Source organism: Equus asinus, chromosome X (genome assembly GCF_041296235.1).
Source record: "Equus asinus isolate D_3611 breed Donkey chromosome X, EquAss-T2T_v2, whole genome shotgun sequence".
Classification (NCBI taxonomy): Eukaryota; Metazoa; Chordata; class Mammalia; order Perissodactyla; family Equidae; genus Equus; species Equus asinus.
Window position 1 is genome coordinate 96,349,027 of NC_091820.1, and position 144,179 is coordinate 96,493,205.

The following is a 144,179-nucleotide window of genomic DNA, read 5'->3' on the forward strand; positions in this document are numbered from 1 at the left end:
CATTAAATCTTCAGAACTCATTCATCTTATAAATGGAAGTTTGTACCCTTTGACCACCTTTACTCATTTCTCCCACATGCCACCCCAACCTGGCCCCTGGAATCATCAATCCATTGTTTTTGTATGAGTTTAGTTTTTTTAGATTCCACATCTAGGTGAGATCATACAGTATTTGCCTTTCTCTGTCTGACTTATTTCACTTAGCATAATGCCCTCAAGATTCATCCATGTTGCTACAAATGGCAGGATTTCCTTGTTTTTATGGCTAAATAATATACTATTGGGTATCACATTTTCTTTATCCATCCATCTATTGATGGACACAGGTCGTTTTCAGGTCTTGGTTATTGTAAGTAATGCTGCAATGAACATAGCGGTGCACATATCTCTTCGAGATTGTGATTTCATTCTCTTTGGATATATGCCAAGAAATGGAATTGCTGGATCATATGGTATTTCTGTTTTTAATTTTTTGAGAAACCTCTATGCTATTTTCCATAGTGGCTGTACCAATTTACCTTCCTACCAACATGAGCAAGGGTTCCCTTTTCTAGACATCCTTGCCAATACTTGTTATCACTTGTCCTTTTGATAATAGCCCTTTTAATGGGTATGAGGTAATATTGTGGTTTTGATTTGCATTTCCCTAATAATTAGTGATGTTGAGCACCTTTTCATGTACCTATTGACCATTTGATTATGTTTTTTGGAAAAATGTCAATTCAGGTCCTTTGCCCATTTTTTTCAGTGGATTATTTGCTTTTATGCTATTGAGTTGTATGAGTTCTTTATACATTTTGGACACTAACCCCTTATCACATATGCACTTTAAAAATATTTTTTCCAGTTCTCCAGTTCTGTATGTTATCTTTTCATTTCGTTGACCATTTCTTTTGTTCTTTAGAAACGTTTTAGTTTGATGTAGTCCTACTTGTTCTCTTTTGTTTTTGTTGCTTGTGCTTTGGTGTCATATCTATGAAATCTTTGCCAAGATCAATGTGAATAATATTGCTCCCTATATCTTCTAGAAGTTTTACGGTTTCAGATTTTACATTGTCTTTAATTCATTTCAAGTTAGTTTTTGTAAGTGACATAAGATAGGGATGTAATTTCATTCATTTCCACAGGATTATCCATTTTTGTTAATGTCATTTATTGTAGAGACTACCTATTTCTTATTTTATATTCTTGGCTCCCTTGTCAAATATTAGTTCACAGTACATGCATGGGTTTTTTTCTTGTATCTCATTCTGTTCCATTGGTCTATGTGTCTGTATTTGTGTCAATACCAGCTGTTTTGATTACGTAGTTTTGTAATATACTGTGAGATCAGAAAGTGTGACGCCTACAGCTTTGTTCTTTCTCAGGATTGCTTTCATTATTTGGGGTCTTTTGTGGCTCCACATGAATTTTAGAATTGTTTTTTCTATTTCTGAGTAAAATGTCATTGGAATATTGATACAGATTGAATTGAATCTATAGATGGCTTTGGGTAGTATCAACATTTTAATAATATTGATTCTTACAATCCACAAACACATGACATCTTTCCATTTATTTGTGTCTTTGATTTCCTTCATCACTGTATTTTAGTGTTAACTGTATAGATTTTTCATTTCCTTGTTTAAATTTAAGTATTTTATTGTTTTTGATGCTATTGTAAATGTGATTGTTTTCTTTTTTTCAGATATTTCATTGTTAGTGTATAGAAAAACAATTGATTTTTGTTGTTGATTTTGTATCCTGAAACTTCACTGAATTTGTTGATTAGTTCTAACAAGTTTTTTTTTTTGGTGGAGTTTTTTGGGTTTTCTATGCGTAAGATCATGTCATCTGCAAACAGAGATAATTTTACTACTTCCTTTCCAATTTGGATGCCTTTTATTTCTTTTTCATGACTAATTGCTCTGGCTAGGACTTCCAGTACTATGTTGAATAGGAGTGATAAGAGTGGGAACCCTTGTCTTTTTCCCCAATCCTAGAGGAAAACCTTTCAACCTTTCACCATTGAATATGATGCTATCTGTGGGCTTGTAATATATTTGACCTTTATTATGTTGAGGTACTTTTCTTCTATCCCAATTTGTTGAGAGTTTTTATCATGAATGGATGTTAAATTTTGTCAACTGCTTTCTGTGCATGTATTGTGATGATCAAGTGATTTTTATCTTTCATTCTATTAATGTGATGCATTACATTTATTTATTTGCATATATTGAACCATCCTTACATCCCACGGAAGAATCACACTTGATCACGGTGTGTGATCCTTTCAATGTGCTGTTGAATTCAGTTTACTAGTATTTTGTGGAGTATGTCTGCATCTATATTCATGAGGGATGTTGGTCTGAGGTTTATTTTCTTATAATGTCCTTATCTGGCTTTGGTATCAGGATGCTGGCCTCATAAAATGAATGTGAGAGTGACCATCCTCTTCTATTTTTTGGAAGAGTTTGAAAATAATTGGCATTCATTTTTATTTAAATGTTTAGTAGAATTAACCAGCGAAACCATCTGTTCCTGGGATTTCTTTTTTAAAGAGGTTTTTAATTACTTATTTATTCTCCTTACTCATTGTTGGTCTGTTCAGATTTTCTACTTCTTCATGATTCAGTATTGGTAGGTTGTATGTTTCTAGGAATTTTATCATTTCCTCTAAATTGTCCAATTTTCTGGCATATAATTACTCATAGTAATCTCTTATGAACATTTGTATTTCAGTGATATCAGATATATTGTCTTCCCTCTAATTTATAATTTTATTTATTTGAGTTCTCTCTCTTTTTCTCTTGGTTAGTCTAGCTAAAGGTTTGTCAAATTTGTGCATACTTTCAAATAACAAATTCTAAGTTTTGTTAATCTTTTCTATTGTTTTCCTATTCTCTATTTTACTTATTTCTGCCTAATCTTTATTTCCTTCTGCTAACTTTGGACTTAGTTTGTTTTTCTTTTTCTAGTTCCTTGAGGTTTAAAGTTAGGTTGTTCATTTGAGATCTTGCTTTCTTCTTGATGTATGCATTTATTGCTATAAAGTTCCCTCTTAGAACTCCTTTTGCTGCATCCTATAAGTTTTGGTATGTTGGATTTCCATTTTTGTTTAAGTTTTTTTAAAATTTTACTGTTGATTTCTTTTTTGATCTGTTGGTTGTTCAGGAATGTGATATTTAATTTCCATGTATTTGTGAATTTTACAGCTTTACTCCTGTTATGCATTTCTAGTTTCATACCATTGTAGCTGAAAAACTTACTTCATATAATTTGTTTTTTCTTGAATTTGTTGAGACTTATTTTGTGGCCTAACATATGATCTAACCTAGAAAATGTTTCATGTGCAGTTGAGAAGAATGTATATTCTACTGCTGTTGGATGGAATGTTCTGTATATGTCTATTAGGCCTGTTTGGTCTTTAGTGTTCAAATCCCCTGTGTCCTTATTGACATTCTGTCTGGATGATCTGTCCATTGTTGAGAATGAGGTATTAAATTCTCCAGCTATTATTGTATTGCTACTTATTTCTCCTTTTAGTTCTGTTAGCATTTGCTTTATATATTTAGGTGCTTGTATGTTAGGTGTATAAATGTTTAGAATTGTTATATCCTCTTGACAAATTGATCATTTTATCCTTATATAATGTCCTTCCTTTTCTCTTTTGACCATTTTTGGCCTGAAGTTTATTTCATCTTATATAACTATGCTTGCTTTCTTTTGGTTGCCATTTGCTTGAAATATCTTTTTCCATTCCTTCACTTTCAGTCTATGCATCCTTAAAGCTAAGGTGAATCTCTTGTAGGCAGCATATCATTGGATCTTGTATTTGTTGTTCTTGCTGTTGTTGTTTGCTTTTGTTTTTGTTTTTGCTGAGGAAGATTCACCCTGAGCTAACATCCACTGCCAATCTTCCTCTATTTGTATGTGAGCTGCCACCACAGCATGACCACTAATAGATGAGTGGTGTAGGTCCATACCTGGGAACTGAACCCAGGCTGCTGAAGTGGAGCATGCCAAACTTAACCACTAAGCCACTGGGGCTGGCTCACTGGATCTTGTTTTTTATCCATTCAGCCATTCTATGTCTTTTGATTAGAGAATTTAATCATTTAAATTTAAAATAACTATTAATAAGTAAAGACATACTATTGTTGTTGGTGGTGCCATTGAATCAATTCTCATTCCTAGCAACCCTGTGCACAGCAGAGCAAAACCCTGCCAAGTCTTTTTGTGCCATCCGTTCATCTTCCGGTGCTGTACCAGACATGCTCCACTGCTATTCCTAGGGTTTTCATGGCCAATTTTTTGGAAGCAGTAGCCAGGCCCTTCTTCCTGGTCTGTTTTAATCTGGAAGCTCCACTGAAACCTGTCCACCATGGATTACCCTGCTGTTATTTGAAATACCAGTGACATAGCTGTCAGCATCACAGCAACATGCAACCACTACAGTATGACAACTGACAAATGGGTGGTGTAGTTCTCCAACTGAGAAACAAACTCAGGCTGCAGTGGTGAGAACACTGAATCTTAACCACTTGACCACCAGGGTTGACTAAGGATGTACTATTATCATTTTGTTAATTGTTTTCTGACTGCTTTGTAGATCCTTTGTTCCTTGCTACCTCTCTTGCTGTCTTCCCTGGTGATTTGATGACTTTGTGCAACATTATGCTTTGATTCCTTTATCATAATCTTTTGTGTATCTACTGCATGTTTTCCCTTTGTTGTTACCATGAGGCTTTCATAAAATATCTGCTGATATTCATAACATCCTATTATAAGTTGATAACAACTTAACTTCAATAGCATACAGAAACTTTCTACTTTTACTTCTCCTCCCTTCACATTTTAGTTTATCGATGATACAATTTACATCCTTTTATACTATGTGTCAAATAAAAATTATTGAAGTTACAGTTATGTTTAATATGTTTGTTTTTTAACTTTTAAACTATAGTTGTAAGTGAATTACAAATCACTCTCACAATATTGGAGAATCTGACTTTGACTGTATATTTACTATTACCAGTGAGTTTTGCACATTCATGTGTTTTTATGATGTTAATTAGTATCCTTTTATTTCAGCTTGAAAAACATCCTTTAGCATTTCTTGTAAAGCAGATGTAGCGGTGATGAACTCCCTCAGCTTTTGTTTGTTTGGGAAAATTTTTCTCTCTCCTTCATCTCTGAACTACAGCTTTACCAGGTGTAGTATTCTTGGTTGACAGTTTTTTCCTTTCAATATTTTGAATATATCATCCCATTCTCTCCTGGTCTGCAAAGTTTCTGTTGATCTGCTCATAGTCTTATAGGGGCTCCCTTGTATGTGATAAGTCTTTTTTCTCTTGCTTTTGCAGGATTCTTTCTGTTTTTGACTTTGACAAGTTAATTATAATGTGTCTCAGTGTAGCTCTTTTTGAGTTCAACCTTTTTGGGATCTTTTGGGCTTCATGAATCTGAACGTCCATTTCTCTTCTCAAGTTTGGAAAGCTTTCAGCCATTACTGCTTTACATAGACTTTCTGTACTTTGTCTTTCTCTTCTCCTTTTGCAAACCCCATAATGCATATATTGTTTCCCTTGATGGTGTCCCATAAGGCCCATAGGTATCTCCATTCTTTTTTACTCTTTTTTCTTTATGCTTCTCTGATGGGTTAATTTCAAGTGGCTTATCTTCTGGTTCACTGATTCTTTCTTTGGCTTGGTAAAGTCTGTTGTAAAGCTCTCTATTCAATTTTACAGTTCAATTATTGTATTCTTTTGTTTGATTTTTTTTGATGGTTTCTATTTTTGTTGTTGTTGTTGAACTTTTCATTTTCTTCATTCATTGTTTTTCCTAATGTCACTTAGTTGTCTGTCTAGGTGTTCTAATAATTCACTGAATTTTTTAAAGAGGATTATTCTGAATTCTTTGTCAGATAGTTCATAGTTCTTCATTTCTTTTGGGTCACTTATTGGAGCTTTATTAGTTTCCTTTGGCAGTGTCATGTTTACATGATTCTCTGTGATGCTTGATTCTTTTCACAAGTATCTGCACATTTGGGTAAGCTATCTTCTCTTCCAGAATTTACAGTTCACTTTGGCAGAGAAAGACCTTCACCAGTCAGCCAACTTGGGGCACTGGATGGGTCAGCTGGCAGCATCCATGAGAAGGTGAGTCTTGCTATCAGGGTCTCTAGTTGGGTGAGGCCACTGCTCTTGCACTGAGGCCAGGAAAGGTGTTGCTGCCTGGGCTCCACATTTGGTTGAGACTGCTTGCTGGGCTCCACATTCAAGCAGTGCCACTGGGTGGACTTCCTGGTTGGGTAAGAATGCTGACTGTGCTCTGCAGTCAGGTAGGGCCACAGGCTGAGCTCCGCAATCACCTCTGGTTGGGTGAGGCCACAGGCTGTGTTCCCTAACACAGGTTGTGGTGCCACTGGTTGGACTCTGCAATTAGGTGGGGCTACAGGCTGGACTCCACAATCACTCCTGGTTGGGTGGAGTCTCAGGCTATCCATTCATGCTTCTTGACCGGATGGTGCCACTGGCTGAACTCTGTGTTTAGGAATAGCCACAGGCAGGGCTTCATGGTCAGACAGGGCCTCTGGCTGTGCTCTGTGATCAGTCTGGGCTGCAGGCTGTGTCCCAAAGTTAGGTGGGGCTGCAGGATGGGCTTCATGACCAGGAAGGCTGCTGGTGTGCTCCACTGTTGGGTAAGGTCACTGGCTGGGCTCCCTGCCTGGTTGAGGCTGCAAGCTGTGTTCAAAAATTGGGCAGGACCATAGGCTGGGCTCTGACGTAGGGCAGGACTGTAGGCTGGGCTCTGCACCTGGGCAGTACCACAGGCTGGGCTCCAAGACTGCCCAGGTTAATTGTTCTGGTTTTGTGAGACCAGAGGCTATATTTAGCAATTGGGCTGGGCTGCTGGCTTGACTCCTCAATCAAGCAAGGCTGTAGGATGGGCTCTACTGCTGTCCAGCTTCTCTAGCCACGGCCTCTTGGTCAGATGGGACTAGAGGCTACACTCAGCAGTTGTCTATGGCTGCAAATTTTCTTTCCTGCCCAGGAAAGGCTATAAAAGGGCCTCCACATCCCATATGGCTCATTGGCTGAGGACTCAAATCAGGCAGAACTGCCAACCAAGCTCCTTGGCCAGAAATGGCCACCAGCTCAGCTCTACAGATGAGCAGAGGCACTGGCTAGGATCTCTACTCAGGCACCACTGTAAGCAGGAATGCAGTCTGCCTAGAGCTGAGCACCCGTTGTTGTAAGCCCTGCTTCCCTTCTCTGTCTCTATCTGCCCTTGAGTGGTGAAGCCCTGCAGATTTCACCAGTGATCCTTATGAGGTGAGACCCATGTTGGCCTCCTAGGAAGTGTTCCCTGACACTGGGGAAGCTGGATGTCCATCTTTGGCTCTCTTTTTCCCTGAAGGAAAACTGTAAGCCCAGATGGTCCCTCTTGGTGTAGCACTTTACCAACCTGGGGGAGGGACTCTGCAATCAGAGTGTAGCTGCTCCTCTTACCCTTCTAATGCAGTCCTTTTTGGTCACTGTGGCCCAGGTGTGGCTTCAGCCTCATCCCCAGTTCTGGGATTTTTCACACTGGTGTCTTGTCTGTGGATAGTTGCTAGTTGGTCTTCTTATGAGGGGGATTGATGATGACATTGCTCCTCCAGGTTTGCAATTCATAAATTGATTCAGGACCCTAAATCTCAATGCTTATAGTGGGCTTATTGGTAAAAAATCCACCCCTTGTTGGACATACAAGTGAATCTAGTGATTAGAAGAGCATCCCTATATTATATATTTAGGAAATGCAGGGTAAATATTTCTTCAAGTGGGTAATTATTTCTCTCATCTTATATCTGTACGAGTACTCACTTAGCAGCTACAAGTCTTTCATCTCCTGCCATGTATCTCTCGTCTGCCCCGACTCAGTTTAGCACTTACACCACTCAGGGTGGATTAATCAATACATTAATGAAAAGAATGGTTACCAGATGCAACTGAACAACAGGAGTTACTGTCCAACCTCAGGATGGTTCCCCATGTGTGTAACCTGGGTCCAAAGGATTGGAGAAATGTCATCAGAAGACTTAAAAAGGTGTCGGAGCAGGCATTCAACAGTTGACTTCAAATACTGGAGAAGGGATTAACTATGCTGTGTGAGTTTCCAGCATACAGTTGTAGGACTATTAAATAGAAGCTACAAGGAGGCAAGTTTGGGCACAGTCACTGCAGGTCACTGCAAGGGGCTAAGTAACTACTGGACAATTATTTCAAGCAAGAGGTAAGTATTGGTGACCAACATGATTATTCCAAATCTCAAATCCTTTAGCTACACTAAGCCCTGTAATTGTGTCACCTCATTGACAATTGATCAGAGTTGTCCCACCTACTGTTTTGCTTGTGGAAGTTTATGCTCTAGCAAAGAAAACAGCCTCCACTTCCTGTGGTTACCTAAATATGTAAGTCATTAGATAGGGGGTAGTAAGATAATATTTAAGGTTCCAAATAGGTACAAACAGCATTTAACTCCTTTTGTAGGAAAAGATATGTATATTAATAGATCACAGTCTGGATGGTTATACATACAAAATACTAACACTTCTAATTGGTGGGCTTATAGGTGATTGATTTTTATAAATTGAAATTGATAAAAGTATTATTTAAGGGCAAGGATAGAGACACTCCCATTTATATGTGTTCCTTGTGCTCACCATGAACTCCAAAAGTAATTGGTTCATAAGACAGTGGACTCTGTTAAGGAGAAGAACAAAACAAGAGGTTCAGTACTGCAGCTCATTAGCAGATATTAGATATCTGAGTTTATTATGTTCAACAGAAGATGTGATGTGCTTAGTACAGTGTGTGTTAGCAAGTGCCTCCTGGGCCCTTCCCTATCCAACCCCAGCCTTGGGTGTCTCCTCCCATTAAGTTGAAAACACTTTCCAGAAAACAAGAGAGCCCAGATTAAATTCCAGACCTTATTCACCTTAGAAGATCACTTCAGACCCTGTGTTTTCATTTCCTCATTTCTGAGGTAAGGTCCACATTACCTCCTCTCCCAAGGTTCTCTAATTCTATGATTCCATATTTACAGAAAAAGCACCTAGCATACCCAAGTCAGAACCCACTGGACCTAGACAGAGGGGAGCCTTTCCCATGTGACTAATCTGCTAAAGTGGCTTTCCTGCAACCCTTTTGTTTGGCTGAAAAGAGTTCCCTTGTGTACTTTCATTCCTTAGAAGACCAAGAATGGACCACAGGAGTCTCAATGTAATGATTATATTTATTATTTTATTTCTATATTAGAAATGAAAATAAACTGTGAGAAACTGCAAATACATGCCACTCCATGAAGATTATGAACAATGGATACATGCACTGTAGAAATTTTAAAGTGGCTAATCCTTTGGGGATTCAAGGACTACACAAACAAAGGTCATCGATGGTGAGAATATTGACAGCATCTGCCAGCTGCAATTTATGCACCAATGGAAAGTTTTAAAACGAACTTAAGGGAACACTAGCTACCCCTGACCTCTTAGCCAGGGAGTATAGGTGAGAAGACAACAGAAAAGTTCACAAAAAAATAAGCTTAAAACCAAGACACTCAAGCAATGTTGAAATTTGACCTTGGGAGATGCCCATTTTATGATGTCTGAACACACTTTTTCTCCTGCTGGATAGCTGGAAAAAAAACAAACATAATAAATCATTAAGAGGGTATTTTACTAAGATTAAACTCAGTTTCTTCCAAAGGAGCTCTTTGCCAGTTCATCGAAGGCTGCCATAACTGCTTTAACTTTCAAATGCCAAAGCACTAACCATAAATCCTCCATCGGGTGTGTGTGTGCGTGTTAACCAACTGAATATTCACTAGAATCTACATCAACTGTGTTTTTTCCCATTTGAGACGTAGAGATATGCTGTTGCCATTTTTTCCATAAATTATTCTGGGACTGGGGAGCAAGAGAAGTATTTTCTTCATATTTATCTATAACTATATAATTAGGAAGTTACACTCTTTCAATTTTGACTAACTTTGGAACTCTCAAATAACACTGACATGACAAAAGCTGCCCCTCGGTTTGGTGAATATGCTTGGAGTTTCTCCCTCAGGCTGTAACTCCCAAAGGCAAAACTCATCTTCTGAGTGAGGGAGGCTTGAACACACCCAAGATCTAAACTTTTTCTCTGCTTTATCTTGTTATGAGGTAGAGAAAGCCAAAACTTCAGTTTATGTGGTTCTTTAGGAATGAAATCATGGACCCAAATTGCTAGATGCAGAAAATGCCAAATAACCATAAAAAAGGACAAAATTAAGATTTTTCTAAGGCTAAATCCAATATTCCAAAATTGGTTGTAATGTGAATTTTAGTTATTTTCCAACAAGAAACTAATTTTTCATTCCCCCGTTACTTCTTGGGTCTATCATGTGAGAACCATTTATATAATCTAAGAAGTCAAGTTTTTGATATTTTTAACTGTTGCACTAAATACAGTGGTACCGTAATTATTGCTTACTTTGTGTCATAATTTACTAGAAGAGTTAATGTACTGAACCTATGAATGTTCACCATCGTTTTTCTCCACTAGAAACTCCTTGTCCCAGGACTGACTTTCTTTCAAGGGGAGAGCATTTTTTCCTTCAGTATTAGCTTTTTTCAGTTTTGACCTGTCAAACTTCTCCACTTCAGACAAGTCTGGCTTATCACTAATCTTGACTAAAAGAAAGACTGAAAAAAAAATTTTTTTAACTTAACTGGCAGAATAGTTGACATACTAAGGGATCATAGGCAAAAATTCTCACATTTAATAACAATGTGTATTTTACCTGCTGATTTTCATCAAGAAAACAGTACACATATTAGAAAAGTTATGTTTTTATTAGAATACTTTGAATTCCACATCATTACCCCATTTCTGATAGGTAGTAAAAGCCATTGAATTAGGATGCACTAGAAACCAAGATGCTCCAAAACCCAGTCAATATGTCCGATTCTTTTAAAATCACAGCAAAAGTCAAATGAAGGTGATAGAAGCACAAGAACAGATAGAGATAGGCAAAAAAACAAGGACTGGGTTGGAGCAGCTAATGAATTTGTAACAGTAGATAGCATTATTTGAGCACCTTCACGTTGTATTCAACTACTTTTTGGAAGCATTTTTCTTGGGGGGGGGGGTTGGGAGCAGCACACAAAAAAGGGTGGCATAAGTTGTACTACTTTCTTTGCATTTCATGAGCCGAAAGACAGTAGATCAAGGAGCTACAATAGGAGAGAGAAGGATTTAATCTGGTATTAGCTCCCATGGCACTTACAGGTTTGTAAACGCTGTTAAGATGGCACAGCTAATTAGTATCAGACCAAGGACTTCAGCAGAAAGGGATAAACCAAATAGAGTTTGAGTTTTATTTCACCATGTTTTCTCTGCAAGGGGAGAGGATAGATGAGGAGCCCTATGACCATTTCCGGGTTTGTCCAGAGGAGCCAATAGGAGACCCAAGAGATTGGAAAGCAGGGCTCTCACGCGCGCGCCTGGCCCCACCCTGGCGGGCTAAGACACTTCTAGCGCTCAGAGTAAAACAGAGGCCCCCTAAAGCAGCCAGAAGTCCCCAATATGCTCCCCTTCCGTCGAGGTCACCCTAAAACCCTCCTCTGACAAGAGATCGGACGCCGACCTCCAGAGGTGGGGAAACCGTGTCTAATAAACAAACAATAACACGGTTGGGCGCAGAGGCCGGTTTTCTTAACGTTGTAAATTAAGCATCATCGTTGACCGGCGCGCAGCTTAACCTATCGGTCCGGGGGGAGAGCGCGCAGGGCAGCCCCAGAGGGCCCACTCCGGGCGGCTGCCCCACTCCTCATCCTCGCAGCCTCGGACCAGCAGCCACCGCCGACGGGCCGCTCCGGGGGCCGCGCCCTCGGGCCTTCTGGGGACCGACCCGGGAGCCCCGGCGTGGCGCGCAGAAGGCGGCGCCCCGCAGACACAGGGGCCGACTGGCCAGGAGGCGCCTCTACGAAACGCCAGTCCCCACCCGGCCCTTCCAGTTCCTGAAGGCGCGACACCCCCGCCCCGCGGCCGCCGCGCCCTCCCGTCCCCACAGTCCTCTGGCTCGGGCGGCGCCGCCTGTCCTCACCCGAAAGCCTGAAGACGCGTGACAGGCAGACGGCCGGGCTGAGAAAGCTCTGCACACTGGACGAGTTCGCTTTCGCGCGCGGTGCCTCTAGGGCTCCGCCGCGCAGCAGGCCCCCCCCCCCCCGGGCCCCGCCCCAGCCCCTCCGATTGGCCGAGGGGCCTCAGGCCCGCCTCCTCGCCCTCCCTCCGTTGTAGCCTTGCCAGCCCGAGTCACAGTCTCCCTCTATTCGGGAAGTCAATAGCTGCGGCAGGGTCTTGATGACGTCACACCAGACCCGCCTCCCCAAGACTCCATCCCAGCCGTCCCTGATTCGCCGAGGGATCCATCTGCAGCATGTCTCCCCTGCCAAAGTAAATTTGTCTCACACAGAGAGAGCCCTTGTAAAGTAGTGTTTGGCCGCTAGGTTTGTAACTGGACTCTTTCACAGCAGTGTAACCTTGGGAAACTACCTCAACTTTCTTCATCTGTAACATGGGGACATTAATGAAGTACCTAATTCATAGGATAATTATAAGGATTAAAGGAATTTATGAATGACACTTAAAATAGTGCCTGGTGTGTTAGCTATTATTATTCTCTTAACTGTTTCTTCATCTCAACTGGACCTCTTTGAGAGGACTATCTAAACTTGACTCTGGCTACCATTTTTAATGTTAATTTTTGTGTGTATTGGGTTATCCAAAGCAACTCAGGAGTTCTGTGTTGGAAAGAATTTAAGATGGGCTTAGATTAAGAATTTAGACTGAGGGGGCCAGCCCTGTGGTGTAGTGGTTAAGTTCACACACTCTGCTTCAGCAGCCCTGGGTTTGTGGATTCAGATCCCAGGCACGGACTTATAAACTGCTCATTAAGCCATGCTGTGGTGGTGTCCTACATACAAAGTAGAGGAAGACTGGCACAGATATTAGCTCAGGGACAACCTTCCTCAAATAAAAAAGAAGAAGATGGACAACAGATGTTAGCTCAGGATCAATCTTCCTCATCAAAAAAAAAAAAAAAAGAATTTAGACTGAGGACAAATAAGAATTTTCATTAAAACTACAACTAAAATTCATAGAACATTGGATTTCATTCCTTACACTAGGCTGAGGTGAAGAGGGTTAGTGAATTTTTATCATTACATTTTAATCTTTAAATGATAAATGATAACATTTTATCAGCTAGAAACATTTCACCAATATCGTGAACCTAGGTTAAAAATGCCAAAGGCACACTCCTTTAAAGATGCTTTACTCCATGGATTAGGTACAGATGGTCCCTGACTTACAATGGGTCAAGTTTTTGACTATACAATGGTGTGAAAGCAATACACATTCAGTAGAAACCATACTTTGAATTTTGAAATTTGATCTTTTCCCAGGCTAGCAATATCCAGTATGATACTCTCTCATGATGGTGGACAGTGGCAGTGAGCTACAGTTCACAGCCATGTGATCATGAGGGTAAACAACCGATACACTTACAGCCAGTCTGTATCCATACAACCATTCTGTTTTTCACTTTCAATATAGTATTCAATAAATTACATGAGATATTCAACACTTTTTTATAAAATAGGCTTTGCGTTGGATGATTTTGCCTAACGTAGGCTAATATAAATGTTCTGAGCACGTTGAAGATAGACTTGGCTAAGCTATGATGTGCAGTAGGTTAGGTGTATTAAATGCATTTTCGACTTGTGATATTTCCATCTTAAGATGGGTTTATTGTAACATAACTCCATCATAAGTCTAGGGAGATCTGTACAACTTAGGGCTTTGATGAATACTGAAGGCATAAATGAATACCTTGAAATGAATTTCTAAAGGACAGATTAAGGTTTTATTTACTGCTAATATCATTAAAAAGCTTAATCTCTTAATAAAACTTCATTCACTTTAAATAAAGAAATTTTAGAACCCAAAGTCACCTTTGAGATAATTATTTACTCACTTAATAGGCAAGGACTTGTTGCTAATTAGGTCAGAGGTATAAGCAAGTTCTGAACTAGCCCATGGAATTTTCTCAAATGTTCTTAGGCTTTCAGCTTTTCCCTCCATCAAGTGAGTTTTCTGAATGGATTTTTTAAATTTGCTGAAAATTCCTGCTAAGCACACTCTGAACAAAGGGAGACTTAGTGAACAGGAAAACAAAGGAAAAATAAAGGAAGATTATTTCTAAATTACCATCATTGGACCAGCTTGGAAATGCCCTCCTGCAGCAACATAGCTTATGAAATTCATGTAGGATTCAACTTCAAAGCAAGTTGTGGTCAGCGTTAAGTGATAATGAAAGATCCAGCTTGTATAGATGATCCACCATCCCACAGCTCTTTTAGACTGAAAACTGTTTACAGTGGAAGAAACAGGATAAAATTACTGTATAGGCTAGTAAACACTGTAGCAATTGTACTCCCGGACTTGGACATTTTACTCTGTGATTTATAAATCAGGATTTTCATCTTCTTAAAAGTATTTTTAAATTCCAAAAATGGTGTGAAATATCAGGGAGAGAAAGGAAGAGAACCAACATTTTTTTAAAGTTCTTATTGTGGGTAGTAATTTCCATATGTTCTCATATGAAGCCTCATGACAACTATGGAAGTTAGGTTTCATAATTAATTAAAGTCTTAGGATTAATACTTCATGAAACTGTTTTACATACTTCGATCTGACTCCAAAATTCTTGGCCAATATTATTAGACTCATGCTGCAGATGAAAATTCAGGATGAATGCAGTATTTCTATAAGGGTTTAGGTACCTGTTTAGGTATCTGCCTTGTGCATGCTTTTGTAAGCTCCACCAACAGTAGAAATCACATCATATTCATCTTGATGTCTATCACTAAGCATTATCCCCTGAAACATAAATGTGCTTGTAATAGGTCTGTTGACAGAACTAGTGGCATCAAAGGAAAGCTTTAGGTCTGGAGTAACCAGAAATATTCTGACATTATGATATGATTATATAATTATAAGCCCTATCAGGCTTTCAAAAACTGGATTTTCAAAACTCATACCAAGTTAAGTAAAAGTTAATATACTGTACCATCTCAGCACTTAGTAGGTGCAAAATAAGTGCTAGTTTCTTTATGGTGGGTGTTTTACACTTAAAACACATCTCAATCTAGATAAGATAAATTTCAAATACTCAATACCCACATGTGACCAGCGGCTACCTTATTGGATAGTGTAGTTCATATTATTTGGTGCATATTAAATTGTTCACAACATTTTTATTAATAAAATTCAGAAAATAAGAATTTACATATGATGTCCCAGAAATGTTTCTGCAAGTGTGGAGGTTTGTAAATTATATAAAGTTTAAATAGTGGGATATTTTTCAAGTATAATTGATATCATGAAATTGAAATACAACAAACTTTTAAAATTTATAAGGCAAATAAAAACATAAAGAAGCCAATCATGATTACTCCCCTACTCAGCAATATCTGCAATTTTCTACATCTTTATTCCTAAACACACGCACACAAATATAGTAGTATGTCTTGCCTATCCTATGTAAGCCTGGAAGGCACGAGAGGAAAAGAGATCTACCCAATGCTCTATAAAAAGGGATAGGTCTAGCTTTCATTCCAGTGCTCTCTCTATAAGACTCACATTTATTATTTATTCTGCTGAATACTTTTCTTAATCATCATCTAGAGAAATAAAGACATTATTTTGCTTGACATTGCCAATGTTCTTCATAGGGTCAAAGAATGGGAAAAAGCCAACGAAAACACCAACGAAATGCAAAAGAAAGAGGAGAGATTTGTTTCCAAGGTCCGAGATGGTCACCATCACTCTAACTCTTCTTCCCCAAAAGCTGTTGTCCTTGAACTTGTGCAACAACAACCTGTACCAGCTGGATGGCCTGTCTGAAATTACACGGAAGGCCCCCACAGTCAAGATCCTGAACCTCTCCAAAAATGAGGTGGGAAGAGGGAGCTAATCAAAGTTGGTTGAGAGTGGGTGGTGATGCTCATCAGAGTGATGACAGGAGGCAGGTGCAGGTACCTGTGGGGGAGGGTGGAGGCTGGGGGTGCAGGGGCCCAAATGTCTCTCTTTCCCTGAGAATCCTTTTCCAGTTTCCTCCCCATATGTCTCAGCTGAAGTCAGCACAGGAGTTGGGCAAGATGAAAGGGCTGAAACGTGAAGAGCTGTGGCTGGAAGGAAACCCCTTGTGTGACACCTTTTGGGACCAGTCCACCTACATAAGGTCGGTGTGAACCCCTGTCACCCTTCTTGGGGACTTTCACGCATGGGAGCCTGAACAACCCCTGACAATGCCCCTCTGCAGTAAGCGGCAGCCCAGGTCCTCTGGGAGGACCACAGGCCGTGCCTTCTCTTTTCTGTGTCCCTCATCTGTGCTTAGAGGGCTCCTTTCCTTCCTCTGACCAGCTCACCTCTTCAGGTGCTCTGGGCTCTGTTTCCAGACTCTGCACCTAGCTTGCTCTAGCGTGCTGTCACAAGAGTGTGTTCCAGGTGGCAGGGCTCCCCCTACTCACCAGGACCAGGAGTGACCAGCCTTGAGCCAGATGCTGGTGCCCTGGACTGAGAGGGGCCCTCCGAACCAAGGTCTCATGCTGAGACAGGCCTTCTTGCTTCTGAGCCAATATGGAGTTTCCCTCTCCTGCCCTGAGAGGGATCCTCTTTCCCTTGGTTCAAATGGGTCTCCCCTCCAATCCCAGGCTGCCATGGGAGCTTTCTTGCCCCATGCTGAAGTCCGAGGAACTGGGTGGCTGTCATCATGACATCCGTTCCTCTGGCACAATGCCAGGAGCTGGGCACTCCTTGGGAGAAAGCTGGGTTCCCTGAGTCAAGGGGCCAGAAGTGAGCTACTGCCACTGGGAGGGCTTCCTGAGGCAGGAGTGGAAGGCAGAGGGCAGAGATGGCTGAGGAGAGAGAAGGAAAGGCCTCTCGCGGGCACTGCCCCTCCCTCCATCCACATGTCACATCATCCTGCTTGGACCTTCAGAGTATCCCTGGATCATCCAAGATGGGTGTGATTCCTCAGACAAGGACTCGACTAAGACAGGCACAGGTGCACAGGGGCCATCAGGAGAGAAGTTGGTGGTCATAGAGGGGGCCACAGACCCTCAACCTCATGCTGAGCTGGGGCCTGACCATTTACTCTTTCTAAGGAAGGTCTCCTGCCCCTGTGGCTGCTCCATTTCCCATTCCCAGCTTAGACTGAGCTCACACAGGTTACAAAGTGTCAACCAGCATCCAGTGGGCCCCCAGCCCAACAACTGCATGTTTTCCACTCCTACCTCAGATCCAGGGCCAGCCAGAGCGGATGAAGGAATGGGCTGCAGCAGGGAAGTCATTGCCCCTTTCTTCTCTCTTCTTCCCGGACCCCCACCAGCAGGGCAGAGCTTCTTTCTCTTCCCTTTGGTTTGCTTCCTGTCTCTCTCTCTTGTCTCTACTCCCCTATGTCTCTCTCATCTCTGTCCTCCTACCTTCACTCCCTCTCTGTCCTCATCCCTTCCTTTTCCCTCCCTGCCTCCTAAGCCCAGTGTCACTCACCTCCATGCCTCAGCATCATGGGTCGTCTCTGGGGGTGTCCTGGTCCTCGCAGAATGCTGGACCCCAGTGAGGTAGCAGAGCCCTGGGCTCCCACCCCATTCCCTCTCCGCTCTGGAGCCTTCAGTGGGGTCTTGGAGGAAGGAAGGGTGAGGAAGGAAGCCCTGGAGCCTGGGCTCCAAATGTTATGTTGTGGCACTGGAGAAGGGAGTAAGAGCAGTCTAGGTGGGGGCCACCCAGGAGGAAAAAGGAGGGGAGAAAGAGGGAGAAACAGAGTGAGAGAGGCTTCACAACTCTGAACTGTCAATCACTTCTATTTTTGGTTTCGGGCAGTGCCATCCGGGATTGTTTTCCCACATTGTTATGTCTGGTAAGTGCCTACATTCATCATTGTCTCATCTTACTATCATTGATGACCTCCACACCAGCTCTGAAGCTTTTTTGGACTTGTCTATGTTATGCTTTTGTACGTAACCCTTAGCCAATTAGAGTACATAGACTTCTGACAAAAGCATGGCTGTTCTTCCTGGAAAAATAATGCCCATAAACACAAACTCATACACACACACCCCCTCACTAATTCACTCACTCCTTTACCCAAAAGTTGCATTTAATAATACAGGCTCCAGGACACTCTGTCGAAGACTCCTACTGTAGTCTTGCTGATAGAATTTCAAGGGCCATTTCACACCTGATCTCTGACCATTGTTTCCCCTGGACCTACTCATCTCCCTATTTATCCAGTGCCTGGATAACCTCCAGTGCCTTATTTAACCTCCCTGGTATGCACTGCTGACTTCCTTTTCCCTTCCCCAAGATGGCCAGGAGTTACTACCACCAAATGTAATTGACACTGAAGCCCCTGAGATAATAAAACCTTGTAAGGTGAGGACAGACCAAGCAAGATTTGGAGTATTTCAAGGGAGGCTTTGTCTACCATATAGTTTCAAGGTGTCTTTTGATTTCAGGAAAGCTGTAAAGGATCTGAGACCCTAAAGAATCTAGTCCTTCAATTCCTGCTTCAGTAAGTACCCCTGGGAATATGAGGCAGATGAGGGTCAGGACAGGACAGATCACCAAAGCACAGATCTGCTCATGGGTTGAGGGGAGCTTTCAAGACCCGTTGCAGGCCAAAACTACAGAGATAGTCTGTCCCCTTTGCCCCACCACAGGTATTACTTCATCTACGACTCTGGTGACCAACAGGGCCTTTTTGGTGCTTACCACGATGAGGCCTGCTTCTCCCTGAGCATTCTCTTCAACCTCAAGGACACAGCCACGTGAGTATCACAGCTGAGACTCTGCTCCATGGCCATGTGCCTGCCCAGCAAATACAGGCCAGCTCCTGGAAATACCACACAGGACGGACCACCAGCTCCTGTTCCTCTTTCTCTCCTAGAAGCAGCTTGTGAGAGTACTTCCAAGATAACAAGAATATAAAGAACCTCAAAGATCTTGGTAAATTCGTGATGCAAGATGATAAGCATGGGAAAGGGGGTGAGAAGAGGTCAATCTAGGGATCAAGGGCCAGCCCTTCCCTTTTTCTCCTGCCACAGACCTGCAGGTTCAGCTGCTGAAGTATACAAAGTATAACATTGTAGACTCCCTCAATATGTTGCCTAAAACTCAGCATGACTTTAACTCCTATGTGATAGACCTGTGTATTCAGACAGTTCGCACCTGCTTCCTCCCTCAGGCAAACCAAGAAAGTCAAGAGGTCAGCAGGAGGTTTAGAAGGATACTGAGAACTCTAGTAACTCTTCTCCCCTTTCGGGAAAGGATACTCTGTTTTTCGGTCAATGGGGGTCTCTAGGAGGGTAAGTGTCTGTGAGTCCCTTCCCCAGGTCCCGCAGTACTCCTGTCTTCTGGTTGGCTCCCTCCCAAACCCTCCCATCTTCCCAGGTTGCTTCCTTTCCTTCCCTTCCCTTCCCTTCCCTTCCTTTTTGATTCCCTTTGTGTTCTCCCATCCCCTCAAACTATGCTGGTCTGATGTACAGTCATGTCTTTCTGTCCCAAAACAGCTCATATGTTAGGGACACAGGCTGTGAAGTTTTATAGCTCTCATCTCAGTTTCATATTCTATGACCTTGGGCCCATTATCTAATCTTTTAGTTTCCTAATTTGTAAAATGGGCTGGTAATACCGTTCTCTTGGGCTGCTTTAAAAAATTAATCAAGTGAACATGTATGTGCCAGAGGACCTGACACATGTTAGGGATCTGGAAGCCAGACAACGAAAAATTTTTACTGGAAGTCAGGAGTGGGTTTCAAGGACTGAAAGGGCATTAATAGGGATAATCAACTCCCAGTGATAGGACCCCTAACGTGTCATCTTTTAAAGCAGCCCAAGAGAAATGACGTATTTCTCTGAATCTGTGGGTTGTCTTTTCTCTTTATTGTTAGTGCTTTTGGCATCATATATCAGAAACAGTTGCTGAGAGGGAGAGAGAGCCAGCCTGTCTGCCCAGTGCCTTTCTCAGGGAGCTGAAACTGGGTGCTCCAGGTCCGTGTGTTTGAGGGGGTTCAGTCGTTTATTTTCACTTCCAAACAACAATAGCACGTATGTCACATTCTGGTGAGTTCTGTAGGACCTTTCTCATCTACTAGCAATTAATAGTTCAGAATTGCAGGCAAGAGTTGAAAGAGACACTTACACAATTTATTTTCCACACTTCTGTGATGTTTGCACTTTAGAAGGCAAAGAGGCATAGTTTTTGAAATTAAAATAACAGCAGTACCAAATTTCAACTTACAATCCTATAAATGATGACATAGATGAGGTGCCACCTGTAAACAAATTATGCTTCTATTTTTGGGTCTCACACACAGTATTTCCTACCACTTACCACTTTTCTGTTCTTTATGTATATTTACATGAGGGATCCATATATTGGCATGCACATGTCTTAAAAATATGAACTAAGGGGATAATTGCCATTACATAAGGAATAATTCCACGTTATTCCATGTAGTGCCTCAGTGATCAAAGTCTAGTCTCGGCCTTCTCACCTAGAGTACAGAGACCGCAGTGCACACTTCTCAGCTGCACCCTGAGGAATAGAGGCAGTCTCACGCATTAGCGAACAGTCGCAGTATCTGGCTCAACCCAGGCTCTCCGAGCTGTCTGAGTTCCCTCATGGGCAGGGGCATTGGAAACCATTGCATGGCCCCTCTACTTCGTCTCTTTACATCCTCAGGCTTCCACATCCTCAGACTCCTTCCCTAGCCAGTTCAGATGTCATGGTCTTCCAATTCTCTCAATTCCCTTTGGTCCCAGGCTCCTGGGAAAATGCGAATCCTGAAGTCTTCCTCTTACACGTCTGTATGCCCAAGGTTACACAGTTTCTAAGTAGCAGAACTGGGATATGAAACCAGACACTGAGGCCCCAGAGCCTGAGCATGGAATGACTGCATTTAACCACTAGTTCTTACTTTAATCTTCAAGGCAACATGTTGCATGAGCATTAGTGTGATTTTCATTTGAAAGAAGAGAAAAACTGGCTCAGAGGAGTTAAATAGTTAATAAAACTCAGGATTTTGGTAAGTAGTCACTTCCCCTGTGCCACTCTCAACTCTAACACAGATTCACATTCAATATTAAAACTATAGTTAAAGCTGAAGTCAGCACAGGGCAAGTGACTCAACCACGTTTCTGTGGTCAGGGATGGGTCTGCTCTTAGGACACACCTTTCCTTACTCTGATCTTCACTTCCTCTGTATTGTCTCTTCATTCCTGGACACATCTCTTCACTCCTGGACACAATAGGAAAACTTCTGCTTTGATTTTCGACTATAGGGTGAAGTAGCAGAGAGAGGAAAGAACATAGAATGAAATGAAGGTTTCCAGATAGACAGATTTTGCCAAGATTAATTCTGTTCCCGTGGTTTTTCACGTTTCATTTAATTATTAATGCTGCCACACTAACCTCCTATCCCTTCATCCCTCTAATTTTCTCCCATTTTCAGGCCTTCTGGCATCTTCTTTCCCTTCCAAACTTGACTGCAAGCTCCATATTTTCATGCATACTCTAGGCAAAATTCCCAACTTCCTTGAAATGTCTGCAGGGTCACTAAATTTTCTTCATGGCATGCCCTGGGCAATCAGAGTGTGATAAGTGAACACTGGCGCTGGTTCAATTTTTCCTACAGTGAATTGCTTTGAGTTTAATTGGAAATATTAAAGTTCAAAAGATATGTCCTATCCCCACCAAAAACCAACCAGAAATTAATAGCAAGTGAAAAATTGGAAAAAAATATTTGCAACATGTTTTAGTGACAGAAGATTAATGTGCTTGACATATAAATAATTTTGACTGCAAGAGTGATGTCTGTAGCCAGGCGTTATATATTTCAAATAAATATTACCAACACTAACTCAAACATACAAAAATTTTAAAAGTATATGTAAAAATTGAGATAAATGAAAACAAGTTCAGAAAAATATGTATAATGAAATCCAACTAATGAATAAGAATACTTATTTACACATTAACATGCACATATAATATTAAACACACACAACTATATCTGTGGGATATAAACTAAACTCTTGAGTGAACATCTTGGCAATGTGAGGGATACTAGTACTGATGGAACTTCTCTGTATCTTTACTATATCAATGTCAACATACTGCTTGTGATAACGTACTAAAGTTCTGCGAGATATTACCATTGGGGCAAACTGGGTAAAAGGTATAAGACATGTCTCTGCATTATTAATTACAACTACATGTAAATTTACAATTAGCTTAATACAAAATGTTTAATTTAAAAAAGTGAAAGGAAAATAAACATGTTTTTACATTTTTAAAAAAACACAGAGTGAACATCTTGTGGTGGGAATGGGATGAGAGAGAGATAAATGATGATTTTCTTTTATGAATACCTATTTATTGCATGAGGGGTTATATCTGGAACAAATATATGAATTTTGAAATCAGAAAAAGTAAAAGAGATTATATTTTGACAATCCTGGATACTCCTGCTTGGAAATCACATTCCTAAAATGATTTTAGCTATGTATTTGTTAATTAAAAAAAATATGGCAATAAGCTTATCCAGACTATATATCTGTATATATGAATTATATATATATATCCTTGTATATAATACTATATACACCTTTAACATTATAGAAGATGTCCTAAGTAACCAGTACTTTCCATAGATGACTTTTTTCCTTACTACGACCTGTTAATCAGGTATTGTATTTAATTGCTCCCTCATTAACAATAAATCCATTCCTTTGTATTTATTGCATATTTTTGAATTTATTATGTTACAAATATACATACGTACATTTCATCTTTCTTGGACAGATTCCTAGGAGTGGCATTGTAGGGTCATACGATAAATTTATATTTCACTTTTCATTTATCTTTTCAATACTTTTATTTTTAAATATATAAATAATTTAATAAAAGTGGTATCTATTGTTTTACTTTGGATTTTTGAAAAGTTTCTAACAAGGTTAAGGTTTTTCTCATTTGTTAACTTGTAATAATTTCTCTTTAGTAAATTGTCTATTCACATCCTTTGTCTAGTGCAGACTTCATATTTTTAATTATCAATCTATACTAGCTCTTTATTCTGACTACTTTTATATTGTTTTCCCAGTTTATTTTCCTTTATTTTTTGAGGAAGATTAGCCCTGAGCTAACTGCTGCCAATCCTCCTATTTTTGTTGAGGAAGACTGGCCCTGAGCTAACATCTGTGCCCATCTTCCTCTCCTTTATACGTGGGATGCCTAGCACGGCATGGCTTTTTGCCAAGTGGTGCCATGTCTGCACCCAGGATCTGAACCGCTGAACTGCGGGCCACCGAGGAACAGAACGTGCGAACTTAACCACTGTGCCACTGCACCAGCCCCTGTTATTTCCCTTTTAAATTTGCTTTTATTTTTGATGTACCAGAAAGTAAGAATTTTAAGAAATAGTAATCTTTGCCTTTGTGGATTTTTTCACTTTTTTCAATCTTAAAAATTTTTCATCCCTCTAGATATTTAATACATATTCACTGTTATTTAATTCTACAATTTTATCATTTAAATTTAACTCTTAAATTCACTTGGTATGTGTCTTGTGAAATGTCATGAGCAAAGGATTATAAGCAACAGTCCTACCGCCTCAAAATAATCAATTGCCCAAAATCTTTTACTGAATAGTTATGTATCTTAATATTTGAATAAATATTTTCCCATTTCAAAACTCACTGCAAAGCTACATTAATCAAGACTGTTGGTACCAGCATAAGAATAGACATATAGATCAATGAAATAGAATTGAGAATTCAGAAAAAAATCTATACATTTATGGTTATTTGATATGAGAGAGGAGTGCCAAGACAACACAATGAGGGAAATCATTGTCTTTTCTTCAAGTGGTGCAGGGACAACAGGATATCCACATGCAAAAGAATGAAGTTGGACCTCTGCTTCACATCATATGTAAAACTTAACTCAAAATGATCAAAGTTCCAAATATAAGAGCTAAAACTATAAAACTCTTAGAAGAAAACATAGGATCCTCTCTTCAATATTTCTGCACAGTTTTCCTAAGGTAGAGTTCTGATCTCGTTATCTGAACACTCTGAGGCAGTCCCCTTCCTACCAACAGAAGTACAAACTCCTTGCCTTGCAACTTTTTGGTGTCTTGAACTCTTTCTCTATTTTATATGTAAACTATATGTAAAATATAGTGAAAGTGAAAGTTAAATTTTGCCTTAACTTGTCCAAGCAGTATTGTGTTGTGATACAACTCACTAAGTTGATAAAAGGAGTTGAGGCAACAAAGGAGGAAAAATGCCTCAGTGAATAATTTCTGGTAGGATACAGAGATGAAACAAATGAAAGTATAGAGCTAGCACTAACACATGAGGAAAGTGCTCATGTGGTTAAGAATGTGACTCCAGGGGAGCCCCCACCCATGCACATGGCTCCATGAAGCAGGAGGAGAGAGAGCTCGAGAGGTTTTGACTGCCCTGGCTGCAGCTGGGCCAGGAAAAAAGGTGCAGGAAGAAGGAATAGAATTGGAAGGAAGAAAATTCATTTCAGAGACAAAAATAGCTCCCCTCAGTTGTAGCTGTTCCCCTGGCAATACAAACTTTCCGATTGCAGGCTCTGCAGCATTCCAGACCTTGAGCACTGAATCAGGATGGGAAAAAGACATCGTGTTTCTCCACTCAAGCCCAAGTTGGCAGAATGCTGTTGTGGGGTCAAGAAGCTTAAATTACCTGGAAATGGAACACACAGTCACAGGAACCAGTCCACAACTGTCCCCAGCTCTAGTTCAGGACATTTTCAAAACCACAAGCACGTGGGTGGCAGCAGTGGTCAGGAGAATGTGTTGGACTTAACTCTGGGATCCAGAAATTCCCCCTATAACACAAATGAATCCCTCATCAGGAGCACTGAGCCCTCTCCTCGGGCCCAATGGAACTACCAACAACACCAAAAATTTGGTGGTGACTGCAGAGATGTGCTGCTACTGCTTTGACATCTTCTATTGTCACCTTTATGGCTTCCCACAGTCACAACTTCCTAGATTCACCAGTGATCCCTATCTGCCTTTGGTGACATGGAAGACAGGGTAAGACAAGAAGTTTTCTGGCTATACTAGGACCTTCTCAGCCATAAATCTTTATTCAGGACTCAGGGAATATATGTTAACCAGTGCACTTAAGGACAGTTGATCTCCCCCTTGACCTGAGAGGAGCTGCCTAAACTTTTCTGCTCTATCTCCTTACTAACTTCGAAGACGCCAGTGATTACTTGAACTGGGAGGTAGGGGTCCATGGGATTTGAACTGAATTCATCAATGAAAAAGGCATCAAACATAAAGTTACATATTTACCTGAGGTTGCTAAGGAAAAACTTTGATCAGATTCAGACAATAGACTCCTTGCTCTGGAAAGGTAGCTTTAAGGCTTCAATTACCAGTGAATTCAGAAAAACCATCAAACTCACCAGGTACCGAAGTGAGGTGACAATCAGTTATGCAGAATATATTGCTTCTCGACAGCATTGTTTCCAGAATGGCATGCCTCGTGTCATGCCCCACCCCTATACAATCATTAGTCTTGACACATGGGCTGCAGGACCAGTCCCACCCCACTGTGGCCACCAATGGCTATGACATCATTGGAGCAGATGCTTCCTCTTCCTGGTCCAGTTATTTTTATTACCGTACCATTTTATGACTTCTGTTGCCAAGTTGGCCTCCAGCTGACTAAGGTGGGGCAGGGTTATATTGAATGAAACAGAACTCGAGGGGCCCAAGCCTTATCTCAGCCTTTCCTCAATATGGAGTTCCATTGGATTGGGCCTCCTCCATGACTAGTGAGAATTACTGCGTGGGATCAGAAGATCCCTAGCGTGCAGGTGCCACGGGTGATTTGCTGCCTGTGTGTCTGCCATACAATGGAAGCTGGAATCTAAGACATATAAAAGCTTACACCATATACATTCCTACAGCCTCCCCAGATCAAGTAGGTATATTCCCCCTGGTAGTCTGAGCAATGGGGACCAACAAACATTTTTAGGTTGCTTTAAGTTCCTTTTTTACAAGTCCAGTTTATTGCCTACCAAGAATTAATCACAACCTCCATGTTTCATAAGTAGAAGCCACGTTACAGTTGAATGTGGGCACCATGAGTCCTTCAGGGCTCCTGGACAGAAACCCACATCAAGGTCAGAAGCCCTTTGGATGGTGTTGCAGATCTCATTGCTCAATAAGCCTCAAAAGTTTTCTCATCCCACTATCAGTTGGATTTTCTTACACTCTTCTTGCATTGAGTTTCCCGATATTGAACAGAACTCTGTGGTATGGCCTGCTGAGGAATGGACAGGGATGCCCACAGGAGGTCCTGAGGTCATTGCTGCATGCAGCATGAGAGACTTCTTCCATGCCACCCAACTACTTCAATCCTCTACTGGTAGCGGTGCCTATAGCTAGATCTAGGTTATCGGAAGGCAAAGATGTTCAAACAAGTACTTGTGTTGGGCTTTAGAAGGACACGTTCTCATAGGAGAGAATCCAGGCTCTCCAAACTGTTTTTCTTTTCAGGCATACATCCTGAGGGACCTTTAAGCAGAGGAGTTCCTTTTTCTAGTTTTCTTGTAGCAGTGAAAAGACCGTTAATGTTTCAGTCCTTTACAGGACTTTAGAACAAGGCTGCGTAATTAAACAAGGTAAATCTTTGTCTTGCCTAACATGCTGGGAATCGCCACTCTACCAGGGCAAAGTTCCAAATAGCTCATTTTATTCTAGGTCATTCAGACTTTCATGTGGCATATCTCCAGTTCTCTTTTTTGCTGATTCCAAATAGCTGTCAGCAAGGTTCTCCTTCCTTTTGCCTATTCTTCACCCATTTGGTGGCAAAGTTCATAGAAGTTGGAGTCTTGGAAGATGTTTTGAAAACATTGTCATGAAGGCACTGCTGAAACGATTCACAGGGAGAGGTGGCTAGTTGGGAAAAAGGACCCTAAGAGTGATACACTGGCTTTCAACAACATGCTTAGAGAACTCTTGAAGTGGAATGGGTATCAACCTGGTGAACACAATGTTTTGATTTCATTTATTTTTTAAGATTTATGTGGTGATGGTGTGGCTTTCCTAAATGGGCAAATATTCAAGTCAAAAGATCTTTTGAGTTTTCTTCTGCCAGGAATGGGGGAGGAAGAGCAGGGACACATTCTAAGAAACAACACACATACTATTCTAGGCATTGCTGTCTCATTTCTTGGAAAAAAATGTTTAAGATTTGCTTGGCATGATCTTCTGCTGTTCATGAGGATATGGAATGTGCAAGGGAAGTGTGGGGCTGACATCAGCATGTCCAGGCCAGGACACATCATCTCATCTCACTGTTGTGTCACTTTTCCCTCACAAAGTTAATGAAAAAAAGCTTTTGAGGGGGAAGAGATTGTTTAATGATTTTCTGATGCTGAGAATAATGAATGTTTTCTTACAAATAAATGTGACAACAGTTACTCTTAGCTACCATGGATTGACATCAGGGTGGTCAGCTCTGGATTAAACCACCCACTTCCAATTTGTGCAACAATATTGACACATAGGCCTATACTCATTACTGTTCAAGTGTTGTATGTTAAAAGTTGTGTTTTTTAAAGATTAAAAAAAGCAAAAAAAATCGGTGCTAAACTTTCACTCCTAAGCATGCTCAATGAGACTCATCATGCAAGCATTTACAATGCCATGCTTTTCAAGGCTAGTTTTTCTTGTAGAAGTGTTGCCCTATTTGTCTTCCTCAATGAATAGTATGTTTTTAAATTTTATTGTATTGAGTAAGGTGTAGGACATCTGCCATTTAAGAAAATGAGCATAAATTTTAAAAACCCATGAAATATGCAGGCAGAAGCAGAGAGAGAAAAAACTGTTGGAAAATACAGACAATAGCATAAAAGCCAAGTTAAGATATTATAATATATGGGTAATTGGAGTCACAGAAGACTGGGGTGGGGATGGAGATTGAATGGAACAGAAGCAATATTTGAAAAGATATTTGATAAGGAGTTTTCAAACCTGATAAAAAATATTAAGCCACATATTCAAGAATCTCTATGAAATCTATGTAGGATACACACACACAAAAACACATGGGATAATCATCTTAATGAAACTGCTAAAAAATAAATTAAAAAGAAAATCTTAAAATCAGCCAGAGGAAAAAAGTCCAATACTATTACAAGAATAACCAATAAAAGTGATACAGATTTTTTTCAACAAAAAACAAAGGAGGTCAAGAGATAATAGAGTGACATTTTTAAGTGGTGAAAAGAAATGAGTACCAACATAGAATCTGTGCAGAGCAAAAATAATCTTTATATGCTATGGTAAATGAAAGGTTTTCAGACAAACAAAACAAGAATTGATTTCCCACAGATCCACATCAAAAGACAAGAATTATTCAAGCACAATAAAAATGATCCCAGACAGAAGCAGGAATAGATGAACAGTACTACAACAGGTAAAAGTGTAGGCAAATCTAAATGAATACTGATTGTATAGAACAATAATAATAATGTTTTCAGGGGTTTAAATAATATATAGAGATAAACTTCATTGAAACAGTAGCAGAAAAGACCAGAGGGATGTAGTGTTAAAATGTCCTAAGGTCTTGACATTGAGAGAGGAGTGCTTAAAAAACACTCATTTATCATAAACTCCAGTAGACCAAAGATGCATGTTGTAAAATATAGGATAACCTAAAAGAATGATAAAACAATGTATAATTAACAACCTAGTAGAGGGAGAAATTGAATAATAATTTTAAAAATAATCAATTTACCCAAAATAATAAAGCAAATGAGAGAAAAATGGACCACGCAACAAGTGGGACAAATAGAAAATAAATACAAAAATGGTAGATTTAAAACCAATTACATCAGTAATCACATTAAATGAAAAGGAACTTAAAGGGATGATTGTGAGGCTGAATTTAAAAAGAAACTATTAGGCTGCATCAAAAGACATAACACAAAAATTAAAACACAGAAATTTTGAAAGTTAAAGGGGAAAAAAGGAATGTACCATGCAAACACTAACCAAAGGGTAACTGATGAAGCTATAATAATATTAAAAATGTAGACATACAGGGAATAAGCATGAATAGAAATAGATAGGGAGTTTTCATAATGATTAAGGGTCAATCCACCATGATATTACAATCCTAAATCTGCATATTCCAAATAACATACTTCCAAAAGATATGAAGGATAAATTGTAGAACTAAAACGACAAATACAAAACACACAGAGTAGGAGGCATTAACGTAAGTCTCTTGGTAACTGTTAGAACAAACAGAAAAATCCAGTTGAGATATAGAAAATTTGAACAAAATGACTAATAAACTTAACCTCATTGATATAGACAGAATACTAAGATGAACAAAGTATATGCATTCTTTATTATATACATTTATATATAATATTATATGCATTTTTTCCAAGTGAACATGGAACACAGAATGTTTACAAAAATTAAAATAAATTTCTCAATACATTTCAAGCAATTGAAATCAGCAATATATTCTCCAATAACAGTGGAATTATGCTAAAAATTCAAAGAAAAATACTACTAGAAAATCTCCAAATAATTTTGACATTAAACAATACTATTTTGACTTTTAGAACAAGCTTACCAAATACAATGCCCTCCAGCCAAAGAACACCAGGAATATACTTGTAGTTGAATAAGTTGGATCTATTACTCATTGTAGTGAGATAGAATGTACATCATGGGGAACCATGGACTGTCTTAGTTAAAGGGCATTAAAAAGATTTATTGTTGAATTTGGTGTGGTGTTAATTATTTTATGGAAAGTTTAAGGAAGTTAAGAGTTTTCTCTGGATCGGATGCCATCAGGAAACAGGGGTAATTCTATTATTGGATATCTTAGTAAATCTACCAAGGCTAAAGCTATAATTGGTCAAGAAGCAACAATCTTATCTTTGCCAGGAGAGGGGACTGTTTGGTAGTTTGTGGCTTAGACAATATTCATATCCTGTCTCTTTCCACACATGATTACATAGTGGTCTTGTTTTGATTCACTATGGGCACTCAGTGACCTTATCTGATATTGGTGTTCTATGAAATTGTTTGTGTTTAACAGGAGAACACCAAGGTGTATATGTAAGGACTAGGCCACTGGTAGCAACACCAATGTCTAGCTAATAGTACTTGGCAACCTCCGAGAGGTCAGGACCTGCTTTTCTCTTTCTAGGGGAATTGCAATGAAACTATACATCAATTTAGGGAGAAGTGATATGTTTACAATACTGAGTTTTCCAATTCATGAACAAAGGTATAGCCCTCCATTTATTCAGCTCTTCTTTAATTTTTCTCAATATTTTTTTTCTTTGTGTCTTTTTTCATAGAGAAGTCTTGTTCATATTTTGTTAGATGTGCTTCTGAAAATATGACTTTGTGTGATTCTATTATAAATGGTTTCATTTTAAAATTTTCATTGAAATGTTTCTTGCTGTATATAGAAATAAAATGGTTTTTTAAAATCTACCTTGGATCAGCAAATGTTCTAATGTAACTTTTCAAGAAGTCAAATTCATTGAGGTACAATTTATATCCAATAAAATGCAAGCATTTTAAGTATACAGCTAAATGAGTTTGGCAAAGATATATATCCATATGACCACCATCAAAATCAAAATATAGAACATTTCCATTATCTGAGACAGTTCCTTCATGCCTCTTTGCATTCACACTTCCTCCATTCCATGCTCAGAAAAACACTGATCTGTTTTCTGTCACTGCAGATGAGTTCTAAGCTTTCTTTTTATATATTCTGCATACAAGTCCTTTGTTAGATATCTCTGACAAGTCTTTTTATTATCATAATGTTGTCTTTCTAAGAGCAGAACTTTTTAAGATGTCTAATTTAATTTTTGTTCTCTATGGTTCATGCCTTTTTGTCCTAAGAAATCTTTGTCTACCTAAAGATTACAAAGAATTTATCCTATGTTTTCTTGTAGATACTTTCTAGTTTGAGCTCTTATGTTTAGGTCTATGATAAATTTCAAGTTAATTTTTGTGTAATATGTGAGGTAAAGGTCTAGGTTCATTTTTTTTCCCCAAAATGCATATCCAGTAGTAGCAGCACCATTTTTTTGGAAGGACTATCACTTCCCTTGATCCCTCAAATTATCTGAATACCTGTTTCAAAAATCAATTGACCACTTATTTATAAGTCTATTTCTAGACTCTATTCTGCTTTATTAATCTATATTTATGTCCTTACACCAGCGCCTCACTTGTAGCTTGAAATCAGTAGTATAAGTCCTCCAAAATTGTTCGTCCCTTTCAAAGTTGTAATTGCTATTCCAGATGCTTCGAATTGTAAACAAATTCGAGAATCTGGTTCTCTATTTATATGAAAAATACATCTAATAAGGAACTTGGATCCAGAATATATAAAGAATTCTTACAATTCAACAGCAAAAAGACAAAAAATCCAATTAAAAATGGACAAAGGACTTGAATAGGCACTTCTACAAAGAAATATATAAATGACCAATAACCATATGAAAATATGATCAACATCAGTAATCATTAGGGAAATGCAAACTAAAAAATACAATGAGATACTATTCCCTATCCATTAGGATAGCTGTATTCAAAACAAAAACAAAAACAGAACATAGCAAGTATCGGAGAAGATGTGTAAAAACCCTTTGTGAATTGCTGGTTGGAATGTAAAAATGGTGTAGCCACTCTGGAAAATAGTATGGCGGTTCCTCAAAAAATTTAAGATAGGATTACCATATAATCCAGAAATTCTACTTCTAGGTATATCTCCAAAAGAAAAGACAGCAAGGACTCAGATATCTGTACACCAATGTTCACTGCAACATTATTCACAATAGCCAAAAGGTGGAAACAACCCAAATGTCCACTGACAGATGAATGGATAAACAAAATATAGTATATGTATGAGGCGGAATATTATTTAGCCATAAAAAGGAATGGAGTACTGATACATGCTACAACATGGATGAACCTTGAATACATGCTAAGTGAAAGAAGTCAGTCACAAAAGACCACATATTGTAAGATTCCATTTAAATGAAACATCCAGAATATGAAAATCCATAGGTATAGAAAGTAGATTAGTGTTTGCCAGGGGCTGGGGCAAGGGGGAAATGAGGCATGACTGCTTAGTAGATGTGGGGACACCTTTGGGAGTGATGAAAATCTTCTGGAACTAGATAGTGGTGATAGTTGTACAAAATTTGATTGCACTAAATGCCGCTGAATTGTACACTCTAAAATGGTTAAAAAGGTGAATTTTATGTTATGTAACTTTTTCCATAATAAAAAATAGCTAAAGCATGGATGAACCTTGAAAACATTTTGCTAAGTGAGAAAAGTCATTTACATGAAATATCCAGAATAGGTAAACCACAGTGACAGAAAGCAGATTAGTGGTTGCCAGGGGCTGGGTGGAGGGTGAATGGGAGTGAATGGTTAAGAGTATGAGGATTTTGAATAATTTCTGAAAATAGATAATGATGATGGTTATACAACACTGTGGATGTACTTATTGCCACCGAATTTTACATTTTAAAATGGTAAATTTTACACTATCTGTATCTTTCCATAATTTTTAAAAATCCACAGTAGGGGGAGTGATGTCAGCATCATGGCAGAATGGGCAATTCCCTTAGTCTCTTTCTCCTAAGATACAACATAAAGGACATTCATAAACCAACAGAGGACATTCACACAACACAATAGATGTCAGAGAGATCCACACAGCCATACGTGTGAAGGTGGGGGTGCTGGACTCCCGGGAGGCAGTGGAAGGAGGTAAGCGGATCTCATCTCCCTCCCTAGTGGTGGTGATCTAGGGTGCAGGACCTTCGGCAGCAGCCAGAGTGTGACTCTGAGAGAAGGGGGAAAAGGTAGCCCTCCGCAGGAACACTTTCACTCTTGGAGTTGCCTCCCAGCCCACAGGAATGCTCCACACTGAGGTGGCTAAGCAACCATGGGGGTGTCCCCAGCAAGATGAGCAGCACAGGTGAACAGACAGTGACTGCAGAGTGGGAGCGCACGTAGGAAAGAAGGTGCCCCCCATCCTGCACCTATGTGTGTAAAGCAGCAGTGGCCAGCAGGCAAATGCAGATGGAGCCTATCAGCACAGCTTCCAATGGACGGGCACAACAGCCAGGGGTCACAGCAGGCTCAGAAAACACAGCTCCTGCCCCTCCCCTAGGGGTGGCAGGTAGAATCTGTGACCAGAAACTACCACTATGTGATGGCAAAAGTCAACTGCATCAAACAGCCTGGAGAATTATATTAACATTCAAGACCAAAAGGAAATGAAAAGTACCCAGAAACCAATCCTGAAGTCACAAAAATTTACAATCTAAATGATAGAGAATTCAAAATAGACATCATAAAGAAACTCAACAAGTTACAATAAAACTCAGAGAGACACTTCAATGAACTCAGGAATAAAATTAATGAACAGAGAGAATTCTCCACAAAAGAGATTAAAACTATATATAAAAAAAATCAGAGGGGCTGGCCCCGTGGCCGAGTGGTTAAGTTCGCGTGCTCCGCTGCAAGCGGCCCAGTGTTTCGTTGGTTCGAATCCTGGGCATGGACATGGCACTGCTCATCAAGCCACGCTGGGGCGGCGTCCCACATGCCACAACTAGAAGGACCCACAATGAAGAATATACAACTATGTACTGGGGGGCTTTGGGGAGAAAAAGGAAAAAATAAAATCTTTAATAAAAAAATTAAAAAAAAATCAGAAATGTTAGAGATGAAGGACACAATGAATGAGGTAAAGAAAAATCTGGAATCCTTAAAAAGCAGGGCTGATATTATGGAGGACGTAATTAGTAATTTAGAGGACAGAAATGTAGACATGCCTCAGATGGAGGAAGAGAGAGAAGGAAGACTAAAAAGAAATGAAGAAATTCTCTGAGAAATATCCAACTCAAGCAGGAAATGCAGCACAAGGATTACAGGTATTCTAGAGGGAGAAAGGAGCAGCGAGTTTGTTCAAAGAAATAATAGCTCAGAACTTCCTAAACCTGGGGAAAGAGCTGGAATTACATGTAAATTAACTAATAGAACTCCTAATTACATCAATGTAAAGAGACCTCCTAGGCACATTTTAGTAAAACTGGCAAAAGTTAATGACAGAGAAAAAATATTTGGGGCAGCAAGGCAGAAGAAAATAAACTACAAAGGAACCCCCATCAGCCTGTCAACAGATTTCTCAGCAGAAACCTTACAGGCTAGGAATGATATATTCAAAATTCCAAAAGACAAAAACTTTCAACCAAGAATACTCTATCCTTCAAAAATATCCATCAGATACAATGGAGAAATAAAAACATTCCCAAACAAACAAAACCTGAGGAGTTCATCACCACAAGACCTCCCCACACACAAGAAATTATCTAGAAGGCCCTCATACCTGGAAAAAAAAGACAGAGTTTACAAAGCTTTGCTCAAGGAGATAAATAGATACAAAATAAGAAAATTGCAGCTCTCTATCAGAACAAGTTAGCAAACAATTATAACATTAAAGATAAAGGGAAGGAATGCATCAAAAATAACTATAACCACTTCACTTTAATCACAACCTCACAACACAAAATGAATGAGTTGTGATAACAATAACTTAGGGAAGAGGAAAGGGGTGGAACCTGCTTATACTAAGGAAATAAGAGGCTATCAGAAAATGGACTGTCTCATGCATAATATCTTTTATACAAATCTCATAATAACATAAAACAAAAAATCAGAACAGAGACACAAATGATAAGTAAAGAGAAAACTGAGAAAACCATCATAGAGAATCACCAAACTGAATTGGCAGTCAGAAATACATGGGACAAGAAACAAGGGAAATACAGAACAAGCCGAAAACAAGTGACAAAAATGGCAGTATTAAGCCCTCGTATATTAATAATCACTCTAAATGTAAATGGATTGAATTGTCCAAACAAAAGACTCAGAGTGGCTGGATGGATTAAAAAAAAACAAGACCCAACCATATGCTGACTCCAGGAAACACATCTCAGCTCTAAAGACAAACACAAGCTCAGACTGAAGTGATGGAAGATGATACTACAAGCTAATGGCAAACAAAAGGAAGCAGGTATTGCCATACTTATATCAGACAAAGTAGACTTCAAGATAAAAAAGGAGATGAGAGACAAAGGGGGGCAGTATATAATGATAACAGGGACACTCCACCAAGAGGACATAACACTTATAAATATATATGCACTTAACGCAGGAGCAACAAAGCACACAAAGCAAATATAAACAGACCTAAAGGAGAAATTTAAAGCAGCACAATAAGAGTAGGGGACCTCAACACCCCAGTTACATAAATGGATAGATCATCCATACAGAAAGACAACAAGGAAATAGTGAAATTAAACAAAAAGCTAGACGAGATGGACTTAATAGAAATATATAGAACACTCCATCCAAAAACGACAGAATACACATTCTTCTCAAGTGCACATGGAACATTCTGAAAGATAGACCATATGTTGGGAAGCAAGGCAAGTCTCAATAAATTTAAGAAGATTGAAATCCTATCAAGTATCTTTTCCAATCAAAATGCTATGAAACCGGAAATCAACTACAAGATGTAAGCTGGGAAAGTGACAAATATGTGGAGAATACACAACATGCTACTGAACAACCAATGTATCAGTGAAGAAATTAAAGGAGAAATCAAAAAATATATGGAGATGAATGAAAATACACCATACCAACTCATATGCAATGCAGCAAAATGGGTCCAAAGAGGGAAATTCCTACCAACACAGGTCCACCAGAACAAACAAGAAAAATATCAAATAAGTAATCCTAAACTACACCTAACGGAACTACAAAAAGAAGGACAAACAAAGACCAAAGTCAGCAGAAGGAAGGAAATAATAAAAATTAGAACAGAAGTAAATGACATAGAATCCGAAAAAAACAGTAGAAAGGATCAATGAAACTAAGAGCTGGGTCTTTGAAAAGATAAATAAAATTGACAAACCCTTAGCCAGACTCACTAAAAGAAAAAGAGAGAAGATTCAAATAAATAAAAATAGGAAAGAAATAGGAGAAATTACAATGGATATCACAGAAATACAAATTATTATAAGAGAATACTATGAAAAACTATATGCCAAGAAAATGGACAATCTAGAAGAGATGGATAAATTCTTAGACTCATACAACCTCCCAAAATTGAATCAAGAAGAAATAGAGAACCTGAATAGACAAATCACAAGAGATTGAAACAGTAACCAAAAACCTCTCAAAAAACAAAAGTCCAGGACCAGATGGCTTCTCTTGAGAATTCTACCAAACATTCAAAAAATATTTAGTACCTATCCTTCTCAAATTATTCCAAAAAATTGAAGAAGAGGGAACACTTCCTAAGTCATTCTACCAGGCCAACATCATCCTGATCCCAAAGCCAGACAAGGACAACACAAATAAAGAAAATTACAGGCCAATATTGCTGATGAACATAGATGCAAAAATCCTCAACAAATTATTGGCAAACTGAATACAGAAATATATTAAAAGGACCATACAGCATGATCAACTGTGATTTATACCAGGAATGAAGGAATGGTTCAACATCTGCAAATCAATCAAGGTGATACACCACATTAACAAAATGAGTAATAAAAACCACACCATCATTTCAATAGAAGCAGAGAAAGCATTTGACAAGATCCAACATCCATTTATGATAAAATCTCTCAATAAAATGAGTATAGAAGGAAAGTACCTCAACATAATACAGGCCATATATGACAAACCCACAGCCAACATCATTCTTAATGGTGAAAAACTGAAAGCCATCCCTCTGAGAATGGGAGTAAGGCAAGGGTGCCCACTCTAGCCACTCCTATTCAAAACAGTACTGGAGGTTTTGACCAAAGCAATTAGGCAAAAAAAAAGAAATAAAAGGAATCCAAATGGGAAAGGAAGAAGTGAAACTTTTGCTATTTGCAGATGACATGATTCTCTATATAGAAAACCCTAAAGAAACCACCAGAAAAGTATTAGAAATAATCAACAACTACAAGAAAGTTGCAGGGTACAAAATGAATTTTTATAAATCAGTTGCATTTCTAAACACTAACAATGAAATAGCAGAAAGAGAAATCAAGTATACAATCAAATTTACAATCACAACAAAACGAATAAAATATCTAAGAATAAAATTCACCAAAGAAGTGAAAGACTTGTACACTGAAAACTATGACATTATTGAAAGAAATTGAAGAAGACATAAAGAAATGGAAAGGTATACCATGTTCATGGGTCAGAAGAATAAACATAGTTAAAATGTCCATACTACCTAAAGTAATGTACAGATTCAATGCAATCCCAATCAGAATACCAATGACATTCTTCACAGAAATAGAACAAAGAATCCAAAAATTTACATGGAACAACAAAAGACCCTGAATAGCCAAAGCAATCCTGAGAAAAAAGAACAAAACTGGAGGAATCGCAATCCCTGACTTCAAAACACATTACAAAGCTATAGTAATCAAAACAGCATGGTACTACACAAAAACAGACAAACATATCAATGGAACAGAACTGAAAGTCCAGAAATAAAACCACACATCTATGGACAGCTAATCTCCAAAAAAGGAGCCAAGAACATACAATGGAGAAAGGAGAGTCTCTTCAATAAACGGTGTTGGGAAAAGTGGACAGCCATGGCAAAAAAATGAAAATAGACCATTATCTTTCACCATACACAACAACTAACTCAAAATGGATTAAAGATTTGAACATAAGACCTGAAACCATAAAACTCTTAGAAGAAAATATAGGCAGTACACTCTTTGACATTGGTATTAGCAACATCTTTTCAAATACCATGTCCTTGGGCAAGGGAAACAAAAGAAAAAGTTAACAAATGGGATTACATCAGACTAAAAAGTTTCTGCAAAGCAAAGGAATCCATGAACAAAACGAAAAGACAACCCACCAACTGGGACAAAATATTTGCAAATCATTTACCTGACAATGGATTCAACTCCAAAATATATAAAGAACTCATACAACTCAACAACAACAACAACGAAAAAACAAACAACCCGATCAAAATATGGGCAAAGGATATGAACAGACATTTTTCCAAAGAAGATACACAGATGACCAACAGACACATGAAACAATGTTCAACATCACTAATTATTAGGGAAATGCAAATCAAAACTACACGAAGATATCACCTTACACCTTTTAGAATGGCTATAATTACCAAGAGAAAAAACAACAAATGTTGGAGATGATGTGGGGAAAAGGGAACCCTCATACACTACTGGTGGGAATGCAAACTGGTGCAGCCACTATGGAAAACACCATGGAGTTTTATCAAAAAAGTAAAAATAGAAATACCACATGACCCACCTATCCCCCTACTGGATATTTATCCAAAGAACTTGAAATCAACAATTCAGAGACTTATGCACCCCTATGTTCATTGCAGCATTATTCACAATAGCTAAGATGTGGAAGCAACCTAAGTGCCCTTCTACCGATGAATGGATAAAGAAGATGTGGTATATATACACAATGGAATACTACTCAGCCATAAAAAAGACAAAATCATCCCACTTGCAACAACATGGATGGACCTGGAGGGTATGATGTTATGCAAAAGAAGCCAGACAGAGAAAGGCAAACACCACCTGATTTTACTCATACGTGGAATATAAACAAACACCCCGACAAGGAGAACAGATTAGTGGTTGCCAGATGGGAAGCAGGTTGGGGGGTGAGCATAAGGGGTAAAGGGTCATATTTATATGGTGACTGACAAATAATAATGTACAACTGAATTTTCACAATGTTATAAACTATTATGACCTCAATAAAATAATTTTAAAAATCCACAGTGGGGTCCTTTAAAAAATCATTCTGAATTCTTCATGAATATAATACACTTGCTATAGAAATGTGGAAAATACAGAAGAGTATAAAACCATAAGGGAAAAACCTCACGTAATCCAAATCATAAGCATAATCACTATTACTAATTTTTGATTTTCTTTGCACAAACTCTTTCCTTATATAACTTATAGTCTGGATAAAACTGTTTTAGAGAATATATTTTTTCACTTGGCATCACTTCATGGGAATTTCCCCTATGTCACTAAAATCTTACCAAACATTTATTTTAAAAAAGAAAATGCAAAATACTATAAATAAACAAATAGAAAAATCATTGAAGCAAGAAATGGCAGGGGCAGAAGCTTTTAGGGGAAGAGATGTCAAGAGAGTACGTCTTTAAAATGGGAGAAATAAAAGCATGCTGTATGCTGGAAAGATAACTGATTACAATGAAATAAGTATAATGAAATATTTTTGTGAAGCTTTTTTTGTGAAACTATACATTTTGTGAAAAATATATATATATTTTGTGAAGATGTGTGTGTGTGTTCTACTGTGAATATATATAACTTAGGTAATAAAAATAAGTTAAAGGATGGGGAAAATAGACATTCCCAGCAATTTCAATGGAAGAAATTGCAATAGAAAAGAAGCCGAACCATTTTCAGAACAAGGGACATTTTTAAAGCACCATATGAATTCAGTTAAGAGCATGATCACGAGACTATCTCACTGTTCTGCTTCCTCCAATGGAAAGGCCAAAATCCGGGCCCTCTCCCAAAACAATAAAGATGCCTAAGAAATAGAAAGCATGTCTCCCATAATCTTTATTTTCAATGGCTACTCATTCTTTCTTTCTTTTTTTTTTTTTTTTGGTGAGGAAGATTGGCCCTGAGCTAACATCTGTTGCCAAGCTTCTTTTTTTTCTCCCCAAAGCCCCAGCACATAGGTGTATATCCCAGTTGTAAGTCCTTCTAGTTATTCTATGTGTGATGCCGCCACAGCATGACTTGAAGAGCTGTGCATAGGTCTGTACGCAGGATCTGAACCCGCAAACCCTGGGCCGCCAAAGTGGAGTGTGTGAACTTAACCACTACGCCACCAGGCCAGCCCCCAACAATGGCTACCCTTTCTACTCTTTGGGTGTTTTATGAGTATCAATAGTGCTGTTTCACATCACACTTCTGTATGGATTCAAATGCAGTCTCCTGAATGGATTATCTTTAATGGCAGTAGTAGTACTAGTACAGCATTTATTGTGGACTTACCTAGTAAACTAGACTGTGAATCACAAAGGAGAAACGTGTAGTTAAGGAACTCTTGAAAGCTTGTCCTTCAAATCTGGAGGGTAAGCTATCTACCCTCATTAATGCCATTTCAGAATTATAAACACTCCTAAACCAATAAAAGGGCCTCTCTCTCTGACTTTTACTACCATGGTGGCCCAGCTCAGAGTCCAGGTGTTTAGCCCTGAGGAGTTGGAGCATTTTGAAGAACATGTGGTGTAAACGTTTTTTGGTTTTGTTTTGTTTTGTTTCGAGGAAGACTGGCCATGAGCTAACATCTGTGCCCATCTTCCTCTGCTTTATATGTGGGATGCCTACCACAGCATGGCTTGCCAAGAGGTGCCATGTCCACACCGGGATCCATACCGGCAGACCCCAGGCCACCGAAGCGGAACGTGTGAACTTAACTGCTGCGCCACCGGGCCAGCCCCAGTGTAAATGTTTTAAATATCCTCTGATTCTACGGCTTATTTTATCTAAATTAAAATTTATTTTTGAATAGTTAATACAAACATGAGGTTCAAAACTCAAAAAGTACAAAAGTTCATACAAGTAAGTCTCTAAGTCTCCTTCTCGTCTTTGACTGTCTGGCAATAGGTTACCCTCCCAAAAAGGCAAGGCTTATTACCAGTTATCTATTGATGCTAACAAAGATATTGATATATACATATATGTAATAAATTATTATTAAGCAAATGATAGCTCACTAAACATTGTTCTGCACTTTGCTTTCTTCACTTAAAAATGTGTTTTGGAGATCGTTCTATATCAGTATCTATAGATAGAGCTGCTCTTTGTAACAGCTGCATATTGCATGGAGATACACCATAATTTATTTAATCTGCTCCTACTGATGATTACTTAGAATCTTTCCAATCTTCTACTATTAAAAACAATGAGTATCCTCGTACACACAGCATTTTTCAATGTACAAATATTACTTTAGTATAGATTATTAAAGTACAATTGCTGGTTAATGGCTATGTGCATTTGCATTTTGATAAATATTGCCAAATAACCTTCACAGAGGGTGTAGCAATTTATGCTCCCACTAATAATGTATAAGAACGCCAGTTTTCCCATCCCTTCTCCAATACAATTTGTTTTCAAACTTTTTGTTCTTTGCCAATATGATAGATGAAAAACAATATATCATTGTAATTATAATTTATACTCTATTATCAGTGAGATGAAACATTTTCTCATATATTTAAGAAACAGTGATTTGTCTTTTTTGTGAATAATCTGTTCATATAGTTGTCTATTTTTGTACTGGATTGTTAGTCATTGGTCTTTTCTTCATGAATTCATACGAGTTTGCTACGTATTAAGGAGCTTAGTAAGGTATAGTTTTAAGCATAAATAGAAGACAGGAAAAAAAACCCAAATCATTAATATCAAATCCAAATTACAAATAGCTCCCAAAATGTTCTTTACAATAGGAGATATTAAGATACCCTAGGTTTCTTGCCAAAACATATTTTTAAAAATCCTTGCTTCCTTTCTCTATGGAAAAATTATATAGAGAGCATCTCCTGTGTGGTAGACTCTGGGCTAAGCCCTGGGGTTACAGACATCAAAGACAAAGACACACCTATAGGTAGACATTGATCTGCAACCAACAGAATGGATCATAGAATTCTCATGATTCAATGGCCCCTCACTTCTTTCAGCTACTCACAGACCACTTTGTCTTCTATGTGTGGCACTGAGGACACAGTGGTGAACAAGATTGAGAAAAGAGCCCTTCCTTCATGGAATTTACAGTCTAATTCAAACTCCCTCCTGCCACTACTTCAAGTGGAAAGTCAAAAGATTTTATATATTCAGGGAGAAAGAGAATTCGTTAGGTAGAATTTAATGGTGAGAGAAAAGGAGTAAGGAGAGCAGCCAGGATCTGCCTTGAGAAGTGTAGGGATAGTGCTCCTTTTCCTTAGAGAGAACAGCGGATGAGGAGCCAGGAGAAGCCCTATCTGGTGCCTGACACGTGGCTGTGGGGCAACAGAGAAAGAAGCTTGTATGACCCGGTGCGGGTCCTGTCAGGGAAAGGCCTCTTTCTTGGGCAACTGTGGGGACCGTGAAATGGTCCAGTGTGTTACCATTTCGAATGAGAAAGAAAGCAGTGTGGCAGAAAGAATGAGTGACTGTGGGCGCAGACCAGCAGTTTGTTCGTTCGGGTTAAGGGTCAGGGTCTGCCTTCTTCTGGAAGTGGGCAATGGTGAGGCCTCCAAGGGACCCCCTTCCACCTCTCTCCAGAAGCAATGAAAGAATAACTTGGGAGGGCATCCCCCGCCGAACCTCGGGGGGCGGTCTGGCTTTAAATCACCTTTCCTCTCCCTGCCTGCTTTCCTGACACCTCCTCTACCCACCTGACTTTTTGTGCAGAAAATATGGTAGGTCATGCCTGGAAGGGGCTCGCAACAGGATAGTTTGGCGTTTAATCCGTTCTCACTTTAGTGATGCTTTCCTAACGCTGTTCCTCTTCATCCTCCATTTTAGGGGGTAGTGGAGACAGAGCGGGAGGTGATTCACGGGTACAAAGATATTTGAGTACTAATCCTCTCCCATGAGCACGGAGATTTTTCCTCATGTCTACGCTCAGGCCTCTGCATATTTAGGTGAGGAAAATATCGTGGGCATCAGCAGGGGAAGCAGGGCCTAAGAAAGGGTCACGTACACACAGGGGTAGTTTGGTATTAACATGCGTCTCTCCATCCATCTCTGCTTTCCCTATTTCCTTATCCCACATTACCTTCGATTATTTCAGTGCAACAAATATGGTAGGCAATAAGGACAAGACACTTTGAGGAGAGGAACAAGAAAACACCACGGTGTTTAATATTGACCAACAAGTCAGATTAGAGCCGCTTTCCAGACGCCCCGCGCCAACACTGCCCATTTCGTGTAGAAAACTAAGTGCTTGGAAGGCGGCTTGGAGGGGCTTCTCTCAGAGAGAGGACACATAATTTTGGGGATAGATTAAAATTTATCCTCCTCTCTCAGTCTTGTGCCTCTTTCCTGACCTTCTTACCTGGGCGCCTTCCTCCAACCCGCCCATTACGCTGGGCCTAAGGCTTTGGAGAGGGGAGTGTGTAAGCGAAACGCTTTGGTATCCGTCCGCCTAGTCAGACAGAAGCCGATTCACTGCCGCCACCGCCCGAAGCTCGTAAACACGTCAGGGGGAAAAATCCTGTAGGCTTGGTGGGGGGAGCTCCTAAAAGAGGGGAACTAATACCTTTGTTATTAGTCTGCTTCTCTCGGTCCAGCCCTGCTTCCTCTATATCCAGATCCCGCCCCTGCCCATTCAGTATACTAGAAACAGCCAGGGTGGGCGGGGCGGAGTTCAGCGACGGAGGGAAAAGCGGTGCTATGCGAAGCGCGGTATCACTCCGCTTCCAGGAGGCCGGATCCCCTTAAACCACACTCTAGCTCCTCCCGCTGTCGATTTTGGTACTGGGGACGTGGCAAGGCAGAGTCTGCGGAGCAAAAGGTAGCTGTTAGTCACCAGGAGCAGGTCCCTAAGGAGCCCTGGGAACGTAAAGAAGGGAATATCAAAAAGTGACAATCGTTTGCCAGTTACGGCCCTTAAACTGATAAAGCGGGTATCTCGTCCTAAATCTCAGGTGCCGGGCCAATCCCTAAACACAGTCGCCGCCATTGTCTCGTGTCCTTCTGCCCATCTGACTGTCCGTCCCTCTTTCTGTAGGGCACGGCACCCCTTGAGGCAAGGAAATGAGAAAACTGCCTCTGATCCAAGCAGAGCAGGTCAGTGAGAAGGCGGGCATTGCTTGGGAGTGTGGATATGGGTATCAGAGATGAACGTGGGATAGAGGACCTGGTCATGGGGCGCGGACGGTGAGAGGGAGAGAGGGACGGGGGTGATTTGAGTGGCATACAACGATGAATTTAAAATGATCTGCCTTTCGCCAGCTTGATTTCCAGACACTCGCCCCACCTCCGACCGTGTTTGGGAAGGGAAAGGAGTATAGTAGCGGCTTCTAGCGGAGAAATGGCGGATTATATAATAGGAGGAGGGGCTGCTTCTTTCCGGGAGAATAGTTGTCTGGAGAGCTCTGAGAGGCAGGTTGTAAGCGTTTGATAGTCAAGGCTGTGGATTAGAAAAGGGTCTCGTCCTGGTTACTAGTCTGACCATTAATAACCAAGTCTCTCCCTCTGTCTTTTCATTTGGTCTTTTGGGTGTGTATCATGCGTTAATTTGTGTAGGTCTGTTCCTAAATTTGCGGTACTCCACGTTTCTGTAAAGATCTGCAGGGGGCAGCGGACATCAAGGGGAGGGGATAAGAAAAAGGAAGTTAGCCTAATTTCTGTAGAGTGGGCAGTGCTTGGAGATGGTAAATAGCTAAGAATAGAGCAGGTAAGGGTCTAGGGGGAACTTCAGATCTTTTTGCCAGCTTTCCAAACAGTCCTCCCTTACTCCCCTTGTGTTGCAGAGAACGATAGGTTTTGGGAAGAGGAAAGAAACATAAGGAATTAGATGAAATTTGGAAATAATACTTTCTAGTGATTTCCCAGCTAGCTTCCATGGCTTGTCTGAGCGTTCCATCCTTACTAACACCACCACTATTTTGCAGGGATATTTGAGTTGTCTCTGCAGGGGAATTGTCAGACTTTGGGAATGGAGCAGAGGAACTTGGAGATTGGGGGGAAGGGAAGGTAGAAAATTTTGGCATAAAGCTACGTGTGTCTACAAAGGATCGGTGTCCTAGGTGCTGATCTCCACCAGGAACTCGGTCTCCGTTGTCTCCTGTGTCTCTGTTTATTTATCTCTGTGTTTGTAAATCTCTCTGTAGATCTGTCCCTAGGTCTGTGCAACTCTCAGGTGTTGTGAAGGTTTGTAAGTGGCAATCCAAATTGAAGCTAGGAAATAGTAAAGAAGAGAAAAATGCCCTGTGTCTAAGTTTGGTGTGAGGGTAGAGGGATGAGGGATAATTGACACTAGAGAGTTCTATCTCCTCTTTTGCCAGTTTATTAACACCTGTTTGATCCCCTCCTGATTTAGTTTGGAGTCTTTGTAAGCTTTAGGGGTATAGAAGGGTGACACCTGCTTTTCTCACTTGCCACTTGCTTTTCCTATTCTTATGCTTTACCCCAGTCCAATTCTGAACTAAGCAAGAGAGGACGAGGAGCAGCCTTGAAGCAGGGCAATGGGGCAAAGCTACCAGAAGGAAGGAAACACCAGACAAACTACAAATATAGGGACCAGGGACCAAGGTCTGTCTATCAAGAAATCAGTTTCCATATCCTCCTGTTTATTTGTCCATAGATCTGCCTGTAGGTTGCCATAGGGCTTGTCATCATTGGAAGCAAGGAAGGGAGAAGAAAATTACTCCAGATTAGTTCAGGTTGGTATGAATGAGTGTGGAGACTTCCTCAGTAGACCTGTAGAATGAGTTAGTGGAAATATGCTTGGGTCCAGCAGGGGTACAGAGCCAGACGAAGGATTCCTCAGTCTCTCTCATTCCCATTCGGCTTTCCCCCTCTCCATACTCCTATTTTATGTCTGGAAAGAAGATTAGTAGTACCTGGAGTTGTAGGGAGCTGAAATGAAGGGAGAATTTGCTAAGTGTCTACCTCTCCCACTTAGCACTGAATTTCTATACTCTCTTGCCTCTCTGTGCTAATCAAAATGAGAAAAAAATTGGAAGAGACTCAAAGCCCCATTTTCTTTCTCTACCCCTAGGTCCAACTTCAGTGGCAGATCTGGTGGCCTTGGAGTGGCTGAAGACCACCACCCTCCACAGAGCTGCACTCAGGCCCACAGCTATTCTTCCCTTCCCTGAGTGAGCTTCTTCTGCACGTTGTTTATATTATTGGCAGAGCCTATAGTTGAAAAGAGAGCTGAGTGACTACGGGACTTTGTAGGAAAACATCAACCTGGCACAGACCTTCAGTCAAAGCTGAGACAGGGGTTGGGGTATATAACTTGCCTTTAACTTGGATCATGACTGGCTCCAAGACTATGGCAGTGGCAGAGGAGGGACTGGGGCTGGCTTGAAATCTAGAATCAGTGGCCCTGCCAACACTAGAGCCAAGGCTAAGATCCAGGACAAGGCAGTGGCTGAGGCAGAACCGAAAACACAACCAGTGACCCAGGCCAAGGCTAGAAATGGAGCAGTGGCCAGGACACAAACAGTGACCTACACTGAGGCTGTGGCTATGACAAAGGAAGTGAGCAAGATGGAAGCTATGACTAAGACTAGAGTGATGGCTGAGGCTAAGGCAAAACCCCTGGCAGAACCTGATATAGTTCCCCAAACCAAGTCAAAGTTCACGCCCATGTCCAGTGCTGTGACCAAGTGTGAAGTTAAGGCTGGTGTTGGAAGTGAAGCCAATATCAGGTCCTTTGCCAAAGCTGGTGATAAGGCCAATAATGAGTCCAGGCCCCAGAGAAGGAGAGAGGCCAGCCTCAAGTTCAGGGCTGGGGACGGAGCTGATGTTGTAATCAAGTCCGGTGATGAGGATGAAGAAAACGTCTGCTCCTGGTTCTGGAGTGGAGAAGAGCCTAGTGTAGGATCCTGGTTCTGGCCTGAGGAAGAGACCCCTTCTCAAGTTTATAAGCCTCTACCTAAGATCCAGGAAAAGCCCAAGCCCACACCCAAACCCGAACTTACTATAAAGCAAAAAGCTGCAGCGTGGTCAAGAGCCAGGTATAGTGTCCTGGTCCCAATAGAGGGAGGGGAGCGATCCTTACCTCCAGAAGGAAATTGGACTCTGGTTGAGACTTTGATTGAAACTCCTCTGGGGATTCGGCCTCTGACTAAGATCCCACCCTATAATGGGCCTTACTTCCAGACCTTAGCTGAGATAAAAAAACAGGTTAGGTATAGGGAAAAATATGGGCCCAATCCAAGAGCCTGCCGCTGTAAATCACGTGACTTTAGTTTAGAGCCTAAAGAGTTTGATAAACTCGTTGCCCTACTTAAGTTAACTAAGGATCCTTTCATTCATGAAATAGCTACGATGATAATGGGCATCAGTCCTGCTTATCCATTTACCCAAGATATAATTCATGATGTAGGTATTACTGTTATGATTGAAAATTTTGTCAATAATCCAAATGTTAAAGAACGCCCTAGAGCTTTAAATATGGTGGATGACAGCTCTGAGTCTTCTGAAGAACCAAACACAGAAAAGTCATACATACGTCAAGTTTGTAAGGACATAATCTCTTATCCATTGAACTCCCCTGTGCAACTGGCTGGACTAAAATTATTAGTGCACCTGAGTGTGAAATTTGAGGACCACCATTTGATTGCCAATTACATTCCAGATTTCCTCATCTTGTTAAACAAGGGGAGTGTCAAAACCAAGTTTTATGTTTTAAAAGTGTTTTTGCGCTTGTCTAAAAATCAAGCCAATACAAGAGAACTGATCAGTGCCAAAGTACTGTCATCGTTGGTTGCACCATTTAACAAGAATGAGTCAAAGGCCAATATTCTTAACATCATTGAAATATTTGAGAATATAAATTTCCAGTTCAAAAAGAAGGTGAAGCTATTTACCAAGGAAGAGTTCACTAAATCTGAGCTTATTTCCATATTCCAGGAAGCAAAAGAGTTTGGTCGGAAACTCCAAGACTTAGCAGAGCACAGTGATCCTGAGGTGAGAGATAAAGTTATACGATTAATACTCAAACTCTGAATAGCTGTATGTTCTCACAAAGGCTGGAACAATTTTTTGGTGTTGTAATATGAAACCAATGCATATTGTAACTGTAAGTTCAATATTCATGTTATCTGTGTTGATTGAAGGAGTCACTTTTATGGATACCAAATGATCTTGAGAGCTTAAATATTTGTTGATATTTATTGTGCTATATAAATTGGGGTATTTTTAGTATTTCTGCAACATGACCTGATAATGAACATATTCGTCCTGAGAAAGCTATATTTGTCCTTTATATTGACATGTGTATTCATTTGAGACTTCATTTAAATGTTAATAAAGTTGCATGCTAAAATTGTTGAAAACATTGTCCTAGTTCTTCAGTTGAAATCTAGTCAGAGAGATAAAGCACAAATAACACAAAGATGATAAAGAGCCCTGTCTGTCTGTAGAAGGGTACAAACAAACAAGTTCACATTGATGGTTCCTTTAGTTTCAACATGTTCAAGGAGTAGAATCACTCTGTGTACAAGAAGACAGGACTGTGCTACTAGCTGACATCTGGGCAGATCTGGGGAAAGGGGTGAGGACACAGACTTAGGAGTAAGAGAACACAGATGCTTTCATTCCAGTCTGAGTTCCAGAACTTGTGCTCAGCCTTTCACATAGGATGTCTCATCAGGATACCTTGAATCTTTTTAACCTCCAAGAGAATTCCTAGTTCTCATCCCTATTAAGCAAAGCCATGGAAGTGTGATTCTGAAAGGACCCAGCCCCACGGTGCCCTCAACATCCAGGGTAGATGGTTTACTGCTTCATCTGAGGTTCCCTCCCCCATAGACGTGGGCCTCAGAGGATGGTCTTTCTGGGAGCCAACTGCAGAAACTATGTCATGGATAGTCTCATTTATCCTGCTTTGGTGACCGTTTACTCTCATACTTGCTTTTGTTTGCTGGACAATGCTTTGGACTTGGTGTCTAAAGGATAGGTGCCACCTATCCTTGGTGGCAGCCCCTTGTTTATGCTGTTCCCTTCTGGTCAGAGATCAGTTCTGTGAGACAGCCACAGGATACCAAAGTTCTTTAGGAGTGTGTGATTTGGAAGGAATTAATTCCCCTAATCCCACTATCCTGACTATTTATTTTACAGAACTGAAGCCATGTTGTCTATACTACCTCAGCTGCTCCTGTTTATACTTAACGAAAGCTAGATTCTGGTCATGGGTTTCTGCCATAGAATGCCAGAGTATAGATTGGGATCTGGGTCACCTCTGCATCTCCTATCCTCTTTCTACTTTGCTGTAATTATCCTCTTTCCTTTACTGCCCAGAATTGGTAAATATGGATATTAGAATCGGTATACAAATACAGGTCTTTCTATTGAAATTCCTCTCTCCTAACTTTTTATGTATTTAGGGGAAGGCCTAAAACTGAAAAATCCCAACAAGGTGTCATGTACCCCTAATTTTAGCAGCTCTCCCTAGTTTAATTTCTATTAAGGCTGGGTCTGAACCTATCTTTCATACATATAGGAGTTAAAATGAAGGACAACCAGCCACACTTGTGTATTAAGGGTAAAAAAAAAGCAGGTAGACTTTTTGCAAAATGAAGTTACAACTTAGATGACTTTTGAAGTTCTTTATGACTTATTTTGTAATCCACAGAACTCCCATAGCCTCACATTCAGCTGTGGGTACTGCTTTCAGAGTTGGGGATCATCACAATACAATTGAACCAGCCCCTTTGGAAATATTCTGTGTCTCAAATGCCCTACGGAGCAGACAATCAGTTGATGACTATGGAATTTTCTGTCAGCTAAAGAAAAGAGTGATTGTGGAGTATGTAGGTATTTTTGTCAAAGCAAGAAGCTGATGGTCTCTCCTTGGGTAGGAATTATGGGAGACAGAGTCATTTGTCAAATTGTTCCTGGGGTATGCTTGAAGTCAAAACCCTGTTACTCATCTCTTGTTTCATCTCTTTTCAGGAAAAGTAATCAAGATAAGCCCATGCAGTATCAGGGCTCGTCCAGATGTTACTTGTCTTAAAATCTTGCTGCCTGGGGGTAAAAATCAGTGTGGATTTCTCATCTTTCCTGTCGTGAAGCAAAGCAAGTGATCTTCCTACAGCACAGCTGAACTATTAGCACCCACTGACCCTCTACCATGCCCTCAATTTTAAAAGAGGAACTTTCAGTGGGAGTTCATCTATAAAATATTACCAAATTCCCTAGCAAGGCTTTCAAGGCTCTGTACCCTTCAGCACCTTTCCATTTTCCCCCTTGTATCCTACCATGTGACTTATGTTCAAGCCACACTGGACTGTTTGTTGTTTCCTGACTATTTTATGCACTTCTTTACTTTTGTGCATTTTCTCATGCTGTTCACTCGTCCTGCAATGCCTTTGAAATCCTTTTCCCGCCTGTAGGAAAACTATTCATTCTTTTAGGCTCAGCTCAAATGCCAGGTCCCTTTGAAGTCTTCCCTCACACCCTTATCTTCCCTGTCCATATGTTGGAATTAATAGCTCTTTCTTCATTTCCATAGTTTTTTATTTACTCCTCTGTTTTATCATTTGTCTTTATACCACACCTTGGAGTCTTATTAGTAAGTTAGAGCTTGTGTTTAGGGACAGTTAGCATAGAAGAGGAAGCTTGGGTTTTGAGAGTGTCTGACTTCAAATCTGAACTTTTTATTATGTATGGTAATAATAATTATTAACATTTATACATTTATTAAGTGCTCACTATGTACCAGATACTGTTCCATGTGCTTTACTTGTATTAACTATTTAATTTCTGAAACATCCCCATGGAGTAGGTACCGTTATCCACTATTTCTCACTTTTTACATGTGAGAAAGCTGAGATACTGATTGGTTAAATAACTTGGCCAAGCTCATTGAGTTGGTTAGTAGCAGAGCTGAGATTCACACCTTTGCAATCTGAATCAGGAGCTAGCATATGTAACCATTTTGTAACTCTGTACCCCCGCACAACTTCTACTAAAGTACATTGCCCATCCCCAACTTAAATTTGAGTGTTATTAGTCAACCCTGTCCCTTACTTCTTCTGCTTTTTCCCTTTGTGTTGGCCACTTCCTGCTTTATCTTCATTCCCTACCCAACTAAGCATTCATGGTCCATCACTTTCAACATGTTTTTAAGTATTTTTTATTGTGGTAAAATATATATAACATGAAAGTGGTAATTTTAATGATTTTTAAGTGTACAATTCAGTGACATTAATTGTATTCACAGTGTTGTGCAGCCATCACTACTATCTATTTCCAAAACTTTTTCATTACCCAAAGGAGAAACTGTGTAACCATTAAGAAATAACTCCCCATTCCCCTACTCCCTCCAGCCCCTGGTAATCCAGTCTACTTTCTCCGTGAACATGCCTATTCTAAATATTTCTTTTAAGTGCAATCATACAATATTTGTCCATTTGTGTCTGGTTTATTTCACTTAGCATAATGTTTTCAAAGTTTATCCACGTTGCAGTATGTATCTGAGCTTCATTCCTTTTTATAGCTGAATAATATTCCACTGTGTGTGTGTGTGTGTGTGTGTGTGTGTGTGTGTGTGTGTGTGTGTATACACCACATTTTGTCTACCCATTCATCTGTTTATAGACACTTGAGTTGTTTTCACCTTTTGGCTATTTTGAATAATACTGCAATGAACATTGATGTACAAGTGTCTGTTCAAGTCCTTGCTTTCAATTCTTTTGAATATATACCTAGAAGTACAATTGCTGGGCCATATGGTAATTCTATGTTTAGCTTTTTGAGGAACTGCCAAACTGTTTTCCACAGCAGCTGCAGTATTTTATGTTCCCACCAGCAACGTACAAGGGTTCCAATTTCTCCACATCCTTACCAACACTTGTTATTTTCCATTTTTTAAATAGCTATTCCTAGTAGGTGTGAAGTGGTATCTCATTGTGGTTTTGATTTGCGTTTCCATAATGACTAATGGTGTTGAGCATTTTTTTTATGTGCTTATTGTCTATTTGCATAGAAGATCTTTGGAGTAATGTCTATTCAAGTTCTTTGCCCATTTTTTAATTGAATTGTTTGTCTTTATGTTGTTGCATTGTAGTAGATCTTTATATATTCTGGATGCAAATCCCTTATCAGCCATATAATTTATAAACGTTTTCTCCTATTCTGTAGGGGTTTTTTTTATGATATTATTGATGTCCTTTGATGCACGAAAGTTTTTAATTTGGATCATGTCCATTTTATCTATTTTTTCTTTTGTTCCTTGTGCTTTTGGTATCATATCTAAAAATCCATTGCCAAATTCAAAGCCAGAAAGATTGATTCCTGTTTTTTTCTGAGTTTTTTTCTTTTTTAAGATTGGCACCTTAGCTAACAACTATTGCCAATCTTCTTTTTTTTTTTATTCTTCTCCCCAAAACCCCACAGTAGATAGTTGCATATTGTACTTGTGAGTGCCTCTGGTTGTGCTATGTGGGACGCCACCTCAGCATGGCCTGATGAGTGGTGCAATGTCCGTGCCCAGGATCTGAACTGGTGAAACCCCGGGCCACCAAAGCAGAGCACGCGAACTTAACCACTTGGCCATGGGGCCGGCCCAAGAATTTTAGTTTATAGTTTTAACTTATATTTAGGTTGCTGATCCATTTTGAGTTGATTTTTGCATATGGTATGAGGAAAGGGTCCAACTTCATTTTTTGCATATAGGAATCCTGTTTCCTCAGCACCGTTTGTTGAATAGTCTATTCTTGGCACCCTTGGCAAAATCAATTGGCGATAAACACGTTGGTTTATTTCTGGACCCTCAATTCTATTCCGTTCATCTCTATGTCTATTTTTATGCCAGTACTACAGGGTTTTAATTACTGTAGCTTTGTGGTAAGTTTAGAAATCAGGAGGTGTAAGTGCTCCAAATTTTTCTTCTTTTTCCAGATTGTTTTTGTTAACCTGCATCCCTTTCCATTCCACATGAATTTTAGGATTAGCTTTTCCATTTATACAAAAACATCCACTGAGATCTTGATAGAGATTGCACTCACTCTGTAGACTGCTTTGGGGATATTGCCATCGGAACAATATGAAGTCTTACAATCTATGAACACAGAATACCTTTCCATTTATGTAAATCTTTAGTTTCTTTTAGCAATATTTTGTAGTTTGTGTACAAGTCTTTCACACCTCCTTGGTTAAATTTATTCATAGATGTTTTATTCTTTTAGATACTATTTTAAGTAGAATTGCTTTCTTAATTTCCTTTTTACATTATTCATTGCTGGTATATAGAAACATGACTGATTTTTGTGTGTTGATCTTGGAACCTGCAACTTTGCTGAATTTATTAACTCTACCAGCTTTTTTTATGGATTCTTTGTGAATTTCTATATATAAGATCATGTCATCTACAAATAGAAATACTTTTCTTTCTTCCTTTCCTATTTGAATACCTTTTATTTCTTTTTCCTGTCTAATTGCTCTGGCTAGAGCTTCCAGAACAATGTTGAATAACAGTGGTGAAAATGGGTATGCTTGTCTTGTTCCTGATCTTAGAGAGAAAGATTTCAGTCTTTCACTATTGAGTATGATGTTAGCTGTGGGTTTTCGTAAATGCCCTTTATCGTGTTAAGGAAGTTCCCTTCTCTGCCTAATTTTCTGAATGTTTTTATCATGAAAGAGTGTCAGATTTTGTCAGATGCCTTCTTCTGCATCAAATGAGGTTATCATGTGGGGGTATTTTGTTGTTGTTTTTCTATTAAAGTGATGTATTACATTGTTGTATTAAAGTGGTATTTTACATTGATTGACTTTCATATGTTGACCACCCTTGCATTCCTTGGATAAATCTCACTTGGTCATGGTGTATAATCCTATAAATATGCTATTGGATTGGATATGCTAGTGTTTTCTTGACAATTTTTGCATCTATGTTTATAAGGAATATTGATCTCTAATGTTCTTTCCTTCTGATATCTTTTTCTGGCTTTGGTATCAGGGTAATGCTGGCTTCACAGAATTTGTTGGAAAATGTTCCCTCCTTTATTTTTGGGAAAAGTTTGAGGATTGGTGTTAATTCTTCTTTAAATGTTTGGTAGAATTCTCTAGTGAAGCCATCTGGTCCTGAACTTTTCTTTGTTAGAAGGTTTTTGATGACCGATTCAATCTCTTTACTGTTTATGGTTCTGTTGAAATTTTCTATTTCTTTTTGAGTCAGTTTAGGTAATTTGTGTGTACTTAGGAATTTGTCGATTTTGTCTAATTTGTTGGCACACAGTTATTCATAGCGTTCTCTTTTAATCTTTTTTTATTTCTATATAATTGGTAGTAATGTCCCCACTTTCATTTCGGATTTTAGTTATTTGTGTCTTCTCTCTCTTTTCCTTTGTTAGTCTAGCTAAAGGTTTGTCAATTTTGTTGACTCTTTTCAAAGAATCAACGTTTGGTTTTATTGATTCTCTCTACTCTTTTTCTAGTATGTATTTTGTTTATCTTTACACTAATCTTTATTATTTCCTTCCTTCTGCTAGGTATGAGTTTAGTTTTCTCTTCTTTCTCTAGTTTCTCAAGATGTAAAGTTAGGTAATTGATTTGAGATCTTTATTTTTTTTTCTTTTTTTGGTGAGGAAGATTGGCCCTGAGCTAACATCTGTGCCAGTCTTCCTCTATTTTGTATGTCAGTTTCTGCTACAGCATGGCTTGATGAGTGGTATAGGTCTGTGCCTGGAATTTGAACCTGCAAACCCAGGCCACCAAAGCAGAGTGCACCAAACTTAACCACTACCCCACCAGGCCAGCCTGAGATCTTTCTTATTTTTTTTTTTAGGAAGATTAGCCCTGAGCTAACATTCATGCCCATCTTCCTCTATTTTATATGTGGGACGCCTGCCACCGCATGGCTTAATAAGTAGTGCATAGGTCCGCACCCATGATCCGCACCTGGGATCCAAACCAGCAAACCCTGGGCCACGAAGCAAAACATGTGAACTTAACCACTTCGCCATTGAGCTGGCCCCGATCTTTCTTATTTTTTAATTCAGACATTTACAGTTACAAATTTCCCCCTGAGCACTGCCTTGGCTGCATCCCATAAAATTTGATATATTATGTTTTTGTTTTCTTTCATCTCTAAGTGTTTTCTGATTTCCCTTGTGACTTCTTCTCCAACCCATTGGTTGTTTAAGAGTATGTTGTTTAATTTCTGCATTTCTTAATTTTCCAGTTTTCCTTCTGGCGTTGGTTCCTAGCTTTATCTACTGTGGTCGGTGAAGATACTTCATGTGATTTCAGTCATGTTAAGTTCACTGAGACTTGTTTTGTGCCCTAACATGTCTGGAGAATGTTCCACATGCACTTGAGAAAATGTGTATTCTGCTGTTGTTTGGTGGCGTGTTCTATATATGTCTGTTATGTTTAGGTGATTTATAACACTGTTCAAGTCCTCTATTTTCTTTTTGATCTTATGTCCAAATGTTCTACCTATTATTCAGTGTGACATTGGAAGTCTCTGACTGTTACTGTAGAACAGTCTATTTCTCCTGTCAGTTCTGTCAATGTTTGCTTCTTCTTAGAGACTTTGCCTTCCTGATTATCCCCACTCTATTTTTAACTCCACTCTATCTATAGGTTCCTCCATATCTGCATGGGAAATATACTTATTTTTGCCAGTAGAAGGAAAATAATCATTTCCCCAACTCTATCTCCACAAAGTTTTCTAACTGCCACCCTATCTTTCTCTACCCTTTCACAACAATGCTTTCTACTTTTCCACATTTGTTTTTCTGCTTTCTCATGTTTTTCTCAGTCCTCATACAATTGCAATCTAGTTTCTTTCTCTACTACTCTACTGAAACTCTGCTCTCAAGGTAACCAAAACCCCCATCTTCCCTAAGGAAAAAGGACAATTTAAATTTTCTAAATATTTTATTTACACATGTTCTTACAGAATAATGCTCCTTTTCTACTTTTGATGTATTCTTCCATGCATTGGGAACCTTCATTAGAATAACAACTCTGACATTTCTGTGCCTTCACCCTTACTCTTGTCTTTCCCTCTTCTGTTTCTCTTTGGAAGAATGTCTTCCCACTAAGGATTGTGTCCTACTCTGCTTCTCTATAACATAAGTTTTCAAGTGTAGGTTGGAATAGGTGCACAGTTTCTAATTGGGTAGGATATTGTATCAAATTCTGGGATTTATTTTGAGGAACACTATTGCCCGAAATTCTAAGTCACATTCATCTGTATCAGATTTGTCAGTAACAAAGATTATATGTTTATCTCTCATCTGCTTTATTATTATTCCCCCAGATTTATGGAGATATGATTTACATATTACGTATGTAAGTTTAAGGTGTACAACATGATGATTTGATACACGTATATATTATGAAATGATTACCAAAATAAGGTTAGTTAACACCTGCATCCCCTAACATGATTACCATTTTTTTGTGTTGATAATATTTAAAATTTACTCTCTTAACAACTTTTATATTGTTAATTATAGTCACAATGATGTATTTTAGATCCCCAGAATATATTCATCTCATAACAGGAAATTTGTGCCTATTGACCAATATCTCCCAATTTCACCCACCCCCAGTTCCTGACAACTACCATTCTACTCTATTACTATGACTTCAGTTTTTTTAGATTCCACACATAAATGAGAACATACATTGTTTTTCTCTATCTTATTTCTCTTAGCATAATGCCTTCAAGGTCCATCCTTCTTGTTCCAAAAGGTGGGATTTCCATTTTTATGGTTGAATAATATTCCATAGTATATATACCACATTTGTGTTATCCATTCATCTGTTGATGGACACTTAGGTTGTTTTCATGTCTTGGCTATTGTGAATAATGCTGCAGTGAACTTGGAGATACAGATGTTTCTTCAAGATAGTGATGTCATCTCCTTCAGATATATACCCAGATGTAGGATTGCTGGATCATGTGATAGTTGTATTTTTAATTTTTTGAGGAACATCTCTACTGTTTTCCATAGTGGCTGAACCAATTTACATTCCTACAAACAGTGCACAAGGGTTTATCACTACAAATTTCCCTCTGAGACATGCTTTTGTCATATCCATAAGTTTCAGCAGGTTGTGCTTCCATTTTCATTTGTTTCAAGATATTGTTTTGATTTCATCTTTGTTCTATTGGTTGTTCAGGAGTGTGTTGCTTAATTTCCACATATTTGTGCAATTTCAAGTTTACCTCCTATTATCTTCAGCTTGAAGAACTCCTTTCATTTTTTCTTTTAAGGCAGGTGTAATGGTGATGAACTGCCTCATCTTTTGTTTTTTGGGAAAATTCTTTATCTCTCTTTCATTTCTGAAAGACAACTATGCTGAGTAATGTATTCTTGGTTGGCAAGTTTTTTTTCTTTCAGCACTTTGAATATATCATCCCACTCTCTCTTGGCCTGCTAGATTTCTACCAAGAAATCCTCTAGTAAGTATTTCCCTTCAAGAGTCCCCTTATAAGTTACAACCTTCTTATCTCTGCTGCTTTTAAGATTCTCTCTTTATCTTTGACAAAGACAAAACATCTTTGACTTTAGACAGTTTTGTTATAATGTGTCTTAGAAAAGCTCATTTTAGGTTTGAATTTTGAGTTGACCTATGAGGTTCATGAACTTGTATATCCTAATCTCTCCTCAGATTTGGTAAATTCTTAGCCATTATTTCTTTAAACAAGCTTTTTACCTCTTTCTTCCTCTCTTCTTTTTCTGGGACTCCAGTAATGCAGCGATTTTTTTCTTTTAATGGTGTCTCATAATTCATGTAGTCTCTTCATTCTTTTTCATGGTTTTTTCTTTTTACTCTTCCCAATGGAAGATTTCAAATGACCTGTCTTCTAGTTCTCTAATTCTTTCTTCTGCTTGGTTGAGTGTGTCATTGAAGCTCTCTTTTGAATTCTTCAGTGCATTCAATATCTTCTTCAACTCTAGGATTTCTTCTTTTTATTTTAATGGTGTCTATATCTTTTTTTGAGCTTCCCATTTTGTTTATGCATTTTTTTCCTAATTCCATTTACTTGTCTATGTGTTTTTGTGTAGTTCACTGAATTTTTTTAAGAGGATTATTCTGAATTCTTTGTCAGACAGTTCATAGATCTCCATTTCTGTAGGGTCAGTCATTGGTGTTTTATTAGTTTCTCTTGGTGAAGTCAAGTTTTCTTGATTATTCATGATCCTCATGGCCTTGATTTGGTGCCTGTGCATTTGAGGAATTAGAACCTCTTCCAATCTTTATAGACTGCTTCTGCAAGCAAAGCCCATCACCAATCAGCCTGCTCAGAGATTCTAGGTGGGCCATCTGGTGGTGTCCATAGGAGGGCTTTCTGCTGGATTCTTTGAGTGGATGGGTCTGGTGCCTGGGTCAGCAAGTGGGCAGGCCTGGTGCTTGGGTACATGGGGACCAGTCTGCTGTCTGGGTCCAGACCCAGGCCTGGAGCCTGGGTTCACTGGGACCTGCTAGGTGCCAGGAACCACTGGAGTGAGCCAAGTGTCTCAGTCCATGGGGGCTAGTCCTGTATTAGGAGGAGCCATGAGCCTGGTTTCATAGGAACCAGCCTGGAGGCTGGGCCAATGTTTACTGCTCTGGTGCTGGGGCAGGACAGGTGCTTGAGTCTGTGGGAGCTGTCCTTGAGGCTGGGCCAGAGAGGCTGGCCTGGTGCTGGGGCAGGCTAAGAGCCTGGCTCTGTAGGAGCTGGTCTGGAGTCTAGGTCTGCGGGGCCTGACCTGGCCCTGGGGTGGACTGGGGGACTGGGGTTGCAGGAGCTAGTCTGGTGCTGGGTAGGTCAAAAGTCTGGGTCTGCAGTAGTCAGCCTGGCACTGGGCCCAGCCAGGAGCCTGGGTTCACAGTGTCTGATTGGGAGCCTCAAGTGGTAGGAGCCACTGAGGGGTGCAGGAGCTGGCAAGCACAGGGATGTGTTGAGACCCTGGGTTCACAGGAGTCTCTTAGGAGCCTGGGCCGTGTAAGCCACTCGGGGCCACAGGAGCTGGCCTGCACTGAGGTGAGCCAGGAACCCAGGTTTGCAGGAGCCTGCCATGAGCATGGGTCTACAGGTGCTGCCCCGGGCCATTGAAGCTTGCTATCACTGGGGTGGAACAGGAGCCTAGGTTCATGGAAGCCCTATGGAAGCCTTGTGCCACAGGAGCCACCTAGGGCTGTGGGAGTTGACAGGCATCAGGGTGAGTCAGGGGCCTGTGTTCATAGGAGCCTGATGCTTTTGAAGCTGCCTGTGGCCATGGGAGCCACTTGGGGCCACTGTTGCCAGCAAGCACTGGGTTTGCAGGAGTTGCCTGGAAGTCTGGTATCATGGGAGATGCCTGGAGCTGTGGATCTGGTAGGTGCCACAGTGATCTGGGGGCCTGGGTTTGTGGGAACCTGCAGAGAGCCACCTAGAGACACAAGAGTCAGCCTTGTGCTGGAGCAGTCTGACTCTGGAGTCTATAGTGAAGTCAGATACCTTCCATGGGGAGGGTGTCTTTCTTCATGTTGGGCTGACGGGTCTTGAGGGGAGAGGTGATGGGAGTAATATAAATCTACCTTTTCTACCCTCCTCAATATGCCTTTTTTTTATTTCTGTGCTTCACCCAGGTGTTGTAGCCTTTCACCTGGAATCCTTGGGTCTTATAAAGGTACTTTTGTGCATGGATAGTTATTCAAATTGATATTTCTGAAGGGGTCAAGCACTAGAAATTTCTATGCTACTATGTTGTTGACATCACTGCCTGCTTTATTCTTTTTCCTCATTTTGGCCAGAACATGGGTGGGAGAAGAGAATTGATATTTATTTGGCCTCTCAAGTTGAAACTAATATAATAACTTAATATGTTCTGATTTCAAAAAAAAATGAACATCATAAATATAGTTAAAGACCCCTTTGAATGCAATTCCTATCCCAGTTGCCTTCTTAGAGGCAACCCATATTGCCAATTTCCATAGAAAAGTTCTATGCTTTGCCTACATACAAATATATTCAAGTGTTCTGAGGGTTTTTTAAAATTTTAAATTTTATCACAGTATATGTGTTATTCTGCAACATTTTTTCTTAAAAGTATGTCTTAGAGATTTTCTCATCTAAGTATATATATCTCTTTCTTTCTTCTTAGTGCTGTATTGTATTTCACAGTATTGCAATATCGTTTTTGTTTCTGTCGGTGGTTCTGAGAAATAGACTCCTGGGTCATAGGGATTTTTCATTTTAATAGATATTTGAAACCTCCTTACAAAAGGATTATATTATTTTATGTTCTATCAGCATATCAGAGTTCTTGGTTCCCCACACATCCACGAATAGTTCTGAGTATTTGCATATTTAAACATATCTGCTATCCTGATGGATGAAAAATGGTATCTCTTTGTTTTAATTTACCTTTTACTAATGTTGAAGAACATATATAAGCTCCCTTAACTCACCGAAAAAAATCAGATCAGGAATATGAATTTCTCCTTTACGAATGCAAATCAATTTGTAGGCAGCTAAATGCATGTTAGCAATCTCTGGAGGCTAAGGAAAAGTCTGAAGAGAAAAGCATGTTTTTTTGCATGAACTTAATATTCACAAATCCCTGATATGTAAAGAAAAGATAAGAATTCTCACAGTGCAAATAAATTTGAGTTTACTATTACAAGATCTTATAGTCTTTTGTTTCAAATATGTTAAGACACTGTTCAGATTATATAAATCATCAATAATTAGTGTGATAATGAATGATAATTTAAAATTCTGTTAGATGATTAAATTCAGTTGTAAGTTTACCAAGCTTTTCTTAAAAGCTCAATTTATCTTTGTGATGTTAAGAACAACTTAGTTGATCATCTTCATACTACAGGATAATTCCTTAGAAAAATGAAATTTCACAGTTTATTTTCTAAAAATATACTCAACACATTTTTTGTTGATGTACTCATTCGTAATTAGTGGTATCTTATCATTACCAACACAATTGAGGACCCGCAGCTCTGGGAGCAGGCTCTTTAAGTATGAAATTTCATTTTCTTGGGTAAGAAAATTTCTTCTCTCTCTTTAAAGTGAGATTTGAAGAATTTTCAAACATGTCTAGACCTGGCTAGTGTTAATGTCCTTTTGGGGGGTTGATTTATTCACCAGAGAAGAAAGTCGGGCACACAGAACTCCAGGTTGAAAAGGGAGAAAATGGATGAATGCAAACATGTGATCTGATCTCTAGATATTAGAACTATATGGTGCTACATCAAATTCCACAATCTGATTGCACTAAGATGACCCTATGTTAAATTAGAAATTCTACAACAGTAGTTTTTATTCTCCAGGACAGATTTATTTCGCTGAGATAACACAGTTTAAGTGACTTATACTCTCTGAAGCACCTTACGTGAGAAATCCTTGTCCAGAGCTAATGATTCATTCCTCAGTGAGCCAGTGACCAAGTACAAAAAAGCTCCTAGAGAGGGGCACACTATCATCCTTCAATTTTCCTAAATAGATAGTAATTTCTTCTGAGTCAAAACCTGTCTGAGATGAAAAACAAAAACTTACTTGAATGTCATTCCTTGGTGTGTAAATCCCTACTGGGTAAGAAACAGGAAATGGCTCAAAGGTCGTGCCTTTTTCATTTGAGACTCCTTTTAAAATAATGTGATTTTTCTGGTATACGAAGAATGATGGAACTTTTATGATTTACGTAAGTCCATTAATGTCATTATTTTGGTGTATATATAAATTGTAAAGTCTTGAAATATATCATTAAAATTTCCAAAGATAGCCTAGGTGAACAACTCTATTGAGTAAATAACTTTACAATTACAATCTCTCTCCCTTTCTCTTCATTCTACAAGAAACAGTTCTATGCCTGTATTGTGCAGAAAAGAATATTTTCTTCTGGGGACTGTTGTGGCCACCCCTCTGAGACAGAATACACTATCACCCAAAATTTGATTCAGATGTCAGACTGATTATGGCACACATACACACACCAAGACAGTATGAAAAGTTTTATTACTCACATAATGAGACTTTCTGGGTAGAGCAGAATGGCTTTCAGACAGATCCAAAAATGGCTTGAGGGGCTGGCCCCGTGGCCGAGTGGTTAAGTTCACGCACTCCGCTGCAGGCGGCCCAGTGTTTCGTTGGTTCCAATCCTGGGCGCGGACATGGCACTGCTCATCAAACCACGCTGAGGCAGCGTCCCACATGCCACAACTAGAAGGACCTACAATGAAGAATATACAACTATGTACTGGGGGGCTTTGGGGAGAAAAAGGAAAAAAATAAAATCTTTAAAAAAAAATGGCTTGAAAGAGTGGGACAAGGAGGCATCCTTGCGGTTTTATGGTGGCTAGGAGATGGGTCCAGGGTGAGGGTTCCTCCATGTGGTTTAAACTTCCCACCAGTGCCTAAGGAGGGGGAACATTGGTTTTATGTTCTGCTTGTCCATTTGTGGGGCAGAAGGGAAAGTTATCAACTTACTTATATGTGGGACAGAGGAGAAGGAGGGGTAAGGCTTAAAAGCTTCAAAGATCAAAAAGTAGTCAAAGATCAAAAAATGGAGTCAGCCTCTTTATTCCAGAGTCTTTAAAATATCTGCTTCATTTACCAGTCTAGAAGCATATGCAGATAGGTTTCCATTGTGACTGAAGCAAAAAGTCAATTTTGATCGATCAAATTTCTCTGAAATATATAATTTTGTTCTGGAATCTTTGACCCAAAAGCTGAATCTACCGGCATACCTTAGAGTTGCAGGGATTCAATCAACCAATGGCATGGATATCTTGAGTAACCTAAGTTTTGGTTCCATTACATCAATAACAGGGTTTGACGATTAATATAATGAATAACAAGTATTTTCCTTCAGTGCTTCTCAGAGCAAAAACATTAGGCTTACTCAATTTGGCTTTATAATTAGCAACATGGTTCAAATGACATCATCAATAAAGGGAAAAGACAACTCACAGCATAGGAGAAAATGTTTGCAAATCAGACAAATGTTACAGATTCCGTATCCAGAATATATAATAAACTCTTACCACTCAATAAAAAGGCAAATAGAACAATAAAAAAATAGGGAAAGGATTTGAATACACATTTCTCCAAAGAAGATATGCAAATGACTGATGAACACATGAAAAGATTCTCAACATCATTAGTCTTCAGAGTAATGCAAATCGAAACCACAATTATACCACTTCACATTCACTAGATGTCTATAGTTCTTTATAAATGCGGATAATAGTGTTAGCAAGGATGTAGAGAAACTGGAACCCTTGCACGTTGCTGGTGGGAATGTAAACTGGTACAGCCATTATGCAAAACAATTTGGCATTTTATCTAGTGTACCATTTTAATTTACTTGTTTCCTTTTCTGTATGTATTTTAGTTTTCTCTCTTAGTGGCTACTCTAGGGATTATATGTAATATCTTAAGTATATAACACTCAAGTTTGAATTAATGTCAACTTAATTTCAATAGTATACAAAACTCTGCTCCTTTACAACTCTGCTTTCCTGTTTATGTTGCTACTGTCACAAATTCGATCTTTATACATTGTGTGTTCGTTAACATGCATTTATAATTATAGTTTTATGCATTTGGCCTTTAAAATACAGCAGAAAAAACAAGGTTTAACAAAACAAAAATGCAGTAATACTGGCTTTTAAAAGAATTATTTGACTTTATGTTTTAGAGCAGTCTAGATTTACGGAAAAATTGAGTAAAAAGTACAGTGAACTCCCATATACTACTTCTTCTCCCCCACCACCCGCCTTCCCCGCTCACAGCTTTCCATATTATTAGCATCTTGCATTAGTGTGGTATATTTGTTAAAATTGATGTATGAATATTGATACATTATTATTAACTAAAGTCCCTAGTTACATTAGGGTTCACCCTTTGTATTGTACATTTCTATGTTTTTTTAAATTGTGCTAAAATACACATAACATAAAATTTGCCATCTTAACTAATTTTATGTGTACAATTCAGTGACATTAAGTACACACATTGTCATTAAACCATCACCACTATCCATCTCCAGAACTTTTTTATCATCTCAAACTGAAACATTATATCCGTTAAACAATAACTTCGCACTCCCCACAGCCCTTTGTGAGCACTATCCTAATTTTATCTCTATAAATTTGACAACTCTAAATACATCATATAAGTGGAATCTTGCAGTATTTATTTTGTGACTGGCTGTTTCACATAGCATAATGTTTTCAAAGTTTATTCTTATTCTAGCATGTATCAAAATTTCATTTCTTTTTAAGACGGAATAATATTTCTGTAATATGTCTGTATATACCATATTTTGTTTATTCATTCATCTATCAATGGATATTTTGGTTGTTTCATTTTGGCTATTGCGAGTAATGCCACTAAGAACACTGGTTGTACAAATATCTGTTCAAGTCCCAGCTTTCAATTATTTTGGGTGTATAACTAGAAGTGGAAGTGTTACAACATATAGTATTCTATGTTTAATTCTTTGAGGAACCCCCATACTGTTTTCCAAAGCAGCTCCATCATTTTACATTCCCACCAGCAATGCACATGGGTTTCAATTTCTCCACATCCTTCCCAACATTTGATATTTTCTGTGTTTTCATAATAGCCATCTTAGTGTGTGTGAAGTTGTATCTCATGTTTTTGCTTTGTATTTCCCTAAAGTCTAGGGATGTTCAGCGTCTTTTCATGTGCTTATTGACCATTTGTATATCTTCTTTGAAAAAATGTCTATTCAAGGCCTTTACCCTTAAAAATAGGGTTGTTTGGGGCCAGCCAGGTGGCACAGCAGTTAAGTTCACACATTCCACTTCGGCGGTCCAGGGTTCACCGGTTCAGATCCAGGTGCGGACATGGTACCGCTTGTGAAGCCATGCTGTGGTAGGCATCCCACATATAAAGCAGAGGAAGATGGGCACGGATGTTAGCTCAGGGCCAGTCTTCCTCAGCAAAAAAGAGGAGGATTGGCAGCAGATGTTAACTCAGGGCTAATCTTCCTCAAAAAAAAATAGGGTTGTTTGGTCTTTTGTTGTTGTTTTTAGGCATTCTTTATATAGTCTTGATATTAGCTGTTTATCATATATATGATTTTCAAGTATTTTCTCCCATTCTTTGAGTTGCCTTTTCACTCCCTTGAAAGGATCTGTTGATGTACAAAAGTGTTTTTTTTGTTTGTTCGTTTTAAAAGTTAAAGGCGTACAGCATGATGGTTTGATTTACATGTATTGTGAAATGATTACCACAATAGGTTCAGCTAACATCCATCTTCTCATATAGATACACTAAGAAGAAAAGACAGAAGGAAAGAAAAAAGGAAAAAAAATTCTCCCTGTGATGAGAAGTCTTAGGATTTACTCTCATAACAAAGTTCCTATATATCATACAGCAGTGTTAACTATAGTCATCATGTTGTACATTACATCCCTAGTACTTATCTTATAACTGGAACTTTGTACCTTTTGACCATCTTCCTCCAATTTCCCCTTCCCCAACTCTCTGCCTCTGGTAACCGCAAGTCTGATCTCTTTTTTATGAGTCTGTTTGTTTGTTTTTTAGATTTTACATATAAATGAGATCATCCAGTATTTGTCTTTCTCAGTTTTACTTATTTCACTTAGCATAATGCATTCAAAGTCCATCCATGTTGTCACAAATGGTAGGATTTCCTCATTTTTTATGGCTGAATAATATTCCATTGTGTATATATATATACACAACAACTTCTTTACCCATTCATCCATTGATGGACACAGATTGTTTCCATGTCTTGGCCATTGTAAATAATCCTGCCATGAACAAGGGGGTGCCAGTATCTTTTTGAATTTGTTTTTGTTTCCTTTGGATATATTCCCAGAAGTGGAATTGCTGGATCATATAGTAGTTATATTTTTTAATTTTTTTAGTTTCTCCATACTGTTTTCCGTGGCTGTACCAATTTACAATCCTGCCAGCTGTGCACAAAGTTTGCCTTTTCTCCACATCCATGCCAGCTTTTGATGATGATGATGACCATTCTAACAGGCATGAGGTGATATTTCATTGTAGATTTGTTTCTTTTTCTCTTGAGGAAGATTGACCCTCAGCTAACATCTGTGCCAACCTTCCTCTATTTTGTATGTGGTACCCCGCCACAGCATGGCTTGATGGGCAGTGTGTAAGTCTGCCCCCGGGATCCAAATCCCCAAACCCCAGGCCACTGAAGTGGAGTGCACGAACTTAACCACTACTCCGCCAGGCTGGCCCCATTCCATTGTAGTTTTAATTTGCATTTCCCTAATGACTAGTGATGTTGAGCACCTTTTCATGTACTTGTTGGCATTTGGTATATCTTCTTTGGAGAAATGTCTGTTCAGATCTTTTGTGCATTTTTTAATTGGGTTACTTGGTTTTTTGCTGTTGAGTTGTATGAGTTCTTTATACATTTTGGATATTAACTCCTTATCAGATATATGGTTTGCAAATATTTTTCCCATTCTGTAGGTTGTCTTTTCACTTTGTTGATGGTTTCTTTTGCTGTGCAGAAGATTTTTAGTTTGATCTAGTCCCACTTGTTTATTTTTTGTTTTGTTGCTTGTGCTTTAGATGTCATATTCAAAAAATCATTACCAAGATCTATGTCAAGGAACTTTACTCCTATATTTTCTTCTGGGAGTTTCATGGTTTCAAGTCTTACACTTAAGTCTTTAATTCATTTTGAGTTTATTTTTCTAAGTAGTGTAAGATAGGTGTCTAGTTTCATTCTTTTGCATGTGAATATCCAATTTTTCTCGCACCATTTATTGAAGAGACTGTCTTTTCTCCATTGAGTATTCTTGGCTCCCTTGTCAAATATTAGTTAACCAAAAGTTTTTAATTTTGACAAGTCCAATTTATCTATTTTTTTTATGTTTTAGGGTTTTATCCAAGAAATAATTGCCAAACCCAATGCCATAAAGTTCTTGCCCATATTTTCTTCTACAAGTTTCAAAGTTTTAGTTCTTAAGTTTGTCTTTGATCCCTTTTGAGTTAATTTTTGTACATGGTTTAAGGTAAGGCCAAAATTCATTCTTTTGCATGTGGATATCCAGTTTTCCCAGTACCATATCTCAAAAAGACTGTGTTCCCCACTAAATGGTCTTGGTACCTTTGTCAAAAATCATTTGGCCATATATGCAAGGGTTTTTTTCTTGGCTTTCTATTCCATTTCACTACTTCATATGTCTATCTTTATGCCAGGGCCATACTGTTTAGATTACTGTAGTTATTGTAGCAAGCTTTGTATGATATTGTGATTTATAAGAAATATAAATATTCAGATGACCAAAATATATTTCTCATGTATATTTTGTCTTTGTCCACAATTCCTTCACAGCTCCCAAAACCCTTGAAATTTCCTCAGTGATAAGAGCAATGGGAGCATGTTTTGTCATAATATTTGGTCTCTTGTCCTCAGTTCCTAAAATCTACCTCAGAGCCATTAAGGTGAAATAGATGTCTTGTTATTTATAACAAGCCCCTTCCCATCCCAACTGGATTTATGTTAATGAGGTGACTTCTCAAAAGCACCTAAGGATGGTAGCTGGTTGCCAGGGCAACCAACCATGTGGTTAGAGGGTTGGAACTTTCAATCCAACCTCTCACCACCTCCCAGAAGGGGAGAGGTGCTGGAAGTTGAATCAATTGCCAATGGCCAATGATTTTATCAATCATGCCTATGTAGTGAAGCCTCCATAAAAACCCAAAAGGTTTGGGTTCACAGAGCTTCTGGGTTGGCAAACACATGGAGATTCTGTGAGACTTGAGCTCTGGGAGAGAGCATGGGAGCTCTGCACCCTTTCTCCATACCTTGCCCTATGTATCTCTTCCATCTGGCTGTTCCTGAGTTATATCTTTTTGTAAAAAGCCAGTAAACTAGTAAGGAAAATGTTTCTCTGAGTTTTGTGAGCTGCTCTAGCAAATTAATCTAACCTAAGGAGAGGGTCATTGGAAACTCCCATCTACAGCTGGTAGATTAGAAGCACAGGTAATAACTTGGATTTGACATCTTAACAATGTTCAATCTTCCAATTGGTGAACAGGAATAGAGTTCTTGTAAGCAAGTGATGTTAAGTTGGTATCAATTCAAATTAAATTTTTATAGATTTATGATGTTATATGTAATCCCCATGGTAAGCAAAAGAAAAATAATCTATAGAATATACAAAAAGGAAATGAGACTGGAATCAAAATGTGTCCATGCACAAAATCAACTAAACACAAAAGAAGATAGTAATGGAGGGAATGAGGGACCAAAAAAAGTGATAAAACATATATTTAAAAAATCAAAATCATGAAAGTAAGTCCATCTTTATCAGTAATTTCATTAAATGTAAATGGATTAAATTCCACAATCAAAAGGCATTGATTGGCAGAAGGAATAAACAAACATGAGTGAACTATATGCTACCAGCCTGAGATTTACTTTAAATCTAAAGAAACAAATAGGTTTAAGGTAAAAGGATGGAAATAAATATTCCATTTAAATAGTTGCCAAAGAGAGTTGGTATGGCTATATTAATATCAGAAGAACAGACTTAAAAGTCAAAAATTGTTAGAAGAGACAAAGTACGTTATATATTGAGAAAAGGGTCAATTCACCAAGAAGATATTAACAATTATAAACATACACATGAAACATCAGCTTTTCAATATATGTGAAACAAAAATTTACAGAATTGACAGGAGAAATGGATGGTTCTACACTAACAGAGATATTAGTACCGCAATTTTAATAACGGATAGAAAATCAGACAGAAGAGCAATAAGGAAATAGAGGACTTGAACAACACTATAGTTCAATTGGATCTAATAGACATATACAAAGCATGCGACTCAATGACAAAAGAATACACATTTTTCTCAAGTGCACAATGAACGTTCTCCAGAATAGAGCACATGTTAGACCATAAAACAAGCCTTGATATTTTTTGAAAGGATGAAATCATACAAAGTACCATTTCTGATCACATTGAAATGAAGCTAAAGATCAATAGGACAAGGAAAATTGGAAACTTCACAAATACATGAAAATTAAATAATACACTCTTCATTTTTGTTTATTTTCCTTAGACTTGGTCATTTCAATTGTGCTGCCTTTAAGTTCACTGATTCTTTTTTCTGCCTGATCAGATCTGCTGTTGTGGCCCTCTAGTGACTTTTTAAATTCAGTTTATTTTTCAGCTTCAGAATTTCTGTTAGGTTCCTTTTTATAATTTCTATCTCTTTGTCAATATTCTCATTTGTGCTTATAGTATTTTCCTTAGTTATTTGTCCATGCATTCTTTTAGCTCTTTGAGCATATTTAAAATACTGTTTTAAAGTCTTAGTCTGGTAATCCAGTGTCTGTGTTCCCTCATGGATGGTTTCTGCAAGTTTATTTTGTTCCTTTGAATGGATCATGTTTTCCTGGGTTTTTTTTATGACTTTTTGTCATTGAAAATTTGGCATTTGAATAAACAGCTACCTCCCCAGACTTTGCAGACTGGCTCTATGCTTCAGAAGTCTTTCACTGATTACTGGGTTTGCTTTGAGCCTAGCCATCAGAACAAGGTGAAAATATATGGTTTTCTCATGTCTTTTCTATGTTTGAATCTTGTCTTGGCCTGCATGTGGCTTTCTTGATTTCCTGGTATACATAGCTGCTTTTAAAAGTTTTAATTTCCCCAAAATTCATACCCATATCTTCTTAAGGCATTATATGATATATTGTATGTCTCCACTGCGACCTCTTGTCCCAGGTGTCTGTTGGTCTGCAGTCTCCCTGTGGCTTGTATGAGCAGTTCCCACTGATTTTTCCTATTTGGGATCCAAGTTAGATGAGGCAGAGTCTAATCAGTCCTTCAGGCAGCCCTCATACAGGTTTGAACATTAAAAATAAATTCTGCTCTGCTCCCTCCAGTTTGATGGAGGGAGCTAGGAACTGGACTGCTTACTCTTACAGATCAAGACCACACTATGTTGGATAGCGTATTGAGCATGGACAAGTAAAAATGCCACAAAATTTCCTAATATTTTGAAGGTGAATTTTTGTTGCTTGAATGTTTTCTTAGTGCTGTAGAATTTGGACTGCTTTTCAGAGCTCTTATAAGGTTAGTTCAGCCAGATTTTGGTTGGTTTTTGATATTTCCATAGCAAAAAGAGAACTTTGAGCTTCCTAGTCTGGTATTTTGCTGACATCACATCACATATTTGGAATTATATAGTACATGGCCTTTCAGAATGGCTTCTTAAATTTAGCAGTATACATTTAAGGTCCCTCCATGTTACTTTGTGTCTTGATAACTCATTTCTTTTGATCACTGAATAATATTCCAATATATGTATGTACCACCATTTGCTTATCCATTGACCTTTTGAAGGACATCATAGTTCCTTCCAGGTTTTGGTAATTAGGAATAAAACTATTATAAACTTTATGTGCAGGTTTTTCTGTAGACATGTTTTCAACACATTTAGATAAGCAGGAGCACAATCCTGGATCCTATGGTTAAGACTATGTTTACCTTTGTCAGGACTGCCAAACTGTCTTCCACAGTTACTGTACCATTTTGCATTCCCATCAGCAATGAATGAGAGTTCTTGTTGCTCCATATTCTCACCAACATTAAGTGTTGTCAATGTTTTAGACTTTAACCATTCTTATAGGTGTGTAGTGGAATCTCATTATTTTAGTATGTAATTCCCTAATGGCATATGATGTTGAGCATTTTTTCATATGCTTATTTACTATCTGTATATCTTCTTTGGTTGGGTGTCTAATCAGATTTTTTGCCCATTTTTTAAGTGGATTGTTTGTTCTCTCATTGTTGAGTTTTAAGACTTCCTTGCAGACACAAAGAAATGGAAAGATATTTGTTGCTCATGGATTGGAAGAATTAACATAGTTAAAATGTCCATATTTCCATAAGCAATCTACAAATTCAATGCAATTCCTATCAAAGTTCCAATGACATTTTTCAGAGAAATAGAACAAAGAATCCTAAAATTTATATGGAACAATAAAGGACCCTAAATACCCAGAGGAATCCTGAGAAAGAAGAACAAAGCTGGAGGTATCACACTCCCTGACTTCCAAATATACTACAAACCTATAGTAATCAAAACATCATCATACTGGCACAAAAACAGACACACAGACCAATGAAAAAGAATTGAAGGCCCAGAAATAAAACCACACATCTATGGATAGCTAATTTTTGACAAAGGAGCCAAGAACATACAATGGAGAAAGGAAAGTCTCTTTAACAAATGGTGTTGGGAAAACTGGGCAGCCACATGCAAAAGAATGAAAGTAGACCATTATCTTTTGCCATACACAAAAATTAACTCAAAATGGATTAAAGTCTTGGATGTAAGACCTGAAACCATAAACTTCTTGAAGAAAACTAGGCAGTGTGCTCTTTGACATTGGTTTTGGCGTCATCTTTTTGAATACCTTGTCTCACCAGGCAAGGGAAACAAAAGAAAAAATAAACAAATGAGACTGCATCAAATTAAAAAGCTTCTGCCTGGCAAGGGAAATTATCAACAAAATGAAAAGACAACCTAACAATTGGAAGAAGATATTTTCAAACCATATATCTGATAAGGGGTTAATATCCAAAATATATAAAGGACTCATATATCTCAATAACAACAACAACAACAACGAAAACAAACTAAAAAATGAGCAAAAGGTCTGAACACACATTTTTCCAAAGAAGATACACAGATGGCCAAAAGGCACATGAAAAGATGTTCAACATCACTAATTATTAGGGAAATAGAAATCAAAACTACAATGAGATGGGCCCAACGCTGTGACCTAGTGGTTAAGTTCAGTGCGCTCCACTTCTGTGGCCCAGGTTCAGTTTCCAGGGGCAGACCTACACCACTCATCAGCAGCCATGCTGAGGCAGAAACCCACATACGAAATAGAGGAAGATTGGCACAGATGTTAGCTCAGGGAAAATCTTCCTCAAGCAAGAAGAGGAAAATTGGCAACAGATATTAGCTCAGAGAGAATCTTCCTTAGTAGGAAAAAAAAAAACTACAATGAGATATCACCTCATGCCCATCATAATGGTTATTACTAACAAGGCAAGAAATAACAAGCGCTGGAGAGGATGTGGAGAAAATGGAACTCTCATACACTGCTGGTGGGGATGTATACTGGTGCAGCCACTATGGAAAATAGGATGGAGATTACGCAAAAAATTAAAAATAGAACTACCATATGATCCAGCTATTCCACTTCTGCGTAGTTATCCAAAGAACACGAATGTGTAAAGATACATGCACCCCTATGTTCATTGGAGCATTATTCACAATAGTCAAGACTTGGAAACAGCTTAAGTCCCCATCAATGGACGAATGGATAAAAAGATATGGTATATACACAGTGGAATACTACTCAGCTATAAAAAAGATGAAATCATGCCATTTGTGACAACATTGATGGACCTCGAGGGTATTATGCTAAACAAAATAAGTCAGATGGAGAAAGTCAAATACCATATGATTTCTCTCATAAGTAGAAGAAAAAAACAACCACCACCACAAACAATCATATAGATAAAGAGATTAGGTTGATGGTCACCAGAGGAGAAGGGGTGAGGGAGGTGGGTGAAAGGCACATGTGTACGGTGATGGCTGATAATTAGACTTTGGTTGGTGAACATGATGTAATCTACACAGAAATCTAAATATAATGATGTACACCTAAAATTTATATAATGTTATAAACTAGTGTTACTGCAATAAAAAATAAAAATTAAAAAATGTAAAATAAAAGAATTCCTTGTATATTTTGGATATCAGTCCTTTATCATATATGTATTTTACAAAGATTTAGTCCCAGTCTGTGGTTTTGTTTTTTATTATCTTAAATGTATTTTTCGGATAGCATAAGTTTTTAATTCTAATGAAGTCCCACTTAACAGATTTTTCTTTTATGGATCATGCTTTTTGTGTTGTGTCTAAAAACTCATTGCCAGAAGTGATGTTAGCAAAATGGCCAAATAAGATATCCCTCAAATATATCCCCCACTTAACAATAACAATTTGGCATCCATCCACAGACAAAATACCTTTGTGGGAGTTGTGGGACCCAACATTATATGCCAAGGGACCAGGGAGGAGTCTCGTCCATTCATGCCTCAGGCAATAACCATATAGACGTCTCGGTCCCAGCTGTAGACCCTGCAGTGACTCATGCACTGGCTCCAGACCCTCTCAGCCGTGGTCTGGGATCCCCTGGAGAACACTGTCAATCACCCGTGGATGAGACAATCAGCCATGGTCAAAAGACCTTTTGTGGAAGTCCACGTTTGCAACAGAGAAGTTCCAGCACACCATTAGAGCAAAACAATATGAGTTTGGATGCATTAGGGAGAGAAAGAGTAACATTTTGACTTTACCTGCATCACCCCTGCCCAAAGCAGTACTCCTCAATTCCAAGAGAGGCCTTCTTGGCCAGTCATTTCTCCTGTAGGGGAAAGTGAGAGGATGTTAATGAGTGCCTGGCTTCCCCAGCTTTGTGAGACACTGCCAAAGAAGCTGGCTTCTCTCTTGTCCCATCCAGAATACTGAGTCATGAGCTGGATGACTGGGAGGTGGGAAGAGATTGGGAGAGCCGCACATAGGACTCTTGGAGGGCATTAAAGGGACATAGATCCTACTACTTCATGGACTCCATCAAGAAGACAACCCACAAGCTACTTGGGACATCTCACCTGAAGATCCCCACAACTGGCCCACTGACACTGCAGCACTCTGCTTGCTTCACCCACACAAACCCCACCCTGTGGCCCACTCTCTTTGTCCTGCCAAAGATGGCGAGAGTGAACTCTGGCAGATGGCTATTGAGCATACACAAAAAGCCAGCCTGAATCTGTGGGCCAGGGAGAGACCACAAACTTGAGATTTAGCTTTGTCCTTAGGAAAGCAAAAGGGAGACTGTCTGGTGCATTGCAGGACTGAGAAAAGACATACAAACTTATGAATTCTGCCACAAGAGGGAGCAAGAAGTGAGGAGCAGGTGTATCCGTAGAAGGTCAGAAAGTTTCAGAATCCCTAGGAGGACTCACAGAAAGTGTTCCTCCCTGAAGTCAGTAAAGACTGAAGGAGGTGACTATTACTTTAAATACAAAGACAGCAATGCAAGACTTCAAGGAACATAAAAAAATCAAGGAAACATGATGCCAGCAAAGGAAACATGACACCACCAAAGGAAAGAGATTGAATCAATAAACAAAAAATCTGCTCATAAAGAAAAGCCCAGGACCAGATGGTTTCCCTGGTGAATTCTACCAAACATTTTAAAAAGAATTAATGCCAATCCTTCTCAAACTCTTCCAAAAAAATAGAAGAGGAGGGGACATTTTCAAACTCATTTTATAAGACCAGCATTGCCTTGATACCAAAGTCAGACAAGGATACTGCAAGAAAAGAAAACTACAGACCAATATCCCTGATAAATATAGATGCAAAAATTCTCAACAAAACTTTAACAAACCAAATTCAATACCAACTAAAAGGCTCATAAACCACAATCAAGTGGGATTTATCCCTGAGGTGCAAGAATAGTTCAACCTATGCAAATCAATAAATGTGATACACCACATTAATAGAATGAAAGATACAAATTATATGATCATCTCAATAGATGCAGAAAAAGCATTTGACAAAATTCAACTTCCATTCATATTAAAAACTCTCAACAAATTGAGTACAAAATGAACATACATCAACATAATAGGAGAAACCCAGGGCATCCTACTCCATGATGAAAGGTTTTCCTCTACGATTAGGAACAAAATGAAAGTGTCCACTCCTATGCAACACAGCACTGGAAGTCCTGGCCCAAGCAATTAGGCAAGAAAAAGAAATAAACTCATCCAAATTGGAAAGAAAGAAGTAAAACTGTCTCTGTTTGCAGATGATATCATCTTATATATAAAAAATCCTAAAGACTCCACCAAAAAACTGTTAGAACTAGTCAACAAATTCAGTAAAGTTGCAGAATACAAAATCAAGATACAGAAATCAGTTGCATTTCTATACACTAACAAGAAAGTATCTGAAAATGAAAGAAAGAAAATAATTCCCTTCTCAATAGCAGAAAAAAAAATTAAATACTTGGCAATAAATTTAACCTAGGAGGTGAAAAATCTGTACACTGAAAAACTCTTAAGACTTGATGAAAGAAACTGAAGAAGACACAAATAAATGGAAAAATATCCCATGCTCATGGAGTGGAAGAATTGATATTGTTAAAATGTTGATACTACCCAAAGCCGTCTATAGATTCAGTGCAATCTCTATCAAAATTCCAATGTCATTTTTCACAGAAATAGAAAAAATTATTCTAAAACTTGTATGGAACCACAAACAGCCAAAAACAGTCCTGAGAAAGAAAAACAAAGCTGGAGGCATCACATTTCCTGATTTCAAACTTTATTATAAGGCTATAGTAATCAAAACAGTATGGTCCTGGCATAAAAATAGATACATAGACCAATGAACAGAATTGAGAGCCCAGAAATAAACCCATGAATATAAGGTCAACTGATATTTGACAAGGAAGCCAAGAATATTCAATGGAGAAAGGATAGTCTTTTCAATAAATGCTGCTTGGAAAACTGGATATCCATATGCAAAAGAATGAAATTGGAGCTCTATTTTTCACCACTTGCAAAAATTACTTTGAAACGGATTAAAGGCTTAAACATAAGACCTGAAACTGTAAAACTCCTTGAAGAAAACATAAAGAAAAAGCTCCTTGACATTGGCTGGGCAATGATTTTTTAGATATGACACCAATAGCAAAAGCAACAAAAGCAAAAATAAGCAGTGGAACTACTTCAAACTAAAAAGCTTCTGCACAGCAAAAGAAACAATCAATAAAATGAAAAGGCAGGGGCCGGCCCTGTAGCTGAGGGGTTAAGTTTGTGCGCTCCACCTCCACGGCCCAGAGTTTCGCTGGTTCGGCGCCTGCACGGACCTAACACTGCTCATCAAGCCATGCTGAGGTGGTGTCCCACATAGCAGAGCAGTAGCATACAGCTAGAATATACAACTATGTACTGGGAGGCTTTGGGGAGAAGAAGAAAAAAAAAAGAAGCAGATTGGCAACAGATGTTAGCTCAGGTGCCAACCTTTAAAAAAAAAATGAAAACGCCTACAGAATGGGAGAAAATATTTGCAAACCATATATCTGATAAAGGATTAATATCCAAAATATATGAAGAACTCATACAACTCAATAGCAAAAACAAAACAAAACAAATAATCCAATTTAAAAAGGGGCAAAGAAACTGAACAGACATTTTCCAGAGAAAACATACTAATGGCCAACAGTTATGTGGGAAGATGCTCAGCACCACTAATCATCAGGGAAATGCAAATCAAAACCACAAGGAGCTATCACCTTACACCTGTTAGAATGGCTATCATCAAAGCAATGAGATAACATGTCTTGATGAAGATGTAGAGAAAAGGGAAGCCTTGTGCATTTTTGTTGGGAATGTAAATTGGTATAGCTACTATTGTATGGGGATTCGTCAAAAAATTAAAAATTGAACCGCCATATGATCCAGCAATCCCACTAAAAATGTATATATCTAAAGGAAATGAAATCAAGATCTTGAAGAGATCCTGCACCCATATGCACCCTCATGTTCATGGCAGCATTATGCAAAATAGCCAAGACAGAGAAACAACCTAAGAATCTATTGATGGGTGAATGGACAAAGAAAATGTGAGAAAGAAGGAAATCCTGCCATTTGTGACAACATGAATGGACCTTGAGGGCATATGCTAAGTGAAATAAGTCAGACAGAGAAAGGCTAATACTATACAATCTCACTTATATGTGGAATTTTAAAAGTTGAACTCATAGAAACAGTGAGTAGATTTGTGGTTGCAAGGGGCTAGGGGTTTGGGGAAATGGAGTGATGTCAGTCAAAGGATACAAACTTCCAATTATAAGATTAGCAAGTCCTGAGAATCTAATGTACTGCATGGTGACTATTGTTAACAATACTGTATTGTATACTTGAAAGTTGCTAAGAGAGTAGATCTTAAATGTTCTCACCACAAAAATGAAATGGTAATTATGTGAGGTGATAGAGGTGTTAACTGAGTCCACTGTGCTAATCATTTCACAATATATGCATATCAAATTATCACATTTTACATCTTAAACTTACACAAGATTGCATGTCAATTATATCTCAATAAAGCTTGAAAAAAAATCTCAAAACCTAAAGTGATCCAGATTTTCTCTTACATTGTCCTCTAAAAGTTTGTACTTTTATTTACATTTAGGTCTATGATCCATTTTGAGTTCATTTTTGTGAAATGTGTAAGCTCTGTATATAGATTCACTTTCTTTACATATAGATGTCCCTTTGTTACACACAATTGTTGGAAAGAACATCCTTTCTCCATTGAATTGTCTTTTCACCTTTGTTGAAGATCAGTTTCCCATATTGTGTATGTATATTTCTGGGCTCTCAAAATGTTCTATTGATTTGTTTGTCTATTCTTTCACCAATACCACACTATCTTGATGATTGTAGCTTTGTACTAAGTCTTGATGTCAGGTAGTGTCAGTTTCCGACTTTATTCTTGTCCTTCAATATTGTGTTCGCTATTTTGTAGGGGTTAGTTTGCCATTCCATATAAACTTTTGAATAAGTTTTTCAGTATCCACAAAATAATTTGCTTGGATTTTTTGTTGGAATTGTGTTGAATCTATGCATCGAGTTGGGAGGAACTGATGTCTTAACAATACTGAGTCTACTTATTCATGAACATGGAATGTCTTGGTTACCGTAACTTTATAGTAAGTATTGAAGTTAGGTAATATAAGTCCTCTGACTCTGTTCTTCTTCAATATTGAGTTGGCTATTCTGGGTCTTTTGCCTCTTCATATAAACTTTAGTATCAGTTTGTTAATATCTACAAAATAAATCACTGGGATTTTGATTGTGATTGCATTGAATCTGTAGATCAGATTGGGAAGAACTGATATCTTGACAATATTGAGTCTTTCCATGAACATAGAATATCTCTCTATGTATTTAGTTCTTCTGTGATTTCTTTCATCAAAGTTTTGTAGTTTTCCTCATATAGATCTTGTACATATTTGTGAGATTTATACCTATGTACTTCATTTTCAGGGGTGCTAATATGAAGGGTATTGTGTTACTAATTTCAAAGTTCACTTGTTAATTGCTGGTATATAGGAAAGCAATTGACTTTTGTATATTAACCTTAGCCTCTAACCTTGCTGAAATCACTTACTAGTTCCAGGAGTTTTCTGGTCTATTCTTTCAGATTTTCTACATAGACAATTATATCATCTGTGAACAAAGACAGTTTTATTTCTTCTTCCCAATCTGTATCCCTTTTATATTCTTTTCTGATCTTAATGCATTAGCTAGGAACTCCAGTACAATGTTGAAAAGAAATAGTGAGAGGGGATATTCTTGACTTTTTCCTGACCTTAACATAAAGCTTCTAGTTTCTAACCATTAAATATGATGATAGCTGTTGGGTTTTTGTAGATGTTCTTTATCAAGTCAAGGAAGTTCTGCTCTATTCCTAGTATGCTAAGATGACTTTATTCTTTTGCATGTGGATATCCAGTTGTCCTAGTACAGCTTGTGAACAGATAGGATTTTCAATAAGTGGTGATTGAATTCCAGTCAGTGGAATGTGAGTGGAAATAATAACTTTTCTTGACCAAGGATTTTAAGAAGCAGGCAGACTACCTCTACTCTTTTCTTCCAATTTTGCTGGCTGGACACAGGCTATGATGATGCCCCATCCATCATAGTGAGGGAGTAAGTGATGGTTAAGTAATGAGAAACATAAAAAAAGGTACTCTGGACTTCTCATTTTTTTTCTATTTTGAAAAGCAGTTTGACATTCAATTAGTGGTCAGTATTTGCTGGAATTGTGGAAATTCAAGATTTCTTCTCCCTGCAAGGCTAATAATCTTACCTCAACAGTCTTTTTAGTTCTAGAAATCCTCAAGGGGTATTTCCCAAGTCCTGAGTTTTGATAGTTTTCACATTATTTTTCTGGGTATTGTTGCCATACTAAGCTTTACTGTCAAGCACTTAAGTCTTTCCAACTTCTCCCTCTAATTTTCCCAACCACTACCCATACTCAGAGTCTTCATGATGTCAGAGATGAGTATAGCCCAAACTTTAAAGCCCAAACTTTAAAGTACAAACTTTAAACTTAAAGTGGGATCTGCATGCCAGAGAGTTACAGAATTTATTTGCAAATAGTTCTTTCTGGGATTCTTTATGAACGTGCCTTTGCTGCGAGAGACATACAGTTGAGGGCAGGTGTTAGAACAGGAAAAAACAGGAGTCCTAATCCCACTGCTGCCATTAGAATAGTTATATTCCTCTAAAGGCAAAGCATTGTTCCTGGGCTGAGGTCATTGCACTTGGCTCTTTTTTCCCTCAGGATGAATTTACTTAAAGCAGAACCCACTCCAAATGTGACTTGAGAATATTCTTGTGTCATGCCTCCCCATGAGTTCTCCAGATGCGCCTTGTCTCAAGTAGTAGACACAGGTTGCAATCTTTCCCAGAGGCTCTTCAGCCTCTACTGAAAGTAGACATCTGTTGAGCCAATTTTCATGAGTTAGTTCACAAGAACCCAACCAGCCTACCTGGTCCCAACTGCAAGAGACTTGAGTTACTGTGTAAAGCTCCTGACACTCAGGGATAGGAGAATGAATACATTCTAAGAATGCACAGAGTTTGGCTCAACCTTGGACAAAAAGGAGATCCCAGAAGGAAAGTTTGCCTGAGGCATATGAAAGAGAGAAGAGAGGCAAATTAAGCTAAATGGGCAAAAACAGGTCCATGACCAGGGTGACTGAGGTAGACAAGAGGAGAACATTCAAGCTGCACAGGCAAGGGATATGCCAATGTGAAAGTTCACGTACATGTATGTGGGAGGGAGGAGTGGTGTTGGGGCAGAGCTGTAGGTATGATGAAGGAGCATAGCTGTTTCTGTATCCCAGGCTTAATGATTAGGGGTTATTTGGTTCTGAAACTGTTCCATAGGTCCCGAGTTTATTGATGGTAATGCCCTCAGTTAGGAATGCCTGTTAGGGGGCTTAGGGAGAAAAGGAACCTGAGGCTCTGCCTTTATTAGGGTCCAAGGGTAGGGAGCCTAGAATTCCACAGATTCACTCTTTATTGGCTAATTTAAAGCATAAAAGCTGGAAGTAGGGTGCAGGAAGGAAAAAGCAAGTGGAGTCACCCAAGGGCTCAGTTATTTAGGTTATGCAGGGCTTTCTGAAAGAGGGAACTTCATGGGTGGGGGTGGCCTAGTTCTTTATCTGGTTGTTTTGCTAGTAGCTATGTCTTACAGCTGGCAATATGTCTATTCAAGATGGATGTCTTTTGAAATGGATGCCTTGGTAATCAAAAGCTTAATGTCAGGCAAAAGCTTAATCTACAGAAATGTAGATTTCAGAGATTACTCAGGGTTACACAGGTGCTAGTGGAGACACTGGGGAATGGAACTATGGCTGTTGCAATCATACAGGAATCCATTTTAGGATGAAATAAATAGACTATTTCTTAGCGGTCAGACAGACATAGGTCAGCATCCTCTTTTAATATTTTATTTGCTTTCTGAATTTAAAGATGACACTTAACCTATCTGATATATACAGTTAACACATAAAGAGCTTAAAATAGGATTTTCTCCATTCAATGAATGTTAATCAGTAATAGTGCCTGTTCTGTAAATGAATTGAGAACAAATTATTCAACAGATATTTCAAAGTCTCACAGTAAAATCAGTCAACTTTTAGTAGGTCCACTCCCCTGTCAGCAAATATCTTGGAATCAATATCCCAGTACTTCAAGAATTACCAAAGAAGCTTGAGTTGGTAAGACTGTAAACTTTTAGGATAGGAAATTTTAAAAAATAGAAACCATAAGTGAATGTAAGCTCCACAAGAATAGAAATTTCTTTCTGTTTTGTTTCTACTGCATCCTCAGTGCCTAGAACAAAACAGGTACTAAATATATACTTGTTGAATGAATGAAAAACACAAGTAACTTTAAGAAAGAGAAGGAGCAGTTCAGGGAGCCAAAGAGATTCACTCACCACAGATCCCAGCAGTGCTCAGACTCCGTTCTTCAAGCCTGGCATTCACCCAAGAGAGTATACTGTGGAATAGAGAAAAAAAAAAGTCACCAATTCAGCTAAGGCTACTTAAGCAGCACAGTAAAAGAGGTCTTCCTCCGAAAATTGACATCCATTCTCACCACATATTGTGTAGAGTCATCTCCAGATGGTGTTTTTTCCTGTCAGCTAAATATTGCACAGTTATAATAAATACCTAAAACTAATAAATGCTGATATGAAAATTCATGGTAAGAATATGATTCCCTTTTCATCTGGAAAACATCAGTGATTTTCAGGTAATAGAGATGATACCAGCTCAACACAAGGTTGACATAAGGGAAGCCATATTGTAGAAAAGAAACCATATTGTAAATTTGAATGACCTCTGACTAACTAACCCAGACATGCTCCATAGATTTTACGGTCCCTCCCAGCTGCTATAAGTTGGTGACTTTGTTCTTTTGAGTTCCTTAGGAATGTGATGACCCCTAGGCAGAGAGTCTATGCTGATAGCCATCAACAATGACAACTGAAAGATCAGGGTGTAGGGCATTGCTCTGGTCTCTGATGCATATCCAGTAAAACAAAAGACTATCAGGAACTGAGACCAGATGTCTGCCCCCACCTGGAGACCAGATGGAGGCCCCACTGGGTTTAGGTCTATTTTTCATGGACTGTTAAAATTTGGGTTGTCTATACTTCTTATCCTTGTGGTCCAATACTTGATTATAAAATGTGACTTTAGATGTTCTTCCAAAACTGTTGACCAAGGTACAAAATTCTGATAACACAAAATGGCAATCTGAAGCCGGGAACAAGAGAATATTTCCAAATGAGTGCTAGACAGTTTCATTCCTCTAACCAAAATCTATGCCCGAATTCAGCAGGAAGCAGCTAGATAGGTCATCACCCTGAATCCATCAAGAATCAGAAATGACCAAAGAATAGGAGGGATTGAAACCACCAAACCAGTTAGCTATTGCTGATCAAGTAGGTAATAACTAAAGTTTTTTTCCTTTTTGCAATTACTGATTACAACTTTTAATTGTTCCCCCGCCCATTATTAACTGTGCTGTTTAGGCACTATGCTATCTGATTCCCACTAGGTTCCTATAGATAATGTCTCCCTGGAGCCTGGGTCACCATGGTAACGGGTGTGTAAGCTGTTTTTTTCAGGAATTAGAACCCCTTTGTCCACTTCAGGCCGGTTGAGACCACCAACTCATCAACTGAGCCCGTGCAGATGTCCAATAGGCGAGCTTTTGACATCAAGAGGCTAAAAACTCCACCCTCAGATCATGCTAACACTGACATTTTGTGAACTTGCATCCTATGAAGAGGCATGAAGTCTGCTTGCACACATCATTAGTTACCTCACCTCTCCTCACCTCCACATCTCCTATCTCCACATTTCAGACAACCTTGCCTCCACATCACCTATCTCCACATTTCAGACAACCTTGCCCCCCCATCCCATAAATATCCCTGAGTCCCTATTTTCAGGGAAGCAGATTTGAGACTCATGCTCTCACTTCCTTACATGGCTGCCTTGTGATTAATACCCTCTCACTGCTATAATCTCAGCGTCTCAGTGTTTGGCCTTCCAGGCAGCAGGCAAAAACAAACCTGGTACGGTAACAGAGACTTTCTCCAAGTAAGCCTCAAAAGCCACTGCAAAAATCTCCCTTCTTTGGAAAACAGAGAGAAGAGGATTGCTGGAGAGGGTGGTCATAGTGGTGAGAGATGAACCCCAAAATTGATCCACCCAGGGGCTGAAGCCCCAGTAAATAAAGCCAAGGGGAATGGACTTTATGAGGATGGTGAGTGAATTCGGTCCTGGAGGTTGGAAATCTGAAAAAGGGTCTCACTGGTCTAAAATAAAGGTGATGGCAGGGCTTCATTCCTCCGAGGGGGTCTGGGAAGAATATGTCTCCTTGCTTTTTCCAGCTTCTGGGGCTGCCTGCATTCCTTGGCCTCTGGCTTCCTTCCATCTTCAAAACCAGCAAGGGGCCTGTGGGCCTGTGAAGTCTTTCTCATGCTGCTTCACTGTGACACTGATTATTCTGCCTGCCTCTTCCACATTTAAAGTACCCTTGCAATTGTGTTGGCCAGGAAAAGCAAGTGCATTCTTATTTTAAATTCAGCTCATTAGCAATGTTAATTCCTTCTGCAACCTTCATTCTCCTTTGCCACCAAACATCACATATTTACAGCTTCTGGACAACAGGACAAGAACATCTTTGGGGGAGCTTTATTCAGCCTACCACAGTGAGAGGGCCATTTACTTGGGTTTGAAAACCGGCAACAGTGCCAGCAGGTTTGTACTCAACCACAGTTGTGCTTAACCACCTTTGCTCTGTTTGCCCCATGGAGCACAGAAAGGAGGGGCCCAAGACTAGAGGAAGGATGTAGGGGTGAAGGAAACAGGATTCAAGAACCACCAGGTTTCTGTCTTGGGGAAGTGGGTGCATGATGGGGCCTTCTCCAGGAATGATTGGGGAAACTACACAGGTGTGTAGGGCAGGTGGCTGAGATCCAAGCTAGTTGTAAGCTCTGCCCCATTTCCACACTGCCAAAGATCAGGAGAGCTAGGATGTGACTGCCACAGAAGACCTGACAGAACAGTGGAAGAGGAGACAGGCGCAGCCCTACCTGGTGCCTGACAACGGGGTTGTGGGGCAACAGAGAAAGAGGCTTGTATGACCCAGTGCAGGTCCTGACAGGGAAAGGCCTCTTTCTTGAGCAACTGTGGGTGATGCGGGGTCAGTGAGCCGAGGAGTCGAACGAAAGATTTCTTGGACCCTCAAGATCTGGCAGTAGTGCTCTTTAGAGAATAGTGTGGAATAGCATGGGGACAGGACCCATGGGCAGGCAGAGCTGGTGCTGGCATGCTGCTGCTGCTGCCTCTGCTGCTGGCATGGGGAGCTGCTGCTGCTGCCAGCATGGGGACAGGACCCATGAGCAGTCAGAGCTGCTGCGTGGGGACAGGACCCCCGGGCAGGAAGGGCAGCTACTGCTGCCACTTCTGCTGCCAACACGGGTGGAGAGTAAGGCTAAATTTAAGGCATAGGTACGTGAGTTATCTCTTTACAAGACAAAGGAAAGAATATGTAAAAAAGTTAAAATGGTATCAGTGCCCATAGGGTCTGCCCATTGAGCGGTCCCACAACTTTTAGATAAGAATCAAACCGGATTGCATAAATGGCAGAAGTCACGGCTTAAATATTATATTCAGCTAAAAACAATGGGAGGGGGTGCAGTTACATGAGGTTGCCAGACAGTAAACAACTTAAGTCCTTGCCTTCCCCATTAAGAGTTTCCAGAGATAAGGCCATCCCGCCTTCTTCCTGGCACAGAGAGGGAGGCATCTTTACAGATGGAGGTTTCCCTTACAGATGTAAATGTTTCTCAACAAAGAGCAAGCAAACTCTGCTCCTCGGAGCCTGCTTCTCATCTGCAGTTTTAATTAACCAGCCTAAAAATCCTCATCACGGGGACCGCGAAATGGTCCAGTGTGTTACCATTTCGAATGAGAAAGAAAGCAGTGTGGCAGAAAGAATGAATGACTGTGGGCGCAGACCAACAGTTTCTTCGCTGGAGTCAGAGGTCTAGGTGTGCCTTCCTCGGGAAGAGGGACAGTGGTGAAGCCTCCATGGGACCCCCTCCCACCTCCCACCTCTCCGCAGCCGCCAGAAGCAATGAAAGAACTTGGGAGGGGTCCCCAGAACCTCGGGGGGCGGTCTGGCCTTAAATGGCCTCTCGCCTCCCCACCTGCGGTCCTCAGAGCCCCTCTCCCATCAGCATCCCAGAAGGATGGCGGGCGCGAGGGGAGGGGGAGGTGGGCAGCCAGAAAGCAGTCTGGGGGATCACACACACACACACACACACACACCCACTCCCACACCCCCCCCCCCCGAGGGGCTGTTTGTGTCCATCCGCTGCTCCCTGCGGCGCGGCGCCTCCCTACCTCCCCATCCTGGCCCCCAGCGCCACCCACCCGCCGGTCCCCTCTATTGTAGTGGTGGAAGGGAGGGGGTGGTCGCCACTTAGGTGGCCCTGGAGGTGTAGTTAGGCGGGCTAGCCTCGGCCCGCCCCTTGGCGGGAGCGCCTCCCTGCCCCGCCCTCTCTGGGTCGGAACTATGGTGGGCCTGGGAGGGGCGTCGAGCCCGTTGGTGCCATATCCCTCCGCCCCCTTACCCGACACCCCTCCCCGCGAGCGGTTCGTGCCGCCGCCTGCGCAGCCCCCTCCCATTTTGGTGCAGCGGCGCAGGGGGCAGGCAGCCTGTGTGCGAGTGGGCCACACGGAGGGCGGTGGGCAGGCGCGCGAGGCGCTCGGAGAGGAGGGCAGGCCGGCGGCCTGCGCCGGAGTCGAGAGAGGCAAGTGGGGGTGTGGTGGGGGCGCGGGGGTGGCCCCGCCGTTACTCGGCGTGCAGCCCGCCCTCCAGCCCCCGGCAGCCTGGCGAGGAGCCGCCGAGGCGGTCGGAGCCGGTCGCCGAGAGCGGTGCGCAGCGCGCCAGCGCTGGGGGAGCCGTGGCGCTGCGGCGGCGGCGGCGAGTGGCGCGGGCCGGGGCGCGGGGGCGCCGGAGAGGCTCCCGAGAGGCTCCTGGGGCTCCTCTGGAGGCGCCTCGCGCCAGCGCCCCGCCCTCGGCGGTGTCTGTGCGGGGAGGGGGCTGGGGGGCTGCTGCGAGAGAATGGCGGGGCGGGGGCGGGGGGCGCGGGGAGGCCGCGGGGAGGCCGCGGGGCCGGGGTGGGGGGCGCGCGAGCTCGGCGCCATGCCGGCGAGAGCGGGCCAGTGGCGCTGGGTCTTCTGGGCCCGGATCGTGGAAAGGGCCGCGTCCGGGGTCCTGTCGCTTCCCAGTGGCGCCCCGTTAATGCCGAAGTCTCCTGTTTGCACGGTAGGTCTGACGACTTGAGGCTGCAGGGTGCATCGCTAGAGGAGAGGCTTGCGACAAAGGAGGAGCAGGAAAATAGCCTGGATTTGTGGAGGTGTGTGGGGATGGGACGGTGGGCAGACGCCATTGACTGGAGACCCCAATGGGGGTGGGCTGACTGCGACCAGAGCAGGTCAAGCATCCAGGAATACCTCCTAGAACTTCTCTCTCTACCAGATTTCTAGGCACTTCCATTGCCTTCCTTCCCCTCTCTCCTCAAGTTGGAGGCGTGAAAAGATGGTTTTGGAAGTTGATGTGACAAGGGAGTCATAATTACAAATACCAGTTCAAAATCTATTTTCTAGAATATGCTGGGTATTCCCCCCAATTTATGTTGTGCAGCACAAGGGATTGTGAACACCTAGTGGTGAATCCTCAGAATTGGAGAAGAGGGTGATGAGAAGAGTGTGATGTGAAGAGGAGGAGTTATCCAGAAACCTGAAACAGAGGGCCTACGTTAAAGAACATTCTACCAACTGGACACTAAATGTTAAAAAATCGATAATATGAGTAGTCCTGTTCTTTCTGTTGGTCTATCTACCAAGCAGTCAGTTGCTGCTGTTATTTCCTGTCTGTCTTATTTTTCGCTTCTTTGTCCATAGGCCTGCTTTAAGGCTCATCGCCGCTGCAGGGAAAGAAAGGAGGAAGAGACTGGCTCAAATCGCTGGAGGTTGGTGTGAAGAGGGGCAATGCAGGGGACAGCTACAGAGTAAGATCGTGGCAGGTGTCTTTGATCCAGTTTGGTGGCTTTGATTTTCCTCTCCTGCTGTGTGGTAGATTTGCACAATGCTGCAGCATCCCTTGTCCATTTCCTGCAGGAGGTATTAGGAATATTGGGGTGGGTGTGGATTGGGCTGTGAATGGGAGCAGAAAACCTGAGAGCAGGAACCAGGAGACAGGAAACGTTAGACAAACTGGACCCTTAAACTGAAAGGGAGATGTTTACAAATGTCAGGGGTCAGGGTGTCTGCCTGTCAACCAAGCATTCAGCCTCCATTTTTTCCTGTGTGTTTATGTGTCTGTAGGGTGGCCTGCTGTCTGCTGTAGAGCTTAATATCACTGGAACAAGGCAAGGAGGGGGAATTGCCCCACATCAGTGCAGGTTGGTATGAGAGTGGGTACAACTTTGGGCCAGGAGTGGAGACCAACGCAGGCCCCGGAGTGATTAGGCTCTAGTCTGGAGGTTCTCAGCCTCTCCCATTGCCCATTTCTCTCCAACCTCACACATGTTTTGTAGCAGGCAAAGTACTGTGGCAGCTCTAGGGGTGAAGAGTGTAGGCCAAATAAGGGTGACAGAAAAACTTTGTTATAGTCGGACTGTCTCACCAAGCATTCAAGGTCCAGTCTCTGAGTCTCTGCATGGAGTGACACAATTGGAAGAGACTCAAAGTCTCATGTCATTCTGTCTCCCCAGATCCACCTCCAGTGGCAGCTCTGGTGGTGTTGGAATTGCTGCTGACTACCGTCCTCCAGAGGTCTGCACCCACCTGGGAACCATCCGTCCTTCCCCAGCTTGGTTGTGCTTCTGCTGCACTGTCTGTAATATTGGCTGAGGCTGGGCTTGAGGAGGAGGCTGGTTGACGGCTGGACTGGCTTGACTCTAACTCGTTTCCTACTGTATCATCTCCTGAATCGCTGAAGGATCAGAGTGTGAAGATACAAAACTCACAGATCTGTGGTAGAGGCTGAGACTGGGGTAGGAGTATTTAACTGAGCCTTCTCTGTAACTTGTACTATGACTGGGGCCGAGATTGAGCCTGGTGCCCAGGCCAAGCCTGGAAAGAAGGCTGGAGAAGAGGTTGGGGGTGGGCCTGAGAGAGAGAATGAAGTCCCAATGGTGGTCAGACCCAAAGTTAGGACCCAGGCCCAGGTGATGCCTGGGGAAAAGCCCAAAACTGAGTCCAAGGGTATGTCTGGGGCAAGGCCAAAAACTGTGGCCATAACAGGAGGTGGGACACATCCTAAAACTGAGGCTGGGGCAATGCCCAAGCATGAAGCTCATTCACACATCCAGGCTGAGTTTGATGCTGAGGCAATGTTGAAGACAGAGGGAGTGTCCCAGACCAATGCCATAGCCTGTGCATTCGTCAGTACTGAGTCTGAGTCAGTTGCTACAACTAAGACCTTGTCTATGGATAGGGAATTGTTTAATGTGGATACTGAGTCGTTTCCCGGCACTAAGGTCAAGTGCCAGTCAGGAATCCAGCCTTTGTTCGGGTCAGAGGAGACCAATGTCGGGTCCTGGTGCTGTCCTAGGCCTACATACAAACAAGAGGCCTCTCACAATTGTAATTTCAGATGGGTGGATGGATCTTCTCTGAGTTCCTGGTTCTGGAGTGGAGAAGATGTGAGTACAAGGTTTCATCCTAGGGACGGGATAAAGGCCAGTACCAGGTCGAGGCACATGGCCAAAAAAGAGGTTTTGTCTAGGCCCAAAACCAATCAGGAGCTCTATGTTGTGTCCAGTTCTGGTTCTGAGGATGAATCTTTTAAGACATCCTTGTTCTGGGCCAGCGGAAAGACCAGTATCTCGTCCAGGCCCAGGGAAGAGACCAATAGCAGGTCCAGGTTTAGGTCCAAGAAAGAAGACTCTGAGTTCGGTTCTGGGTCTGAATGTGAGAACAATTTGAACTACTGGTTCTGGCCTGGAGAAGAGGCCAAATCCGGGTCCAAACCCAGAGCTAGGAAAGGGGCCAATGTGAGGGTCAGGCACAAGGCCAAGCGAGAAGCTTCTGTTAATTTCATGCCTGAGTCTATAGATGTCATCAAAAAAGAGTCCTGGTTCTGGCCTGGAGAAGAGGCTAGTAACTTGTCAAGGCCGAAGTCCAAGAAAGAGGCCAGGACCAGAGCAATGGCAAAGGAAGAGGCCAAAACCAAGGCCAGAGCCAGGGACAAGCAAGAAGCCGGGTCAGATGATCAGTTCCTCATTGGGACCTGGTTCTGGGCTGCAGAAGAATCCAGCATAGTGGGTGGGGCCAGCGTCAAGTCCAGTTTTCAAGTGGAGGATGAGTCCATTGTTGGCAGTTGGTTCTGGGCTGAAAAAGAGACCAATATGGGGACTGAGGCCAGCAGTAAATCCAGACCAAGAACTGAGCAGGAACCTATTGGCAATTCTATGCTTGGGGCTGGGGAAAAGACCAGTATGGAGACTGGGGTTGAGGCCACTTCCAAATCTCTGCTAGCAGATGAGAAAACAAAGGTCATTGCCAGTTCCTGCTTTTGGGCTAGTGAAGAAACCACCCTAGAGGCTGAGGAAGAGACCATTTTTGGGTCATGGTTTTGGGTCAATGATGAGGACAGTGTGAAAGCTGCTGTTGGGACTAGGTGTGGGTCCAGGCCTAGGTCTGAGGAAGAAGAGGTCACTGGTCCCTGCTTCTGGGCTAGAGAAGAAGTCAGTATAGAAGCTGAGTTTAGAGAAGAGGCCAGTCCAGGAGCTGAAGAAGAGACAATATTTGGGTCCTGGTTTTGGGCTGGAAACCAGGCCCAGGTGGATTCTGGGGCTGAAGTCAGCAGTGACGCCATGTCAGGGGCTGAGGAGGAGGAACCCATGATTGGATCTTGGTTCTGGGCTGGAGTAGACACTTGTGTGGAGGCTGAAGTCAGCAATAAGTCTAGCCTGGAGGACAAGGAAGAAATTATTTCATCATCTTGGTTTGGGACCACAGAAGAGGTCAGTGTGAAGTATGGGGCTGGTACCAGATGCAAATTTATGACAGAGCCTGAAGAGATCAATATTGAGTCTTGCATCTGGGCGGAAGAAAATCCCTGTATGTATCCTGCCAATGGAGGCAGGTGGAAGTCTAGGTCAGAGGAGGAACAGGACACTGTTGAGTCATGGTTCTGCTCCAGAAAATACACAAGGCCAGAGACCATTATAGGACCCTGGTTATGGGCTACAGAAGAGGATAGTATAGATGATTGGACTGGAGAAGAGGCCAAGCCGCTGACCAAGGGAGAGACCATGATTACGTCCTCGTTCTGGAAAGGGGATGAAGCCATTATAGAGGCTATAGACAGAGAAGAATCCAGGTCCTATGCTGAGGAGGAAGACATTATTGATTCTTGGTTCTGGCCTAGGGAAGAGGACAAGCTCAGGATGGCAGCTGAGGCTAGAGAACAGGACAGGCTCGCAGCTGAGGAGGAAGCTATTGTTGGGTCTTGGTTCTGGGCCAGGGAAGGGGCCCTTAGAAAGGAGCCTGGCTTTTGCAGCAAATCCAGTCCAGAAGCCGAAGAGGAGGAAGTCATCTTTGGGCCCTGGTTCTGGGCTGAAGAAGAGGCGAGTCTGGAGGCAGGGGCCAGTTTTGAGTCCAAGCCTGGAACCGAGGTGGAGGAAATCATTGTTGGGTCTTGGTTCTGGGCTGAAGAAGAAGACAGTGTAGAGGTTGGGCCTCAGGCAATAGAAGACACCAGGTCAAGGACTGAAAAGGAAACCATTTTTGGATCCTGGTTCTGGCCTGCAAAAGAAGCCATTGTAGAAGCAGAGACATACTGTGCATCCAAGCCAGAGGATGATGAAGAGATGATTGTTGAGTCCTGGTTCTGGTCTGGAGACAAGGCTGTTAACAAAACAGGAACTGTGGCCACCTGTGAGTCCAGGCCAGAAAATGAGGACGGGGCAGTTGTTGGATCTGGGTTTGGAGCTAAAGATGAGCCCAATAACAGGACTGGCAGTGGAACCAACTGTGAGTGCAAGACAGCAGCTGAGGAAGATGAGACCATAGTGGGGTCCTGGTTCTGGGCAGGAGATGAGGCCCGTTTTGAATCAAATCCTAACCCTGTGTTCAGAGCCATTTGCAGGTCCAGGTATTCAACTGAGCAAGAGCCTGATGCTTCACACAGGCCCCAGAGCTGGGAGGAGGTCACTGTTAAGTTCAAGCCTGGTCCATGGGGTAGGGTTGGCTTCCCATCCCCAAGCCCCTTTAGATTTCCAAAAGAAGCAGCGTCTCTATTCTCTGAAATGTTTGGAGGAAAACCCAGGTACATGAAACAGGGTCTAGAAGGGGAAGAGCAGGAGTCTCTGCTTCAGTCTGATCAGCCTGAGTCTGAGTTCCCATTTCAGTATGATCCGTCCTACCGGTCAGTCAGGGAAATTCGGGAGCATCTTAGGGCCAGGGAGAGTGCAGAGCCTGAGACTTGGTCCTGCAGCTGCATACAGTGTGAGCTTAAAATTGGTACTGCAGAGTTTGAAGAACTCCTTCTATTAATGGACAAAATTCGAGATCCTTTTATTCATGAAATATCTAAAATTGCAATGGGTATGAGAAGTGCTTCTCAATTTACCCGAGATTTCATTCGGGATTCAGGTGTTGTCTCGCTTATTGAAACCTTGCTCAATTATCCCTCCTCCCGAGTTAGGACAAGTTTTTTGGAAAATATGATTCACATGGTTCCACCTTATCCAGATCTAAACATGATTCAGACATACATATGTCAAGTATGTGAAGAAACCCTTGCTTGTATTTTGGATTCCCCTGAGCAGCTATCTGGAATAAAAATGCTTAGACATCTCACTACAACCACTGACTATCACATGCTGGTTACCAAATATATGTCTGGGTTTCTTTCCTTACTAGCCATGGGCAATACCAAAACAAGGTTTCATGTTCTGAAAATGCTACTGAATTTATCTGAAAATCCTGTCATGACAAAAGTACTACTCAGTGCTGAAGCAATGTCAGAATTTATGGAGCTTTTTAAGAGGAAAGAGACAAATGACAATATTCAAGTTGTTCTAGCAATGTTTGAAAATATTGGTAACAATATCAAAAAGGAGGTAATGTTGTTCACTGATGATGATTTCAGCCTTGAGCCACTTATTTCTGCCTTCCATGAAGTTGAGGAATTTGCTAAGGAACTGCAAGGCAAAACAGATGATCAAAATAACCCTGAGGAAGACCAAGAAAATTAGTATGATTAGTCACTTGCCTCTGATTGTCCTTATGTTCCTGAGTTAATGATCCTTGAATAATGCTTTGGTTTTCACAGTTGGTTCTGTGTTGTAATATACATCTTTAATGCTGATACTAACTTTGCCCAACTCTGTGTATGAGCTGGATCATTCTTCTGATGCCAAATGAGTATTAGAACTGTGAAAACAGATTTGTTGATATTTGTCTTTATGTCCAGATTGTGACATTTGGTGTTTAAGCTTATAGTGAACTGAGCCATCATAAGTAAGCTACCCTTCTGATTGTTGTTCTAGTGTAGTGAATTCTATTTGAGTCTTGTATGTGTTTTCAATAAAGTTCTTTGTTAAAGTTGGCAGAAATCACCCTTCTCCTTGAACTTAAAATATAGATGCAAAGATAAAATATGAACACATAGAGATGATTACTGTATGAATAATATACACCTTGAAAAAGCCTATTCCCATAGCTTTAAATGCAAGGATTACCATGGGCTGCTACTCAGAGCATGCTTCAAAGAAAAATGACCCCATTAAGTTGGGCTGTGAAATGTAGGAAATAGGTTGCGTGCTATGAAGAAAAGCATGGAGCTGGCAAAAGTGTTCCCATGGTAGTGAGGTATCCAGTCTGCCTGGAGTGGCTGGGAGGAGTGTATTAAGGAATATAGAGGATGAAGTAAGTTTTGAAGAGTTGAGAAGTTGCATTTTGCAGATCAAAGTCTGGGTGTTCTTTCGATGCTGCCTAAAGGTTTAAAGACTAAGACAGGAAAGCACACCAGTTTGAGTCAGGAAGACCATTTCTTCATAGTGGTTCCCATGGAAAGTCTTAAGGTAATACCATATGGCCACTAAAAGTGATGATGTATAGGTTTTTTAAATTGACTAAGAAAAGCTCTGATGCTTTCTATATTTGGTGAGATAGAAAAGACTGGTATCGTATATGGAAAGTATGATCCTGTTATAAAAGTAAATGTGCGGAAATGGACCACATTTATGCAAATTTTTAGTATCTGGTTATGGAAAATTCTTCAACGATATAAGACATGTCAAGCTAATAAGGAAGCGTGAGAGACTACAACTTTGGAAGGACTGGTGTGCCAAATGAAAATGCGTAATTATTTAAAGGGAATAAACTAAAATTTCCAAAGTTCCTGAATTCATGCTACACATTTTTTGCATTTACAAAGGTAATAACATATCTTCAGACAGGGGCGAAAGTCAGGGATAAAGTTGGTTTGAGGGGGCAGGAGTCCAGGCTAAGGGGAAATATACAAAGTTTTATTATTTTCAGGGAAAGAACCAGACATGGTGACCCTGTTATTTTGGTTTGTATCAGGGTGCAAAGTACATTTTTCCTACCCGGTTCTAGTAGTCAAGGTTTATGGAAGTAGGGCAAAGTGGCAGTTTTGCCTCCTCCTTTCACAAAGGGCAAGTGTTAACAGGGATCATCCTGGTGGTAGAAATTGGAGTTTGAATGTTTGGTTTGCCTATCAGTATTTTTCAAGACAGAGCGTGTGTGTGTGTGTGTGTCCGTCCCAAGTTTATACAGGATATTAAAAGTCAGTTGTCTCCAAACTCCTCATGGAGTGTTCCTCGCCAGCCCTGTGCTCCTGCAGAGCAAGGCCTAGGGCTGGAAGCTTTGGCTCCAAATCCAGCCTGCCTTCCAGCTCTCTGTCTTCACCGTGGTCAGGAGCTTCAGGTTCTTCTAGCAGGCAGCTCAATCCCAGCGGCAGAAGATTCTGCTGTCCAGCGCTGCAGGGCTGCAGCACCCAAGCTGAGCGCTGGGTCATGTGGGGCTGACAGCGGGTCATGTGACCACGCCCTCACTTGGGCGAGCAGAGGGGTGCGTTGCTTGGAAAAGGGAGAGGAAGGACACACACCTGACGACTGGCCAACTGCCATGGGAGGAGTGGTAGGATGTTGTGGTGGATGGGTGTGTCTGTGCTGCACTAGGCTGAAAACTAATGTCTCAGTCCACCAGAATTAGGGCATCTGTTAGTAGAGGAAACAGTCCCTCAGCCCATTGCGAGCGTCTTAGCCAGGGTCTGCCTTTCGTCCAGGAGCTCAAGAGGCAGGAAGTCTGCGGGAGGCATCCGTGGAGAGAAGCAGCGGCCACTGTTGGAGGAGGTGGGTGCGAGGCCCAGAAATGGCATCCGTGGGAGGTAGGGGCTGAGACCAGATCCGGGTGCAGGAGGTGCCTGGGACCCTCCTGCTCCCTCCTGCCTTCTGAACACCCTTTCCCCCACCGCCAGGCTCCCAGCTCAGCGCTGTGTGACTCTGTGTTTCTATGTGTGGGTGGGAGTGGTGGACACCTGGAGGGAGTTGGCTTCAGGGGAGCCCAGAGAGAGGAGACGGTGAAGTGACAATTCGTGAACACCCAATTCGAGTATGCGCGTGGCGCTGGCTCTGGAAAGGCAGGGATGGGGACAGAAGGGATCTGTGAGCTACACTACTGCTCCCTTCCTCCCACCTAGTTGGCCCTCACTCTTGTCTGTCTGTCTGCCAGACAGTGGGGATGGCTGAGCTCCATATTGTGGGCGTAGGGGGTGATGAGGGGAACAAGACTAACTTTTACTCCAGGGCTCCAGTTGCCTGGAGATGCAAGAGAGGAATGAACCTCAGTCTGTCCAGCTGTAGGGAGGGAAAGAGACGACAGATTCAGGAGGAGGGAACCTTGATGCTTTGGGCCCTTCACATAGGATTTCTCATTGGATACTGGGAAGCTTCTCAACTCCCAAAGGGATTTCTGGATCTTATCCCAGGCACAGCATCCTGGGGGGCTGCCCTGGATCTGAGGTTCTGAAAGGACGTGGTCCCATTATGCCCTCAATAGCTCCCTCCCATCTATGGACACTCCATCTACTCCATCTGAGCCTCTCTCCCTTTTCAGTCTTAGGCCTCAGAGGAGGGTCTTTCTGGGAACGACCTACAGAAGGTGCTTTATGAATAGTCTCATAAGTTTCCCTTTGCGGACCTTTTGCTCTTTTATTGTTTGTGTTTTCTGGCCAATGCTTCAGACTTCGTTATTTGCAGCTATCCTTAGTGACACTCCCTTATTTGTGCTGATTCCTTTGGTCAGAGCTCAGCTCTATGAGACAGCCACAGAATACCAAAATCTTCTTAGTAGAAGATAGTTAAGAAAAATAAATTTTACTAATCCTATTAACCTCTCTATTTATTTGCACATTTTACATATTTGAAGCTAAGTAGTATATAGAGGTCTTTCTCTTTTTTATAGCTGCAAAATACTGCATAATACTCCCTCCTGTCACTACCGTAATTTGTTCAATTACTCTCATATATGGCCATTTGTTTTCAATATTTTGCTGTTACAAACGATGCTGGAAGGATAACCTTGTGCAAATGTATTTTTGTCTGGTTAGAGGTATATCTTCAAGGTAGAGTCCTAGAAGTAGGGATGGTAGGTCAAATGAGAAGTGCATGTATAGTTTTATTAGGTATTCTCAAATATCCCTCCGTAGGAGTATTACAAATTTTCATTCCCACCAGCAACATTTAAGAGTACCTTTTCTCTACAGCCTTGCCAATCAATTTCTTATTATTCTTTTGATATTTGTAGGCTATCTAGTGATGTCACCTCTCTTATTCCTGATGTTAGTAATTGTGTCTTCTCTTTTGTTGTTCTTTATCATTATGGCTAGAGGCTCATCAATTTTATTGACATCAACAAACTAGCTTTTAGTTTTATTGATTTTCTTTATTATTTTTCTGTTTTCTATTTCATTGATTTCTACTCTCATATTATTATTTCCTTTCTTCTGTTTACTTTGTGTTTGTTACTCTTCTGTTTCTAGCTACTTAGAAGGAAGGTCATTGATTTGAGACTTTTTCTCATATAGGCATTTTAGTACTGTAAATTTCCCTCTAATTCTGCTTAAGTTGCATCCCACAAATTTTGATATGTTGTGTTTTCATTTTTATTCAATTGAAATTACATAGTAATTTCTCTTTTGGTTTCTTCTTTGGTCCAAGAGTTATTTAGAGGTATGCTATGTAGTTCCCAAGTATCTGGGGCTTTTCCAGATGTTTCAGTTATGGATTTCTACAGTACTGACCACAATTCTGGTCAGAGAACATACTTTGTGTGACTTGAATCCTTTTAATTTATTGAGACTTCGTTTATGGCCCAGAACATAGTCTATCTTGGTAAATATTCCAGTTACACTTAAAGAAAATATGTATCCTTCTGTTGTTATATGAACTGATCTATAAATGTCAATTAAGTCTAGTTGGTTCATAATGTTGTTTAGGTCTTCTATTGTATATCTTTACTTATTTTGTCTCTACTTGTTATTGAGAGAGAGGTGCTGAAATCTCTATGATTGTGGATATGCCTATCTCCTTGACATTCTATCACAGTATTTTTATTGTTGTTAGTGTTTTTTAATATATTGCTAGATTCAACTTGCCAGTTTTTTTTCATTCTTGTTCATGAGTGAGGTTGTCCTATAGTTTTATTTTTTATTCCATAGTTTTTTCATCATAGATTCAAGGTTATGTTAGCCTCATTAGATAAGTTTGGATGGCTTTTGTTCTTCTAGTCTCAGGAAGAGTTTGTATAACATAGAATATGTACATTAAAGATACCTTAGTGCTTATCTCTAAAACCTTTATACCTTAAGCCTTTTAGGGCAGTACATACATTGTATAACATTTTACAGACAAAAATAGGCTTTTAATAGTCTTTATCTGCACCACAGCTTATTCACACAGTTCCTGGCACCTGGAGGGGTCACCTTTCTCACTCACTTGTCCCTTCCCACCAGTCATCTCCAGCCCCCTATAATCTCTGTCAAAGGTCTGTCCATTCTTCAAAGATTCTCTAGAAGGCCATCTATCCCCTTCATGGTGACACTCCTGATCCCTTTCACCAACTCCATGCACTCTCACCTTCAGCTGTCCAATGCTGGTCCAGTGGTCTTGCCTTACTCAAGAGTCAAGCAAGGACTTCTTCCTTTGGGATGAGGCTGTAGGCTGGACAGTTTGTCTTAGAAATGTAAGATGAGCTTGGTAGATACAGTTTGTAATGTGTCTCTTATCCTAGCAGCATAATTTTTAAGTATTTTAGTAATAGAATTGAAGAACATGGTATTGCATTGTTGTTTTGACATTATTGATGAGGTTAAACCTATTTTCAGATGTTTATTAGCTGGTTGGATTTACTTTTTGTAAGCAGAGTATTTGTAAGTTTTTCCCATTTGCCTTTTGGAGGTCCTTGGTTTAGAGGTTCTTAGCGATTCAAGAACTATTTATGGATTTCTCTATATATACTATCCTGTGAATAGTCCAGAGAATTTGGAAGTGAAAATAATTTGAAGATTGGAAAGTATTTGCCCCACCAGGAATTAAAAAAAATTGTATCGACCTATAGTTAGTAAAACAGAGTAGCACTGACTCAGGAAAAGATAAATGGAATACAAATAGTGAGCCCATAGATTGCCACATGTATATGGACGTTTATATTAGGGTGACAGTTCAGATTCACGGAGAAAAGTGGAATATTGAGTGTGCTACGGGTCCTCGAGACTATCCACAGGTCAAGTGATTTGCTAGCAGGACTCACAGGACTCTGTATCGTTGTACTCATGGATATAATTTGTTAAAAAAGAAAGCAAAACCAAATCAGTGAAGGAAAAAAGTACATGGAGCAAACTCCAAAAGAAACCAGGTGCAAGCTTCCAAGTGTCCTCTCCTGGTGGAGTCACACAGAATACACTTAATTCCTCCAACAAGAAATCATGACAACATGTGTGAAATGTTGTTTACCAAGGAAGCTCCTTAGATACTCAATGCCTAAGATTTGGGGGAGGGCGGAGGACTGTTCATGTAGGTACACTCTGCTTAGCATATACCAAAATTCCAGACTCCCAGAAGGAAAGAAGGTATTTAGCATAAACCATATTGTTAGCACAAAGAGTTTAGACACAGTGAGCCAATCTTATCAGTTCTGGGAAGGGTGGGAAGCCTCTTTAAATCTAAGTTACCAGTATCTAGCAAGGCCCAACCTTGCAAGCAGGCCTTTCTAAGGCTAGCAAGCAGTCTCAGGTCTGCTATGCTAACTCTTCTCTACACATTTGGGAAATGGTGTTAGAATAGTTAGCTAGTCATTTGGGTAAACAAAGTTAGATCCCAATACACACGAACAAATTCCAGGAAGATTAGATATCTTAAATATTTCAAAAGGAGTGGGAAGATAAAGAGGAGAAACACTCATTTACTTGGAATGAATTTTGGCTTGTGATATGTAGAAGAAAATGGAAATGGATTCTTTCCACCTAATACTAGTATCACTTATTAAATAATTTGCCACTACGCCAACAATTTCTTGTGTCTCCTTTGTAATATATGAAGTTATCATCACATATGTTTCTGAGATAAATTTTCTCTGATGTTAGAAACATACAGGTTTGCTTATTGCAGTTTATTATAAGCCTTGTGGGTTATCTGAAATGTTATATATCCATCATTCACATACATGGTCAGACTCTCCAATTAATTTTATCATTTTATCTTATCTTTAATATATAATTATATTGATTGGGGCTGAAGGTACTTATATTCTCATAAAGTCCTTTGAAACTCTGTTGGAGTTTAAAACTGGAAAAGTGTGTTGGCCAGGCCAGAGAATATGTCTCTGTGTTGCCAAAGCCTGCTAGATGTCTTCAAGAGATGCAGTGTATATACACAATGGAACACTATTCAGCCAGATGAAATCTGGCCATTTGTGACAATGTGGGTGGACCTTGGGGGTATTATGCTAAGTGAAATAAGTCAGAGGGAGAAAGTCACATACTGTATGATCTCACTCATAAGTAGAAAATAAAAACAATGACAAACAAACACATAGCAACAGAGATTGGATTGGTGGTTACCATAGGGGGAGAGGGGAGGGCAAAAGGGGTGATTAGGCTCACATGTGTAGTGATGGACTGTAATTAGTTTTTGGGTGGTGAACATGATGTAATCTACACAGAATTTGAAATATATGACCATGTACATCTGAAAGCTATATAATGTTATAATCCAATGTTACTGCAATAAAAAAAAATTAAAAGAAAGATGTCCTCCAGGATGGTGCTCATTACCTCGATGACCTTTTTTAAAAGAGTCCACAATATCTGTCCCTTAACCATACAAGCTCAGAAACTGAGTTTCCTCATACAGAAAAATAACATCCGTTTATCTAGGGTGAGCTCATAATTAATAGAGTCACAAGACTTACAGAATCCAGAGTATCAGTGTACCAATTTGTACCGGGAAATAGCAATGTCAAAGGAACTAAAATAATAGCATCCATTAGATTCCTCACAGCATATAGACCTGTAGGAAATTAAAATCAAAATCAGATTGCCAATTAATTTGGATTGAAAAACAAATAATATTTCATATAAATTTAAATGTGCAAAATTTTGTTATAAAGTTGGAAGATATGATTACTCTTTAAATTTTTCAAAAAAATTTTTCCACATTTATTGAGATATCATTGACGAAAACATTGTGTAAGTTTAAGATGTACAATATGATTTAGTGTGCATATATATTGTGAAATGATTACTGTAATAAGTTTAGTTAACATATCCATCACCTCACACATTTACTTTTTGTGTGTGTGTAGTGAGAACATTTAAGATCTACTTTTAGCAAATTTCAATTTACAGTACAGTATTGTGAACTACAGTCACCAGGCTGCACATTAGATCCCCAGGACTAACTCATGTTATGACTGAAAGTTTGTACCCTTTGACCTACATCTCGCATTTCCCCCACCTACCTGGCAACCACCAATCTACTCTGTTTCTATGAGTTTGACTCTTTTAGATTTTATATGTAAATGAGAACATACAGTATTTGTCTTTATATGACTTATTTCACTTAGTATAATGCCCTTAAGCTCCATCCATGTTGTCTCAAATGGCAAGATTTCCTTTTTTCTCATGGCTGAATAATATTCCATTATATACATATATACACATACATATGTATACACACACACATTTTCTTTATCCATTCATCTGTCAGTGCACACTTAGGTAGTTTCTATGTCTTGGCTATTGTGAATAATGCTGCAATGAACACAGGGCTGCAGATATCTCTTTGAAATAGTGATTTCATTTCTTTTGAATATATACCCAAAAGTGAGACTGCTAGATCATATGGTAGTTCTATTTTTAATTTAAAAAAAGTTTTTTTAAAAGCCTCCATGGTGTTTTCCATAGTGCCTGTTCCAATTTACATTCCCACCAACAGTGCATAAGAGTTTCCTTTTCTTCACATTCTCATCCACACGTGTTATCTCTTGTCTTTTTGGTAATAGCCATTCTGATAGGTGTGAAGTGATATCTCATTGTGGTTTTGATTTGCGTTTCCCTGATGATTAGTGAGAGTGAGCATCTTTTCATATACCTGTTGGCCGACTGTATATCATCTTTGAAAATATGTCTATTTCAGGTCCTTTGCCCATTTTTCTTTTTGAGGAAGATTAGCACTGAGCTAACATCTGCCAGCAATCCTCCTCTTTTTGCTGAGGAAGACTGGCCCTGAGCGAACATCCGTGCCCATCTTCCTCTACCTGCTATGTGGGATGTCTGCCACAACGTGGCTTGATAAGTGGTGCATAGGTCAGTGCCCAGGATCCGAATTGGTGAACCCGGGGCTGCTGAAGTGGAGCATGCGAACTTAACCATTACACCACGGGGCCGGCCCCTCCTTTGCCCATTTTAAAAATCAGATTACTATTGTTATTATTATTATTATTACTATTCAGTTGTATGATTTCCTTATATATTTTGGATATTAAACCCTTTTCAGATATATGGTTTGCAAATATTTTCTCCCGTTCCATAGGTTGCATTTTCATTTTGTTGATGGTTTCCTTTGTGGTGCAGAAACTTTTTAGGTTGAATTAGTCCTGCTTGTTGACTTTTGCTTTTGTTCTTTGTGATTTTGGTGTCATATGCAAAAAAATCATTGCCAAGACCAATGTCAAAGGGCTTTTTCCCTATGTTTTCTTCTAGAAGTTTTATGATTTCAGGTATGACATTTAAGTCTTTAATCCATTTTGAGTCAGTTTTTGTGAGTGGTATAAGATAGGGGTCCAATTTCTTTCTTTTGCATGTGAATATCCAGTTTTTCCAGCACAATTTATTGAAGAGGCTATCTTTTCCTCACTGAATATTCTTGGCTCTCTTGTCAAATATTATTTCACCATATATGTGTGGGTTTATTTCTCGGCTCTTCATTCTGTTCCATTGGTTATGTGTCTGCTTTTACACCAGTACCATAGTGTTTTGCTTATATAGCTTTGTAATAAAGTTTTAAATCAGGAAGTGTGGTGCCTCCAGCTTATTCTTTCTCAAGATTGCTTCAGCTGTTAAGAGTCTTCTGTGGTTCCATACGAATTTTAGAATTGTTTTTTCTATTTCTGTTAAAAATTCCATTGGAATTCTGATAAGGATTGCGTTGAATCTAAACCATTTTGGGCAGTATGGACATTTTAACAATATTAATTATTTTGATCAGTGAACACAGAGTATATTTCCATTTATTTGTTTCTTCAATTTCTTTCATCAGCATCTTATAGTTTTTAATGTGCAGATCTTTCACTTCCTTAAATTTATCCTAAGTATTTTATTGTTATTGATACTGTTGTAATTGGGATTGTTTTCTTTATTTCTTCTTCAGATAGTTTGTTGTTAGTGTAAGGAAATGCAACTGATTTTTCTTTGTTGATCACGTTTCCTGAAACTTTACTGAATTTATTCCAACAGTTTTTTGGTTGGTCTTTAGGATTTTCTAAATATAAAGTCATTTAATGTGCAAACACAGACAATTTTACTTATTCCTTCTGATTTGGGTGCCTTTCGTTTCTTTTTCTTGGCTAATTTCTCTGGCTAGGAATTCCAGTACTATGTTGAATATGAGTAGTGTGTGTGGGCACCCTTGTCTTGATCTTAGAAGAAAAGCTTTCCGTTTTTCACCATTGAGTATAATGTTAGCTATGAACTCCTTATATATGGCATTTTTATCATTGAGGTACATCTTGTATTCCCAATTTGTTGAGAGTTTATCTGAAAGGATGTTGAATTTTTTCAAATGCTTTTTCTGCGTATATTGAGAAGACCATGATTCTTATCCTTCGTTCTGTTAATGTGATGTATCTCATTTATTGATTTGTTATGGTGAACCATCTTTTAATCTCTGGGATAAATTCTGCTGGCATATCATCCTTTTCTTTTTGGTGACGAGGATTGTCCCTGAGCTAACATATGCTTCCAATTCTCCCCTTTTTGCTTGAGGAAGATTGTCCCTGAGCTAATATCCATGCCAGTCTTCCTCTATTTTGTATGTGGGACGCCTCCACAGCATGGCTTGATGAGCAGTGTGTAGGTCTGCACTCGGAATCTGAACTGTGAACCCCAGGCCACCAAAACAGAGTGCGCAAACTTGACCACTACCAGGTCGGCCCCGGTATGTGACCCTTTTAATGTGCTGTTGAATTCAGTTTGCTAGTATTTTGTTGAGAATATTTGCATGTATATTCATCAGGGATATTGGCCTATAATTTTCTTTTTTGTTTATTGAGTTCTTAATAGTTTACAACATTGTGGAATTTCAGTTGTACGTTATTACTTGTCTGTCACCATATAGGTGCTCCCCTTCATCCCCTGTGCCCTCACCCAAGCCCCCTTCCCCTGGTAACCACTGAACTATTCTCTTTGCCCATGTGTTTCTTTATCTTCCACATATAAGTGAAATCATATGATGTTTGTCTTTCTGTGTGGCTTATTTTGCTTAACATAATACCCTCCAGGTCCATCCATATTGTTTCAAAGGAGAAAATTTTCTTTTTTATGGTTGAGTAGCATTCCATTGTATATATATACCACATCTTCTTTATCCAATCATCAGTTGGAAGCAATCATTGGTTGTGTCCAAGTCAACCAATTGTGAACAATACTGCAATGAACATATGGGTGCATAAGTCACTTTGAATTGTGGATTTCATGTTCTTTGGATAAATACCCAGTAGTTGGATAGCTGGGTCATGTGGTATTTCTATTTTTAGTTTTTTGAGAAATCTCCATACTGTTTTCCATAGTGGCTACACCTGTTTGCATTCCCACCAGCAGTGAACGAGGGTTCCCTCTTCTCCACAACCTCTCCAACATTTGTTATTTTTTGTCTTAGTGATTATAGCCATTTTAATGGATGTAAAGTGGTATCTTAGGGTAGGTTTGAATTGCATTTCTCTGATGATTAGTGATGTTGAGCAACTTTTCATGTGCCTATTGGCCATCTGTATATCTTCTTTGGAAAAATGTCTGTTCATATCCTCTGCTCACTTTTTGATTGGTTGTTCATTTTTTTTGTTCAGTTGTATGAGTTCTTTATATATAATTGAGATTGACCCCTTCTCAGCTAGATGATTTGCAATTATTTTCTCCCAGTTGGTGGGTTGTCTTTTTGTTTTGATTCTGGTTTCCTTTGCCTTGTGGAAACTCCTTAGTCTGATCAAGTCCCACTTGTTTATTTTTTCTTTTATTTCCCTTGTCTGAGAAAACATGGCATTCAATAATATCCTTTTAAGATCCATGTCAGTGTGTACTACCTATAGATTCTTCCAGAAGTTTTATGGTTTCAGGCATTACCTTCAAGTCTTTGATCCATTTTGAGTTAATTTTTCTGTATGGCATAAGATAGTGATCTGCTTTCATTCTTTTGCACGTGGCTGTCCAGTTTTCCACCATTTATTAAAGAGACTATCTTTTCCCCATTGTATGTTCTTTACACCTTTGTTGAAGATTAGCTGTCCATAGATGTGTGGTTTTATTTCTGGGCTTTCAATTCTGTTCAATTGATCTGTGTGCCGGGTTCTGTACCAGTACCATGCTGTTTTGATTACTATAGCTTTGTAGTACATTTTGAAGTCAGGGACTTCATTTTGAAGTCAGGGATTATGATGCCTCCAGCTTTGTTCTTTTTTCTCAGGATTGTTTTAGCTATTTGGGGTCTTCTGTTGCCCCATATGAATTTTAGGATTCTTTGTTCTATTTCCATGAAGAAAGTCATTGGGATTCTGATTGGGATTGCATTGAATCTGTAGATTGCTTTAGGTAGTTTGGACATTGTACCTATGTTTATTCTTCCGATTCATGTGCATGGAATATCTGTCCATTTCTTTATGTCATCATCAATTTCTTTCAGTAATGTCTTATACTTTTCATTGTATAGGTCTTTCACCTCCTTGGTTAAATTTATTCCTAGATATCTTATTCTTTTTATTGCAGTTGTAAATGGGATTGTATTCTTGAGTTCTTTTTCTATTAGTTCATTATCAGAGTATAGAAATGCAACTGACTTTTGTAAGTTGATTTTGTACCCTGCAACGTTACCGTAGTTGTTGATTATTTCTAACAGTTTTCCAATGTATTCCTTAGGGTTGTCTATATAAGATCATGTCATCTGCAAACAGTGAGAGTTTCACTTCTTCATTTCCTGTTTGGAATCCTTTTATTCCTTTTTCTTGCCTAATTTATCTGGCCAAAACCTCCAGTACAATGTTGAAGAAAAGTGATAAGGGTGGGCACCCTTGTCTTGTTCCTGTTCTGAAAGGAATGGCTTCCAGTTTTTGCCCATTGAGTATGATGTTGGCTGTGGGTTTGTCATATATGGCTTCGATTATGTTGAGGTGATTTCCTTCTATCCCCATTTTGTTAAGAGTTTTTTTTTATCATAAATGGCTGTTGGATCTTGTCAAATTCTTTCTCTGCATCTATTGAGATGATCATGTGTTTTTTATTCCTCATTTTGTTAATCGGGTGTACCACATTGATTGATTTGCAGATGTTGAACCATCCCTGTGTCCCTGCAGGAAATCTCACTTGATCATGGTGTATCATCTTTTTGATGTATTTCTGTATTCAGGTTGCCAATATTTTGTTGAGAATTTTTGCATCTATGTTCATCAGTGATATTGGCCTGTAGTTTTCCTTTTCTGTGTTGTCCTTATCAGGCTTTGGTATCGAGGTGGTGATGGCCTTGTAGAATGTGTTAGGGAATATTCTATCTTCCCTAATTTTTTGTAATAGTTTGAGAAGGTTAGATATTAAGTCCTCTTTGAATGTGTGATAGAATTCTCCAGAGAAGCCATCTGGTCCTGGGCTTTTGTTTTTGGGGATGTTTTTGATTACTTTTACAATCTCTTTACTTGTGATTGGTCTGTTCAGATTATCTATTTCTTCTTGATTCAGCTTTGGGAGGTTGTAAGAGTCTAAGAATTTACCCATTTCTTCTAGATTGTCCATTTTGTTGGCAAATAGCTTTTCATAGTATTCTCTTATCATCATTTGTATTTCTGTGGTATCTGTTGTAATTTCTCCTCTTTCATTTATAATTTTATTTATCTGAGCTTTCTCTCTTTCTTTGCAAGTCGGCTAGGGATTTGTCAATTTTGTTTATGTTCTCAAAGAACCAGCTCTTTGTTTCATTGATCCTTTCTACTCTCTTTTTTGTTCCCATTGCATTTATTTTTGCTCTGATCTTTATTATTTCTGTCCTTCTGGTGACTTTGGGTCTTGTTTGTTCTACTTTTTCTAATTCAGTTAGGTGTAGTTTGAGATTACTTATTTGGGATTTTTCTTGTTTGTTAAGGTGGGTTGTATTGTGATGAATTTCCCTCTAGGACTGCTTTTGCTGCATCCAATATGAGTTGGTATGGGATGTTTTCATTTTTATTTGTCTCCAGATACTTTTTGATCTCTCCTTTAATTTCTTTTGTAATCCTTTGGTTGTTCAGTTTCATCTTGTTTAGTCTCCACATCTTTGTCCCATTCTCAGCTTTTTTCTTGTAGTTAATTTCTAGTTTCATAGCATTGTGGTCAGAAAAGATGCTTGTTATTATTTCAGTCTTCCTAAATTTATTGAGGTTTGCCTTGTTTCCCAATATCTGGTCTATCCTTGAGAATGTTCCATGCGTACTTGAGAAGGATGTACATTCTGCTGGTTTTGGATGAAGTGTTCTATATATATCTATTAACTCCATCTGGTCTAGCTTTTCATTTAGTTCCACTGTTTCCTTGTTGACTTTTTTTCTGGATGATCTATCCATTGATGTGAGTGGAGTGTTGAGATCCCCTGCTATTATCATGTTGTTGTTAACATCTCCAATTAGGTTTGTTAATAGTTGCTTTATGTACTTTGGTTCTCCTATGTTTTATGCATAGATGTCTATATGTGATATGTCTTCTTGGAGCATCCCTTTGATCATTATATACTGTCCTTCTTTGTCTCTCTTTACTTGTCTTATCTTGAAGTGTAGTTTGTCTGATATAAGTATTGCAGCACCTGCTTTCTTTTGTATGCCATTTACTTGAAGTATTGTCTTCCATCCCTTTACTATGAGCCTGTGTTTGTCATTGGAGCTGAGGTGTGTTTCTTGGAGGCAGCATATAGTTGGGTCTTGTTCTTTAATCCATCTTGCCACTCCATGTGTTTTTTTATTGGAGAGTTCAATCTATTTGCATCTAGAGTGATTATTAATATATGAGGGCTTAGTGCTACCATTGTACTATTTGCTTTCTGGTTATCCTGCATTTCCTTTGTTTGTTGTCCTGTGTATTTAGGAGTACCAATTCAATTAGGTAGTTTTTTTCATGCTGGATTTCTTAGTTTTCTCCTTATTTATTATTTGTGACTCTCATCTACTTTTTTGTTCAGTGGTACCCTGAGGTTTGTATGCAAAATCTCATCGATGAGATAGTCCATTTTCTGATGACATCTTATTTCCTTAGGCTAAGCCAATTCAGTCCTTTTCCCTTTCCCCACCTAAGTTGTTTTTGTTGCATCTTATTCTATTTTGTGTTGTGAGTTTATGGTTAAAATGACAAAATTATCTTTTTTTTGTGTGTTTTCCTTCCCTTTATCTCTAATGTTTTCCCTGAGTATTTGCTAACCTTTTCTGCTGGGTAGCTCCAATTTTCTGATTTTGTCTACCTATGTATTTCCTTATTCAGGTGTTTGTAACCCCTTCTTTTTTTCAAATGTGAGGGCCTTCTGGAGGATTTCTTTTAGGGGTGGTCTTGTGACCATGAACTCCCTTAGCTTTTGTTTGTCTGGGAATGTTTTTATTTCTCCATCATATCTGAAGGATACTTTCACTGGATAGCGTATTCTTGGCTGAAACTTTTTGTCTTTCAAAGATTTAAATATATCATTCCACTCTCTTCTAGTCTGTAAGGTTTCTGCTGAGAAATATGCTGAAAGCCTGACAGGGGTTCCTTTTTAAGTTTTCTTCTACCTTACTGCCCTTAGTATTTTTTTTTTTTTTGTCATTGACTTTTGCCAGCTTCACTACTGTATGGCTTGCAGTAGGTCTTTTTGCATTGACAAACTTAGAAGATCTTATGGCCTCCTTCACGCGACGTTCCATCTTCTTCCCCAGGTTTGGGAATTCTCCACTATTATTTCTTTGAACAAGCTTTCTGCTCCATTCTCCTTCTCTTCACCCTCTGGAATACCTGTAATCTATATTTTGCATTTCCTAATTGAGTCTTATATTTCTTGGAGAGTTTCTTTATTTCTTTTTAGTCTTAGTTTTTTCTCCTCCTCCATCTGAAGCATTTCTAAATTTCTATCCTCGATCATGCTGATTTGTTCCCCAATGATAACCTGCTCTACTGTTCAGGGAAGCTATATTCTGCTTTATCTCTTCCATTGTATTTTTCATCTCCAATATTTCTGCATGGTTTTTCTTTACAGTTTCAATCTCTTTTGTGACGTAGCTCATGAACTCATTGAATTGTCTATCTGTATTCTCTTTTAACTCATTAAGTTTTCTAATGATAGCTATTTTGAATTCTTTGTCATTTAGGTTATAGATTTCTGTGTCTTCAGGATTGATTTCTGGATATTCATCATTTTCCTTCTGGTCTGGATGTGTAATATAATTTTTCATACTGCTCAACGCCATAGAGTTTTGCTTCCTTATTGTGGTAGTCTTTGATTGCAACTTCCACCTTTTGCAACTAGGTGGGGGTCAAGAGCTGCATATTCAGAACCAGCTGCAAACCAAGGGGATAACTCCAAGATCCTGGGCTATGGCACCAGGGCTCGGGGGAGGAGTGCCTTCTTTTCCTGCTCAATCTCGGAGGCTTCTTGCTCTGACCTTGCTATGTGATCTCCTGGGTGTTAGTTTGATGCAGACACCCCCCCCCCCCTTGATATCTAGTCTTTTCTGTGAGGGGCTTTTCCCTGGGCTGTGAGGGATTTCAGGGATCTATGGTGTTCCCTCGGAGGGCCCCTCCTCCCTCCCCGCTTTCTTCCCCGTGGTGTGCATAATCCCTCGGTAGCTGTCCTTCTGTGAGGAAGGGAAGGGTTCTCTTACCTTGATCCACTTCCTTGGGGGTGGGGGTGGGGGTGGCTGCAGTTCCTCCACCTTCTGACTTTTGTCTGAGTGGGTCTCTCAGACGTCTTTTGTGTTGTGTGGATGTCCTGTGTTGGAATATGTATGTCCTTTTCATTGTATCCTTGGGGGCAGAATTTACTGGGAGAGCTCACTCCACTGTGATGCTGACGTTACTCTGTAATTTTCTTTTCTTGTAATGTTCTTCTCTGACTTTGGTATGAGGGTGATGCTGGCCTCATAAAATGATTTTGGGAGTGTTCCCTCTCTTCAGTTTTTTGAGGAGGATTGGCATTAATTCTTCTTTAAATATTTGGTAGAATTCACCAGTGTAGCAGCTGGTACTGAGCTTTTATTTGTTGAGAGGTGTTCGATTACTTATTCAATCTCCTTACTCATTATTGGTCTGTTCAGATTTTCTATTTCTTCATGATTCATTCTTGGTAAGTTGTATGTTTGTAAGAATTACGCATTTTTTCTAGGTTATTCAATTTGTTGATGTATAGTTGTTCATAGTAGTCTTTTATGATCCTTTGCCTTTTTGTGGTATCAGTTGTAATATCTTCTCTGGTTTATAATTTTATTTGTTTGAGCCCTCTGTTTTTTTCTTGGTTTGTCTAGCTAAAGCTTTGCCAATTTTGTTTGTCTTTCCAAAAACCAATTTGTAGTTTTACTGATATTTTCTATTGTTTTCCTTTACTTTATTTCATATATTTCTGCTCTATATTATTTACTTCTTTCAGCTAATGTTGGGCTTAGTTTGATCTTCTTTTTCTAGTTCTATGGGGTGTGATTTTAGGTTGTTTATTTGAGATATTTCTTTTTTATTAAAATAAGCATGTATAGCTATAAACTCTCCTCCAAGAAATACTTTTGCTGCGTCCTATAAGTTTTGGTATGTTGTGTTTCCATTTTAATTGATCTCAAGATATTTTTAAATTCTTTTTCAGTTTTTCCCTTGATTTATTGGTTGTTCAGGGCTGTATTGTTTAATTTCCACATATTTGTGAATTTTCCAATTATCTTCCTGTTACTGATTCCTAGTTTTATACAATTGTGGTAAAGAAAATATTCTTGGTATGATTTCAGTCATTGTGAATTTGTTCAGACTTGTTTTATGGCCTAACATATGATCTGTCCTGAAGAATGTTCCGTGTACACTTGAGAAGAATGTGTATTCTGCTGCTGTTGGATAGAATGTTCTGTATATGTGTGTTAGGTCCATTTGGTCTAAAGTGTTGTTCAGATCTACTTTGTCCTTATTGATTTATCTTCCTGGATGATATATCCATTGTTAAGAGTAGGGTATTAATGTCACCTACTATTATTGTATTGCTATCTATTTCTCCTTTCGGTTCTGTTAGTATTTGCTTTATATCTTTGGTGCTCCAATGTTAGGTGTGTAAATGTTTATAATTTTTAAATCTTCTTTATTAATTACCCCTTTATCATTATATAATTATCTTATTTTTCTCTTGTGACCACTTTTAACTTAATGTCTGTTTTATCTGATACGTATATTGTCACCCCTGTTCTTTTTGGTTACCATTTGCTTGGAATATCTTTTTCCATCCATTCGGTTTCAGTGTATGCATATCCTTAAAGCTAAAGTAAGTCTCTCATAGGCAGCATATCATTGCATCTTGGTTTTTTTTTAATCCATGCAGTCACTCTGTGTCTTTTGATTGGAGAATTCAATCCATTTATGTTTAAAATAACATTGATAGAACCAATTCTGGAGGGAAGATCCAAGATGGCGGCGTGAGTAGTCTTCTTTGTCTCTCCCCCTTCGAATCTACAACTAATTGGACATTCGTTGCTTAACAAAGGATATCCATATAGCATCTCAGGACGCCTGAGAGACCCACGCTGCTATACATGGGGAGGCGGACGGACTTCCCTCCGGGAGGAGGAGAAGATAGGTGAAAACTCTCCGACCCTGAGCCCGAACAGCCTAGTACCTGCAAGTGGCTTTCTTCCAGCAGATGACCCCAGAACATTGACACACACCTAGGGCAGGAGGGAGCGCACACCAGAGGAGCGACGGTGGAAACAGGTGACCAGAAGCCCAGAGGGAAGCTCCAGAGTTACACAACTGAGTCAGCAGGGAAAACCTCTACCCGCCATTAGCGGGGAGGCCCCGCCTAGCATACACAACGCCAGGAGGGTCCCAGAGAGAATCCCAAATGGCACGGCAGCCCGCTAGCTGCCGCTGCCAGCCCCACTGACTGCCGGGTGGGGCTCGGGACTACTGGAGATCTCCTGGACGAGGACTGGGGCTGGGTGGAGCTCCAGCGGCTGGCTCCGCGGCCTGGGGCAGAAGCTCCGGAGTTCTGCCCAGGCAGCAGGCAGAGTCTCTACCTGCCATTAGCAGAGAGGCCCTTCCTAGCATCCACAAAGCTGGGAGGGTCCCGGAGAGAATCCCAAATGTGGTGGTGGCCCGCCAGCTGCTGCTGCTGGACCCACTGACTGTGGCTATCATGGCTTGGGGCTCAGGGCTAACGGAGATCTCCTGGGAGAGGACTGGAGCTGGGTGGAGCTCCAGCAGCCGGCTCCGTGGCCTGGGGGGGGATACTCTAGAGTTCCACCCCAGCAGCAGGCAAAGTCTCTACCTGCCATTAGCAGAGAGGCTCTTCCCAGCATCCACAACACCGGGAGGGTCCCGGAGAGGAGAATACCAGGCAGGGCAGCAGCCGGCCAGCTGCCACTGAACTCAAGGTCTCCGGCTATCCCCCAGACAGGGCAAGGGGCTCCCTGAGATCCTGGGGGAGAGGACTGGGTCTGGGTAGAGTTCCAGCGGCCTGGCTCCATAGCCCAGGGGGAAACCCTGCAGTCTCACAGCAGCCTCAGTGAAAGCCTCTGCACAGCACTAGTAGAGAGCATCCATCCGGCAGCCACAAGGCTGGAAGACCCTGGGACAAAAGTAGCATAGCTAGGTGAGCGAACCACAGACTGCAGAAGATGCCAACAGCTCTGCTGTGACCCATAGTGGACAAGTGAGATTTTGTGGGTGCTGACAGTGACGGAGCTGCAAATATAAATGATCCTGCCCCTGGCTGCTGGAAAACCCCATAAAACCACTGCAGACCCCAAGGAGGGAGCATGTCTAGGTGGTCTGCAACAGTAGGCACCAGCAGCCTGAAGCCCCCCTGTGACGGCCCCCACAGCTGAAGAGGGAACCCGCAGGACCACTGTGACTACGAGGAGGGGCCCAGGCCCAGTTAGCAACAGCTGATAGGGTTCCTGGTTGGTGCAGTATAAACAGCTGCTCCCCCACCACACCAGTAGAAACAAATGGAAGCAGTAACTAAACTCTATCTCTATGTGGAGGCACAAATCTACAACATCAAGCAATATGAAAAAATTTATTAAATCTCCAGAACAGAAGGAAAATAAATACACAGAAAACAATCCCAAAGAAAATGAAATATATAACCTAAATGACGATGACTTCAAAACAGCCATCATTAAAAAACTCAATGAGTTAAAAGAGAATTCAGATAGGCAACTCAACGAGTTCAGGAGCTATGTCACAAAAGAGTTTGATACTATAAAGAAGAAACAAACAGAAATACTGGAAATGAAGAACACAATAGAGGAGATTAAGAAAAATCTAGACACACTGAACAGTAGGGCCGATAATATGGAGGAAAGAATTAGCAATTTGGAAGATAGGAATATAGAAATGCTGCAGGCAGAGGAGGAGAGAGAAGTAAGACTAAAAAGAAATGAAGAAACTTTCCGAGAATTATCAGACGCAATTAGGAGATGCAACGTAAGGATTATAGGTATACTAGAGGGAGAAGAGAGGGAGAAAGGGTCAGAAAGCCTATTCAAAGAAATAATGGCTGAGAACTTCCCAAACCTGGTGAGAGAGATGGAACTTCATGTGACAGAAGCCAATAGATCTCCAAACTTTATCAATGCAAGAAGACCAACCCCATGGCATATAGTAATGAAGCTAGCAAAAGTCAACGACAAGGACAAAATACTAAGGGCAGCCAGGCAGAAGAAATTAACCTACAAAGGAACCCCCATCAGGCTATCAGCAGATTTCTCAGCGTGAAACTTTACAGGCTAGAAGACAGTGGAATGACGTATTCAAAAATCTGAAGGACAAAAACCTACAGCCAAGAATTCTCTACCCAGTGAAAATATCCTTCAAATATGATGGAGAAATAAAAACTTTCCCAGAAAAACAAAAATTAGGGGAATTCATTGCCACAAAACCTCCTCTTCAGGAAATGCTCAGGAAAACCCTCATTCCTGAAAAATCAAAAAAAGGAAAGGGGCTACAAAACCAAGAGCAAAGGAGATAAGTAGAAGGACAACAACAGAGAGTAGCAGCTCTCCATCAGAACAGATTAAAGCATGGGACGAGAAACAAAGGAAATTGAAGAAAACCGGAAAACAAGACATAAAATGGCAGCGGTAGGCCCCCACATTTCAATAATCACTCTAAATGTAAATGGATTGAACTCTCCAATCAAAAGACACAGAGTGGCAGGATGGATCAAAGAACAAGACCAAACAATATGCTGCCTCCAGGAAACACACCTCAGCCCCAAAGACAAACACAGACTCAGAGTGAAGGGATGGAGGACAATACTCCAAGCTAATAATGAACAAAAGAAAGCAGGTGTCGCTATACTAATATCAGACAAAGTAGAATTCAAAGCAAAACAGATAAAGAAAGACAAAAAGGGACAGTATATAATGATAAAAAGGACTCTCCACCAAGAAGACATAACACTTATCAATATATACGCACCCAACACAGGAGCACCAAAATTTGTAAAGCAACTCTTAACAGAACTAAAAGAAGACATCAACAACAATACAATAATAGTAGGGGACCTCAACACACCATTAACACCAATGGACAGAACATCCAGACAGAAAATCAACAAGGAAATTATAGAATTAAATGAAAAATTAGACCAGATGGACTTAATAGATCTATATAGAACACTTCATCCAAAAACAGCAGGTTACACATTCTTCTCAAGTGCACATGGAACATTCTCAAGGATTGACCATATTTTTGGAAACAAAGCAAGCATCAATAAATACAAGAGAGTTGAAATAATATCAAGCATCTTTTCTGATCATAATGCTATGAAACTAGAAATCAACTACAAGAATAAAGCACAGAAAGGTGCAAAAATGTGGAGACTAAACAACACACTTCTGAACAAACAATGGATTATTGAAGAAATTAAAGAAGAAATCAAATATTATTTGGAGACAAATGAAAATGAGAACACGACATACCAAATCATTTGGGATGCAGCAAAAGCAGTCCTAAGAGGGAAATTCATTGCAATACAGGCTCACCTCACTAAACAAGAAAAAGCTCACATAAGCAACCTCAAACGACACCTAACAGAATTAGAAAAAGAAGAACAAACAAAGCCCAGAGTCAGTAGAAGGAGGAAAATAATAAAAATAAGAGCAGAAATAAAAGATATTGAAACAAAAAAGACAGTAGAAAGGATCAACGAAACAAAGAGTTGGTTCTTCGAAAAAATTAACAAAATTGACAAACCCTTAGCCAGACTCACCAAGAAAAGAAGAGAGAAATCTCAAATAAATAAAATTAGGAACGAGAGAGGAGAAATCACAACAGATACCAATGAAATACAAGGTATCATAAGAGAATAATATGAAAAACTATATGCCAACAAATTGAACAACCTAGAAGAAATGGACAAATTCCTAGACTCCTACAACCTCCCCAAACTGAATCAGGAAGAAATGGAGAATCTGAATAGGCCAATCACAAGTAAAGAAATAGAAACAGTAATCAAAAACCTCCCGAAAAATAAGAGTCCAGGACCAGACGGCTTCTCTGGAGAATTCTACCAAACATTCAAAGAAGATTTAATACCTATCCTTCTCAAACTATTCCAGAAAATTGAGGAAGATGGAGTACTCCCTAACACATTCTATGAAGCCAACATCACTCTGATCCCCAAACCTGACAAGGACAACACAAAGAAGGAGAACTACAGGCCAATATCACTGATGAATATAGATGCAAAAATGCTCAACAAAATTCTGGCAAACCGAATACAGCAATACATCAAAGAGATTATACACCATGATCAAGTGGGATTTATACCAGGGACACAGGGATGGTTCAACATCTGCAAGTCAATCAATGTGATACACTACATTAACAAAATGAGAAACAAAAACCACATGATCATCTCAATAGATGCAGAGAAAGCATTTGACAAGATCCAACATCCATTTATGATAAAAACCCTCAATAAAATGGGTATAGAAGGAAAGTACCTCAACATAATAAAGGCCATATATGACAAACCCACAGCCAACATCATACTCAATGGACAAATACTGAAAGCCATCCCTCTGAGGACAGGAACAAGACAAGGGGGCCCACTTTCATCACTCCTATTCAACGTAGTACTGGAGGTGTTGACCAGAGCAATTCGGCAGGAAAAAGAAATAAAAGGAATCCAAATAGGCAATGAAGAAGTAGAACTCTCGCTGTTTGCAGACGACATGATCTTATATATAGAAAACGCCAAAGAATCCATAGGAAAACTATTAGAAAAAATCAACAGCTACAGCAAAGTTGCAGGGTATAAAATCAACATACATAAATCAGTAGCATTTCTACATGCTAACAATGAACTAACAGAAAAAGAACTTAAGAACTCAATCCCATTCACAGTCGCAACGAAAAGAATAAAATACCTTGGGATAAATTTAACCAAGGAAGTGAAAGATTTCTACAATGAAAACTACAAGACTTTCTTGAAAGAAATTGATGATGACATAAAGAGATGGAAAGACATTCCATGCACATGGATTGGAAGAATAAATATAGTTAAAATGTCCATACTACCTAAAGCAATCTACAGATTCAACGCTATCCCAATCAGAATCCCAATGACATTCTTTACAGAAATTGAACAAAGAATCCTAAAATTCATATGGGGCAACAAAAGACCATGAATTGCTGAAGCCATCCTGAGTAATAAGAACAAAGCCGGAGGCATCACAATCCCCGATTTCAAAACATACTGCAAAGCTACAGTGATCAAAACAGCATGGTACTGGTACAAAAACAGGTGCACAGATCAATGGAATAGAATTGAAAGCCCAGAGATAAAACCACACATCTATGGACAGCTAATCTTCGACAAAGGAGCGGAGGGCCAATATTGGAGAAAAGAAAGTCTCTTTAACAAATGGTGCTGGGAAAACTGGACAGCCACATGCAAAAGACTGAAAATTGACCATTCTTTTTCACCACACACCAAAATAAACTCAAAATGGATTAAAGACCTAAAGATTAGGCCTGAAACAATAAGTCTTCTAGAAGAGAACATAGGCAGTACACTCTTTGACATCAGTTTCAAAAGAATCTTTTCGGACACTATAACTCCTCAGTTGAGGGAAACAATAGAAAGAATAAACAAATGGGACTTCATCAGACTAAAGATCTTCTTCAAGGCAAGGGAAAACAGGATGGAAACAAAAAACAGCCCACTAATTGGGAAAAAAATATTTACAAGCCACTTATCCGACAAAAGGTTAATCTCCATAATATACAAAGAACTGACACAGGTTAACAACAAAAAAAGAAACAATCGAAAAATGGGCAGAGGACATGAACAGACATTTCTCCAAAGAAGATATAAGTATGGCCAATAGACACATGAAAAGATGTTCATCGTTGCTAATCATCAGGGAAATGAAAATCAAAACTACACTAAGATATCACCTTACACCCGTTAGATTGGCAAAAATATCCAAAACCAAGTGACAAATGTTGGAGAGGTTGTGGAGAAAAAGGAACCGTCCTACACTGTTGGTGGGAATGCAAACTAGTGCAGCCACTATAGAAAACAGTATGGAGATTTCTCAAAAAGTTAAAAATAGAAATACCTTATGACCCAGCCATCCCACTACTGGGTATCTATCCTAGGAACCTGAAATCAGCAATCCTAAGAGTCCCTTGCACCCCTATGTTCATCTCAGCATTATTTACAATAGCCAAGACGTGTAACCAACCTAAATGCCCAGCAAGTGATGATTGGATAAAGAAGACATGGTATATATACACAATGGAATACTACTCAGCCATAAAAAAGGACAAAATTGTTCCATTCGCATCAACATGGATGGACCTAGAGGGTATTATGTTAAGCGAAATAAGCCAGACAGAGAAAGACAAATTCTATATGACTCTGCTCATAGGTGGAAGTTAACATATAGACAAGGAGAACTGATCGGTGGTTACCAGGGAAAAGGGGGGGTGGGGGTGGGCACAAAGGGGGAAGTGGTGTACCCACAACATGACTAACAATAATGTACAACTGAAATCTCACAAGGTTGTAATCTATCATAATCTTAATAAAAAAATAGAAAAAAAATAATAACATCGATAGGTAAGGACTTACTATTGCCATTTTGTTGTTTTCTGCCTTTTTGCAGTTCCTTTATTCCTTTTTACTCTTGCTGTCTTATATATGTTTGTTTTTTAACTTCTAAATTAGAGTTGAAAATGTTTTATACACCACCATTACAATATTAGAGAAACTGTCTTTGCTCTATATGTATCTTCAATGATCAGTTTTGCTCACTCATATGTTTTTATCTTGTTAATTTGTGTGTTTTCTTTTCAGCTTGAAGAACTCCCTTTAGCACTTCTTGTAAGGCAGGTATAATGGTGACAAACTCCTTCACCTTTTGTTTGTTTGGGAAAGTCTTTATCTCTCCTGTATCTGAAGGACAGCTTTGCTGGGTATAGTATTCTTGGTTGACATTTTTTTTTCAATATTTTGAATATATCTTCCTATTTTCTCCTGGCCTTCAAGTTGTCTGCTGCAAACTCCACTGATAATCTTATGGACTCCCTTATGTGTAACAAATCACTTTTCACTTCCTACTTTCAAAATTCTTTGTCTTTAACTTCTGACATTTTAATTATAATATGTCTCAGTGTAGCCCTTTTCACATTCAACCTATGTAGGGAATTTTGGGCCTTATGAGTTTGGATGTCCATTTCTTTCCCCAAGTTTGGAAAGTTTTCAGCCATTATTTCTTTAGATAAATTTTCTGTCCTTTTCTCTCTCTCTTCTCCTTCTGAGATTCCCATAATCCTAGATATATTATTTTGCTTTAAGGTGTCCCTTAAGTCCCATATGCCCTCTTCACTCTTCTTCATTATTTTCTCCTTTTGCTTCTCTGACCAGATAACTTCAGACAACGTCTTCAAGTTCACCAATTCTTTCTTCTGCTTGGTTGACTCTGTTATTGAAGCTTTGTATTGAATTCTTCAATTCAGTTATTGTGTTCTTCAGCTCTAGGATTTCTGGGTTATTTTTCATTGGTTTCTATTTCTTTGTTGAATTCCTAATTTTTTTCATTCATTGTTTTTATAATTTTGTTTAGTTGTCCATTTGTATTTTCTTGTAGTTCAGTGAACTTCTTTAAGAGGATTATTCTGAATTATTTGTCAGTTCTTACGTCTCCATTTTTTGGGGTCAGTTACTAGAACTTTATTAGTTTCCTTTGGTGATGTCATGTTTACCTGATTCTTCATGATCCTTGTATTCTTGTATTGGTATCTGCATAATTGAGGCAGCAATATCCTGTTCAGACCTTACAGATTAGATTTGACAGCAAAATATGTTCATCAGTCAGCCTAGGTTGGGGTTCTAGATTATCATCTGTAGTGTCCATGGGCATACAGGGCTTACTATCAGGGTCTCTGGTGGTGTGGGGACACTTCCCATGCTCTGAAGTCAGGGGAGTAGTGGCCAATGGCTGTGCTCCATGGTCACTTGGGTCTCTTGGCTGGGCTCCATGTTCAGGCAGGGCTGCTGTCAGGTCTTCCTGGTTGATCATGCCTGCTGGCTGGGCTACACAATCCAGTGAGCTTGGAGTCTGGGCTTCATGATTAGACCAGGCCTCAGGCTTTGCTCTACAATCAGGAAGAGCCATAGGCTTTACTTAGCAGCCACAGTCATAGCATAAGATCTCCAATTGGGCAGGCCATTGTCCACTGTTGGGCAAGGTAGCTACCCAAGCTCCCTGGTCTGGTGTGGCCACCAGCTATACTCTGCAGTTGAGTGAGGCTGTAGGATGTGCTCTTCAGTTGGATGGGGTTTCTTTCTCTTCTCTCTAGTCAGGTAGGCCTGCAGTCTGTACTCCATGATTAGACAGAGTTGGTGGTTAGGCTCCCTACCTGGGTGAGGCAGTAGGCTGTATTCACCAATTGGGTAGTGCTATAGGCTGAACACCATGGATGAGTGGGGTTGCTACCTGTGCACCCTGGTTAGGTAAAGTTGCAGGCCTTGCTCCACAGATGGGGCTGCTAGTTTGGCTACCTGCTCAGGTAGGGCTGTAGGCTGGGCTCTGAGGCTACCCAGAGTTGTTATTCAGGTTCCCTTGTCAGGGGGGCCAGAGGCTATCCTCCACAGTTGGGCAGGGTTACTTGCTTGGCTTCCTGCCAAAGTGGGGCTGAAGGATGTGGTTCACAATTTCCCAGGACCTCTGATCAGGCTTGATTGGACAGGGCTGGAGGCTATGCCCAATAATTTGACAGGGAAGTTGCCTTGGATCTCTGTCTGGGGTGGAAGGGCACCCACACTGTGTTCTATGGCTGCATGGCATCAGTTTGAGTTCCCTGGTCAAGAGGGGCCAGATTATGTTTCACAGGTTGACAGGGCTATTGGTTTGGCTCCATGCCTGGATGGAATCATGGACTCTGCTCTGAGGTTGCCTGGGGTCGCTGTTTGGGCTCCCAACTCAGGAGAGGCTGGAGGCTATGCTCCACACTGGGCAGGGCTGCTGGCTTGGCTACCTGCCTGGGTGGGCCATAGGATGAGCCCTGCTTTTGCCCTGCATCTATAGACAGGTTTCCTGGTTGGGCAAGCTGGAGGCTATGCTCAGCAGTTGAGTGGGGCTGCTTGCATGACACTTTGTCCAGGAGAGGTCATAGGATGGACTCCATGAGACAACCTGTTGGCTGAGGACCCAACCAGGCAGAACTGTCAACTGAGCTCCCTGGCCACTTGGGTCCACTGGCTTGGTTCTGCAGATTATGGGGCTCTCTGTATGGGAGCTTCTGCCGGTAAGAAAACAGTCTGCCAAGATCTGCAAGCTGGTTGCTGTGAGCTTCACCCCCTTTTCATCTCTAGGAGATCATTCCCTGTGGTCTGGCCCCACTTGTTCCCATAGTGATCCCCATTAAGTAAGACTCCCAGGAATTGTCTGAGAATGCTGGGGAAGCTAGATTTCTTTTTCCCACTGAAATAACCATAGTCCCAGGGTAACCCTCTCCACGTGGCACTCTACCTGCCTCGGGAATGGACAGTGGGGTGAAAGTGAAACTGGTCATCTAACCCTTCTAATGTGGTTTTTCTCAGTTTTTGTGGTCCAAAGGAATGCTTTGGCCTCACCCCCAGGTTCTGGGATATTCACAAAAGCATCTTGTCTTTGGATAGTAGCTAGTTGGTTTCTGTGAGAGAGACTGAATTTGGGGACTAACCTGTTCCAACATCTTGCTGATGTCACTCTCATATGATCGCTTTTGAATGATGCTACCCAAAGTGCCAGTCTGAAATAAAAACAAAGAATTTGTGCCCAAATTTGAATGGGCTACATTAAAGCACACATTATTTTTGTAGCAAGATTTTTTGATGAAAATAGCTATGAGTACATTTACATTTTGATGAAAGCTAATTATGTCTTTACAAATCGGTAACAAATGGTTTGCCACCTATGGCAAAACAATCCATATATTTACTTTACTAAGAGCATTCCTGTGGAATATTTCATTATAGGATATTCGGACAAAAATCTGATCCCTTCAGAGGAAATTAAGTAACTGCATTTAAGTCCACTAGCTCTGATATTCTTAAGTCATTAATTAGAAAGATTGTTCCCAATATATGGAATAAAGTAAAGAATTTAAATGGAGGAGTCATGAAAATATAGGCTCATTTCAGAAACAGTAAGTAAAGGTGACATTTTATTTTTTTTTCATTTTACTTATTTTTATTTATTATTTATTTATTTATTTTGCGAGGAAGATTAGCCCTGTGCTAACATCTGCCAGTCCTCCTCTTTTTGCTGAGGAAGACTGGCCCTGAGCTAACATCTGTGCCCATCTTCCTCTACTTTATATGTGGAACACCTACCACAGCATGTCGTGCCATGCGGTCATGTCCGCACCCAGGATCTGAACCGGCATACCCTGGGCCACCGAAGCAGAACATGCACACTTAACCACTGTGCCACCGGGCAAGCCCCCCGAAGGTGACATTTTAAATGAAAGGAGAATAGAATGAAATATCCTAGACATGTTTTGACAACAGATTATTTATAGGAAATAAACTCAAGTTATCACCCGAAATATACACCTAGAAAAATCAGGCGGATTAACTTTTAAAAAAAGATTTTTTGTTATAAACTATTTAGTAGTTATGACACAATTAGAAATTGTGAAATTTCAGTTGTACATTAATATTTGTCAAACACCATATAAATGTGCCCCTGCACCCCTTGTGCCCACCCTTCCCCCAGTAACCACTGAATTGTTCTCTTTGTCTGTAAGTTTGTTTATATTCCACATATGAGTGAAATCATACAGTGTTTGTCTTTCTCTGTCTGGCTTATTTTGCTTAACATGATGCCCTCAAGGTCCATCCATGTGGTTGCGAATGGGATGATTATGTCTTTTTTATGACTGAGTAGTATTCCATTGTATATGTATACACCACATCTTCTTTATCCAATCATCAGTCGAGGGGCACTTGGATTGCTTCCATGTCTTGGCTATTGTGAATAATGCTGAGATGAACATAGGGGTATATAAGTCTCTTTGTATTGTTGATTTCAAGTTCTTTGGATAAATACCCAGTAGTGTTATAGCTGGGTCATACGGTAATTCTGTTTTTCATTTCTTGAGAAATCTCCATACTTTTTTCCAAAGTGGCTGCACCTGTTTGCATTCCCACAAGCAATAGATGAGGGTTCCCTTTTATCCACAACCTCTCCAACATTTATTATTTTTTTGTCTTGGTGATTATAGCCATTCTAATGGGCGTAAGATGATATCTAAGTGTAGTTTTGATTTGCATCTCCCTGATGATTAGTGATGTTGAGCATCTTTTCATGTGCCTATTGACCACCTGTATATCTTCTTTGGAAAAATGTCTGTTCATATCCTCTGCCTACTTTTTGATTGGGTTGTTTATTTTTTTGTAGTTCAGTTGTGTGAGATCTTTGTATATTATGGAGGTTAACCCCTTATCAGATATGTGATTTGCAAATATTTTCTCCCAGTTGGTGGGTTGTTTTTTCATTTTGATCTTGGTTTCCTTTGCCTTGCAGAAGCTCCTTAGTCTAATTAAGTCCCACTTGTTTATTTTTTCATTTGTTTCCCTTTTCTGAGTGGGCATCATATTTGTAAAGATCCTTTTAAGGCTGATGTCAAAGAGTGTACTGCCTATGTTTTCTTCCAGTAGTTTTATGGTTGCAGGCATTACCTTTAAGACTTTGATCCATTTTGAGTCTATTTTTGTGTATGGAGACAGATAATGGTCTACTTTCATTCTTTTGCATGTGGCTGTCCAGTTTTCCCAGCACCATTTATTGAAGAGGCTTTCTGTTCTGAATTATATGTTTTTGGCTGGATTAACTTTTTTAAAACCCTTTTCCACTTTGTTACAAATGGAAATCATGATCTTTATACAAAAAGTTGTGTTCTGTGACTAAGTGGGAGTTTTCCCAGTTATGAAAGGCTGATTCAGTATTCAAAAATCAATTAATGTAGTCCATCACATCAACAGGCTAAAAAAGAAACAACACATCATCATATCAATAGATACAGCAAAAGCATTTGACAAAAATCTAACACCCATTCATGATAAAAACTTTCAAACTAAGAATAGAGGAGAACTTCCTTAACTTGCTAAAGAACATTTACAAAAAGCCTACAGCTAGCATCATACGTAATGATGAGAAACTAGAAACTTTCCTACAAAATCAAGAACAGGTCAAAGATGTGTACTCTCACCACTGCTTTTCAACATTGTATTGGAAGTCCTTGCTAGTACAATAAAACAAGAAAAGGAAATAAAAGTGATACAGATTTAGAACAGAAAAATAAAACTTTGTTCATTCACAGGTGCCATCTTTCCCTATGTAGAAAATCTGAAGGAATTGACAAAAATAAACTCCTGGAGCTAAGAAGTGATCATATAAAATTTGCAGGATACAGGATTAATACAAAAAAGTCTATTGCTTTCCTGTATACCAGCAATGAAAAAGTGGAATTTGAAAAGACCCAATATTGTCAAAATGTCAGTTCTTCCCAACTTTGTCTATAGATTCAGTGAAATCCCAAGCAAAATCCCAGTAAGGCAATTTGTGGACATTGACACACTGATTCTAAAGTTTATATGGGAAAAACAGACTCAGAATATCCCACACAATATTGAAGGAGAAAAAAGTTGGAGGACTGACACTCTCTAGCTTCAAGACTTACTATAAAGCTGTGGTAATCCACTGCAGTATTGGTGCAAGACGAGACAAATAGATCAGTGGAAGTGAATAGAGAGCCTAGAAAGAGACCCACGTAAAAATAGTGAACTGATCTTTGACAAAGGAGTAAAGGCAATAGAATGGAGAAAAGTTAGTCTCCTCAGTAAATGGTGCTGGAATAAATAGTCATCCGCATGCAAAAAACTGAATCTAGACACAGACCTTACATCAAAAATTAACCCAAAATGGATCAAAGAGCTAAATGTAATATGAAAAACTATAAAACTCTTAGAAGCTGACATAGGAGAAAATCTAAATGACGTGAGTTTGGTGATGACTTTTTAGATACAACACCAAAGGCACAGTCCGGGAAAGAAAGAACTGATAAGCTGGAATTCATTAAAATTTAAAAATTCTGCTCTGTGAATGATGCTGTCAAGAGAATAAGAAGACGAGCTACAAACTGAAAATATTTGCAAACGACGTGTCTAATAAAGGATGGTTATCCAAAATATGCAAATGACTCTAAAAACTCAGCAGTAAGATAGCAAATAACCCAATTAAAAAATGGGCCAAGGACCTTAACAGGCACCTCACCAAAAAAGATATACGTGGCAAATAAGCATATGAAAAGATGCTCAACATCATTTGTCATCAGGGAAATGCCATCTAAACCATGAGATTCTACTACACACCTATTAAAGCGGCCAAAATTCAGAACACTGACAAAACCAAATGCTGGTGAGAATGTGGAATAGGAGCACTCATTCATTGTTAGGGGAAATGCAAAATAGTACAGACACTTTGGAAAGCAGTTTAACAGTTTCTTACAAAACTGAACATACTCACCATGTGATCCAGCGTACTCCTTGGTATCTGCCTAAAGGAGGTGAAAACTTGTGCCCACTCAAAAACCTGCACAAGATTATTCATAGCATCTTTATTTATAATTGCCAAAACTTGGAAACAACCAAGATGTTCTTCAGCAGGTGAATGGATAAACTTTGGTAAATCCAGACAGTGGAAAATTATTAGCTCTTAAATAATCTATCGAGACATGAAAAGATATGGAGGACAGTTAAATGTGTAGTACTAAGTGAAAGAAGACAATCTGAAAAGGCTCATAATATAGGATTCCAACTATATGACATTCTGGAAAAGGCAAAACTATGGAGATGGTAAAAAGATCAGTGGTTGCCATGGGTTAAGGGGGAGGGAGGGATGAATAGGTGGAGCACAGATGATTTTTAAGGCAATGAAACTACTCTGTATGATACTATAATGGTGGATACATGTCCAATATACATTTATCCAAACTCATAAAATGTACAACTCTGAGAGTGAACTTTCATGTAAACTGTACTTTGGGTGATAATGATGTGTCAATGTACGTCCATCAGTTGTGACAAATGTACCACTTTGGTGGGAGATGTTGATACTGGGGTAGGCTATGCATGTGTCGGGGAGAGAGGCATATGGGAAATCTTTGTACCTTCTGGTCAATTTTGTTGTGAACCTAAAGCTACTCTAAAAAATTAAATCTATTTAAAAAGTTATATAATATTGGCATGGTAAAGGCCTTCCTATATATGACAACAAAGGGGGAAAATATAAAAGAGATTAGGAGGTTTGGCTGCATAAAAAATTGTCCATGTGAAAATATGTATGTCAAACTGTTAATACACCTAATATATTATATAAAAGCCCTTGTAAATCAATAAACACTACTACCTCCAAAAATTTTATAAGGGATTTTAAAAGCCATATAACTCATTCAAAAATATAATAATGGCCAATAAATACATGAAATTGTGAGATACCATTGTTCACCATCTGCTGGTCTAATTGAAAAAGACACTTTGAAATTATAATACCTGGTATTTCTCATCCTTCTAAGGGGGCTTTTTTACAAAATATTTTTTCCCAATCACCCATTCCCCATGAAATTTTAATACCTCAGATATATTGAGGTCATATGCTGGGTTGTGTGGTAATTCTGTGTTTAACTTACTGAGGAACGGCCAAACTGGTTTCCGCAGTAACTGCACCATTTTACATTCTTACCATCAATGTACATGGGTTCCAGTTTCTCCACGTTCTCACTAATACTTATTAAATTCCGTTGTTTTTTTAAAATTATTACTATAGGCATCTAGTTGGTGCAAAGTGATATCTCATTGTGGTTTTTGTTTCCATTACCCTAATGACCACTGATGTTGATCATCTTTTTATATGTTTGTTGGCCATTTGTATATTTACTTGAAGAAATGTCTGCTCAAGTACTTTGGTCACTTTAAATTGTTTGTGTATTTGTTTTTGAGTTGTAGAATTTCTTTACGTATTCTGCGTACTGAACCTTTATCAAATATGTGACTTACAAATATTTTCTCCCAACTGTGAGTTATTTCACTTTTTTGATAATGTCCTTTGATGCACAAAAGTTTTTAATTTTGATGAAGTCCAGTTTATTTTTTCTTTGAAGCTTGTGCTTTTCATGTCATATCTAAGAAACCATTGACAAATCCAAGGTCATAAAGATTTACAACTATGGTTTCTTCCAAGAGTTTTATAGTTTTACCTCTTACATCTAGGTGACTGATCCATTTTGAGTTAATTTTTGTGTATCATATGAGGTAAGGGTCCAAATTCATCCTTTTGCACGTGGATATTCAGTTGTCCTAGCATCATTTTTTGTGTACAATAACGCTTTTCCATATTAATAATATGTTAGACTACACAGTCTATGTGATAGCATTTTAAATAATAAAATAAGATTTATTTATGCTTCTTTATCAGTAGTACATCTGGATAAGGTTGCCAGACTTAGCAAACAAAAAGAAAGAACACCCAGGTAAGTTTGAACTCCAGATGAACAATGAATACTTTTTTAGTATTAATACTTCCCATACAATATTTGGGACATAGTAATACTAAAAAAAATTGCTGTTTTCCTGAAATTCAAATTTGAATGAGCTCCCTGCACTTTAATTTATTGAGGTCACATTGGTTTATAACATTATATAAATTTTAGGTGTACGTCATTATATTTTGACTTCTATATAGACTGCCTCATATTCACCACCAGTCGAGTTGCCATTCATTCATCACCGTACACATGCTTAACACCATTTTCTGAAGAGACTATTCTTTCCCCATTGAATGGTCTTGGCACTATTCTTCAAAATGAATTGGCCATAAATGTGTGGGTTTATTTCTAGACTCTGAGTTTTATTCCATTGGTCTATATGTTTATTCTTATGCCAGTACAATGCTGTTTTAATTGCTGTCGCTTCGTAGTAAGTTTTGAAATTTGGAAGTTTAAGGCTTCCAACTTTGTTCTTTTTTGGGATTGTTTTGGCTATTTGAGGACCCTTGCTACTGCACAGGATTTTAGGGTTCAGCTTTTCTATATCTTGAATAAAAGGCCATTGGAATTTTCTTAGAGATAACATTGAACTTGTAAATCAGTATGAGTATTGACATCCTAAAAATATTAAATCTTACAGTCATAAACATGAGAATTCTTGCATTTATTTGTCTCCTTTAATTCCTTTCTGCAATACTTTTTAGTTTCCAGAGTACGAATCTTACATCTCTTTCCTTAATTTCTAAAGGTTTTATTGTTTTAGTTGCTATTGTAAATGAAATTACTTTCTTAATTTCCTTTTCAGATTGTTCATTGCAGATGTGTGGAAACACAACTGTTCTTTGTGTGTGGATCTTATGCCCTATAACTTGGATGAATTGGTTTATTAGCTCTAGTAACTTTCTTCTAGATTCCTTGTATTTTCTTATGTATAGGATCATTCATTAGCATAAAGGGATAATTTTACTTCTTCCTTTCCAATCTGTATGCCTTTTATTCCTTTTTCTTTTCTGTTTTTTGAGGAAGATTAGCCCTGAGCTAACATCTGCTGCCAATCCTCCTCTTTTTGCTGAGGAAGACTGGCCCTGAGCTAACATCCGTGCCCATCTTCTTCTACTTTATATGTGGGATGCCTGCCACAGCATGGCTTGACAAGCTGTGCATAAGTCTACACTTGGGATCTGAACCAGTGAACCCCAGGCTGCTGAAGCACAACATGCGAACTTAACCACTGCACCACTGGCCTGGCCCCTTTTTATTCTTTTTTCTTGCCTAATTGCTTTGGATGGAACTTGCAGTACAATGTTGAATTGATGTGGTGAAAGTAAGCATTCTTCTCTTGTTTCTGATCTTAGGGGGAACGCTATCAGTTTTTCATCCTTAAGTATTATTTTAGCTGTGGGTTTTTCATGAACGCCTTTATCATGTTGCAGAGTTCCCTTCTGTTCCTAGTTTATTGAGTGTATTTATCAGGGAAGTGCATTGGATTTTGTCAAATGATTTTTCTCTGTTAATTCATAAGATCATGTGATGTTTTTCTTTCTTTTAATGTGGTGTATTACATTAAGTGGTTTTATTTTTTGAGGTATGATTGACATAAAAATTGTACATATTTAATATATACCACTGTATAAACTTGGAGATAAGTATACAGCTATGAAACCATCACCACTATCTATGCCATAAACATATCCATCACCTACAATAGTTTCTTCCAGCCCTCTTTATTTGTCATTATTTTTTGTGTGATAAGAATGCTTAAGATTTACTGTCTTAGAAAATTTTTATGTATACAATACAGTATTTTTCACTATACGCACTATGCTGTTCAGAAGATGTCTGGGATTTATTCATCTCGTATATTGGAAACTTTCTACCCTGTGACTAATACCTCTCCATTTCTCCCTCCTGACAGCCTCTGGAAACCACCATTCTACTCTCTGCTTCTATGAGTTTGACTTTTTTTGTTGTTAAAGATTGGCACCTGAGCTAACAACTGTTGCCAATCTTTTTTTTTCTTCTCCCCAAAGCCCCCCAGTACGTAGTTGTATATTCTGGTTGTACGTCCTTCTGGTTGTGCTATGTGGGACGCCACCTCAGCATGGCCTGTTGAGCAGTGCCATGTCTGTGTCCAGGATCCAAACCGGAAAAACCACGGGCCACAAAAGCAGATCGCGTGAACTTAACCACTCGGCCATGGGGCTGGCCCCGTGTTTGACTATTTTATATTCCTCATAAAAGTGGTATCATATAGTATTTGTCCTTCTATGTCTGTCTAATTTCACTTAGCATAATGTCCTCTGGATTCATCCAAGTTGTTGCAAATGGCAGAATTTCTTTTTTAAGGCTGAACAATATTCTATTGCATGATATACAACATTTTCTTTATCCATTCCTTCATCGATGAACATTTAGGTTGCTTCCATGACTTGACTACTGTGAGTAATGTTGCAGTGAACATGGTATTGCAAATATTTCTTTGAGATCCTGATTTCAGTTCTTTTGGACATGTACCCAGAAGTGGGATTGCTGGATCATATGACAGTTCTATTTTTAATTTTTTGAGGAACCTCTTTACTGCTTTTCCATAGTGGCTGCACCAATTTATATTCCTATCAACAGTATACAAAGGTTCTCTTTTCTCCACATCCTCACCAACACTTGTTATCTTTTGTTGTTGTTGTTGTTGTTTTATAATAGCCATCCTAACAGGTGTGAGGTTATGTCTCTTTGTGATTTTGACTTGTACTTCTCTCATGATTAGTGATATTGAGTGCCTTTTTGCGTATCTGTTGCCCATTTCTATGACATCTTTGGATAAATGTCTATTTGAATTCTTAGCCCAATTTTTAACTTTTTTTTTTTAAAGATTGGCACCTGTGCTGACATCTGTTGCCAATCTTCTTCTTTTTTTTTCTTTTCCCCAAAGCGCCCCTGGTACATAGTTGTATATTCTAGTTGTGAGTGCCTCTGGTTGGGCTATGTGGGATGCTGCCTCAGCATGGCTTGACGAGTGGTGCCCTGTCTGCACCCAGGATCTGAACCAGCAAAACCCTGGGCCACCTAAGCAGAGTGCATGAACATAACCATTCGGCTATGGGGCCAGCCCCTGGATTGTTTTTTTTTGCTATTGAGTTGCATAAGTTTCTTATATATTTTAGATATTAACCTAGTATCAGATACATCATTTGCAAGTATTTTCTCCCATTCCATAGTTTGCCTTTTCATTTTGTTGATTGTTTTCTTTGCTGTGCAGTAGCTTTTTGGTTTGGTGTAATCTCACTTGTGTATTTTTGCTTTTGGTGCCTGTGCTCTTGGTTTCACATCCAAGAAATTATTGTGAAGACCAATGTCAAGAAGCTTGTCTCCTGTTTTCTTTTAGGAATTTTACAGTTTAAGGTCTTATATTTAAGTCTTTAACCCATTTTGGGTTGATTTTATGTATGGTGTGAGATAAGGGTCCAATTTAATTCTTTTCCATGTAGATATCCAGTTTTCCCGACACCACTAATTGAAGAGACGAACCTTTCCCTACTGTGTATTCATGGTATCGTGTCAAGGATCAACGGACCATGTATGTTTGTGTTTATTCTGGGCTGTATTTTCTGTTCCATTGGTCTATCTGTATTAATGCCAATACCATACCATTTTGATTACTGTAGCTTTGTAATATACTTGGAAATTAAGAAGTGTGATGCCTCTAGCTCTTTTATGCTTGCTCAAAATTGCTTTGGCTAGTTGGAGTTCTTTGTAGTTCCATATGAATTTTAAGATTGTTTTATCTATTTTTGTAAAAAAAAAATTGCCATTGGTATTTTGATGGGGATGGCATTGAGTCTGTAGATTGCTTTGGATAGTACGGACCTGTTAACACTACTAATTCTTCCAATCTGTGAACATGAGATGCTTCTCCATTTATTTGTGTCGTCTTTAATTTCTTTTATCGTTGTTTTATAGTTTTCAGTGTACAAGTATTTCATCTTCTCGGGTAAGTGTATCCCTGAATATTTTATTCTTTTTGTTGCTATTGTAAATGCTGTTAGTTTCTTAATTTCCTTTTCAGGTAGTTCATCATTAGTGTAGAAAAATGTAGCTAATTTTATGAGAAATGTATATTGACTTTGTATCCTGAAACTTTGCTGATTTTATTAGTTTCAACAGAGGTTTTTTTGAGGCTATAGGGTTTTCTACATATAAGATCATGTCATCTGCAAACAGAGACAATTTTATGTCTTCCTTTCCAAATTGGATACTTTTTATTTCTTTTTCTCACCTAATTGCAGTGGTTAGGATGTCCAGTACTATGTTGAATAGGAGTGGTAAGAGTGAGCACTCTTGTCTTGTTTCTGATCTTGGAGGAAAAATGTTCAGCCTTTCACCATTGGGTGTGATGTCAGGTTGGGCTTGTCATATATGCCTTTTATTATGATGAGGTAGGTTCCTTCTATACCTAATTGTTTTATCATGAAAAGATGTTGAATTTTGTCAAATGTTTTTTCTGCATCTATTGAGATGATCATGTGATGTTTATCCTTCATTCTGCTAATGTGTTGTATCACATCAATTGACTTGTGTATGTGTTAAACATCCTTGCATCCCAGGGATAAATCCCACTTGGTCAGGATGAATGATGCTATTAATATGCTGTTGAATTTGGTTTGTTAATATTGTGTTGAGAATTTTTGCATCCATGTTCATCAGGAATACTAGCCTGTATTTTTCTTCTCTTGTGATGGCCTTGTCTGGTTTTGGTATTATGGTGATTCTGGCCTCATAAAACTTTTCTTGAGAAGTGTTCCCTCTTATATTTTTGTAAGCATTTAAGAATTGATGTTCATTAAATTTTTGGTCGAATTCACCTGTCAAGCCATCTTGTCCTGGGCTTTTAATTTTTAAATTTTAAAAGTTTTTTGATTACTGATTCGGTCTCCTTTTTTGTTACTGCCCTGTTGAGGCTTTCTGTTTCTTCTTGATTCAACCTTGGTAGTTGTATGTTTCCAGGAATTTATCTGTTTCTTCTAGGTGATCCAATTTGTTGCTATATAATTATTTGTAATAGTCTCTTATGATCTTTTCTATTTCCATAGCATTGGTTGTAAGTCTTATCTTTTCTACTAGTCTGGCTAAGAGTTTGTTGACTTTTTTTAATGTTTTCAGAAAATCAACTTTATTTTTGTCAATTTTTTCTACTCTTGTTCTATTCTCTATTTCTTTTAGTTCTTCTCTAATCTTTATTATTTCCTTCCTTCTAGGTTTGAGATTAATTAGTTCTTTTTTTTCTAGTTTCTTGAGGTATATTGTTAGGTAGTTTATTTGAGATCTTCTTTTGATGTAGGCATCTATCACTATAAACTTCCCTCTTAGCATCCCATGAGTTTGTTTTTTTTGTTTCTTTGATTTTGCTGCATCCCATAACTTTTGGTTTGTTGTGTTTTAGTTTTGCACTTGTCTCAAAATACTTTTTTGATTTTTCTTTTGGTTTCTTCTTTGACCTAGTGGTTGTTCAACAGCATGTTGTTTAATTTACATGTATGTGTAAATTTTTCCACTTTTGTCATTGATTTCTAGTTTTATTCCATTGTGGTTGGAAAGAATCTCAGAATTAGTTCAGTCTTCTTAGGTTATTTAACACTTTTTTTTAATATAGCATGTGATCTATCCTGGATAATGTTCCATGTGTGATTGAGAAGAATATGTATTCTACTACCGTTAGATCGAATATTTTGTATGTGTCTGTTAGGCCCATGTGGTCAATATTGTTCTTGAAGTCATCCTTTTCCTTATTGGTTATCAGTCTGGATGATCTATCCATTATTGTAAGTGGGGTGTTGAAGTCTCCTACTATTCATTTATTGCTATCTATTTCTCCCTTCAGATCTGTAAATGATTGTTATATATATTTAAGTGATCTGATGTTGTATGCATGTATATTTATCATTGTTATATCTTCTCATTGAATTCACCAATTTATCATTATGTAATGACCTTCTTTGTCTCTTGTGACAGTTTTTGACTTAACGTCTATTTTGTCTGAAATAATAGAGCTGCTTGTGCTCTCTTTTGGTTACCATTTGTATGAAATATCTTTTGTAGGCCTTTCACTTTCAATCTTTGTGTGTTCTTAAATCTAAAGTGAGTCTCTTATAGACAATATACAGTAATAGGGTCTTGTTTATTTATCCCTTCACCAACTCTACATCTTTTGACTGGTGAGTTTGATCCACTTACATTTAAAGCAGTTATTGATAGGTAGGAAATTACTATTGCCATTTTATTCATTGTTTTCTGTTTTGTTGTTTTGTTGTTCCTCTTTCCCTCACTTGCTGTCTTCCATTGTGATGAGAAGGGTTTTTTTATAGTGATATACTTTGATTTTTGTGTCTTTATATTTTTGTATATAGTGTAGGTTTTTTCCTTGTAGTTACCATGAGGCTTATATAAAATGTTATAGTTATATCAATCTATTTTAAGCTAAAAAACTTAACTTCCATCTCAGATAAAAATTGCACTATTTTCCCTCCCACTTTGTTATTGATGTCAGAATTTACTTCTTTCTATATTGTGTATCTATTAACAAATTTTGTGGTTTTAGTTATTCTTCATACTTTTGTTATTTAACTTTTTACTGGGGTTAAAAGTGATTTACATGCCACCATTACAGTATTACTTTATTCTGTATTTTTCTATTCATTTACCTTTACCAGCAAGAATTACACTTTCATATGTTTTTGTGTTGCTCTTGAGAGTTATTTTGTTTCAACTTAAAGAACTCTTTTTAGTACTTCTTGTATGATAGGTTTTGTGGTGGTGAACTTTCTCAGTTTTTGTTTGTCTATGAAGTTCTTTATCTCTCCATTTTTAAAAGACACTTTTCCCAGTATAGTATTCTTGATTGGCTTTATTTTTCTTTAGCACTGTGGATTGTATCATCCAACTCTCTCATGGCCTGCATGTTTTTTGCTCAGTAACTGCTTATAGTATTATAGGATTTGCTGTGTATGTTATGAGTTGCTTTTCTCTTGCTGCTTTCAAATTATTTATTCATCTTTGACACTTGAAAATTTAATTATAATGTGTCTCAGTGTTGACTTCTTTACATTCAACCTCTTTGGGAATCCTTTATGCTTCATGAATCCATTTTCTTCCCCAGGTTTGGGGAATTTCCAGCCATTATTTCTTAAAATAAGCTTTTTATTTCTCTTCTCCTGGGACAACTATAATGCATATATTAGTTCACTGTTTGTTGTCCTATAAGTCCTATAGGCCTTCTTCGCTCTTTTTCATTATTTTTTTGGTTGTTGTTCCTCTGACTGGATAATTTTAAGTGACCCATCCTTGAGCTTGCTGATTCTATATTCTGTTTGATTAAGTCTGATGTTGAAGCTCTGGATGGGATGTTTCAGTTCAATCATTGTATTCTTTAGGCCAAAATTTCTGTTTGGTTCTTTTTTGTGGTTTCCCTGTTAAACTTCTAATTTTGTTCATATATTGTTTTCTTGATTTCTTGAATTGTCTATCTGTGTTCTCTTATAGCTCACTAAGCTTCTTTAAGATTTGATTTGAGTTCTTTCCCAAGAAGTTAGTAGATCTTTTCTTTAGGGTCAGTTACTAGAACTTAATTTTGTTCATTTGTTGATGTCATGTTCCTTGATCCTTCATGATCCTTGCATTTCTGTTTCTGCATTTTTAAGTAATTATGTCTTCTAATCTTTACAGACTAGCTTTGGCAAGAAAAAAACCTTAACCAGTCATCCTGGCCAGAGATTTTGTAAGAATCAGCTGATGGGGTTCATGGGCAGGCAGACTCAGTGCTAAAGTCAGCAGGTGAAAGGGTAGGTTGCTGGGGTCCCTGGGCAGGTGGACATTTTGCTGTGGGCCACAGGTGGGCTCACTACCATGGACTATGGGCCAGCTTTTGAGATCTGTATGCTGGTTGTTAAGAGTCCCCACCTCTTTTCTTTGTTCTTAGCTACCCCAAAGCAATCTAGCAATGCTGATTCACTCCATGTTCTGGATGAGGTGTAACAAAAGTGAGCCTCTTGAATGATCCCATGATACAGTAGGGATATCAGATGCTCACTTTGCTCTCTTTCCCCCATCATAGAACTTGGGCCAGGAAGTCTCTCTCAGCACTGCATTGTGCTGACTTGGGGAAGGGTGATTCAGTTAAAGTGAAACTTTTCTTGTTACCCTTTTCAATGTCTTTTTTCATTTCTCTGCTCCACCAGAATGCTATAATCTCTTACCTGGATTCAGGTGCTCTTATGAAGGTCTTTTATTTTATGGATGGTTGTTAAACTGGTGTTTCAGAGTAGGGATATGTGGACTGGGACCTCCCATTCTGCCATCTTATGGATGTCATTCCTCCTGATTTATTTTCATATATTGAACCAAATTTGTATTCCTGGTATAAGTCCCATTTTTTCATGGTGTATAATCTTTTGATATGCTGTTGGACTTAGTTTCATAGATTTTTAAAGAGTTTTTGCATATATATTCATAAGGGATGGTGATCTGTAGTTTTCTTGTGGTGTCTGACTTTGATATCAGGTTAATACTGCTCTCATAGAATGAGTTAGGAAGTTGTTTTATATTCTTTCATGGTATGGTCAGTCAGGTGTGGCCACAAGAGGGAACACAGGAGAATTGTAGGAAAACAAAGTTTATTATACTCACAGATCCTAGAGAGCCAGAGTCACTGCACATCATAAAGGGCCACGTGGAGGAAGCACCAAGAAAGCAAGATAAAACAAGCAGTTGATGAGTGGGGATAGAACCTGAATTCCAGTGGGCAAGTGCCTTTATTGGGAGTCAGGGTGGAGTGCAAAAGCAAAAGGCCTTAGGAGATTTCATTGGTATACTTGAATGTCACTAGGTCACAGTCAGGGGAGGGCAAGAAGGGAAACTTGTGCTAGCCTTACCACACAAGTGCACCTGGGTAGATTGCACACAGCCTGTTCATAGGGATGTTTAGGCAGTGGGAAAATATGAAGTTTTAAAATTTAAAATACATAAGTGTTCCATTCTCTTCTAATTTTTGAATACTTCTAGATATATTTGTGTTAATTCTTGTTTAAATATTTGGTGCAATTTACCACTGAAGTCATCTGGTTTTGGAATTTGCTTTGTTGGTACATTTTTGATTGTTGATTCAATCTCTTTACCTATTATATCTCATCAGATTTTATATTTCTTCTTGAGTTAGTTTGGGTACTTGGTGTGTTTCTAGGAAGTTGTCCATTTCATCTAGGTTATCAAATTTGTTGGTTTACAATTGTTCATATTATTCTTTTATAATCCTTTATATTTCTGTAATGTCACTAGTAATGTCCCACTTTCAGTTTTGTTTTGGGTAATTTGAGTCTATTGTCTCTTTTTTTCCTTGAGAAATCTAGCTAAAGCTTATCAATTTTGTTAATCTTTTCAAAGAACCAATTTTTGGTTTTATTTAAACTATTGCTTTTCTATTTTCTATTTCTTTTATCTCCAATCCAATCTTAATTGTTTCCTTTCTTCACTTAGGTTTTGGTTTTCTTTGCTCTTCTTTCTCTAGCTCCTTTTGGTGTAAAATTAAATTTTTGATTTGAGACCTCCTTTTAAATGTAGGCATGTACAGATATAATTTTCCCTCTGAAAACTACTTTTGCTGTAATCTCACAAATTTCGATATTTTGTGTTTTCAATTCATTCCTCTCAGAGTATTTTCTAATTTCCTTTGTGATCTCATTGTTGACCCATTTGTTATTTTGGAATGTCTTCTTCAGTTTTCACATATTTATGATATTTCCTGTTTATTTTCTGTTATTTATTTCTAGTTTCATTCCCCTGTGGTCGGAGAAGATACTTTCTATGGTATTGGTCTTTTTAAGTTTATGAGACTCTTTTTGTGGCCTAACTTGTGTCTATCCTGGAGAATGTTCCATGTGTACTTGAGAAGAATGTACGTTCTTCTCTTGTTGAGTGGTATGTTTTATACATATCTGTTAGGTCTAGTTTATACTGTTGTTTAAGTCCTCTATTTCCTTATTGATTTTCTGTTTAGTTTTTCCATCTGTCATTGAAGCTGGGGTATAGAAGTCTACAACTATTATTGTAGAACTGTCTATTTCTATCTTCAATTTGATCTATTTTTGCTTCATATTTTCTGGGGCTCTGTTGTTAGTTACATATGTGTTTATATTTGTTACATCTTATTGATGAATTGAAACTTTTATCAATATCTAATGTCTCTATTCTCTCTGGTAACAATTTTTGACTTAAAGCCTATATTGTCTGATATTAGTATAGCCACTTCAGCTCTCTTTTGGTAATTATTTTCATAAGATGTCATTTTTTCATCCTTTTACTTTCAACCTGTTTGTGTCTTTGGATCTAAAGTGAGTCTCTTATAGACAGCATATAGTTGTATCATGGGTTTTTTAAATCCATTTTCCCATTCTCTGCCTTTTGATTGGAGAGTTTAATCAATTTGTATTGAAAGTAATTACTAATGAGGAAGGCCTTACTTCTACTTGGCTATTTGTTTTATATATGTCATATCACTTTTGTTCTTCACTTCCTCCATTACTGCCTTCTTTTGTGTTTGACTTTTTTTAGTGTATCATTTTGATTCCTCACTCATTTCTTTTGCTACATATTTGTTGGTTATTGTCTTATGGGTTAATTTTGGAATTACAATTAATATCCTAAATTTATAGCAATCTAGTTAGAATTAATACTAACTTAGTTTCGGTAGTATACAAAGATTCTATTCCTGTACAGCTCCAACCCCCCTTATCTGGTTATTGTTACAAATTATGTATGTATATATTGTGTTCCCATTAGCATAGTTTTATAATTATTGTTTTATATATCTATATTTTAAATCAAAAGAAGAGTTATAAACCAACAATATGGTAATACTGACTTTCATAGTAACCTATGTAGTTACCTTTACCCATGTTCTTTATTTCTGTAGATGGCTTCATGTTACTGTCTAGTATCCTTTCATTTTAGCCTGAAGTACACCCTATAGCATTTCCTGTAGGGAAGATCTTCTAACAACAAAAGCTTTTAGTTTTGTTTATTTGGGAATATCTTAGCCTCTCCATCTCTGCAGTATAGTTTTGCCACATATGTAATTCTTGTTTGACAATTTTTTTCTTTAAATATGTCATCTGACTGCCTTCTGCCCTCCATGTCTCTTGTGAGAAATGGTTTTTCTCATTGAGAATCCCTTGTATGTCGTGGATTGCTACTTTGCTGCTACTTTCAAGATTCCCTTTGCCTTTGGCTCTTGACAGTTTAATTATAATGTGTCAGGATGTAGATGTCTTTAGTTTTTCCTACTTGCAGTTCATGGACATTCTTAAATGTGTAGATTCATGTCATATATCAAAATTTGGGAAATTTTCAACCATTATTTCTTCAAATATTTCTGCTCCTTTTTCTTTCCATTCTCCTCCTGGGGCTCCCCTTATGTGTTTGTTGGTGTGCTTGATGATCTCCCATAGGTATCTTAGAGTGTGTTCATTTTTCTTCATTCTTTTTACTTCTCATACTGAATAATCTCAATTAAGCTATCTTCAAGTTTGCTAATTTTTTCTTCTACCTGCTCAAATCTGCTCTTGAAATCTTTAATGAATTTTTCATTCTAAGTATTATTTTTTATTTTCAGAACTTTTGTCTCCTTTTGTAATTTCTGTCTGTCTATTGTTGTTCTCTATTTCTTGAGACATTGTTCTCCAGATTTCGTTTGGTGAATTTTTTCATGGTTTCCTTTAGCTCTTTGATCATATTTAAGATAGTTGCCTTAAATTCTTTGTTTAGTAAGTCCAATTTCTGGGCTTACTCAGGGACTGTTTCTATTAATTTCATTTTTTCCTGTGAATGAGCCATACTTTCTTGTTTTTTGCTTGCCTCATTTTCTGTTGAAAACTAGACATTTGGAATATTGTAATGTGGTGACTCTGTATATCAGATTCTCACCCCTCTCCAGGGTGTTTTGTTGCACTTTGTTGTGTTGTAATTTTTTGTTAATGACTTTTCTAAACTAATTTTAAAGACTGTGTTCTTTTGATCTTTGGTCACTGAAGTGTCTGTTCTGCTTTCTTAGGAGTCAGCTAGTGATTTGACAGATATTTCCTTAAATATCTGGAACCAACAAAATTAAATGACATTCTCCCAGTCTTTGCAAATTGGCTGTTTGGGGGCACTCCTTCAATGCTTAGATCTGCAATTTACGTCTTTGCCTCATCCTTCACTTTCTGTCTTCATGCACCAAAAGTTCAGCAGGAGATGAAATATTAGGATTTTTCCAGTATTTTCTGAGCATATGTCTCTCCCTGGGCATATGTGTGGCTTTCTAGATTTCCTGTTATATGTGGGTGCTTTTAAAAACCCTTATTTCCCTGTGGCTCTCCTTCCTTATCCTCTTCCTTCCCAGGCTTTGTGGTCTGTCTGTTGCTTGCCCCTTATGTTTTCTCTCATCACAGGAGCCTGCAGGAGTATGTTTACTTACAAATGATTTCAAGAAGTGCTGCCTGATGGGCCACTTCTTCCTTGAGAAAGTTTTAAGGGAGACAAGAAAAGGCAACCCCTCGCACAACCTCTCTGGAAACCTCTAGACAGGGAAAATCACAAAAACACATTTCTTTGAGAAAAGATCTGTATTGCCCTTCTGGCTCCAGCAAGCTGCACCGGGAACGAAGGCAGGCATCCCCGTGGCTGCCTCTGAACTAGGTAGTGTAGGATGGATGTGGTAAGTTAAAATGCCACAATAGTCTGTTACTGAAAGTTAGCATGTTTCTTCCTCATTAAATGTTCCCTTGGTTATTATAAGTTTTTTTTATTAGATTACAGTGTGCTAAGACATTTGATTCTGATGGTTTTGCCACCTAATCCTTCCTTTGGTGGGGGGATAGAGTTTTGAAGTTTTCTGCTCCACAATTTTCAATGACATCACTCCCAAGAGAATTTTTAATCATAAGCCAACTCACACCCAGATTTGAAGTTCCATATCACACTATTTGGATGGTCAAATCAATATTATGTAGACAATTTTGAGGTCCCAAAATTAGTGGACTTGGGTACATTGCTCAAACAAGCAAATCTCTGGAGTAATCTACCTTTATCTTAGGCCTTAAAGATAAAGTCTCAAGGAAAGTAAATACCTCACAGTCAAAAATCACAAAACACACATGAGGAAATTAGGTTCAAGGACCAATTGCTCTAAGAATGAAAACTCCCAGGAACTTCAGATTTTGGAATTTTTATACATGGAATGTGAATATATTTAATATGTTTCTAGAAAGAGGGAATGAAAGTATTAAGTGCCAACAGAAATTCCAAATAGATTAGAAAAGTAGGGGCTGGCCCCGTGGCCAAGTGGTTAAGTTCGCGCGCTCCGCTGCAGGCGGCCCAGTGTTTTGTCAGTTCGAATCCTGGGCACGGACATGGCACTGCTCATCAAACCATGCTGAGGTGGCGTCCCACATGCCACCACTAGAAGGACCCACAATGAAGAATATACGGCTACGTACCGGGGGGCTTTGGGGAGAAAAAGGGAAAAATAAAATCTTTAAAAAAAAAAAAGAAAAGTAAATACAAATTGAAGTTCTGCAAAGGAAAATGTATACTAATTGAAATTGAAAATTTACAGCATATTAAATCCAGATGAAGAGAAAACTGGTTATGTGGAATTTAGATTTGATTAAATTTTCTGCAATTAGCAATAAGAGACAAAATATTCTATAGAGAAGGGAAAGAAGGAATGAGACAGAGGCAACATTTGAATAGACAATGATTGAGAATTTTTCAAAATTGATGTAAAGCATAGAAGCCACATCTTCAGAAATCCCAGTGAATCTAAAGCAACTTAAGAAAAAGATATAAATGCCTGAATACATCATAGTAAAATTGTATACATGAAACTCATACACAAGATCTTAATAGAAGTTAGAGGAAAATAAATTGCCTTCAAAGGAATATCAATTATACATGCAGCTGATTCTCAGCAATGAAAGCCAGAAAACAGTGAAATTAAACCCTCAATGTAAAAGAGACAAACCTCTCAATCTAGAATGCTACGCGCAGGGAATGAAAGGGAAAAAATAGTTACATAAATCTAGCCTTTGGGTCTAACTCATAGGCAATGGGAAATATAAGGCATAGAACAAGTGAAACAATAACATAAATATTCAATCAGACAAGTTGTGAGTATTGGACATTACTCAAAACAATTAGCCCAGTCTCTTCAAAAAGTCCGTGTCGTGAAGAAAGGTCTAAAGGAGTGACTTGTAGAGTAAATGAGATTTAAGAAATGTAACAACTGCTAATGCAGTGTGTGATTCTTGATTGGAACCTGGTTTGTAAAACTACTATGAACCACATTTTGGAACAATTGGGAAAATTTGAATATGGAGTGGATGAGATACAAGGAATTATAGTCAGTCTTACTACATGTGATGATGGTATTTTAGTTATATAGGAGAATATTCTTATACTTTGAAGATGCATGGTAAACTATTTAGGCTTACATGTTATGGTGTAACTTACTTAGAAAGATTTAGCCAAAAATATGTAAAAGAAGATAAACATATATTTATTGAATCCAGGTGGGTATATAAGTATTTATATTTTTATTATATTTTTATGTATGGTCTAAATGATCATTAAAAACTAATGAAAATAATGAGGTTGAAATTAAGGCATTTCTGATAAATAGTAATCGATTTTCTGAAAGCAAATTCACAAAAGTAAATTTTAAAATTGTACTTCAGGTAGAAAGGATGATGATTTGAGATGTGACAAAGAATGAAAAGCAACAAAAGTGATAAATATGTGTAAATCTAAAGAAACAGTGGCTTAAAAAATAATGATAACTATGGGGCTGGCCCCGTGGCCGAGTGGTTAAGTTCGCCCGCTCCGCTGCAGGCGGCCCAGTGTTTCGTTGGTTCGGGTCCTGGGCGCGGACATGGCACTGCTCGTCGGACCACGCTGAGGTGGCGTCCCACATGCCACAACTAGAAGGACCCACAACGAAATATACAACTATGTACCGGGGGGCTTTGGGGAGAAAAAGGAGAAAAATAAAATCTTAAAAGTAAAATAAAAAAAAATAATTATAATGATAACTAGCAAGATCAAAACATAGCAAAGAATTAAATATATGACAATACAAGAATGTGAGTTGGAAGGAGATGATTAGAGTTTTAAGTGTTTTCAGTTTGGGAGGAGCTTTAAGAGAGTTACTTGCTTTAATTTTTCTTTTGATAAAATTGTATAGGGTAACCACTAAAATAATACAAATAAAGTATATAACGATTGAAATACCAGATTTTTAAAACATGGAATGAGAAAAAATACTCAACTCAGAAGAAAGAAAGTAGAGAAAAGCAGATGAAATTAGAAAGGTAGAAAGCACAGAATTAAATGGATTTTTTTTTTTTTTTTTGCTTGAGGAAGATTAGCCCTAAGCTACTATCTGTGCCAGTCTTCCTCTATTTTGTATATGGGATTCCTCCACAGCACAGCTGATGAGTGGAGTAGGTCCACAGCTGGGATCCGAACCTGTGAACCGGGGCTGCTGAAGTGGAGCGTGCAGAACTAACCACTTGGCCACGGGGCCAGCCCCCTGGAAAATAATTTTAAATATATAATTTATTACAAAAATGTATTGAGATTAACACTCAAAGGACAAAGATTTTCAGACTGGATACAAAAAGAATCAAAGCATATCCTGGGGCCGGCTCCATGGCCGAGTGGTTAAGTTCACGTGCTCCACTGTGGCGGCCCAGGGTTCGGATCCTGGGCGTGGACATGGCGCCACTCGTCAGGCCACGTTGAGGCAGCGTCCCACATCCCACAACTAGAAGGATGTGCAACTAAGATACACAACTGTGTACAGGAGGGGTTTGGGGAGATAAAAGCAGAAAAAAAAATTGGCAACAGTTGTTAGCCCAGGTGCCAATCTTTGGGAAAAAAAAGGAAGATTGGCAACAGTTGTTAGCACACGTGCCAATCTTTTAAAAAAAAAAAAGCATATCCTTTTTGTAATAAACATACCTAAAACAGTGATACAGAATGATTAAGAATAAGAGGATGAAAAATGTATATATTATGCTAGCTGACCAAAATTTTCTGGTATTGCTTTATTAAATTCCAAAAAATAGAATTTGATCAAAAGGATAACTATATAATGATAAAATGTCTAACTCATCAGAAATACATAATTACATTTTGTATTCACCTGATAACATAATTTCAAAATATATAAACAAATATTGAAAGAATTTCATGGAGAAATAGATATGTCCATCATCATTATGGGAAATTTAAAAACTATAAGTTTTTTATCAAGGAACAAAAAAAAAGTGATAGAAGATTTCAACAACACAATAAGCTTGATTTAAAGAAAGCATATAAAACATTGCACTTAACGATTGCAGAATATACATTCTTTAAAACAAAACTGGAACATTTACTGAAACTGACCACACAAAGAATTATGAAACAAATCTTAACAAATTTCAAAGAATTGTTATATAGATTACATTCTTTGACCATGATACAAATAAGTTAGAAATAAATAACAAAATGACAACTAGAAACAAAAAAAACTGTTTTGAAATTTAGGCACAGTTCAAAATAATCTACAGATTAATGAAGTCAAAGTGCAGGTTATAAAATTTTTACAACCAAACGATAATAAAAATATTTTACAACTTCATTAACATCTTGGGGTTAAATTTGCATTGGGTGTGGCTCTAAGAAACACATTATACCATTACATCTTCAGGAAAATGCTATGAGGTTGTGAATTTTGTAGACAAAGAAACTGTCTTCAGGAGGGTGAGAACCAGCCTTGTCCAGATATATCACAATATTCACTATATTTTCAAGTTTTTAACTCAAACCCTTCTTTCTGGCTACAAAAGTAATAAATGTTTGTTGTAAATTAATTCCAACAACACAGATGCATACATCCCCTGTGTCTTCTCTCCTTCTCCTTCCCTATAGAAAATATTGTTGGCCTTGATTTCTAGGTTAAGAATATATCTAGTCTATCTTTCCATGCTTTTTCACTTAATATATCTGCCTGTCTTTCCATTTCAAGTACAAATCTAATCTCTTCGTTTTAAAGATCGCCTAGTTTTTAATTTTTTCCTGAGTGAAGGACTTTGTGCTTCTTTCCCATTTTGGCTACTACAAACTAGCTACAGTAACCAACCTTCTCTATACAATTTGTGCTTGACAAGGGAGCATATCTACATGAAAAGTCCTAGACCTAAAACTTTTACCAGAAAGCCTGAACATCATATATTTTCATATTTATTTTAAATAAATCTTCCAAATGTAATATATATTACTCCCAACAATGTATTACAGTGTTTAGTTCCCACACACCTTTGCAAACACTGGCTATTCTTCATATTTTTAATTTTTCTCTAGTTTGATAGAAAAAATCTAATTGTTTCCATTATAACTAATTTTAGTGGTCACATAGCATTCTGTCCTATGACTGTGACATGATTGAACCAATAGATATTGTTGACCATTTAGGATGATTATCATTTTTCCCTATAATAAAATATACAGTGATGAATATTGTGGTAGGCTGAAAGTTGCCCCCAAAAGATTTCCGTGTCTTAATTCCTGGAACCTGTGAATGTTACCTTATATGGCAAAAAAAAGGGCCTTTTGGGGTTCAAGTAAAGAAATCGAGATGGGGAGATTATTTTGGATTATAGAGAGGGCCTAAATGCACAAATGTCTTTTTAAGAGAGATGCACAGGGATATTTCACATGTAAGAGGAGAAGGCCATGAGACCACAGAGGCAGAGATTGGGATAATGCAGCCACAAGCCAAGGAAGGCTTATGCCACCAGATTCTGGAAGAGTCTAGAAAAGGATTGTTCCTGAGAGCCTGTGGAGGGAGAACGGCCCTGCCACCACCTTGACTTTGGCCTAGTGATACTGATTTTGGATTTCTGCCTTCCAGAATTGTGAGAGAATAAATTTCTGTTGTTATCAACTATCTAGTCTGTGGCAATTTGTTATATTAGCAATAGGAAAACAATACTAATATCCTTTTAGTTATTTTTATTTGTTAAAATATATGTTTCATGTGTATCATTTGACTCATTCTACTGAAGAATTAATGAGTTTGCCCTCTTTATCCCTCCCAAATTTATTATTATAATTCCAGGACCTAGAGGACTGGGTGTATATGTGTGAATGCATGAGTGTGTGTGAGCGCACATGCACAATGAACACTTGGTGATGTCTATAGAATTTCTGTTTTCCTTTGTAACTTTATTCCTGCTCTACCCCTATCACTTCTAAATTCTGGCCGATAACAGATGATTTAAGCTGGTGATTTTCAAAGATGACAATTTTAATTAAACTTTTGGAAA

At 39.2% G+C, this 144,179-nt stretch overlaps 2 protein-coding genes and 1 pseudogene across 7 annotated transcripts; all 3 read left to right on the forward strand.

Moving 5' to 3' along the window:
* Positions 1–24,772: 24,772 nt before the first annotated feature.
* On the forward strand, positions 24,773–25,695 carry LOC106827008 (AMMECR1-like protein; annotated as a pseudogene).
* Positions 25,696–43,786: 18,091 nt separating this feature from the next.
* On the forward strand, positions 43,787–93,158 carry GPRASP1 (G protein-coupled receptor associated sorting protein 1). Of its 6 annotated transcripts, none has more exons than XM_070502338.1 (7): positions 43,787–43,831; positions 46,043–46,142; positions 47,908–47,964; positions 86,030–86,116; positions 86,664–86,731; positions 87,087–87,163; positions 87,476–93,158. In XM_070502338.1, exon 7 carries the CDS (start codon positions 87,797–87,799, stop codon positions 91,967–91,969), a length of 4,173 nt encoding a protein of 1,390 aa, XP_070358439.1. In that variant the 5' UTR covers positions 43,787–43,831; positions 46,043–46,142; positions 47,908–47,964; positions 86,030–86,116; positions 86,664–86,731; positions 87,087–87,163; positions 87,476–87,796; the 3' UTR covers positions 91,970–93,158. The 6 variants fall into 6 exon arrangements, with proteins under 6 accessions (XP_070358439.1, XP_070358438.1, XP_070358441.1 ...); XM_070502337.1 differs by lacking the exon at positions 43,787–43,831 and adding an exon at positions 44,069–44,106; XM_070502339.1 differs by lacking the exon at positions 43,787–43,831 and adding an exon at positions 45,687–45,704.
* On the forward strand, positions 46,136–48,337 carry ARMCX5 (armadillo repeat containing X-linked 5). Its single transcript, XM_070502342.1, has one exon. The coding sequence runs from the start codon at positions 46,519–46,521 to the stop codon at positions 48,001–48,003; it is 1,485 nt and encodes a 494-aa protein (XP_070358443.1). The 5' UTR covers positions 46,136–46,518; the 3' UTR covers positions 48,004–48,337.
* Positions 93,159–144,179: the final 51,021 nt, after the last annotated feature.

Bases quoted from the DNA above. Each gene is read 5' to 3' on its own strand.
- ARMCX5 (XM_070502342.1), top strand. From the start codon at position 46,519: ATGACAAAGGAAGTGAGCAAGATGGAAGCTATGACTAAGACTAGAGTG.
- GPRASP1 (XM_070502338.1), top strand. From the start codon at position 87,797: ATGACTGGGGCCGAGATTGAGCCTGGTGCCCAGGCCAAGCCTGGAAAG.